This window comes from Ambystoma mexicanum, chromosome 8, assembly GCF_040938575.1.
Source record: "Ambystoma mexicanum isolate Mex_15411 chromosome 8, UKY_AmexF1_1, whole genome shotgun sequence".
NCBI lineage: Eukaryota > Metazoa > Chordata > Amphibia > Caudata > Ambystomatidae > Ambystoma > Ambystoma mexicanum.
Window position 1 is genome coordinate 457294043 of NC_090929.1, and position 144179 is coordinate 457438221.

Genomic DNA, 144179 nt, shown 5'->3' on the forward strand with positions numbered 1-144179 from the left:
TGTGATGCTGAACTGGGTTTAAACCACTGCAGTAAAATTAAGGCCTTTCACGGCTGAAATCAACCAAAATGACATTTAATTTTGCCTCTAAAGTGACAATATTCAGCAAAGCCACTAAAAGTGTAATTATGAGGTCTTCCTTAATAGCTGTATGTAAGGGACAACTTTGTGGGGAACTTATTTGTATGGAAACTGTGTGCATTGCAAAGAGCTTATTTAAAGGCAAAATGTGAGCTAAAAAGTCAATTTCAGGTGAGTGTGAAAGGCTTTGGGTTGCTTTCAATTTCCTCAGATGTGAAACTGAATTATTTCCTTTAGGTTGTCTTGGAGACCAAGAGTGGCCTGTAAACTTCAAATATGAGGGTGTCCCTTAAAAATACAACTTAAATACTTGTAGAGGTCAAATTTGCGGTGTGGGCGAGATAAAAACAGTTCTGCTCTCCAGTGTTAGGGCCTCATGCCCCACAAGCTGCATTAAAAACATGCATTGGCTGATAATTAGCCTTTGGAATGTGCAGGCTGATCTAAACAGATACCTCTGCTAGTGTCATGTGCTTCAGGGAGGGGGGGGGCAGGGCTAATGAGTGGGTTTGACTGTCCATTGTGCAAAATGGAAGAAATGGTTTTCATTGTGTAAAAATGACAATAATTATCCCACAATATTAATTGTGGGATTTCTGGAAAAGTGTCAATTAAACCCTATTGGGCATTGCAAAACAATGTTTGTAAGGTACACACAACTGAGGTTATTCAGGAAAAGGTGACAGGGGCCTTATTGTGTTTACCAGTGATGCAAACATTTGATAAAACTTGTAAAATATGATTCATATGCCGCCCACCAAGGGACACATTTTTCACTGATATAATACTGGAGTAAATGATGAAAAACTACAGCTCTGCACAGAAATGACATACAAACTCCTGAGTAGTGTCACTTGACTCACAGTAAAATATAGGTTTAAAAAAGGACTTCATATGTTTCAAAATATGGAGATTAAGGGCACTTGTCATGCAGTGAGATTTCTTTGTCCCGGAACCAGACCAAGCCCCCCTGTCGAGGGACGATGATGGAGTGGTCTCCTCCCCTGGTGTCCCAAAGCACTCCCACATTTTCTGGACCTATCAGTGCACAGGTGGGTGTGGGGCAGGGAACATTAACCTATCCCTTCTGCTGGAAATAAGACACATTAGTGATGTCATTTACCCTATAACTAAGTAACCACGTCTCAGACCAGAACACTTGCCACTAACCCCTGAGGTGAGCTCCTGCCAGAAATCTGGAGGAACATCCCACCACTAAGAGTGAGGCTTAATCTTGCAGAGGAGCCAGGAGACCTAGTAGCTGACTTGGGACCCTTTGGAGGAAAGAGGAAATCCTTCACTGACCCCATTGGCTGGCCCAGCAGTGGTGCTTTGACGCTCCCTGATATCCAGTTCCAGACCTCTCCTGTAAGTACAACTAAACCCCAAAAACCATAGAGTGTGTAGGCATGGTATTCTTGTAACATTGCATTAGAAAATTCCCCCTCTCAAAATCCCCATTTGCCTGTGTAAATCCTTAATGTATTTTTCTAAGCAAAACAATACATTTCCACATTTATTTCACAGGATTTGCATTGTTTGAATTCGAAACCAAATGTAAACACTTACAGTCAAAGGGCTTCCCCCTCTGTCTGTACCCTCACATCTGTATCACAATATAGACAGAATATTTCTGATTAATTAGTTATTCCTGTGGCTAAGTCCCTATAGCTTACTTATTCACCATGTGTGTTCGTACCTTGTTCACCAATGGTTTGGTCCGTCCAGCCCTAGTGTACGCTGGTGTGACGTCTACAACCGAGATCCTTGCCCTATCCTCTCTCACTACTTTTCTATCTCTAAAAATACAAGTGCACACTCAATGATGGTTGGTATTCGACTTTATTCTCACCGCCAGCAGGTTGTGTGTCTTATTGTTAATAATTATTCGGCCACTTAGGTCAGATAATGTTTAAAAATATAGTTATCACAGTTGAGTGTATTTTCTACTGACCCTATAAAAATGATGTCTCTTTATCAATCCCTCCTGTTAAGTTATGGTGGGTATTGGAGTTTGGGTCATAACCCCCAGACTGCTACAAGTAGTCAACCGGTTTCAGCAGTACTATTTACTTACCGCTTTCTTCAGTACAAATAGTGACATTACTACATTCTGTATTAATAGTCAATTTCTTCTTTTTTCATCATTTTTATAGAGTCAGTAGAAAATACACTCAACTGTGATAATTATATTTTTAAACATTATCCGACCTAATGTTACCCTCACCTGGTATCCACGGGGGCGCCACACGATATTGGATGGAGGTCTAAGCGCTATCCTGGACCCCTCTCTGCTTGGTTATGTGCCAGACATTGGGTAGTGCATTAGGTTTTTGTGCGTTGTACTCTCCGTCCTGCGTCTCTGTGCAGGGGCGCGTGGTTGGTGCGGGCGTTCCGTGGACCTAGTTACTTCACTGATCCGTGGCCCCTTATGTTGGGTCCAGACCGGCTGTGACTCCGACTCTGTTTGCTGTCTTCCACGTGAGTTATAATGTCTTTTCCGTCTTTATTCTGTCTCTTTCTTTCCCTCAGTTTTGTCTGTCTTCTCGGTGTCTTTCTCCTCTACGCTGTTCCCTAACAATGTCTCTTTTTGTTTTCACAGGGATGGTTGCGATCTTGGAGTTGCCACGCTGATGGCGAAGACCACGGTGAGTTATTGATGCGCGGAGCGCTGCGTTGTTTATTGGTGTTAATTGCTAACCTGTGTTCTCTTCTCTTTGTACAGGTTGCAGTGATGTTTCGGAGTGATGAGCAATCAAAGCGCTACTTGCCCAGGTAAGTGCCTTGTTAATGCTGACCTTGTTCCTTCTCCCTTGCAGGTTGTGGTGGAACCCGGAGATGGGCGAGGTAAGAGAAGCGCAGGGTGCTGCCAGGACTCGCTGCTTGCCCAGGTAAGAATTGTTATTAATGCTGTCCTTGTTTCTTTACCTTTGCAGGTTGTGGCGAACTCCGGAGATGGGCGAGGTAAGCGAAGCGCAGGATGGATTCAAGACCGGTTACTTCACAGGTAAGTGTTCTTGCTCGCTAATGCTGTTCTTGTTCTTCCAGGATACCCGGATCTAGGTCTTCAGAATCGGGCCACCGGAGAAACAGATGAGCAGGAGCTGGACACAGTGAGCATTACGCTGCAGGAGTGCAGAATAACGTGAAGCGTGTTCTGCTGTTTGGGTGTGGTTTAAATAGCCCAGGTAAAGTAATTCCGTACAAGTAGTTGCAGGCCCAGCCACACCCAAAACACTAGACCGCATGGCTAGATTCTAAAGAACTGAGCTGTGTAATAGGCCTCCATGTTGGATTAAGGTCCAGAACTGGTATTGTTTTATTCCTGAAAATGAGCCGGGCGCCAAAGGTGCCAGGACTGACTCCATGTATGTTTCTGATGGAGTTTTAAGGCCCTTGGTGCCAGTGTGAAGGGCTTTAGCCCCACTGCTGTCAGGGGGCTGTTATACCTGAGCGGGTCAGGGGCATGGATCATGACAGCACTCCTCCCTAAAGCCTCTCTCAAGGTATTTCCTCCATCTGGCCCTGGTTTGGTCAGATGGTTCCGATGAAATTGTTTTACCAGGCGTAACGCATGGACGTGCTTGCTAGGCTCCCATGTCCTGCCTGAGGGCCATATCCCTTCCAGTCCACTAAGTAATATAACTTGGACCCAGTGAGTTTAGAATCTAGCATGTCCTTGACTTCAAATTCGGGTTCTCTGTTAACCAGTATCGGATTTGGTAGTGTTTTGACCCGAGCTCCAGGCTGAACAGGTTTTAAGAGTGACACGTGGAATACGGGATGGATCTGCATATTTGGTGGTAAAGCTAGTTTTACTGCCACAGGATTTATAAGAGTCTTGATGGTATAGGGCCCTAGATATCTGGGACGAAATGTTTGAGTTCCTCTTATGAGCACATACCGAGACGCCAACCAAACTTCATCTCCGACTTGGTAGTCTGGGGCTATTCTTCGGTGTTCATCAGAGAATCTTTTCTGTCTTTCTTTGGCTTTAATCTAGTGTTCTGCTGCCTTTTTGAAGGCTTGAGTGATGGTCGTATGTAAAGTCTTCACTGCGGGCATTTCCAAGGCCATGGTGGTATCTAATTCAGAAGTACATGGGTGCCTTCCATATACGGTATAGAATGGACTCTGTCCGGTACTGGTGTGTAGCGAGTTGTTGTAGGCATATTCGTCTATCCACAGTACATCCTTCCAGCTTTCTTCCACTTGATGTAACATGCACCGTAGGTATTGCTCTAGTGTCTGATTTTTCCGCTCCATTTGGCCATCAGTTTGGGGATGGTGACTAGTGGATAGACGAATATCGATTTGGGCAATTGCACAACTCTTCCTCCAGAAGTTAGACATGAACTGACTCCCTCGGTCAGAAATCAGGACGGAGGGGAAACCATGTAATTGTACGATTTGCTCTAAAAACACCTTTGCCAGACTGGATGCGTTCGGTAGACCCTTAAGAGGAATGAAATGGGCCATTTTAGATAATAGGTAAACAACCACTAGGATAGTGTTGAACCCTTGACAGGGAGGCAGATCTGTGATAAAATCGAGGGAGAGTGTGTGCCAAGGTGCAGAAGGAATTTCCCGGGGTTGAAGTAGGCCCACAGGTCTTTGTTTCTGGGATTTATTCTGTGCACAAATGCCACATGACAGAATAAACTGCGTAATGTCCTTTCGCCAGGTTGCCCACCAATAATTTCTTTTCACCTTGGCTAGGTTCTTGGCAATTCCTGGATGTCCTTCTACCAAGGGGTCATGATAATCAGAAATGCCTTGTTCTTGTAGTGCCTTATTCAGTAGATATAAATGCCCTCTGAAATACGGGAGTTGGTTCTTTGTAGTGTAATGTTCACCTTGAGTGGTCCAGTCTTGTAGAGCCTCGGTGTTCATTAGGAGCCGAATTTCCTTTTGGAGTTCGTCCAGAGATAACGTTGTTGTAAGTCCTAGTAGTGTGTCACCTGGAATAATGATCAGCGGGTCTGGGGTTGAATATGCGTTCTCATCAATACCCATGCGGGATAGGGCGTCGTTTTTTCCGTTCTGGCCTCCAGGTCGGTACGTGATTATGTAATCATATTCTGCAAAGAATAAAGCCCATCAGAGTTGACGGGATGATTGAGCCTTTGCCGTCTTAAGGTATTGCAGGTTGCGATGGTCGGTGATCACTGTGATGGTATGTCTGGCGCCTAGGAGGTAATGCCGCCAAGCCTTAAAGGCTGCATTGATCGCTTGGAGTTCCTTGTCTGTTATTGTATAGTTAAGTTCAGGTGTAGTACATTTTCGCGACCAAAAGGCCAAGGGATGTAACTGGCCTGTTTCGGGATCCCTTTGGGAAAGAACAGCCCCCATTGCCATGCTGGAGGCATCTGTTTCCACTACATATGGGAGATCTGGGCGGGGGTGTCGTAGCACCGGGGCTGAGGTAAATCTTTTCTTGAGTTCATGGAAGGCCTTCTCCACCTCTTCTGTCCATTGGAACAGATTGTTGTTTTTACGTAATAAAGAAGTGATCAGGTGCACAATCTGGGAGAAACCCGGAATGAATCTGCGATAAAAGTTTGCAAAGCTGAGCATACTATGGACACCTTTGACTGAAGACGGTGATGACATCTACTTTGTGCATATCCATCCGGACACCTCTGGGAGTGAGGACAAATCCAAGGAACTCAACTTCGGTGACATGGAAGGAGCATTTTTCAAGTTTGGCGTATAGCTGGTGCTGTCAGAGTTTTGCAAGGATGGAGCAAACGTGCCTGACATGGTCCTGTTTAGAAGAGGAGTACACCAAGATGTCGTTGATGTAAACTAGGGCACATACGTCAATCAATTCCCATAGTACATTGTTCATGAAGTACTGGAACGCGGCGGGAGCGTTGCAAAGCCCAAAGGGCATCACCTGATATTCGTACAGCCCATACTTAGTACGAAATGCGGTCTTCCATTCGTCTCCTTTCTTTACACGCACGAGATGGTATGCCCCCCTGAAGTCCAATTTGGTGTACATTTGGGCATCCTTGACTTGGTCCAGCAGTTCTGGGATAAAGTGTAGAGGATAACAGTTTTTAACTGTTACCTGGGTTAGTGTGCGGTAGTCAATGCACGGTCTCAAGTACCCCTCCTTCTTGGGTACAAAGAATAGGGGTGAGGCTGCCGGGGTTTTGGATGGGCGGATAAAACCGTTTGCCAGGTATTGGTCCAGATATGATTTCAAGTGGAGATTTTCAGGTTCAGTGAGTGCATAAATTCGACTACATGGGATTTGTGCACCAGGTACGAGGTCGATATGACCATCATATGGCCTGTGTGGGGGTAAAGTATTAGCTTGTTCTTTTTGGAAAAGGTCTTGGGAATTGTGGTATACACTTGGTAGTGTACTTGTTACACCTAGTACCAACGCCTCTTTATCTTGGACAGGTATCTCTGAGTCAGACAATGGCATTTCCACTTGGTAGCACGCATGAGCACACTCATTGCAGGAGGCTAATTTCTTGGCTCGCCAGTCGATCTTAGGATTGTGAGCCACCAACCATGGCATCCCTAGAATCACCCAGAACTGACGGGCCTTGATAAGGTCGAAGGCAATGCCTTCCCGATGTCCGTCTTAGCACAGAAGGGTCAATTCTGCTGTGCATTGAGTTACAGGACCAGAAGCTATCTCTGTGCGGTCGACAGTGGTGACCTTCTCAGTTGTCGTTTTCTGACAGAGGGGAAGCCCCATCCTTGTTGCCAGGCCTTGGTCTACGTAGTTACCAACGGCTCCACTGTCTATGTATGCCTCCACAGCATGCATCCGAGACGGTTGTTGGTGACTGATCAAAATCACATGCAGAGTAAGGTGTGAGGTATGTGGCTCTTTTCCTTTGCTCGACAAACGGACCTCTAAGCTTGCCGGGCCTGGAAGTTTTCCGACTCTTCTTCTCCTCCTTCTTTCTCTGTAGCTCCAACTGTTCTCCTAGCGGGTTTTACGGGACATTCCCTGAGGAAGTGACCTGATTTCCCACAGTTACAGGCATAATTGCTGTTGTCTCCTTTTGTCTCTTCCGGCCTTTGTTAATGGGCTCCGTACCCACCCAATTTGTATGGGTTCCGAAGTGTTTTCTGATGAATACGGACTGTTCTCCTTTGAGCATACATACATAGTCCGATTCTCCATTCTGGCTCGATCTGTCCTTCGATCTTGCAGCCTGTGGTCTAACTGCGCCACTAGGTTGATGAACTCTGCACAGTCTTTTGGCGGGTTTACCACCTGAGCTAGGACGTCTTTCAATCCCCCCCATAACCCTAGATGGAATAACGTTCATTTCTCCTCAGGCCACCCAATTTCAACGACAAGTCTGTTAAAAGTGCCGATATATGTTAAATCTTGGCTGCCTTGGCGGAGGGACAGAAGTTTGTTATCCAGAGCTTGGCCCTGGGTATGTCCGGCGAACAGCTTCTCCATCTCCTGTTGAAACCCCCTGAAATCCCGCAGGAGTGGGTCATCCTGGCTTACTCACGGTATGGACCAATCCACGGCACTGCTGCTCAGATATGACAGAATGAAGGGAACCTGCGACTAATCGTTAGGAAAGGCTCCGGGTCTACAAAGAAAATGGAGGCGGCACTGGTTCATGAATACTGCATATTTTCTTGGGTCCCCCGTAAAACGTTCTGGTGGGGCCCCAGGGAGGACCACCTGCACTGGATTGATGGATGTGGCTGGAACCGACGGAATACTTCCTGGCAACGGAGCCTCCCAGCCTGTGTTTGGAGCAATTGTCTGGCTAATTCATCGGTGCGGTCCTTGGTGACAATCAACTCCCTACTAAGGGCGTTGGTTTCTTGCCAGGCGGAGCGCACCTCAGCCCGTAATTCTCCCAGTAACTGGGCTAGTTGGTCAGTCTCTGATGTTTCCATGATGCCCAGGTGGATGTTTTAATTGAGGCTTTGTGTTCTGTTACGCTCACCTGGCATCCACGGGGGCGCCACATGATACTGGATGGAGGTCTAAGGACTATCCCGGACCCCTCTTTGCTGCTTGGTTATGTGCCAGACGTTGGGTAGTGCCTTAGGTTTTTGTGTGTTGAACTCTCTGTCCTGCGTCTCTGTGCAGGGGCATGTGGTTGGTGCGGGCGTTCGGTGAACCTAGTTGCTTCACTGGTCCGTATGCCCTTATGTCGGGTCCAGACCGGCTGTGACTCTGACTCTGCTTGCTGTCTTCCAAGTGAGTTATAATGTCTTTTCCGTCTTTATTCTTTCTCTTTCTTTCCCTCTGTTTTCTCTGTCTTCTCGGCGTCTTTCTCCTCTACACTGTTCCCTAACAATGTCTCTTTTTGTTTTCACAGGGATGGTTACGGTCTCAGAGTTGCTGCACCGATGGCAAAGACCATGGTAAGTTATTGACGCGCGGATGTGTTAATTGCTAACCTGTGTTCTCTTCTCTTTGTACAGGTTGCAGTGATGTTTTGGAGTGATGAGCAATCGAAGCGTTGCTTCCCTAGGTAAGTGCTTAGTTAATGCTGACCTTGTTCCTTCTCCCTAGCAGGTTGTGGTGGAACTCGGAGATGGGCGAGGTTAGAGAAGTGCAGGGTGCTGCCAGGACTCGCAGCTTGCCCAGGTAAGAATTGTTATTAATGCTGTCCTTGTTTCTTTACCTTTGCAGGTTGCGGCGAACTTCGGAGATGGGTGAGGTAAGCGAAGTGCAGGATGGATTCAAGACTGGTTACTTCACAGGTAAGTGTTCTTGCTCGCTAATGCTGTTCTTGTTCTTCCAGGTTATTAATGGAATCCGGATCTAGGGCTTCAAAATCGGGCCGCCAGAGAAGCAGATGAGCAGGACCTGGACACGGTGAGCATTACGCTGCAGGAGTGCAGAATAACGCAAAGCGTGTTCTGCTGTTTGGATGTGGTTTAAGTAGCCCAGGTAAAGTAGTTGCAGGCCAAGTAGTTCCAGGCTCAGCCACATCCAAAACACTAGACCGCATGGCTTGGTTCTAAAGACCTGAGCTGTGTAATAAGTTGCCAGGACTGACTCCATGTATGTTTCTGATGGAGTTTTAGGGCCCTTGGGGCCAGTGTGAAGAGCTTTAGCCCCACTGCTGCCAGGGGGCTGTCATACCTGAGGGGGTCAGGGGCATGGATCGTAACACCTAAGTGGCCAAATAGTTATTAACAATAAGACACACAATCTGGAGGCGGTGAAAATAAAGTCAAATACTGACCATCATTGAGCGTGCACTTGTATTTTTAGAGATAGAAAAGTAGTGAGAGAGGATAGGGCAAGGACCTCAACATCTTGGTTGTAGGCGTCACACCAGCGTACACTAGGACTGAACTGACCAAACCATTGGTGAACAAGGTACGAGCACACGGGGTGAATAAGTAAGCTATAGGTACTTAGCCACAGGAATAACTAATTAATCAGAAATCTTCTGTCTATATTGTGATACAGGAATTCGAAACCAACCATCTTTTCCCAATGTATTGTGAATTGGTGTAGTCATAAAGTGTTGCCCAAAAGAATTAATCCCATTGTGATCTGAGAATCGAATTTGTTCCTGAGTTTCAATTGTGCCCTGCAGAACGAATTTCCATCTGCAGCTGTATTTTCCCATTGTATCTGTCATCCTAACCAAAACTGATGTTCCTCTTGTAAACTACCCCTTTCCCAGAGCTTACCTGTCATTTTAAGCATCAGTAAATAATGAATTCCATTGGAATTTCCTTCCCATTGAAATTATGCTCAACATCCCGAAAAACGATTTTCCCATTCTGTTCCTCTTTCCCCATTGTGAGGTCAAAACGAATTTCCATCTGCATTTTCTTTCACATTGTCCAGGTGTTAAATATCCTAAAACCGATTTTCCCCTTGTGTGCTCACTAGTATTCTCTAAAAGCCCTGCCTGTCTTACTAAGTTTAGTAAAACAAATTCCCTGTCTTTCTATTCTTTTCCATAGCAGTTGTAACAAATAATTTAAAAACCCATTCTTCCGTTGTGCTCTAAAAACGAATTTTCCCATTGTTGGCTTGCTCCCCATGTTGTTTATGTGAACTATATCCCAAATCCGAGGTTTCCCTTGTGTTCCCACTCCTTGCCACTGCCTCCCATCCAAAACTGACAAGCCTAGTGGATGTTTGGGGGCGAGGGGTGTTGGGACTCATGCATCATTTTGTGTGCATGCACTTTCCTGTTTGTTTACATTCATTTTCTTGGTGTGTTTTAAACCGTCCTCTGATGGTAGTGGTGAAAGAAGTAAAAGTAAATTCTTGTACTGTATATATATATTTTTTTTATTCAAATGTATGAGATTTTCATCAAAAAACATATCCATCACACAGGTTTCAGTGAAAGAAACTATCTATGAAAAATTGCAAACAAAAGAAAACCCATGTCTCTACAACTATAATAACACTTATCCAAGTCTATAATCTTACTAGAGATTACAATGTAAAATATCAACACATTACAAATCCTATGTGAAAAACAGAAGATTCAAAATACAACACTTAAACATAAACACACAATACATCACACGAAACAATAAGAAAGTGATGAAGGGGGCGATCCTCTCTCCTCTCCTCACTCCCATTCTCCTCCGACTTCTCTATTAGTCATACAAGGTATTAAATGAGCCCCATAAAGAAACATAATCATCTTCTCTACCTTTGACCTTCAAAGATATTTCCTCATATTTTGACAAAATCTGTAGTTCCCCCAACCAATCGTCTACCCCAGGTTTCTTCTAGTCTTCCAGACTCTAAGAATCAGCTTAATCGCTACCACCATAGCTTTATCAAGCCAGGCATTATGCTTTCTAGTAATAGTACATCTCCCTGTATGCATAAGCAAAATCACATTGGCAGCCAACCTCGGAATAGTTATGCCAAGAATCATATAAATCCCTATCTATAATTTCCTTCCAAAAATCTTGTACCCTTGGACAATCCCAAAACAGATGTAACAGGGTGCCTCTACCAGTACCACAATTCCAACATTCCTCATCCATCCTTAATCCCAGTTTAAACATGTTTACTGGTGTCCAATAAATCCTACCAACAACCTTCTCCCTAATTAGACGCAGACCCATATCTATTCCTGCACTCGTGCCCACTCTAAAGAAATCCCTCCATTCCTCCTCTGATATGACCAAGTTAATGTCATTTGACTAAGCCTCCCTCAACTTAGTCCATGCGTCTATATAATCCAATCCCATAGGCATAAAACGAATAGAAGTACGTACATTATATTCTTGTCCAACCAATAACTTGCAAATCTCTGGTCTTCCTTCCTTTGCGTTATCTATCATACTCATACTTTGACTGATCAACAAAGTCAATTCCAAATATCTACTCAACTCCCTCCTCCCCAAGTTAAACTTATCTTGCAATTCCTCAAAACTGCCAGTGCAAACATCTATTATTTAGTTGCATTGCTTCATTATGTCAAATGGATGCATCATAACTAAAACCAAAACACTGTACTGTATATTTTTAGTTATCTCAGTGTGCTGCTGGACCAAAATTGAAATTTGTCTTTGTGTTGGCACACCATTGGTGGCTGTTGTAATTTGTTGGTTCTAATTTGCATTAAATAATAAATTAATAAATATCTTAAAGATACACATCGGCCTAGTTCCTATTCCATTGTGACACAGGGTGTTTGCAGAGGTTGGGTGCGAGACGGGTTGGAGGCCTTTTTAAGAAAGGATCCGTATTGTAGAAATAAAAAAGCGTTTTTATTGTGCGCCATATTTCTAGTAGGGGAAGGAGGTACCTGACTTGCGTGTGCCATGTAATAAATCGCAACAGTGTGACACGCCGAGAAGACTGGTTGAAGAAGATGTATGACCCTTATAGAAACGGATGACGAAATAAAGAATCAAGTAAATGTTCATATGCGAAGAAAAGAGTGCCCGTGTGAAGAGCACTGCAGAAAATGTAAGCTGTTTAATAATTGTACAGATGCATCAACGGAAGTAGACTAAGTGATCATAGAAGCTGGCTATACGTAGTAAATAGACTGCAGGCGGAGCCGCCATTATGTAGAAGCTGGGCATCTCTGTCACAAATTTAGTAATCCCAGAGCCATGAAGAGAAAGTCGAGAGCTGTGCCGCAGTAAGAATTAGCTGGGATTGTGAAAATGAATGGGGAAGCTGCCTGGCCTGGTGTCAAGGCTGAAGCAGCCAAGACTGGTTATCTAGTCTTGAAGGCGGCAAATGTGAAATGCTGAACCATCCCTTGTTAAGATGGAAGGAAAGAACACCATGAGTGCCAAGTTTTAGTCATTTAAGACATTTAATTGGTGCAAAATTGTCCAAATCGTGGTCTCTTGTCACGTGAGCCAAGGATGGAAATAGAGTTGGGCGAGAAGGTCTACAACAAGCGATAGTGCGTGCTCGCATTCCCTTATATTCCCATAGGCAAGAATGCACTGCAAAGTCAAGTTCAAAGTCCATCTTCATGGCAGAAGGCATGGGTGATGAGAGACGTTGGGCTAATTGGGTGGGGTGGTCAAGTTGAGTCCACCTCCTGGCACCTCGACAGTGTTGCCAACCTGGCGACTTTTTTGCTATATTTAGCGAGAAAGTACGGCCCCCTGGTGGCTTTTCTTGGAAAAAGCGGCTAGCGAGAAATCTAGCTACTTTTTTCTATTGGTTTGGAGACTTGTGTCATTTATACAAGTTTCTAAACCAATAGAAAAAAGTGGAGCCGTGGTTTCTCGCTAAATACAGAGAAAGTCGTTGTGCTGGCAACACTGGTTATATGGCAGTGAATGTGTGCAATGGCTGCTTGTTATTGCTTCGGCTTATCCTGAAGGCGAAGTGCGAGAGAGTGTGTACTCATGTGGATACTCTGCTGAAGTATGTTCACCGTGCCTATCCTGCTGTGGAGGAGGAGCTACCAGGCACCAAGGCGTCACCAAAACGTTTATTACACCGCTACTGGAGCGAGTAGCGGAGCGAGTGTGAGAGAGTGTGTTCTAGTGTGGATACTCTGCTGAAGTCTGTCACTGTGCCTATCCTGCTGTGGAGGAGGAGGTACCAGGCACCACAGCATCACCAAAACGTTTATTACACTGCTACTGGAGCGAGTAGCGGAGCGCGTGTGAGAGAGTGTGTTCTAGTGTGGATACTCTGCTGAAGTCTGTCACTGTGCCTATCCTGCTGTGGAGGAGGAGGTACCAGGCACCACAGCATCACCAAAACGTTTATTACACTGCTACTGGAGCGAGTAGCAGAGCGAGTGTGAGAGAGTGTGTTCTCGTGTGGATACTCTGCTGAAGTCTGTTGACCGTGCCTATACTGCTGTGGAGGAGGAGCTACCAGGCACCACAGCATCACCAAAACATTTATTACACCGCTACTGGAGCGAGTAGCGCAGCGAGTGCGAGAGAGTGTGTTCTCGTGTGGATACTCTGCTAAAGTCTGTTCACTGTGCCTATCCTGCTGTGGAGGAGGAGCTACCAGGCACCACAGCGTCACCAAAATGTTTATTGCACCGCTACTGGAGTGAGTATCAGAGCAAGTGCGAGAGAGTGTGTTCTCGTGTGGATACTCTGCTGAAGTCTGTTCACCGTGCCTATCCTGCTTTGGAGGATGAGCTACCAGGCACCACAGCGTCACCAAAATGTTTATTACACCACTACTGGAGCGAGTAGCGGAGCGAGTGCGAGAGAGTATGTTCTCATGTTACCTTGGTCCGGCAGTCCCGGCAGTGAGAACTGTTGGGGAACCATGGGAGGACATCGCCACTATAACTACGGGCAGAGTGCTACATCAGGTACTTTCTAGTGTTAATCCACTAAGCATTCGCCTGAACTTTCGCAAATTTTGCATCAAGATTGTAAAACATTAAAACATTAAATTAGCGAATTTTGGGCATTGTGGGAATCTGACCAGCGCTGCAACTCGAGCGCTGTTTAAGCTTGTGACCCACTAAAGCCCCACCCAGAACGCACGGAGGCAGTAAACCAATACCCCATGCAACAACCTCCGCGTCCATACTGATAAGGATCGGACAGGGACCTAAACAGTGTTATTGTTTGGAGTACTGAGACAATAGCGAGGGAGTCTGCGAGGGCTAGACCTCTTTGATCCCTAAGCATGTTGGTTCTTATCCCAACTAACTAGCACGACTTAACACTGTTATAACCAGGAAACTATTACATTTCAATACAACATGAACCAAAATCCACTGGCTAGTACTGAACCCCCAACTAAGGGTGAAACATGCCACCTAAGGGCAAATCCAGCAAGTCCAGCTATAGCCTTAGGAAAGGCAAAAAAGCAGAGGATAAAGTATCACCAATAGCAAATAAGGAGGCAACCAAAAAAGATCAGATGGAGAAGGGGACAATACCCGCCCTGTTTCAGAAAATCACCCCTCTGATCGAAGGAGGTGTTCCTCCAATTGAAATCACATCGCCTAGTCAAAACAACAATATCCCACTGGAAACTACGAACTATGAGGATATTAACAACAATTCCTTACTAGATCTAAGCCTATCTATCGAACGTTCAATGGCAGCACCAGTGAGAGAGAAATTAAATGGTAATAAAGACCGGATGGTGGTGGAAGCACAGGTACTGAAATCTGCAAATCACCCAAATATCACACCCAGGAATCCTATCAACAGTTCCTTCACCACCAATCCGGGAGATCACCATTTGCCCCCCACCAACAATGGATCACCAGCACCAACAACTGGGCGATTGTCCGAGTCTCCTAATCTGCTAATCGATCTAGAAGACCTAAGGTCAATTGAAGAACCTAGGTCGAATGAGACACAATGCTCTAACATAGGAGCGATTGCAGAATTGCAGTCCTCTATGGCCTCTATGCAATTTACGCTGAAAATATTGCTGAAATTATGTGGGAGAATCCATGTAAATTTGGTACTATAACTAGGCCTTCCTGATCCTAGGACCACCTACAGCCCGAGTGATCACTCTGAATCAGTACCCACTAAAGATCAAGAGAAGCTCACTGCGCAGGAAGAAATTATCCCTGATCCAGAAATGAACTCTGTTATACTCCTCTCAAAAAAACAGAGACGCAAAACAAAAAGAGCAGCAATGGAGACAGGTAATACCGACAAAATCCCACCAGCTAATGCTGTTCCTCTAACGATCAAATCAAAAAAAGCAAGGAAAGGAGCCTGCAAAACAAAGAAACGCCACGCAAATGGCCCTAGGACTCTGACTAGCTGGATTGTATAAGAAAAAATTGAGTGAGACATCAGCAATGAACAGTAATGATACGGGCTCAACGTTTAACACAACGGACGAAGACAGCGAGGGTGAAAAGTACTCTACACCGTGCAGAAGGAATACATCAAGGACCCCGGTGGGTGTGTCACCAGAAGTAGACAGGTCCACCTCACGGAGGAAAATCAAAATACAAGAAAGCGCAATATGCATCATAAAAAACATGAACCAAAAGAAGAGGGACAAATGGCTAACAAGATCAGAAGTCTTAACAAAGTTACATCTCATACCTCAGTTACAAATTATCCTATCTGAAGACTTCTTATTTGTGGAGCCGCTCAGTAGTCGAAATCCCAATGTAACTGCATTACACTGTAGAGTCCTGACCACGGCACAACTGATACGGGACTATAAAAACAGTCTTTTGTAAGTTGATCTAGAAGTGGGTGTGGATCAAGAAGCAGAGGACAATAGTTTACCTCCGAGAGTCATCAATAAACCTAAAAATAACAGCAAACCGACGTTACCTGGAGGGAAGAAGGTGCAAATGAGCGACATCCAGGAAACTCTAAAATGGCTGGCTGATTCTCTTCCGCTAGTGTTGCAGAAGCCCAGAGATTGTTTGTTAATATCGTGGAACACTCAGGGCTTCAAGCACCTTCTAACTAACAACACATCGTTGCCTATCATTGTGAATCATACCTTTATATTACTCCAGGAGACCTGGCTAACGACACCTATTGTAATAGATGGGTTTACTCTCTACCACTCGCCTGCAAGCAAGGGGAAGCCGGGTCGCCCTTTTGGTGGCCTGATAACTGGTGTTGTTAACACACTGACTAGCAGGAAGCTTACAACTACCTCCGAAGACTTTGTGAGTGCTGTAGAGATTAAGCTCCTGGGGGAGGTGAAATATGACAATCTACTATTGGTTAACATTTATAGCCCCCCTGGGGCCAGGTATCGAGGGCAAATTCAGTCTTCGCTACACAACCTTTTAGGTGATTGGCTGTATGAGACAAAAAAACCACTCTGTGACAGGGGATTTTAACTGTCATATCAAAGGGCGCAGTGGTACGACTAACAATCCGCTATTACACCCTCACTGTATTATGGATCATAATATCGAGGATATGGAGTGAGAATGCTGGCAGAATTTCTTTGATGGGTGGGAACTCGAGATCATCAGTGGCCGGACTCCAGGCGACAGGCCGGGTAGGAGCACCTGGAGCAGTGGTTCTTCTTGGAGTACTCTTGATTATATCGTTACAAGTGATACTGTGGCCACCAGGATTAGAGACATGGAAATATTGAAAAATCCCCACAGCGACCATGATCCAGTGATTATGAACCTTGAACTAATCAATCAATCGCCTATGATCACCAATGCTGGTGAGCCATTGGGGAACCATGCAGCTCTAATCAGATACAATGGTCAGACAGGAATATCAGTAAGGCACTAACTGCATTTTAAGATTGGGATGAGAGCAATGCAGAGATATTCAATTCAATGACACTCGAAGAAATTGAAGGATGGATCACTAGGTTTGTAAGCAAACATGCCACTACCGTGCCCCTTTAGTCATAAAAGACCAGACGAAGGATGTGACTTACCACAAAGAAATCAGAGATGCTAAGCGCAAGTTGAGAAGGGGAATTCGTGAAATAAGGGCAAAACATTGCTCTGCGATTGTGATCCATAGAAATATTAGGGCTCTTAAAAATAAATACAGACAATGGACCAAAGTATGGAAGAGGAAGAAAAAGCTGGAACAATGGCAGAAAGCGGTCCACACACTATGCTCCAGAAATACCGTAACATATGGGCACTAGTAGGGGAAGCCCGGGGAAACCGGAAGAAACCACTGATTAATCCAATTGGTGCAAGTGAGTGGACAAAGTTTCTGGAAGATCGGAATGGGCCAGAGACCACTCAAAAGTGGGAAACCTCGAAGAGAGCTCGGCCCATTCGCCCGTTCACAGTCTCCATCGACGAGCTTTTAGTCAAGATCAGTATGTTGAAATGCCCCGGGGCCTAATGGGCTATCCAATGTGGTCATGAAAGGCAACCCCAAATTCTGGGCTAGCCTGATGAAGATCTTAATCGACAAAGTACTAATAGACGGCAGAATTCCATCTTCCTGGTAATCAGCCATACTGGTTCCTGTTCATAAAAAGGGGAACAAATCAGACCCAGGAAATTATTGATTGCTTTCCATGCTGGACTGTACAGGGAAATTATTTGCTTCCTTTCTATCAAAAGAACTCCAAGCATGGTCAGATAATGCCGGGTCCTGGACTGTTTCCAGTGTGGCTTTAGATCGGGCTACTCCACATCGCACAATCTGATTATTATGGACTTTTTAAGCAACAATGCCCTGAAATCCAATAGCCCCCCATTATATGCATTATATATTGACTTCAGATCAGCCTTTGATCTTGTAAACAGAGAAAAACTATGGCACAAACTGCATGTGATGAATTGCCCCTAGGAACTAATATACTATCTGAGACTTCTACACACTAACACCTCTGTCCAACTCAAACTCGATTACAAGGGGACTAGGACTTATTTGATTAGACAGAATCGTGGTGTAAAGCAGGGATGCACTACTGCTCCCCTGCTCTACAACCTTTTTGTCTCAGACATCCCAGAATTCATATCGGGCACTCACAACTGTCCACCTATGGTTGGCACTTCGAGGTGCACTATTATGGCATATGCAGATGATATTGTGCTTTTTGACCATACATTCAGCGGCCTATTAAGATCGGCAACACAACTCTGGAAATACGCTGAAATAAACGAACTGGTCATAAATCACACAAAAACTGAACTCATACTATTTACTGCTGTGAGGGTTGCTCGCCCACATATGCTCCTGGAAACAGTAGAAATCAGATATTCACACTCCTATAGATATCTGGGAGTGGATTTTGAAAGCAGGGGCAATTACGAGCAATGAATTCAGCATCATAAAATAAAAGCAGCACAATTAACTGCAATGATCTACAGGTTCACACAAAACCAGAGTGGCTACTCCATATGGGGTGCTCGACACTTGTATGTGCAATGTTTGCTGCCTATGATAACCTATGGCCTGGAGGCACTTATTACTATGAACCTTGAGTGGCTCCAGATCAGATCAGAGAAGGGAATTTCTGGAGGAAGCTGTTGGGCCTACCGCAATGTATCCCCATGGCTATCCTCAGGCTTGAACTGGGAATACCGTCGATGAAAGCGATTGTCCTGGGGAAAAGGGCAGAATTATACATTGAAATCCGTTCTTGCCCTAACACTGCCCTACTTAAGTCCCTAAAGGAGGCTTTGACGGGTGGTACGCAATCTAGGCTAGCAACTGCAATGAATAGCCTTTTTGAGTCGATGAGTTGGATACCTCACTGGGAAGAAGACTTTGAGTGCATAAAGCACCACATGTGCAAACGATTAAAACTCTGGGGCTGGCAGCAGAATTATGCCCACTTAGCTAGTCTAAAAAAGCTATCAGTTTGTGTCCCATGTTCTGTGTACATATAAAAAAGCACAAAAATATCTGAACCTCTGCCCATCGGAACATTTTAGGCGATGTATTCTGTTATTACGAATTAATCACCTTCCAAATCTGTCGACTCTGGGACCTGAAACATCCATACCTAAGGAGGACAGATACTGCAGGTTGTGCAAACAACGAGCTATCCCAGAAACAGCCAGGCATATACTCACGTGTTGTACTACTATGGCCACTAGCTATATTAGGATCTATGGGATGCACGTCCATAATATTGGCCACATTATGGAAAATGATTTCTGGTACCGGTGTGTTAATACTCTCAGCGTTAAGCTTCAAACGTCTCTTTTCTTAGTCTGGAAGGACGCTGACAAAATCATGAATTCGGAGTTAATACTTGGACACAGAATGAATAATAACAATAATGGTCAATAAATGATATTCAATAACAACCCCTGTAAATAAGAGATGGCCAATGTTCATATTTGACTTGAAATAATACTAACTTTTTCTACTAACTGTCGAGACGGTGATCCGATACGTAGTACTGAATTCACTATACTGATCATTCCCTAAATTGTCTGTTTAATATGGTCCTCTGGTTTCCCAATTAACTATTCTCCCCCCCTCCTTATCTCCTTTCATCTCATTCTACTGATGTTAGTTTCTCCTCTATTGATATTAGCTTCTCTTTTATCCTTTTACTTTTACTTTTGAATTTGAATGTGATTTTATGATTATGTTTGAATTGTGGATTCTGAGCTCTAAGTTGGAAAATAATTATATGTATGTATTTTGCTTATGTGTAAAGTTTTATAAAAAACTGTATCACATTAAAACAAAATAAATAAATTATCTTGAAGGCTTTCCCGCTCTGACCAATCGGAGAACGTCCTTGCCCTGCACCTTACTCTGCATTGATAGATTTGTCTGCTAAGTTTTTCTTTGTCTAATAATAAATATATTTTCTCTAGACTTGTCAAACTGATGCAATATTGTGACAATGTTTTACATATATAGAATAACTGGATCATAAAATACTAGCATATTAAAAATGGCAGTACACGTCTAAGAAGCTACAACAGAACGTGCACTACATTATATTAATAACAGCCAACCTAATAATTGTGGGGTTTAATTAAATACTACTGCATTTGCATGTCCATGTATGCATATGGATGTAATGAGTTTGCATCTGTGCATTTGCGACTTTTATTACAAAAAATGGGTGGGCTCAATGAAAGGCTATAACAACCATGCCCTCGGAAATAACCCCTCATGCACCTGGTTAATTATGCAAATTAGGCAATGACGTCATTTAGCTACTTCTAGCTACTTTTATGACGGCCGATAGCTACTTTTCTTACTGAGGAGTTGGCAACACTGCACCTGGGTGGGTATGAGCGTACGTGCTGCTAGAGAGCCGAACCGAATGCTCCAAACTGGCACGAACGTGCCAACCAATTGTAGAGGACCATATAACGAAGAACCTTATAGTTTGCGAGCCAATAATATACTGTGTACTTAATAATGATGAAGATGACTTGCACTAGAGGTGGGCACAAGATATCCACCTGACAGTAGAGACCCAATCACATCCCAACCCCTTATAGAAAGTATACTTAGATCTTCCCTTGAGAGTATAACAATCGAGTACTATGACACCAGGTATTACGAATTTCTGCTATATAACTGTGATTTTTTATGAAATGTATGAGAGCTCCAGCGAACATCAGTTGTAACTCCCTGTTTTAGACAATTGATAATAAAACAGACTACTCTGCCATATTCGATTATTTGGTGTCAGCGTTATTATGCATCCCATCCATTGCGTGCGTGTCCCGAAAAGGGCTCTTGAAGCTCAGGGTACTCAAAAGGATCCTCCTGCTGCAGAAGGTGCTGGAGCATCATTATAGCAAAGCCTCCTGACGGCACAGCAGGGGGTAGGGCACGAAGACCCATAGGGTGCTAGTTCATTATTATACAAAAGGCTCCTCGTGCTACAGAAGGAGAAGGGGCATTAGTGTAGCAAAGACTCCTGACACCACAGCAGGAGGTAGGCATCAAGGCCCAGGGGCAGAGGGTGCACAGGCGCGGTTCATGCTCCACAGCAGGAGTACAGCCTGGATAGTAAAACGGTGCATTAGTAGTTCCTGCCACACACCACGGGCTGTGCCGCTAATCCAAATACGCCCCCACCCAGGACATTAGTACAATGGTCGTCCCTGATCCTCATTGGGCAAGCGCAGCTCCCTGCCCGTGCAGGGTGCCGTGCACCTTAGCGCAGCGAGGGTTCCTATGCCACAGCTGAGGGCCGCTCCCCCGCCCCCCATACAGCTTTGTGTCGCGTTCAGACCCCGCCGGAATGCCATCCCTGCTCTACTCTCCCGGACTATGCCCCACACTCTAGTCGAATACACACTCGCTCTGCCTCCTCCCCGCCTCTACTTCCACAGGCACTAATCCTAAATGAGCACATCCCCTCTGCCAGGACCGCCCCCAGCCTTGCCTAATGATGGCGACCAATGATGCCTCTGGAAGGAGTGTTTGATTCGCACAGGAGGGGTACCCTGATAGCGCCTGATAATAGACCAGCCTCGCCTGCAGGGTTGATGTACTCAGCGCTTGCAGTTATTGATGTGTTTATTGGAAGAGAGCGAGAGAGAGAGAGAGAGAGAGAGAGTGTGTGTGTGTGTATATATATATATATTGGCACCGTGCTGCCTGTTGTTGTGCGACCCACCTTGCCCTAGCCCTCCCACACAGATAACTCCCCAAAAGAGGAAGCTTCTACGCATACTCCTCTCCCTGCACACTGCTAGCTAGTACACACAGTGTACTCGTACTCAAGGTACACCTACATTACTTCTACACGCGTAACACCTATACAGGTAACTCCTACTCATGTGTCACTCCTGCACGCAGGCCACTCCTACACACAGGTAACTCCCAACACAGATAACTCCTATACAACGTTTACCCCTATACAAAGGCAACTCCTACACACAGGTTACTCCTACACATAGGGTCCCTCCTGCACGCAGGCCACTCCTACACACAGGTTACTCCCAACACAGGTAACGCATACACACAGGTTAATCCCATACAAAGGCAACTCCTACACACAGGTTACTCCTATACAAAGAATACTCCTGCACACAGGTAACTCCCACACGCAGGCTATTCATACACAATGTTATCACCTACATATATGTCGCCCTACTCACAGGTCACTCCTGCAAAAGAACATGGCTTACTCCTACACTTCTTAGATAAATCCTACATACAGGTAGACTCCTACATATAGGTTCCTCGTGCACGCAGGTAACCCCTACACAAGTGTAACACTTACACACTGGTATCTCCTATACACACGATGCTCCTGCACATTGAAAGCTCCTTCACAAAGATATAAGTCCTGCACACAGTTAGCTCCCACTCAAACAGGTTACTCTACATATGTGGGTACACATATGTTACCCCTACATACATAACTAGTGCATACATTTTAATCTCACAAACAGGAAACTCCTACGCATATAGATCGCTTGTGCACGTGTTACTCCTACACATGCATAGTGTGCCTACACGGATGTAACTCCTACACAGATTGGGAGCTACTACACACAAGTAGCTCCTAGACAAAAGCCCGCGCCGCGTTCAGCTCCTGGACAGCACCAGCCTGTGCCTTTCCCGTGTGTAAGGGGGACTCTGCCATGTGATATGCCGCGTGCGCATTCGCATGCATACACGCTCCCCACACCCCCTCCCAACTGAACTCCCCCCGTCCCAGGATCTTCTACCAGAAACATGCCCGGTGGGCTGTCTTGTACCGTCTCGGGTTTCCTGGGAAATTCGCCCTGCCTCCCATGCGCGAACTCCACGCCAGCGTGCGATGTTTATAAACTTTTTTTTTTCTTTTCTTCTCAGAAAAGCTGAGATTTCTCGCCCCCCCGCCGACAGCCTGTGCGGGTGAGAGACAGACAGAGGAGATAAGGCCCAGCCCAGAGGGTGTTTGCTCACCAGACACACCCAGCAGGAGTCAGTGCCGGGGCGGTGCGGGCAGGGTCTGCTGTGCATGACACACAGGGGGCAGGGGTGCACGGCAGCAGCACGAGCGGCACCAGGCTGAGTCAGGCGCCACACCAACTACACGGGTCTAAGAGAGGAGTCGCAGGTGACCAGCCGGAGGCTCCCATTAACGCGCGTGTCTGTGAGCGGAGCCCGGGATCCGCCGTCTGAGAGGGGAGCCGGAGTCACTCACCACACGGGTACCCAGTACCACCGGGGCGGGGAAGGAGACGGTGCTCTGCGAGCCGGAGGATTCACCGCAGCACTTCCAGAGACGAGCTGAGGCGCACCGGCCAGGAGGCCACTCGGTGACCCCAAGCGGACGGAGCCCGGAGCCTCCCCGGTAGCACCAGTCTGTGACACGAGCCCCGCCAGAGGCACCAGGCGGAGGAAGGGGGGTCACTACTTTCACCAGTAAAGCAGGAACCTTGGCCCCAATAACGCACGTGTTCACCGGGGCTGCTGAACCGACCTCGTCCATCTGACCCCGGGCATGGGGAACCTGTGCGTGCCGCAAGCCCCCCGGGAGCTGAGGGCCTCATTCCGAAGGAAGAGCTCCCTGCAAGGAAAGGAGTGAGTACAGTACCCCCGGCACCCAACCAACCGCCCTTTCCTATCTCCTGTAACTCTTTTTTTATTTTATTTTTTAACAATCTCACTTCTTTAATTCGCCAACCTACAAGTGCCTGTCTTAGCTTGCCCTCACTCTCCCGTCTCCCCACCCCAAAGTTGCTTCTTCAGACAAAAGTGAACTTTAATTGGGTTTTAAAAGCGAGCCCTGCCAAAACGCGGGTGCAGTCGCTTCGCCCTAGAGCTGCGATAGTAGCGACAGGAGTGTACTGGCACAGCTCAGAAGTGTTGCTATACATGTAATATTACCGTGCCCGCACATCTTAGCATGACTGATATGCCCTTAGTGGGGCCGTGGCACTTCGCAGCAGCAGAATGCCGTCTGTGCATTTAGTAGCACACTTACAGCAAGCATAGGACGGGCTGCTATACTTTAATGGCAGAGCACACGTTAGCATTCCGTGTGAATTGCTAACCATGCGATCTGACCTGCTTTGCTTTCGGTGGATCAAATTCTTAAAAGCATTGCTCACAAGTGGAAACTCGAGACAAGACGGCTACACATTAACACCCTGATTCAAAGAGGAGTGCAGCGTGTATTTTGGCAGTGCAAAGTCACTTTGCACTGCAAAAATACACTTTGCACCACTCTGTGAATCAGGGTGTTTGTTGGCAGCGCAAAGTCGCTTTGCACCGTATACTTGTAATGACACTGTACAGCATTCCTCAGCAGGGATTGGTAAACCTTTCATCTGACGGTAGTAGCGAATGGCCAAGAGGGGTTGGTAAACCTTTCATCTGCCGAATTGCCAAGCAGAGATTGGTAAACCTTTCATCTGACGGTAATAGCAAATTGCCACAGGACTGCCATACGTTTTATAGTCCAGAAAAGCATTTCCCCTCCAAGGGCTGCTATACTTCTAATGGAGAAGTAACCGAATGTCTCAAGAGAGGTGCGCCGTGCGCGGCTCTTCAATGGGCAGAAGCAGCCATTGGCATCAGAGCGCTGTGCAGCTTTTCTCTACATGGATGTCACCTTCTAGACTCAGTAGAACTGCCTCTCTGGTACGACTAACCGTGGCTGCTAGAATTGTCATGTTGTAATGATATGGTGGGGCTGCAATACCTTCACCAGCATAGCACAGTGCAGACCTTCTCAGCTGGGATGGTGCACTATCAATTAAACAGTACTGCCACTTGTCAGATGGCCTCACCACGTCTTAACGGGGCAGTCGAAGCAGCCCTCCAAAGGACTGCTATACTGTTAATGGGACAGTATAGCAATTGCTCTTCATGGGACAGTGCTGGTATCTTGCAGCCTGCAAGCTATACTTTAGTGAGAGTGTGCTGACCATACCTGCTATACTTTTACTTTCGTTTAAAAAAATGTTATTAATGTTTTATTCAGATCCAATAAACAACATAAAACATGATAGCACATTATCGCACATTATATATGTATAGTATTCATAGAACCGTACACAATAGGAATTTGAAGTGATTACATAGCAACATATTCTTCAGAGACATGCATTAGAACAAGGATATCAAAGAAGGGGGTAGATGGGGAGACAAACGTGGGGAGTATATGAGCCTGTATGTCAAGTCCCTGTACACACACACAGTATCAAGATGTTGCCAGAATGATGTAATACTCATGACATCAGTTTAAGAGAGAATGAAGACTTAACTCAATATATAGCATAATCCAGAGAGAGAATTGTCTAGTGCTATCTCCAAAATAAAGACCCTCCATTTCTTGTTATGTTTGACCAATAAGGCTGGTGCAGTTGCCATGCATTTTTCCATCCTATGAATTGCACGTATGTTATTCCACCATCCCATAATTGAAATGTTCCTGACTTCCTTCCAATTGGTAGTAATCAAACTTATGGCAATTAATAAACATCAGATAAGAGGTTTCAATCTTCATGGAAGTACACACCAGTCTACCCAATAGTATATTAGCTAAACCTAGGGGGATAGAGCATTTTTAACATTGGTGCATTCGTAAAATATATCTTTAAATGAACCTGCCTCAACTTGACCTTGCCAACATAAATCATTATCCAAGAGACTTGGATTATATCATTTCCGGGGCGTAAAGAAAGCTCTGTGTGCAAAAAAGTAAGCTGCGTTAAATTTGCTGAAGTTGAAACCAATTTAATCGTGGACCATATTTATTTATTTATTTGACATTTGTAGCCCGTGACAAACCCGTAGGTATCTGGGCGCTGGAGAGCAGGTAATACACATTACAGGTTACCAGTGGCAGCAATAGAATAGCAATATATTGGATTACGTTAAATCCTTGAACTGTATTTCTCAATCTCTCTCCCAATGGTCCTCTGAGGACCACTTACTATTCAATGGTCTTGCTTCATTCAATGATTTATGTTAAATGTAAAAGGTATTTATACCGCGCACCACCACCCACAGAGTTGGTCCCCAAGCGCTCTGGCGGATCTGTAAACGATAAGGTGGGATGGGTTAGTAAAGTGAAGGGAGAGTAGGATAGTGGGAGGAGTGGTGTTCTGTTGGCAGCTTCAACTCGGTATACACCGGCTGCTGAGCTTTGGTGCGGGTATTGGATCGGTGGCAGTCCGCGTGTGCTGTTGGTGCGGTTTAGGTATTGTTTCTACACAATAGAGTCTTTAAATGAAGATAACTAGACCACAAACTGACGTCTGGTGGGGTGCACTACCAGACTATCATAACACAAGCACACATTTATCGGGTTCCAGTAAGAGTGGTGGTAAATCAGGGAATCGCATTTCTCCCAAAATTCATTAGGGGATAGAAAACTATCTCCCAGGAGAGATCACACGAGCCACAAATCTTATTCCCGGCTAAGCCAAGCGGCCGAAGTACAGGTTGGCCCTTAATAAGCTGCTGTTCTTTTCATGGCAACCTGCACACAGGTTTTAGGCAGGGCTGCTTCCAGCTGGGACAGAACTGGAATTTAATGGGAGGTAACAAGCACTTTGCACATGGCTGCACTGTCTGTGAAGCCCCATTAAGAGTATAGCAGCCGCTGCTATACGCTTAATGGGGCTTGCTTTACTCTTAATGGGGCTTTACACACAGTTCTTAGCAATTCTGCTGCATTTGTATGTAATACGTCCTGACTAGAATTTCTGAGCCTGGTGACATCATTCGAATGCGACAGTCTCGGCAGTGCTCTGCAGCATCGGGAAACGTGTAATGGTACAATACTAGCCTATTTAGCCCACGCTGTGACATGCGCCAAAATGGCAATTAGCTGATACATTCGACAAACTGCCATCCTGGGACCCACACATAGACACGCCTCTATGCCATTACGACTGGTAAGGCTATTTCTGTTTGTCCACTGTCAACAGACCCAAGCGTGCACACAATCCTGCCAGGCTTGCTGCAGATTGTGGGGAACACCGCACACGCACTTTCAGGCAGGTAGCACTTCACGTGTGATAAAGGTTAGAAAACATTGTTTGATTGCAATGCCCACAGATTTGGGTCGTTCCAGAGAATATAAAAACCGGGGAACCCTCCGATCCCTCAGAAAGAAAATGTTGCTGCTTCTGGCCCTGTACACTCCTCTCCACCCCAAGAACCCCATGCCCACATAATTGGCAAAAATGAAGCCGAATTGTAAAATATAAACCATGCCAACAATAAAAACGCCTCATCTCCAAGCGGTGTGAGGAACACTTCTCACCAACCCGCGAAAAATAGCTGTGGCGACAAACATCGCTAATTAAAACCATTGCGTCACATAACCTGATCAAGAGCTAAAAAATAAAACTAGACTGTAAAGGCGGGATGGGGGAATGATAGAACTAGACTGTAAAGGCGGGATGGGGGAATGATAGAACTAGACTGTAAAGGCGGGATGGGGGAATGAGAAGGTATGGCCCAGCACATGAGACAAACAAGGCTGCGGCTTAGGGGGGTGCAGCTTTTCAGGAAGAAAAAACGCTACGGGCAACAACATAAACAAAGGACTACTCCCCTAACTGCCCACCCTGCATTTCCCCGCTCAAAAGCCCTGCCCCAATCCTGCTGCCTGCCCTATCCTATCCCACAGTATTGCCAGCACTGATCATTGGAGGCATAGCTAGGGGGGTGGTGGCTGAGGAGGCCAAAGTTCTGGGTCTTTCGGTTGCAGGTCGCAGCCCCGGAAAGAAGCTCAGGGTCTACAACCAAAGGGTGAGCTAGCCCGGAGTCCTGACATTAGTGTAGCCCCGGATCTTTTCCAGACCTAGCAACTCCCCCCCCCTGATCATACTGTGCGGTTTTGAATCAGTATGTATGCATGTTAATAAAGAAAAGGCGCTATTGCTCTGATTGATATGACAGGCCTTTCTGTTTAATCAAACCCTGAGGGGTCTCTGGTACAGCAAGTTAATGCATGAGGGTGATAACTGAAAGGTTAAGGGTTCGAGCCCTGCTGGTAACGTTATGGTGTATTTTTTCTTTATAATTGTTTGCGATTAGGGGAAATTGTCAGCCTCCCTTTCCCCAAAACAGGGATTTTTTTTTTTTTTAAACTCTTGGGACATGGAGACAGAGGCCCCAATCCCCAGACAGTCCTGGCAAAACCCGGACATCTTCTCTCTCGGCTGGGGCTCCATTAGCGCCACCCTTTCAAATGGGGAACGATACCGACCTGCTCCGGAAATAGTACACATTACGTATTCTCGCGTCAGTGAGGGGTGCAAAAAATACCAACGAAGAACGCCCCCTAGCGGCTTGGCTGTAAGAGCAACCAATGTAAGATAACATTGGTCCCCCCTTCCCATTGATGTTCTCTTTCTCCCCCATAACTAAGACTCTGACATAGGCATTGGAGAGTGTGAGAAGTGACTGCTCATGAAGTCAGCATATCCTAAAGTGAAATAGGCAAATTTCCTTCAACTTGTGTTTCCTAATTGAAGAGACAAAGCCGCAGGGCCTCGGTTCGAATCCCAGCCGCTGTACTTTAGGCAATGAATTTGTTTTACTTTGTCAATTCGCTAAACACACAGGGGGGAACCGCATCCGCCCTCTCTAAAAAGTGAACCTGTGTGTTCCTTCGACTTGTGCCCTGGCGGTGAGAAAACCTGGCAGGGGTGTACAATGTTATAATTGTTTTGAATTTTCTTTATTAATATTAAGTTACACCCTGCAAGCTGGGGTCGACTAGGGCATCAATGGCCCACTCTGATCAAAGGAGCAAAAGCATAGGGCCATTATCACCCAAACACACCGTAGAATGCACGGATCACCCTTATTGGCACCTGCTTGATTCACCAGGTGCTAAGGATAGTCACTCTTGTTATGGGCTCCTCATTTAGATGCTTATGACCCCCCTTTCTTCTGTGTCTTGCTTCTTTGTCTGTTTGGCAGAGCTTTGTGTGAGCTCTGAGGCCTTTGGGTGTGTGCCGCTTTACAAAAAAGACACTAAAGTTAAAGTGCTTTTTTGCATATGGATCATGTTCCACCTGATGCTGAATGCAGTGGTGTGGCCCTCCATCAAAGAGAAGAGCAGGTGGAGTCAAGATGGCCGCCATGGGGACGTGAGAGGTGCTGAGGAGCGAGTCCCTCTTCGCTTACTATTGTAGCATCTTGAGACAGGAGTACAGCTCCCCCAAAGAGATCAGTAGGGGTGGGAGGAGATAACCGGGTGGGCAGGTGGTATGTAGGAAGAACACAGAGATGGGAGTAGGGAACCCAGGGCATGGTGGTACAGCTTTCCTGGAGTGCAGGCTTATACGGGTGGATTCAATCTGGTGTACCAGGGCGGTGATTGGCTGCCACCCCAGTGCCAAGTGCTAATAAAGTTTTCTACAGTGTGGACCAGGCCCAGAAATGTGGGAGAGCAGTTTACGCTACAGTCAGTGAAGAATCCATAGGGATCGATAAAGTTCTAGGGCAATCTGATTAACAAATATTCAGAGATGACAGCCAAATGCAGTTATATATGCAAATAACCTTTATAACATATTCTGGACACACTGAGCCACAATACAACAGAGAGGGTGAGGGCCGGACAAAGTCCAAGTCAGGCTCAAGCTAGGACATTCCAGGATGCAAGTAGGATAATACTGCCCGGCTCTACGAGTGTGCCAGTCGGGATGCAGTGTAGTAGGACACCACCCAACGAAACGTTCAGTTCTGTTGGTCTCCGTCCACATAGCACACCAAAATAACATAAGTATCGAAAACTGCTCAAGCGAGCACCTGTAATTGATAGCAAAACGGTAGGGGGGTGGGACCACAATGTCCAGGGGCCCTAGGAGTGATACTCATAAAAGTAGATCGCATGTTTCATAGTCTTTGGCAGTTCCCTTTCTTACTCTGAGAATAAATAAAAATTAAGATTTGATGAACATGACCAGCTCCTGGGTATCAGGCATCACCACATCACCCAATAAGCAGGATCCGCCTCTTGTGAATGCGCGGCAGTACTTAGCATGCCACAAAGATAAGTTACACACGAGATGCATACCATAACTGGTTGTCCCTTATCTAGATGTGTCCTAATGCTCATTTGGACATGTCCAATCACACAGAGTTAATTTTGCAGAGGTATGTTTGTGTGGCACCAGTTGGACTGGAGATTCCAAAGTAGCTCCTGATAGCTCTTGATATCAAGCTAACAAAGCATTTCTTGGCTAAAAACGAGCTAAATTGCTTGTGGCTCCCTGCAGTTGTGATCTTTCCTGAGCAATGACATCAGCAAGGATGTTTTAGGGTGCTCTTTGTAATGACATAATATTGGTATCAACTGATTGGTCAATAAGCAGTTCCAAACAACCTTTTTCCTCTCATGACAGGAAGAAATGGACCTACCTGTTTGGGAACGAAATCGGTCAAGAGAGAGTAACCAGTGGCGAAAAAATACTGCAGTACATTCCGGCCAAGGTGAGTACCATTGGGAGTGACTGGATATGCCCTGTTTTCAGTGTGTCTGGTAAGCTGCGTTGTGTGAGGAATGCGTTGATTATGTTGAGAAGTGGTTTGAGTGCTTCACCCGTGATGCTCCTCCCTTGTACACCTCCCTTGCCTCGTCGCGCCCTGAAACACTTGTGTATGGGGGCAATAACCATATCATATCATGACCATCACAAAAGAGGAAGGTAGAATGCCATCTTTTTAGGTGGTGGGTCTGAGACGGCAAGTGTGTTGGTTCAGGCATTTCAGAGTAATTGTCCTGAATCCAGTCTGTCTTGATCTATTGTGTTCTGTGATGGGTGGAAGGTCTTGGCGTTTTTGGAGCTGTCAGTTTGTTGCCCTTTCTTGGCTCTCTTGTATGTGATTACGTTGATCAGGACCTTCTTTTGCCACTAGATTGCGGTATTGCAGGGAGTGGCAAAGGGTTCATGAAGTGCTTCATGGCTTGGAACACTGCTCTGCTCTTGTTGAATGCCTCTTCGATGGTTCCTGTGTAGTCGATTATTGTGGGCTTTGGTTATCAGTGCCCTGTGTGCTGAATGCAGGGCTCTCAGAGTGATGAGGTCTTCTAGTTGGTGGGATTTCCTCCGGCACTTTTCTTGTCTGCGTTTGGCGTGCTTGCAGCCAGTTAGTTCCTGTGCGGTCCAAAGTGTGGATGGCTTATGTTTGTTGACTTGCACTTCCAGTGGTGGGCAGGTATATGCCATAGTCTGCATCGATCTGATTGTTAAGTGGGAATTGTTTACCCTTGTGTTTATAGTTGCAGAGATAGGTCCCAAGTGGTTAATAGTACAGATGATGCAGAGGTAGATTTTTGCCACAGTGTTTACACTACAACATGTAGGGTGGGAGCTATGAGCCATGGTGCTTGGAGCACAGAAGACAGATTGTGAGATGGGTGCCATGGTGTTTGTGGTTCTGATTGTAGCGGGGAAGATGTGTGCTATGGTGTTATATTACAGATTTTCAAGTGAGAGATATGTGCCGTGGTATTTATAGAATGGATTGTGGAGTGGGAGACATGTGCAGTGGTGATTGTGGTACAGCTTTTGCAGTGGCAAGTTGTGCCGTGGTGTTTCTGATACAGCTCTAAGCTAGCTCCTGAATATGGGCGATGAGCGTTGGTGTAGAGTTGGCAGCTCCAGGAGTGTGGGGATGTGTGTGCTGTTTCCACCACAGCTCATGGGGTGACGAGATGTCCCATGGTCTTTGGTGTACAGCTTCTTGTGTGGTTGCGATTCAGTGTGGTGTTTGGTGCATAGTTTTTTTTTTTAGCATATTGTGGTATATGAATGGGAGGATTTAGACTCTGTAAGAATACGGTTGTTTTTTGATGGTCTGGCTCTAGATGATGCTATTTGTGGTCTTTTGTTTGGGGTAGAGCATCTGCATTCTTGGAAGATTTTGTGTGTCACATCTAGAATATGATAGCTAGACCATGCAAGGTGCAGTCCTGCTTGAAGTAGCTGATTTGGATTGTATGTGGTGTCCTATACGGAGCAGAGGTTGCAGAGTTAATGAAATGTGGTGTCCTATGTTGTATGGATGCTCTGCCTAGGCTGAGTAATTTAATCTGTGCTGCTAATATTTATTGTACAATCCCCACTGGTTGGGAGTTTTGGAGTTGGAGAAATGGATCGGCAGTACACGTACATCGCTGTACATAAGCGCTTTAATTCCTAGGATGGGAATTAGAGTGCAGGCATGGGCTTTAAGTAAGGGGTGTGCAGTTACCCAGGGTCCTCTCACAAAACGTGTAGAAGGGCCAGGTGAGGTGTGTTGTACTCCTGCAACATCAGTGTTGTACTTGCGGCTCATGTATGGGGCAATAGGTAATGTTCACACCATTGATGCCTGGTGCGACAGACTCAATGACAATGGACATAGATGACAGACTCAGAAGTATTACATTCATCTATATGTGTACAATAAATGAAGTCAGGATGTTGCCTTTGAGTAGTCATTGAGTGAACAAATGAAGCAGTGTTTACCAAGGCTCTCAGTTTGTAATTCTTTGAGAGTGGCGACTGAGAGTCCCAGTAGTGGATGTTTTTTTTACAGTTCACTAAGGCCTTCAAGACTCCGTTTTGCAATATGCAGCATTTCATTTCTCAAATGATGTCAAAGTTCTCTGTGGGATTTCATACTATACTTGCTGAAATGCTTTCTGAATTTGTTATGGGCAATGAGACTCAGTATGCCAACATGCAGGAGTGTTTCATTCACTTTCTCTCTTAATGGAACTTATAACGGTGCTCTGGCTTGTTTTCTCTGGCATTTTCAGTCAGTGTTACTCGTTGGAATTCTGAAGCCAGCTTCTCTTCTGTTGGCTCTTTTCCTTGTACTTATCTGGGAATGCCATGCACGCTTCTCCCCTGAGCTCTATTACACTGACACCAGCTCTTTGTCTCGCTCTACGATTCTCTTTGGGACCTGTATCCCGCAATGGCAAATGCCAAGGACTCTTCAACCAGTTCTCACGGCCGGGCCCCCTATTGGGCACGTCCCTATGGTTGACGTATGTTTTCACCAGGTCTTTGCGGTGTGAATGGTGTCACAGGCTCCCCCCACCACCCACGCTAGAGATGGTTTGTCTTGGAGATACCATGGGCCTTCAGGTTTTCGCGGTACTCCTTGGACTCTTCCTGCTAGTCAGCAGGCTAAGTGGTCTACTTTCTGCCTTGTCTATCCCAATTCATTCCTTGCTACCAGGTCTGCACAGATACGCAATCTGCACTGCATGTCGATGACCTCGGACCTTGTTTTGAGTTAGCATTTTGAACCCTAGCGTGGCCCCGGGCTGGGTCACATGATCATCATGCCAGAAGACATATTTAGGTGGCGAGTCTTCATGGTGCAGCACTGATTAGGAGCCGGGAGGATGGCTCAGGGGCAACATGCTTGTCTTTTAATCAAGACAACACTGAGCAACATGGGTTCGATATCTGGTCCCGCACTTAGAGTTGGGCTCCGGCACCAAGAGCAATATAAAAAAAGCTCAATTTACTCACACTGGTGATCATGTAGCTAAAAAACTAAGTCCACTGTGTGAAATAAAGACGGACAAAGTATCATTATTTTTGTGTTTTCTTTCTGTCTGGAGTGTGGGGATCTGTAATCCCCAGGGGATGCTGGTTTTGTGCGTGGACATATGCAGTCCGAACTAGGGCCTCTGAAGTTAGTGAGATTTTGTGTCCCAAATTGAGGACACGATCTGGATTTTAAGTGGTGTTATGACATCTCTGATATAAGAGATGTAGATAGTGTCATGTGTGCCCTAGAAAGTTTGGATTTGTTTGTCCTGTCTGGACCAAGAGGTTTTGGATTTTGTTTGTCCTGTCTGGAGAAAGAGGTTTGGGATTTTTTTTGTCCTGTCTGCAGTAAGAGGTTTTGGATTTGTTGTCCTGTGTGGACTAAGAGGTTTGGGATTTTTTGGGGGATTTTTGTTATCCTGTCTGGCGTAAGAGGTTTGGGATATGCTGTTCCGTATGGAGTAAGGGGTTTGGGATTTGTTGTGTCCTGTCTGGAGTAAGAGGTTTGGGATTTTTTGTCCTGTCTGGAGTAAGGGGGTTGGAATTTCTTTTGTCCTGTCTGGAGTAAGAGGTGTGGTATTTTGTGTCCTGTCTGGAGTAAGGGATTTGGGATTTCTTTTATCCTGTCTGGATTAAGAGGTTTGGGATTTATTTTGTCCTGTCTGGAGTAAAAGGTTTAGGATTTGTTGTCCTGTCTGGAGTAAGAGGTTTGGGATTTTTTTGTCCTGTCTGGAGTAAGAGGTTTTGGATTTGTTGTCCTGTCTGGCGAAATCGGTTTGGGATTGTTTGTCCTGTCTGGAGTAAGAGGTTTGGGATTTTTTGTCCTGCCTGGATAAGAGGTTTTGGATTTTTTTGTCCTGTCTAGAGTCAGAAGTTTTGGATTTTTTTGTCCTGTCTGGAGTACGAGTTTTGGGATTTTATTAGTCATGTCTCGAGTACGAGGTTTGGAATTCTTGGCTTGTCTGGAGTAAGAGGTTTGGGATTTTTGTGTCCTGTCTAGCGTAAGAGGTTTGGGATTTTGTGTCCTGTCTGGTGTAAGAAGTTTGGAATTGTGTGTCCTATCTGGAGTAAGTAGATTGGATTTTGTGCCCTATGTGTAGTAGGTTTTGATTTTGTAAGAATGGGCCACCTATCTGGAGTCGAAGATTCTCAGTTTGTCAGACCTGGTGTGTCCTGCCAAGAGTAGTAGGTCTAGAAAGTGTGATGTGCAGTCTTCTTTTCCCTGAGCAGAATCTGGGTGCGTCAAAGTGCTCCACACCTTTCCACTCTGCTCCAGACTTGTTCCTCCACTTTCCTTGCCCCTCAGTTGCCAAACTCCATCTGAGTAACTGCAAGAACCGGTCCCTGCGCTATGTGGGACAGGGGCGGGGTGCAGTGATTACAGGGTTCTTTTGATGAGATGCATTCTCTCTACAGTGCAATTAAGTCTAATCCTTGGCACCCTATGAATGATGAAGCAGCTCACTGGTGGCGCATTCTTTATTGTCCTATACAGCGCTTAGGTGTTACCTCCATGTGAGAAAAGAGAGCACCATGGAGTCTATCCAGCACAATACTACACTTCCAAATCTTATCTGGAGCACTGAGTCCATCACTGCTTCGCAGATAGGATGGCCTCTGCGCCCAGCTCTAGCGAAAATCCCACAGGAGAGCAATAGTAAGGATCCTCCTGTGTTTTTTCCAAAAGGAGACCCTCATATTCAATGACTGTGAATGTTGGTGGAGAGGCCCATTGGGAAATTGAGGGGTCTCCCAGCCAGGGGCGCCTATTATGCAGGTGCTCTGGCACCGGTGCACCCCCACTCCCTACACCCCTTCATCCCCCCCCACAAACTTCCATCAGTGCTTAAAGTTCCTATACCTGCAATGGGACATCCTAAAAATATGCCCACCTGCACCCCCCCCCCCCCCCCCCAGGAAAATCGTCAGCTCTCTTGCTCCCAGACTGTCACTGGCATGTAGTCAATTATCTGACATTTGACTGGCAGAATCTTTAAAAGGCACAAGCTAACTGGCCAACTGGCAGGTCGCTACACTCTCCAAGAGGTGAGTTTGTCAGCGTGAGAAGTGGAGAGATTGCCCACCTACGGCCACTGCCCACACGTCTCCCGCGGACTGGCGTGGAATGACCCCTGAATTATGGCTGCAGGATGATCAGGTGAGCCAGTGCTTCCTCTGGCGCAACCAGGTGATTACACCACAGAAACCAGACGTGAAGAGGCGCTGGTGAGGCAAGCAGAAGTAAGGATGGATTCCGCAAAAGAGCACGAAAGTGAAACCAGACCTGTTGCCCAAGACATGTGCTATTGTGCAATGGTGGGGTTTACCAGCGCACCTGGAAGCGATGAGGCATTGCACAGTGACTTATCAGAGCCGTGATAGCCTCACACCAGAATCTGTCTGGTAGCAAAAGATCCTCTGGGTTGAAAACAGACTCCCAATGAAACATAACCTAGCACCCGATCCTGGCGGGTAGCAACAGATCCCCTGCGAAGCAAGCAGACTCTCTGGGAGTGATGAACTCTGTGATAACCTAGCACGGGGATCTGCCTGGTACCAATGGATCCACCAGAGAACACAGCGACCCTTGGAAGTTGAATACTTTGTGTCACTCCACCACCAGAATATGCCTGGTAACAAGAGACCAGCCGGGGAACACAGAAGCCTGGGAATTACATCCTCAGTGTCACCCTACCACCAGAATATGCCTGGTAACAAGAGACCAGTCGGGGAACACAGACGCCTGGGAGTTGCATCCTCAGTGTCACCCTACCACCAGACTATGGTTGGTAACAAGAGACCACCCGGGGAACACAGACGCCTGGAAGTTGCTTCCTCAGTGTCACCCTACCACCAGAATATGCCTGGTAACAAGAGACCACCCGGGGAACACAGACGCCTGGGAGTTGCATCCTCAGTGTCACCCTACCACCAGAATATGGCTGGTAACAAGAGACCACCCGGGGAACACAGACGCCTGGGAATGACATCCTCAATGTCACCCTACCACCAGAATATGGCTGGTAACAAGAGACCAGCCGGGGAACACAGAAGCCTGGGAATTACATCCTCAGTGTCACCCTACCACCAGAATATGCCTGGTAACAAGAGACCAGCCGGGGGAACACAGAAGCCTTGGAATTACATCCTCAGTGTCACCCTACCACCAGACTATGGTTGGTAACAAGAGACCACCCGGGGAACACAGACGCCTGGAAGTTGCTTCCTCAGTGTCACCCTACCACCAGAATATGCCTGGTAACAAGAGACCACCCGGGGAACACAGACGCCTGGGAGTTGCATCCTCAGTGTCACCCTACCACCAGAATATGGCTGGTAACAAGAGACCACCCGGGGAACACAGACGCCTGGGAATGACATCCTCAATGTCACCTACCACAAGAATATGCTTGGTAACAAGAGACCACCCGGGGAACACAGACGCCTGGGAGTTGCATCCTCAGTGTCACCCTACCACCAGAATATAGTTGGTAACAACAGACCACCCGGAGAATACAGAAGCCTGGGAATTACATCCTCAGTGTCACCCTACCACAAGAATATGCTTGGTAACAAGAGACCACCCGGGGAACACAGACGCCTGGGAATGACATCCTCAATGTCACCCTACCACCAGAATATGGCTGGTAACAGGAGACCAACCGGGGAACACAGACGCCTGGGAGTTGCATCCTCAGTGTCACCCTACCACCAGAATATGGCTGGTAACAAGAGACCACCCGGGGAAAACAGACGCTTGGGAGTTGCATCCTCAGCGTCACCCTACCACCAGAATATGCCTGGTAACAAGAGACCAGCCGGGGAACACAGACGCCTGGGAATTACATCCTCAGTGTCACCCTACCACCAGAATATGCCTGGTAACAAGAGACCAGCCGGGGAACACAGAAGCCTGGGAATTACATCCTCAGTGTCACCCTACCACCAGACTATGGTTGGTAACAAGAGACCACCCGGGGAACACAGACGCCTGGAAGTTGCTTCCTCAGTGTCACCCTACCACCAGAATATGCCTGGTAACAAGAGACCACCCGGGGAACACAGAAGCCTGGGAATTACATCCTCAGTGTCACCCTACCACCAGAACATGCCTGGTAACAAGAGACCACCCGGGGAACACAGACGCCTGGGAGTTGCATCCTCAGTGTCACCCTACCACCAGAATATGGCTGGTAACAAGAGACCAGCCGGGGAACACAGAAGCCTGGGAATTACATCCTCAGTGTCACCCTACCCCCAGAATATGCCTGGTAACAAGAGACCACCCGGGGAACACAGACGCCTGGGAGTTGCATCCTCAGTGTCACCCTACCACCAGAATATGGCTGGTAACAAGAGACCACCCGGGGAACACAGACGCCTGGGAATGACATCCTCAATGTCACCCTACCACAAGAATATGCTTGGTAACAAGAGACCACCCGGGGAACACAGACGCCTGGGAGTTGCATCCTTAGTGTCACCCTACCACCAGAATATAGTTGGTAACAACATACCACCCGGAGAATACAGAAGCCTGGGAATTACATCCTCAGTGTCACCCTACCACCAGAATGTGGCTGGTAACAAGAGACCACCCGGGGAACACAGACGCCTGGGAATGACATCCTCAATGTCACCCTACCACCAGAATATGGCTGGTAACAGGAGACCACCTGGGGAACACAGACGCCTGGGAGTTGCATCCTCAGTGTCACCCTACCACCAGAATATGGCTGGTAACAAGAGACCACCCGGGGAAAACAGACGCCTGGGAGTTGCATCCTCAGCGTCACCCTACCACCAGAATATGCCTGGTAACAGGAGACCACCCGGGGAACACAGACGCCTGGGAGTTGCATCCTCAGCGTCACCCTACCACCAGACTATGGCTGGTAACAAGAGACCACCCGGGGAACACAGACGCCTGGGAGTTGCATCCTCAGCGTCACCCTACCACCAGAATATGGCTGGTAACAAGAGACCACCCGGGGAACACAGACGCCTGGGAATGACATCCTCAATGTCACCCTACCACCAGAATATGGCTGGTAACAGGAGACCACCCGGGGAACACAGACGCCTGGGAGTTGCATCCTCAGTGTCACCCTACCACCAGAATATGGCTGGTAACAAGAGACCACCCGGGGAAAACAGACGCCTGGGAGTTGCATCCTCAGCGTCACCCTACCACCAGAATATGCCTGGTAACAGGAGACCACCCGGGGAACACAGACGCCTGGGAGTTGCATCCTCAGCGTCACCCTACCACCAGACTATGGCTGGTAACAAGAGACCACCCGGGGAACACAGACGCCTGGGAGTTGCATCCTCAGCGTCACCCTACCACCAGAATATGGCTGGTAACAAGAGACCACCCGGGGAACACAGACGCCTGGGAGTTGCATCCTCAGCGTCACCCTACCACCAGAATATGCCTGGTAACAAGAGACCACCCGGGGAACACAGACGCCTGGGAGTTGCATCATCAGTGTCACCCTACCACCAGAATATGGCTGGTAACAAGAGACCAGCCGGGGAACACAGAAGCCTGAGAATTACATCCTCAGTGTCACCCTACCACCAGACTATGGTTGGTAACAAGAGACCACCCGGGGAACACAGACGCCTGGGAGTTGCTTCCTCAGTGTCACCCTACCACCAGAATATGCCTGGTAACAAGAGACCACCCGGGGAACACAGACGCCTGGGAGTTGCATCCTCAGTGTCACCCTACCACCAGAATATGGCTGGTAACAAGAGACCACCCGGGGAACACAGACGCCTGGGAATGACATCCTCAATGTCACCCTACCACAAGAATATGCTTGGTAAGAAGAGACCACCCGGTGAACACAGTCGCCTGGGAGTTGCATCCTCAGTGTCACCCTACCACCAGAATATAGTTGGTAACAACAGACCACCCGGAGAATACAGAAGCCTGGGAATTACATCCTCAGTGTCACCCTACCACCAGAATGTGGCTGGTAACAAGAGACCACCCGGGGAACACAGACGCCTGGGAATGACATCCTCAGTGTCACCCTACCACCAGAATATGGCTGGTAACAGGAGACCACCCGGGGAACACAGACGCCTGGGAGTTGCATCCTCAGTGTCACCCTACCACCAGAATATGGCTGGTAACAAGAGACCACCCGGGGAAAACAGACGCCTGGGAGTTGCATCCTCAGCCTCACCCTACCACCAGAATATGCCTGGTAACAGGAGACCACCCGGGGAACACAGACGCCTGGGAGTTGCATCCTCAGCGTCACCCTACCACCAGACTATGGCTGGTAACAAGAGACCACCCGGGGAACACAGACGCCTGGGAGTTGCATCCTCAGCGTCACCCTACCACCAGAATATGCCTGGTAACAAGAGACCACCCGGGGAACACAGACGCCTGGGAATGACATCCTCAATGTCACCCTACCACCAGAATATGGCTGATAACAAGAGACCACTCGGGGAACACAGACGCTTGGGAATGACATCCTCAGCGTCACCCTACCACCAGACTATGGCTGGTAACAAGAGACCACCCGGGGAACACAGACGCCTGGGAGTTGCATCCTCAGTGTCACCCTACCACCAGAATATGCCTGGTAACAAGAGACCACCCGGGGAACACAGACGCCTGGGAGTTGCATCCTCAGTGTCACCCTACCACCAGAATATGCCTGGTAACAAGAGACCACCCGGGGAACACAGACGCCTGGGAATGACATCCTCAGTGTCACCCTACCACCAGAATATGACTGGTAACAAGAGACCACCCGGGGAACACAGACGCCTGGGAATGACATCCTCAGTGTCACCCTACCACCAGAATATGGCTGGTAACAAGAGACCACCTGGGGAACACAGACGCCTGGGAATGACATCCTCAATGTCACCCTACCACCAGAATATGGCTGGTAACAAGAGACCACCCGGGGAACACAGACGCCTGGGAGTTGCATCCTCAGTGTCACCCTACCACCAGAATATGGCTGGTAACAAGAGACCACCCGGGGAAAACAGACGCCTGGGAGTTGCATCCTCAGCGTCACCCTACCACCAGAATATGCCTGGTAACAGGAGACCACCCGGGGAACACAGACGCCTGGGAGTTGCATCCTCAGCGACACCCTACCACCAGACTATGGCTGGTAACAAGAGACCACCCGGGGAACACAGACGCCTGGGAGTTGCATCCTCAGCGTCACCCTACCACCAGAATATGGCTGGTAACAAGAGACCACCCGGGGAACACAGACGCCTGGGAGTTGCATCCTCAGCGTCACCCTACCACCAGAATATGCCTGGTAACAAGAGACCACCCGGGGAACACAGACGCCTGGGAGTTGCATCCTCAGTGTCACCCTACCACCAGAATATGGCTGGTAACAAGAGACCACCCGGGGAACACAGACGCCTGGGAATGACATCCTCAATGTCACCCTACCACAAGAATATGCTTGGTAAGAAGAGACCACCCGGTGAACACAGTCGCCTGGGAGTTGCATCCTCAGTGTCACCCTACCACCAGAATATAGTTGGTAACAACAGACCACCCGGAGAATACAGAAGCCTGGGAATTACATCCTCAGTGTCACCCTACCACCAGAATGTGGCTGGTAACAAGAGACCACCCGGGGAACACAGACGCCTGGGAATGACATCCTCAGTGTCACCCTACCACCAGAATATGGCTGGTAACAGGAGACCACCCGGGGAACACAGACGCCTGGGAGTTGCATCCTCAGTGTCACCCTACCACCAGAATATGGCTGGTAACAAGAGACCACCCGGGGAAAACAGACGCCTGGGAGTTGCATCCTCAGCCTCACCCTACCACCAGAATATGCCTGGTAACAGGAGACCACCCGGGGAACACAGACGCCTGGGAGTTGCATCCTCAGCGTCACCCTACCACCAGACTATGGCTGGTAACAAGAGACCACCCGGGGAACACAGACGCCTGGGAGTTGCATCCTCAGCGTCACCCTACCACCAGAATATGCCTGGTAACAAGAGACCACCCGGGGAACACAGACGCCTGGGAATGACATCCTCAATGTCACCCTACCACCAGAATATGGCTGATAACAAGAGACCACTCGGGGAACACAGACGCTTGGGAATGACATCCTCAGCGTCACCCTACCACCAGACTATGGCTGGTAACAAGAGACCACCCGGGGAACACAGACGCCTGGGAGTTGCATCCTCAGTGTCACCCTACCACCAGAATATGCCTGGTAACAAGAGACCACCCGGGGAACACAGACGCCTGGGAGTTGCATCCTCAGTGTCACCCTACCACCAGAATATGCCTGGTAACAAGAGACCACCCGGGGAACACAGACGCCTGGGAATGACATCCTCAGTGTCACCCTACCACCAGAATATGACTGGTAACAAGAGACCACCCGGGGAACACAGACGCCTGGGAATGACATCCTCAGTGTCACCCTACCACCAGAATATGGCTGGTAACAAGAGACCACCTGGGGAACACAGACGCCTGGGAATGACATCCTCAATGTCACCCTACCACCAGAATATGGCTGGTAACAAGAGACCACCCGGGGAACACAGACGCCTGGGAGTTGCATCCTCAGTGTCACCCTACCACCAGAATATGGCTGGTAACAAGAGACCACCCGGGGAAAACAGACGCCTGGGAGTTGCATCCTCAGCGTCACCCTACCACCAGAATATGCCTGGTAACAGGAGACCACCCGGGGAACACAGACGCCTGGGAGTTGCATCCTCAGCGACACCCTACCACCAGACTATGGCTGGTAACAAGAGACCAACCGGGGAACACAGACGCCTGGGAGTTGCATCCTCAGCGTCACCCTACCACCAGAATATGGCTGGTAACAAGAGACCACCCGGGGAACACAGACGCCTGGGAGTTGCATCCTCAGCGTCACCCTACCACCAGAATATGCCTGGTAACAAGAGACCACCCGGGGAACACAGACGCCTGGGAGTTGCATCCTCAGTGTCACCCTACCACCAGAATATGGCTGGTAACAAGAGACCACCCGGGGAACACAGACACCTGGGAATGACATCCTCAATGTCACCCTACCACCAGAATATGGCTGATAACAAGAGACCACTCGGGGAACACAGACGCTTGGGAATGACATCCTCAGCGTCACCCTACCACCAGACTATGGCTGGTAACAAGAGACCACCCGGGGAACACAGACGCCTGGGAGTTGCATCCTCAGCGTCACCCTACCACCAGAATATGGCTGGTAACAAGAGACCACCCGGGGAACACAGACGCCTGGGAGTTGCATCCTCAGTGTCACCCTACCACCAGAATATGCCTGGTAACAAGAGACCACCCGGGGAACACAGACGCCTGGGAGTTGCATCCTCAGTGTCACCCTACCACCAGAATATGCCTGGTAACAAGAGACCACCCGGGGAACACAGACGCCTGGGAATGACATCCTCAGTGTCACCCTACCACCAGAATATGACTGGTAACAAGAGACCACCCGGGAACACAGACGCCTGGGAATGACATCCTCAGTGTCACCCTACCACCAGAATATGGCTGATAACAAGAGACCACCTGGGGAACACAGACGCCTGGAAGTTGCATCCTCAGAGTCACCCTACCACCAGAATATGCCTGGTAACAAGAGACCACCCGGGGAACACAGACGCCTGGGAATGACATCCTCAGTGTCACCCTACCACCAGAATATGGCTGGTAACAAGAGACCACCCGGGGAACAGAGACGCCTGGGAGTTGCATCCTCAGTGTCACCCTACCACCAGAATATGGCTGGTAACAAGAGACCACCTGGGGAACACAGACGCCTGGGAATGACATCCTCAATGTCACCCTACCACCAGAATATGGCTGGTAACAAGAGACCACCCGGGGAACACAGACGCCTGGGAGTTGCATCCTCAGTGTCACCCTACCACCAGAATATGGCTGGTAACAAGAGACCACCCAGAGAACACAGCAACCTTTGGAAGTTGAATACTCGTGACAATCTACCACCAGATTATGGCTGATGACAACAGAGCACCCAGAGAACAGAGCGACCCTGGGAAGTTGACACTCTACCACCAAATCATAGCTGATAACAGCAGACCAGCCAGAGAACACGGAGACGCCTGGGAGTTCCATCCTCGCTGACAGACTAGCACCCGATTATGGTATGAGAAGAACAGTATGTATCCTTGTTGTTAACCTACCTACCACCAGAGTTTGACTGGCAACAACAGGCCAACCAAGGAACACTGAGTGGGAACCATGTGGGGTTTGTATATTCAGTGACAGCCTATCACCAGAGTGTGACTGGTAACAAAAGGCCAACCAAGGAACACTGAGGGGAACCATGTGGGGTTTGTATATTCAGTGACAGCCTATCACCAGAGTGCGACTGGTAACAACAGGCCAACCAAGGAACACTAAGTGGGTACCCTCGAGGTTTGTATCTTCGGTGACAGCCTATCACCAGAGTGTGACTGGTGCCAACAGGCAAACCAAGGAACACTGAGTGGGTACCCTGTGGGGTTTGTATCCTGAGCGAGAGCCTATCACCGGCGGAGTGTGACTGGTAACAGCCAAACTCTGGCTAATAGGCAGGTTCCCTGGGAGTTCCAGGTTGTATCATAAAACCACCCGAGTCTGTATGCAGAGTCCAGCCAGTGTCTTAGAATATATCCCTCTGGCATGGGAACAGTACGCCTTTTCCCAGACGAGCCCCGGTGATGGGTGCCGTATGAAGGCTTGTTACCTTAGACGGCCCCCTGGGTGGTAGCGGGGCGCGGTATAAATGAACACAACATCACTTGAAACCCATTCCCTGCTATTTCTCAAACGGCAGTATCACTGCCCTATAGAGAGCCTCATGAGAGGGGTCCTATAACGCGATGGAAAGTTGGGGTTGATGCCCTGTCCTGCCCCCACCTGCCTGGCCCGTAAAAAGATCACATACTTCACGCGCACACAGAAACCTAATGGTAGTAATGAGATTGACACAGACATAAGAACAACCTTACAGGTTTTTGGGGTTTTGAAGCTTGCTGACCCTGACCGTATATTTACAAATTAAAGGGGAATCTGAGTTGGTTGGTGGTGTCTCCTGATTTGGTCGCATGTGCTGCCCACCCTAAGCATCACCTTGTCAGAAATAAATTGCGTTCCATCTGAATTCTGGCTACCCTGGTGCCTCCGGGGACCCCTTCTGCTACCCTACCTTGGGCCCTGCACCTTCCTTGCAGCAAAGTATAGCTACGGATGAGCAAAGCTCCTACTAAGGGAGGGAAGCAGAGGTCGGAGTGAGCAGGAACGAATGGGATCTGAGTTGCGGTGTTTTTACGTTTGCTGTTAATAATTTCATTACTTTTTTTTACAACCATTTACACAGTTCAGAACCGTCCTTTTTGCAGATACAGCCTGCCTTTTCATTTTACCTGAGCATCTCTTTAAACTTCCCACTTCATGGGGGGCCCTGCTGAGGCGGCAAGCCATCATAACAGGCCTGTGTGGGCGTGGCGAGGACTGCAGGGAGAGCCTGCTCTGCTTGCAGAAGGGAATTTTGGTTAGCTTGCTGCACAGTGGATACACACACATGTCCGTTCCACTTTGGCGTGTTAGCATCATCTCCGGGTGCATCCCCCAGACCCCGTGTAGAGGAGTTGGGGAAGATTTGACATCACTGCTGTGCTACATTAAAAAGACAGGGCCGAGCCTCCGCTTCTTGAATTTAGTTTTTCGCAAAACATAAAGGTCACTCCCACTGCTAGCTTTCTTTACGCTGGGACTATTATAGATGGAACGAGTGTGGAACTGTTTTACAAATATCATATCCGTTTGACAATTTATTTATATATTTTTTATTGTATCTGTCATTTGTATAGTGCACATAACCCAGAGGAATCTAGGCGCGGTAACAACACAATCTCAGTAGCCAAGACCATGGATGTTTTGAAGAATTTGGTGGAGGGGGGAGAGAAAACAACCCCGCCCAGAAATATGAGGCCCCTACGAGTTTGCCTGGAAAGCTACTTTAGCATGTGACGCAAACCCGCCGCCCCTCCCTGCCCCCTTCTGCGTTCAGCCTGCATGGCCCAAGTTTGAATGACACTTCATCCCCTCATCTTTTCGAGGTCGCTAAATTGCGTGTCCTTTCAGTGGGCAATGATAACAGCTCTTATCATAGTGCTTAGAAGAGATAGGAATCTGGAATGACGCAATATATAAAATGTTACATTATTGTCAGAATCCTCGAGATTATTTGACTGTTTCCCCAGTGGTTCTTATTCAGTGGCCAGAGACGGGGTGGCGTGTCTCAGACATCCTCCCATGTAATACCGTTGATGTAGCACATACATACAGTTGTGTCACCACTGTGCGCTTGGTGCTGATGCTTTTCAAGTCGATTGGTTCAGGTAACTGGGCCCTGCAGTCCCATTATTTGTTCATGCGCTCCAGGCATGGTAGGGTCTTCCTCTCACAGCAGATGGCTCACATCCATGTTCGAGGACATAAGGAAGAGGAGCTTTAACACAGGCCCTTTGCGACACATTAGGCCAGCCCCCCATCATGCCTTTCGTTCAGTGGGAGACCTGTGGCCTTCCTCTGTGTCAGGGAAGTGTTGTAGGAGTCCAATGGCTGAAGTCCATGAACCCAGGGCCTTACTCGTGTGCCTCACGTGGGCAAACACCGCACCTTTCTGCCTCCCCAGTGCCCCGGCCCCTTTCCCTACGCTTTGCGTCCATCCAATACTTACATTAGCCCTTTTCGACTTCTGTAATGCATACAACTTCCAAAATCGAGAGCCAGAAAAGCCGGCCTTCTGTAGATTTTAGTTTGTCTAAAAAACCGCTGGCAACTTCTGTTTTGATGAAATTGGCACTGCCACTGTTTTTCATTGTACCTCCACCTTCAAGCCCCTCCCAGGCGCATTTTGATCGGCTGTTCAGCCATGTTGTTTTCAAACACCACATGCTAAGGCTTGATTGAGGACTCTGCTTGCTGCTTCAGCCAATTAATGACTTTTTTCATGGCATTCGTTTTCTCCAAACATTTTAAGCAAGGAAGCATATCCGTTTCATTTTTTTTAAGTGAATGATTTCCAATTATTTTGACATTTCCAACTTCTGACCTCGATCTTAGCTCTCTCCCGTGTCCCGAATGACATAGCCATCAGTAACTCCAGAAACAGAAATACTAATAAAGTGATTTTATATAGCGCTTGCAGCTACTGTTGGCGCTTTAAATACTCAATTACCTGATCACCGCAGGATTGGTCGTGAATTGGATCCTGGCAGCCTTTGGACATGAGACCTGCACGTTGCACTCAGAAATCGGCATCAGATGTATTCACCAAGTCAGCTACCTTTTCCGCAAACTACCGCCCACAGTACACAGAGCGCATTCCTGTATAATGATGCCCTTGGGTGCAGAGACTGGTGCCCTTGGGTGCAGCAAACAATTGCTTATCTGGGGAATGTTAGACGCATGCCGATGTCTTGGAGGCAAAGGCTGCGGCCTTCGGGGAAGGCAGGTCTGATGAGGGCATCGCGGCTCTACCCAGAGCCGTTCAGTCCAGGGCCTGCTGTTGGCTGCATGGACGGCTGATAGGAGGCGGGTATTCTCGGTAAGGCACCCCATGATCTCTCAGTCCTGCTGTAACTCTGGCTTTCATGTCACCATTGTGGGGTGTCTCACGCCCGTAATTCTAAGTGGTGTAACTACAGCGCACCTGTCTTTCATGCCCCCTGCTTCACTGTAATATCCCCACTGCCCCCCAGAACCCCACCCCAGCTATACGTTACTTCCACAATAGCCTCGATCGAAGTTTAAAGCAGCCACCCGTGGGAGTCCTCTGGCTGCTATATTACCCACTGTAAAGTGTTCCCCGTGGCAGCACCGTGTCCTTTCCATACGTGTGAATGCACCCACAAATATGGCATAAAGTGTGGATCCAAAACAAAGCAAGTCCACACCTCAATATATAATTATACACATATATGTGCTGTATGTGCATATATTTACAAAATACATGATATGTATTTATGTTATTATATATACGTATATATGCGTAAATATGTACATACCTGTGTATATATATTTATTATTTCATAAATTTTGACATCCCCCCATATAACTTTGCTCCCCCTTGACAAAGCTTCATGCAACTTTCCCCAAAAATTCAGAGCCAACTCTATATTCATTTCGGAAAGTTTCAGGCAGATTCGAACAACACACTGACGTCATAATCCACCCCAAAACTGTTTGTCCTTTGGGGAGTCCAACTTAACCATAACTACTGGGTTGCTATCACTAACCCTGTAAAAAAAAATGGTGAAAAAGCTATTTGAGCCAAGTCACACATGCCACAGCGCCACCTAGTAACCGTCACTGGAAGTTCACCTCCAGTTCAGAGCCAGATTAGAAAGGCATTGTGGAAAGATAGTTGGGGGGCAACGTGCTCGCCTTGGAAGCAAAACAACACAGAGCAACACAGGTTTAATCCCTGGGTCCGCGCTTAGAAACCTCTGGGTATTAAGTGTGTTATAAATAACTTATCATATATGTGTACACTATCATGTGAATAAATGCCACTAACGTTACACACAGAGGCCGCCCCTTTCGAGTTCCAGGATTTGCATTGAGTCATGTATTTGGAACGACGTTGTTACATCGCCCAGTGTATTGTTCGATTATTTTTTTTTAAGCATTTTTCAACGAAAAAACGAATCGAAAAATATGGGGGGGATGTAGGGGGGTATAAAGGGTATGGGTTTGGGGAATAGGGAGTAAATAATAGGATAAATGGAGATTTGGAGAGGCCTCCTCCAAATATAAAAACATTTCAATGAGTTTTTTCAAAAATACTGTTCGTCAAAAACGAATCGAAAAAATAACTGGCGATGTAACAACATAGAACCCGTGTATTTACTATAAAGAGAATGCAATGGCGCGGGCTTCTGTGTTAGCTTAGTGCAGTCTGGGAGCTGTGGGACACACAGCTCTCTGCACAGGAAGTTGTCTGTGTGGTGGGGCGTGCTGGTGTGTTTTCCTCGCATCAGACGTGTCGGTTGCTGTGGAACAGCAGCGCCAGTGACTTTGATGGCGAGAAAGATACAGCAGCAGCCACCTTTCAACATAAGCAGGTGCTTTCACTTTCTGCTATGACCTCTGACCTATGGTTGTGCATGCACACATGGTCAGCAAAAAGCGCGTATTGTGCTTCAGGCCTAACAGTTGCCAGACTGGCCACAGGGAATTAGTAAGAGTCGTGGATAGGCCAGCCTCTTTCAGGGGCAGGTGGGGCTTGGATTGTTGCCTGACATGGAACTTGTGCTCACCTGGCATCCAGTGATCTGTAGCATGCACCAAGGGCGTTGCTAGGTCTGGAATAGGTCCGGGGCTATGCTAATGTTGGGACTCTCAGGACTGGGGGCTAGCTAGCCTTTTGGTTGTAGCTCCTGGGCTTCTATCCGCGGCTACAACCCAAAGATCCAGAGCTATAGCTCCCTCACCACCACCCCCCCCATAGGAACGCCTCTAGCGTGCACTCGCCGTAGAGAGACAGCCGTACTCCAGCCTATAGTGTGTCACCGGCGCTCTACCCATGTCTTCGTTCCAGATATATCTGTTGGCTAAGTGATCAATACCTTGGAATGGTTCTATGTTCTTAGATCGCCAGGGTTTTTTCTGGGGAGTTTTTTGGTGAAAATGTTCACCCAAAAAAAACATTGAATGAAAGAAAAATATATATAAATATATATATATTATCTAGTCCCTATTCCCCACACCCCTACCACTTAAATCCCATTGCCCAACCCCCCACATTTTTCGATTTGTTTTTTCGGGCAAAACCTTTTGGCAAAAAACTCACCGAAATGAATCCTGGCGCTGTAACAAGGTTTTACCCATTTCCTCCCAATGTTGAAAAAAACAGGACGCACAACTTGACAAAGTGCTACGCCTAGCCTGAAATACATGTCCGAATGTTCTTTTATCTTTATCCATTAAAGTCATTCTATTCATACAATGAGATAGCTCTAATTTCCGCGAGCACATGCCAGAATCGTACTTTTGCATTTAGGTGACTATCCAAACAGGCATTGTCAATGACAACAGTTTGGGCTTTTGTGTAGGCATGGGAAAGACATTTGCCAGGCATTGCCGTAGTGGTATTAACTGGCCATTGATGGTAGCAGGTGCATAATGGTGCGAGTACCCGCTCATCTAACAGCATTGCCGGGCAAATATATTATACTTATAAACAAGCCAAAACTATTGGCTTGGCCAATGATTGTTTTTAACAGGACTTCAGTGATGGACACACATGGTCCTTATAAATCTAGTGGCTGAAAGCAGACCTGATTAAGACGTTTTTATTACACCAATAGCAGGTTTACAGCTCCAATTAAGTCATTAACTTTCAGACGACTGCTTTGAAAAAATACTGGGAGGCACTTCAACTGTCACGGGGGATAGCTCAGGGGAAACGCGCTCATCTTGGAAGCAAGACGACAAGGAGCAACACAGGTTCAATCCCCAGGTCTGCGCATAGAAACTGCTGGGTATTAAGCGCGTTATAAATAACCAATTATAATATAACTGCAAAGTTTGATGGTAAGGCTTGAGTAAAAGCGAGCTCAAAGAGTTCCCAGGAGGAGGTCATTAGCATCAGGGATTAGTATGGCCATGGGCAGTCAGTGGGCGGGCAAATAACTAACAGCACCTACAAGCTGTGTGTCCCTCCTCGTAGGCAATTTTTCCCTAGCTGTACCCTCTGCAGTAGTTTCTGCTTATAGGTTAGCCCAATCTAGACAGGTTATTTTGTCCCCTCACACATCATCCATCAGGAAGTGGTGTCTCTGATCAACCTTTCATATGAACATGAGAGTCCTGGCTCTCCTGTCTATGTTGACTTGGACTTTGATCACACACCCCAAAATGTGCATATGTGGTCTCACCATCTGCCCTTCCATGTGAATGTGAATATGAATTTCCATTCCCATTGGGGTAATTTTTTAGGCAAGTAAATTAGAAGTTTCGCGCCCCGTCGCCTGGGTGGGCATGATGTTTAACGGCCCACCCGCCCAAGCTCTGGTAGGCCCAAGCGAAGCGAGTGCCTCGGCTCAGGCTGTGAACCGTTAAACGCCAATATGGCATGAAAGGTATTCACACCCCGGTATTTCCCTGGGTGCTGATAATGTTCTTTTTTTTTTATACCATCTGAAGATGTGCTCTGCACAAGCACATCACCCGGCGGAATGGGAAAAAAAAGTCTAACAAAATGTCCACTACCTTAAACATAGAAAAGGGACTAGGTCCGTTTTTGGATGACGGCGGCCATTGAAAACATGTTCAAAATTTGTTTTGCCTTTTCTTTTCCACCGCTACAGGCAATGAAGGCCGAATTGTGCCCCAGAAAGCGGATTCTGATTGGTCAGGCTGTCTTTCCTGGGTGCAAATATATTTTGATGCTGAAACATTGCAACTAGTATTTCATTCAGGCATTTTAAAAGATTCATATTTGCATAAAGTACCTTTTCATACGAAACAGTGGTAATAGTAGAGCGCCTCCATCGTGGCACTACTCTGCTGGTACCACTAACCCAAACATATCCTTGGGTATGTGTGTGTCCAAGTGGTGAGGCAGGCTTCTGTGTGCCAGTTGGAAATAGTTGTACTCCCTATTTTTATTTAGGGAGTGAAAGTCATTGGTATGTTGCTTATCTGTGGTCGATTGGTTTCATTGCCTGCCATACCTAGTCTCAGCACCCACCCTTCATTATAAACATACGTTCCCTCAATCCATCCTTCCACATGCAGGTGAGGTCTCATTTCCAACCCATCGATTTTAAAAGTGGGATCTCAGAGACCTTTCTTCGACACCGTCGTAGGGTCTTATTGCACAGCCTTCCAAGTGGATGTGGCTCTTATCGCCCACACATCTGTAAATGGTACGTCTCAGTGGAGGCCTTTTAAGTCAACTTGTATTGGCATTACCCACATCTGCACTTGGTTATGAGTCTCATTTGCTAGTCCATCACAGTTCACCCTCCTGCCCCCGCCAATATGGGGTCCCAGCACTCCCCTGCACCCTGAATGTAGGGTCTCAGTAGACACCCTTCCATTTTCTACTATTTTCTGCTGTTAAGATTTAGGATCTATGTGATTATTGTGACTTTTTTTTAACCCTTTACCCCACACATATATGCGGGGGGACGCCCCCCAAATTAATATTATATTCTAAACCCCCTCACATATATATGTGGTGTAAGGGGGGGGCGTTAAAAAAAAAAAAGCCATTTTCGTCCTTTGCAATTCCCAGGTCGACATTTTTGTACAATTCCAAGATTTATACCACTCACCACTGCCATTTGCATGGTCTCCAGGTGCTCTGGCAGATTTGAAAGAGAGCGGGTGGATTTGGTTAGTTGGGTGACCGAGGAAGGCGAGATTGCAATGCTTTGTATTGAGGCTGCAGATCATAAGTACCCCCGCGTTCTGTGCGTGTGAAGGCGTTCTAGGTGTGAAGTGTAGGAAGCATTAGGGGCTTTGTGTCCATAGAGGCGGCCTTGTGTGGTAGTGCAGGCATGCTTTGGCCAGCGGCTTGGTAAATCATTTGGATTTAGAGGTGTCCATTTTGTGTTCGATGTCGAGTCTTTTTGAAAGCCACATGCATGTGACTGGTATGCGTTGGTGTGTGGTGAGTAAGATGGAGGGAAATTGAGAAATTGGGGATTAGTTTAAAAGGTAGGCAGCCCAGTGGGTTTTTGCACGCATTGTTTGTGTCTTGCAGTCAGATTGCATTGTGGTGACAGGCATGAGGCTTTTTGTGCATGATGCGTGAAGATGTCTGCTTTGTTTCGGATGTTTTTGGAGATAGGAAATGCATTCCCTTAGGTATTGATGCTGTACTCTTGATATGTTGTGTTCTAATCATTATAGTTCTGTGGCAGATGAGCATTATGTTCTAGGCCCATGGTCAGGAGCTGCCATGATGTTCCCTTGCCATGTGAAAGTCGACCTTTTGCAAGGTGTTTTCGGCAGCTTAATTTGTGCAGTTACTTTTTTGTCTATTATGCACTCATGAGTCAGGTTTTTAGATTGTTTCTGCAGTTTCTTCTGCAGTGTGTACCAGAGTTTGGCCACCATAGTGGAAAAGGCGGAGCTTCCGTGTGGCTTTCTCGGCAGAATCTTCTGGTGCCTAATAGAACATCATCTTTCGATCATTGGTCTCTGCTTATTTGGTAGAGTGAGATTTTGTTTTGAAGAAATTCTGCTCCTTGACCTTTAATGGCTTTTTGGGCAATGCAGAGGGCTTTGAATGTGATCCTTTTAATACATGGTAGCCAGTCGAGTGCTCTGAGAGCTAGTGCCATGTGTTCCCAACTGTTGAGTCTGGTAAGTAAGCTGAGTTTTGGATTCATTGCAAGTTTTTGGTGAGGTAGTCTGGCATACAAAGGTAGAGACTGTTTGTGTGGTCGATTTTTGACAGAATCAGAGAGATGACAGCTAGTGCTGTGTGTGCAAAAGAGAGGTGGGGCATAACCAGTCAGATGGAGTCGATACGATAGAAGCAATTTTTCACTATTGCATTGACTTGGGGTGCCAACAAGAGTTGTCTCCCCATTAATAGGCATAGCATCTTGATGACGTTGGATGGTTTAGGGCAGTTGCCCATTTTGAAAGGCCATTGAAGAGGTGTTTCAGTGTGGCGTGAGGCGAGACTATCATCCTTTCCCTTTGGCTTTCTTGAGTTTTGGGAAGTTGGCAGTCATTCATTTTCGTATTTGCATGAGGCAGGCAAGCTCAGAACATCTCATGATCTTTATCATTGGCTCATGTATATGTTGAAGAGAAGCAGTGAGATGCTTGATCTCTGAGGGACTCCGCGGATCACTGATTCAAACTGAAACATGAGCCAGTTGATTTCTGTTCTGTCTGTTACGAACAATCTCATCCACTGAGAGTGGTGTTATGGAGTCTAGTTTCTTCGAGCCTTCTGATCAGTGTACTGTGGTTAACTTGGTCAAGGGCCACTGAGATGTCAAGGAGTATGAGTGCCACGTGACGTTATCGTACTCTCATATTTTGAGGTCATCCCAGATGGAAACAGGTGCTGATTTGGTTCCTCTCATTGGTGTACAACTAACTTGTGAGTGGTTTAGCAAGTTATTAGACTCTGCATGCTCCGAGAATTGGCTGTAAACGTACCGCTCTAGAATTGTGACTGGTTACAGTATGTTGAGATAAGGAAGCCATTAGGTGTGGCTTTTGCATCGACAGTTGTGTTTTTTAGAAGTGGAATGATCTAACTACACTTGAAAGCTTTTGGTAAGATTCCTGTTTCGAGTGAGCAGTTAATTCGTTTTCGAAAATAGAGTGGTGGTGGTTCCATGCTAAGGATCACTTGGTAGATGTTTTGGGGGGGTAGGTGGTCCATCACCTAGCCGGATTTGCTAGTAAGTTACACAAATTCCATTTTAGTTTGGGTTGGACATTGGATGTCACTGCCCAGGGGGTTTCAGTGTAGCTTGCAGTTGCGTTCCTTATTGCTGTGTTGATGGCTTATCGAATGTATAACATTTTACTTATGAAATGGTTGATGAGATCATCAAATCGTTTTTGAGTACTTTGCTACAGAGTGTAGCGTCTCCCATCTAGTTAATGATTTGGTAGAGTTCTTTCTCTGGAGGAGGTTCTTTACTGATTTGTTCAGAGTAGAAATGTTTCTTTTCGTTAAAGACCTCTGCTTTGAAATGGTGGATCTGTCTTTTGTAGGAGACTTTCTCTTGAGGGTTGTAGTATTTCCTCCATATTTGTTCTCATATTCGATTTCTTTATGTGAGGGTGAACATGACACCTCAGCACTTACCTATCTACAGCAAATGTTCGTATTGCTCACCCGGCATGCCACAGCTCTCTCACTTTTCTCCCCCACTCTTCCATTCTCTCTTTACATGGCAGGATATTGTGGCTCCTGAAGACCACAAGGAGAACATGGACCAGAAATTCCTCAGCATCTTTAGGAAGGGCAAGAAGAAGACTGTGGTGAGGAACATGGGCCAGATGGTCCACTACTCCAAGGTGAAGTTCAAATTCCAGCACTGCCAGGTAAGTTGGGGGCGGGGAACCAGGTTTAGGGCAGGGTTGGACTCTAAGGAAAAGTGGTGGATGGAGGACGATGGAAAGGGAAGATTTGAGGACATTGTGGGTGATGGCAGGGTGGGATCACTAAACTCAGGGATTGATGTGGGAAAAGTGAAGGGAGGTGGTGTGGCAGAGTGGGGATCTACAACATAATCACATTCCAAAAAGGGGAAGATGGGGTACCCACCAAGGGTAGCACGGATAAGATTGGCTATGAAATGAATGACCGCAGGCATGGTAGGTGCTCAGGTGAAAGATGCCTGACTTTTCTCTGAAAAACGAGATCAGTGTTAAGTGTAAAGGGGGTCTCAGGTTTTGAAAAAGTGTCACTATATATAAGGTCTAAAAGCAGAGTTTTTGTGAACAGCAAATGCAGAAATAGTGTGCACAGGTAGGCTCATAATTGGAGATTTTGGGTCTGTGATTAATGTCTCAGATATCTTTGACAAAATCTAGGGGACTTCCCAACAGTTTACAAGTTTTCAGAAGTGTATCTTAGCTTCACTTACTTTATTGCATGGTAGAGTATTTGGCCTTTTTGATGTATGTTCTCTACTTTTATACATGTGTATTCCATGCAATACCTTCTCGGTTGAGAGTTGGATCTGGTCCCTCTTACAAAGCCCAAAATGTCCCTTTCTTTTCACTATATGATATAAATGTATTTTTTCTTTCTTTTTATCTGTTCATAAATTCAAAGTTTTCCACTAATAAGCAGCAGAGGTCTTGCCTTGAAAAAAATAGTATGGCATATTAATTGTAAATTAATATACATCCATGTGTTTCTGATATATATGAAATTAGAGTTTTATTCTTTTTTTTTGTTACTCAATGCTCACATTCTTAAAAGGTTTAATGAAAGGCAAATCATTCCACACTGAAGAATACAAGGCATAGACAGCTGTTCTCTGACCTACAGCCTCTCCAAAAACATGTTCAGAGATGCTTTGGGGTTTTTTGGGAACCGGTCCAACCGGCTGCGGCGGCCCATGCTGACACACAGTGAAATGTTTTGTAATTTGCAACCCTTGCAGGAAGTGAACGACTGCTACCTGGAGCTCTTCCAGGCACACCTGTATTTCCAGTCACGCAGCCCGAAAGGACTGACATACCAGGTAAGCGGTGTGCAATGACCCCAGTCACCTGTGCTCGCGGCACTCGGGGGCGTAGACGCAGGTGTGGAGGTATGGAGGGAGGATGAACAGGCCCGTCAGTCACAGTGTAATTTTGAATATTTTCATTGATATTGAGCATTTAGATTGCAATGCGCACTTTACCAAAACAATGGTGATATTATGGCTTGTCTCAATGGAGGAAGAGTCGGATTCAAACCTAGGACTACAAGTATGTTGTATTACCGTGTACCATGTCTAAGAACCTTTCCAGGGGCAGCATTCATGTAACCCAGAATCAAGCTTTCTTAAGCTCCTCTTTCAGCGCCTCGATGCCTAAGCGCTGCGGTGCGCTCTACAAATCTAAATAAATAAATAAATAAATAAAATGAAGGCCACACACATTAACCCACTGATCCATCTGACCGCCTACTAGGATACTCTTGCCACGACTTTGTTTTGCTGTTTCATTTAACAGTAGTGCAGCACCATATGCCATTTACATTCATAACAGAAGCCTCCCTCTATTAAATGCCAATAGCTCTTTGCAAACACAGTGCGTTTGTGGCAGTCGGGGTGGGGAGTGGGGGGGGCCTCAGGGGGGTGGGAATGTGAAAGTAGTGCAGATTCATTGCTTTTGATAACATGGACATTTAGGTGAGGTCTTGAGCCAGAGTCCCCGGTCAGCCAGCGGAGACATTTTCCACAGCTACTCTCCTCCAAGAACTTTAGGATGGGTTTTGGTCTTGGGCAAAATGTTGGGCAACATCATGTTCATCCAAGGAGTACATTACCCAAGAAAACGCCCACCAGGAGGAAAGAAAATATGAGATGCCTTGAGTTAGATGGATATAAAAATTCCATAGATTAGACCAGAAGGTAAAAGTAATTAGCAAAATGATAAGAAAAGGCGTATAAAGGAATCCTACAGAAAACCTAAAATAATGCCACAATAGGTCTGAAAACCGCCAGCAGACATTACCAAAGAAATGGGCATGTTGGTAATTGTCTTGTAGGGGAGGGGTATGAGTAAGCCAAACTGTTCTTGTCACTCGAGACCAACATTAATAATGTGCTACACAATTCAAGGTGTAACCCAACGGACCACTGGAGGGTTGCCCAATAGCTTTGGGGTCATAGATCGCACTCATGCAAATCTAATCCAAATAAGGGAATAAGGCCCACTAGCAAATATAGTAGAAACGATGTTGCAAAGGGTGCACATCTCAAGGAGGCCAAGCGGTCGAGACCCTCGTGTGGAGTTCTCAGGGGTGCTCCAGAATCCACCATCAAAATTGGACTCGGGCCCTTTGCCTTGCAACAGAAAATCCATTCCAAAATAAAGACACATAGCCGCGGAAGCAGCAAAAAATAAAACCCACACGAGAAACTGGCCCAACCAGACTAGAGGAAGGCCGGCAGGGCCACAGGTGCAGTGAAAACGACAACGGCCAGAGTTGCAGCAGCTGCGTCCTTGGCTCTGTCTGTCACGCCCCAGTACCCAGGGGGCCTCTGTGCCCCCTTCTCGGTGGGTGGGGGGCTCCGATTGCTGCCGCTGTTGTGAGAATTTCGCGCAGAGGATGTGAAGTCAAAGGCGGTGGTTGGGGGCGGGGAGTGGGTTTCTACTCTAATGCTGATTCTCCAGGCGTCAACACTCCCACCTTCTGCCTGCCCCATTACAGTGCCTCGGTTACTGCGGGTGAACTTCCCCTCTGCGGAGCGCGCTGCCTTTGATGGCCAGCGCCCCCCCCCCTATCCACCCCCGTCGCGTCACGCCCCCTCCCGCGGCTCCGTTATCATTCTAATGTCATTAGCTGTCGTGTGAAGTCATCCCCCCTTGCTCTTGCAGACTGGCGCCCGGCTCCAGTCCCTTTAAACCTCATCCCCGAATCCACTCTTTGCACATATTCCCTCCAAATCCACATCCACAAACGGGGACTCCCCACTGATTTGATTTCATCCTCCGGGCCCTGCCTTTTCCGAGGTGTTACAGCCAGCTGCTTATTATCCCCCAAACTGAGGCCCCTCCTGCCCACACATGAATTAAATATATATTTTAACGTCAAGTCCCTGCATTTTTACAGCTAAATAGATCTAAGTTAAGACGGAAAACAAGTTATTATGTCTGCATGTCTTTAAAAAAAGTCTATGGGCTCTGGAACCTGTGGCTCTTCAGATGTTTTCACAATGATTCCATGATCCCTCCATCACTGACTAGGCCTGCATGGGCTGATGGGAGTTGTAGTCCAAAAGACCTGCAGAGCTAAAGTTTTCAGAGTCCACTGAATCACAGATGGAGCCAATGCTTTCCAATCTGTCTTCCCCACAAGAATTATTTATTTATTTTTTATAACCAAATCAAATGATGCACTTAAAGCCATTTTCTCTCAAATTATGAAACTACAAAACATCGATATTGCATGCGGCTTAGCAGCGGTGCTAATGATAATAATTTAGCATTTATATAGCGCTACGAACCCTCGGGCATCTGAGCGCTGTTTACCTGCTATCGGACTGTGTTCCTGCAATAATCGGAATACTTTAAGATTCCCTATACTAGCATTCATTCTCTACATGCATTTGCCCATCAACTAATTGTGTACTTGGAAAAATAATGGCTGATATATTATGCCACTGTGGGAAAAATGCCCACCAATCCCTGTGCCAGCAAAATAACAAATAACATCAGTTTTGAGTTGAGATGTAGGCGATGTAGGGCCTGATTTACAAAAGTGTTTTTTTTTAACTTGAGATGTAGGCGATGTAGGGCCTGATATAAAGAAGTATTTTTGAAAGGGGAAATCCAATGAATAAAAGTCTTTGTAAACCTGGCCCAGGATGTGTATTACAATTCGAGCCCCAATGGCCAACCGGTAGGTTTTCATAGGTTACAATGTGAAGCGGCCTGAAGGCGACGTTAAGCATTATATAACAAGCCTACAAAATCAACCCCCATCCAGGTTCACTGGAATCCTAAGAACGGGTGCTGCCACCATGTGCCACAACATTGCCAATATATCCCAGAAGTGGGCTCAATATTTTAGGGTGTTGTCTATAATATTATGGGGTGCATCCATTAATACGAGTGCGGATAAGTACACCAAGGCACTGACAGTAAAATTAAGGTGCACGGGTTTGGCAGTGGTAAATTGAACTCTACCCTGAGCTATTGTGCTGAAGAATACCTGCTCCATACAAGGAGTTTGTTAAATGTTAATGTTAAAGGTATTTGTACCGTGGACCGTCGCCAACGGAGTTGGTCCCCAGGCGCTCTGGCGGATCTGCAAATGAGAAGGTGGGTTAGGTTAGTCAGGTGAAGAGGGAGTAGGAACGTGAGAAGGTGGTGTGCTGTTGGCAGCTTCAGTTCGGTTTACACCGTGCGCTGAGCTTTGGTGTGAATATCGGACCGATGCGAGACCTCGTGTGCTGTTGCTGCGGTTTATGTGCTGTTTGTTGTTGCGGCCACAGGGTACGACAGTGGTGCAGAGGGCACCATTAGCTCCGCCCGCTAGACGGCCAGGGAACCGTGGATGGTTCATCGGAATGCTGAAAGTCTCACTTTTAACACAGGCAGCTGCATGGGGCACTATGAGATGCTATAGGTGGCAATGGTGACCTTTAAATGATGCTGCTGGGTCTTGATTACTGCACATTCACTGCCTAATTGGTCATGATTTCTGGAGCTTTGCGAAGAAACAGATTAACCCTTAAGCGCCAGGTTATTATGCAAGTCTATGCAAAAAGGACAAGCATGCTCGTTCTTGGCACTTACTGATCAGTTACGGATGAGGAAATGGTTACTGACAGAATAACCGCCAGATGGGATACATTGTAATAATTGTCTGCTGAGCCATATTTACTTGCTGAATAAGTCTTTGTTCGGGTATACTGACTGGTGGGAATAGATGTGTGATGCGGCTTGCTCTCTGGCACCATAACTGCCTTGTTGGATATTATTTCTGGCCCAATAGCCGTTTGGTGGACGCATAAGTACTGGTGACGTATTATTTATTTATTTAATTTTAGCATTTATAGCAGCACACACAACCTAGAGGCATCTAGGTGCTAGTTACAGTGCATTAGAACAGTCTAAAGTATGAACTGAGTATGACATTGTCAACTAAATGCATTGGCAGCAGAGTGCTGCTACAGTCAAATTAGGTAGGTTGCAGGTAATATCCACTCACAGCTAAATGCTGCGTAAAGTCAAATTAGGTAGTTTGCAGGTAAAATCCATTTTGCCAAGGTGGCGTGCGCTGGCATGATCATTCTAGACCTGAGATCACATGCTTTGTCTTTACAGCTGGTGTTCTCAATCCCACGCTTTGCCCGGGACTGGCATGCACCCATAATAATAACATCATCATGCAAGATCAGAGCCTAGATGCCATGTGCTGTTGATTGATGGCAAAATAGCTTTCTGATAGGAGGCACGATACTGGCTCCATAACTACCCGATGGGGACATGTCTAATTGCGCAATACCTGTCAATGGTTGAGGCCGATTACTGGCACAATGGCCATCCAGTGGGTCGTGGCTAATTCAACAATAACTGTCTGATGGGAGACTGGTTACTGTCAGGATCAGTATTCCTTGGGGGCATGCTCAATGGCACATAAAGTGTCTGATTGGTTGTGGTTTCTGACTTAATAACTCCAGATGAAGCATGGTTACTGGCACAAAAGCAGATGGAGCTTGATTACTGGCACAGAAATCTCCCCTTTGGTTGATGACTGGCAGAATAATTGGATGACACGATAACTCATTGGGTATTATTGGTAGCACCATAGCTGCTTGATTAGGTATGAGTATTGACAAATAACTTTCTAGTGGCATATGATGCACGGCGGAGTAACTCTAATTGGAGATTAGTCACTGGCAGAATAACTACCCAGTCAGCCCAGGTGATTGCCATGATAACTGCATGATGGGGCATGCATTCTGCCACCATAACTACACGGTGAGAGCCGATTGCTGGCATGAGCGCTTTCTGATGAAGGCACCAACACGGCCACATTAACCATATGCCTGCTTCTAATTATGTACAAATCTGTTCATGGGCCCCGCACTTAACTCGCTGAATCTCCCTTCCGCTACTCTCGCTAACCCTGGTGTTCTTCAATCCTAGCCCCCTACCCGTCCCGTGTCCACCCTGTTAACACCGCTCGCTATCTCACCCGCCTTGCTCCTCACCGCTGGCACTCCCTTCCACCAAGAACAAAGAGCAGACCAGCTATAACCAGCTTCAAGATGCCCTGCAAGCCCATTCCAGACTGCCCTCTAAAGTACATTCTCGCACCAAGCTTTCCCTGGCTTCATCCTCTATAGCATAGCCCTTTTTAGCCCCCACCACTGCGTGCAATGGGCTTTATACATGCGCATTTGGTAAATAATGAAGATGTGGTGTAATGTTCCATCCTGTGTTCCCATTTCTCTCCCTCACTTCTTGGTCTATGTAACAAGCAACGTGCACTGCTCCTTCCTAAAGCACCCAGATTGCTCTGTCTGGAACATGTCTGAAATACTCTCCTCCTACTCTAAATAAGTAGAGCATCTAAACAATATATAATGCATGGCAGCCGGTGATAGCTGTATAACAATGTTCTTATTCAGGCTAGCTCTGACATCACAACTGACCCGCAAAAAGAAAATGACATCACAACTGCTCTGTAATCAGTTATTACGCTTCAGTTGTGACATCATAATGCCTTCAGCTTTTTTCCTTTATTTGGTCCCGAAACTCCTCTGTGACTTGCAACATCCTTATAGCGTACGGCCGGAGATACTTTATCCCTATAAAATCGATCGTCGCTGAAGCAAAAGCTGCAAATGGGGCTTTAGTGGCAGAATAACTTTGTGATGCAAGATGTATTCATGGTACAATAACTGACTCCTGGGGCAATACATGCAGGGTGGGGGGTGATTCCTGGCACAAACACTACTTTGTCATTGTAATTGGTTATTTATAACGCGCTTAATACCCAGAGGTTTCTAAGCACGGACCCGAGGAACGAACTCGTGTTGCTCCGTGTCATCTTGCTTACAAGGCAACCGCGTTGCCCCTGAGCTATCCTCCCGAGATTACTGAGGGAATATGTGTCAGGTGGGCACACCTGGGCATTTCCCACCGTTTCCCACTACCACGCGCCATTTTCTTGATCCACGCTTCTCGGACAAATACAGAACACATATTGGAAAATACTAGGTGTCACTTCCCTTTCCTACAGAGCTAAAATTAACTTGGAAAAATGTTGCTGATCTGATGAGTAAACCACACACATGGAAAATTACAGGCAAACAAGTCTTCAACATGAGCATCATAAAAAGGTCTTTAAAATGAGTATCACAAAACCAAAACCTTAATAGAAATGCACTGCTTTATTTGTATTGATTGGAGTTTTATTGCATGCTACATCGTGGGCATGCCCCTCCAAAGCGGAAGCACTGGACGGGGGGAGGGGAGACTGGTGGTGCATTGTACCTATCATGATTGCAGGAGAGATGGGAGTTTGGGGTCGGAACAACCTGGTCCCCTGTGCAACCGTTCGTCTGTGGTTAAGGTTTAGCCTGTGGCCTGGCACATGGTTTGTCTGGGAACCAAACTCCAAGGTTCCCAGGAGGTTAAAGTTCTGGGTGGGGTGACAAACCTTGTTAGTTGTGGGCGCTGGTAGGAAGTTGGTTGTCCAGTACTGTTGATAATTAGTCACAATCCAGTCTTGGGTTGTGGTTGTGCATTGTTATTTATTATTTTAATGCAAAATAACAATAAAGGCACATTGTGCCAAAGTCGTGAAGCAAGAAAAACAGCTGACGCGCGTTTCAACCAAAGTCTTTTTCAAGGCCAAAGAAGGTTATTGGTCAGGCTCGCGTAGGAGAGCGTAGCAGAGTGGCCCTGTATAGGGTCCTGGGAATGGGCTTAGTAGCTCATCTGAGAGCAAAGTATGTCAATTGGTGCAGGACATAATTTGCTCTCAGATAAGCTACTAAACCCATTCCCAGGACCCTATACAGGGCCACTCTGCTACACGCTCCTACGCGAGCCTTACCACTAACTTTCTTTGGCTTTGAAAAAGACTTTGGCTGAAACACGCGTCGGCTGTTTTTCTTGCTTCATGACTTTGGCACAATGTGCCTTTATTGTTATTTTGCATCCAAATAATAAATAACAATGCACAACCACAACCCAAGACTGGATTGTGACTAATTATCAACAGTACTGGACAACCAACTTCCTACCAGCGCCCACAACTAGCAAGGTTTCTCACCCGACCCAGAACTTGTACCTATCATGACTCACTAGCAGGTGGGCTTCAGGGATATCCTACCCAATATGACAATAATATTTACCAAGTACATATATGTGTACAGCGGAATGAATGAGGGCTACCTCGCTTGAACCAAATCTGAACATGCGTGCCTCAAAAATTGCCACTTTGGAGGGCGGAGGAGTGCATTCTGCTGCAGCCAAAAGCCAGAGGTGTACTTGCCTGCAGCAGGACGCAGGAGATTTCCCTGCCAATGCTGGTGTCAGTACGAGGCGACTGTCTGCCTTTTGGAGACGCCCCGGAAAGCCTTGCTAACTGTTGTGTGTGTGTGGAGGGGCAGGGGTCTTGGTGAGCATCAGCAGCTGCTAATTGCTACACGTTTGTCCACGCACAGGGGCTGCTTCCCTTGAAGGACCTCAGCATTTACAAGATGGAGACGCCCTCAGCCTCGCAGGAGGAGCACGCCTTCCGGATCGCAGGTAAGGGCAGCCCAGTCCAAAACGTATACACCCCTCTCACCCTTATCTCCAACCACACTGCACCTAGTGGCCTGCACACGTGAGCGCGTGTGTTTTGTTTGTGTGCACACATTTCCATGTTCGCTATATATAATTAGGGCACCCTGTTTCCATGTTCACTGATTTGTACACATAAATACAGACGAGAAATCAATCTGTTTTATTTGAGAAAGCAGAAAAGCAGATATATATTTCTGATTGGCTCCCCATGCTGTCAGTCACTGCAAACAGCCAACGGTATTTCAGACTGGCAACACTAACAATTGTGTGATAAATAGTTGAATAGTTCTTGAAAATGTTGACAACATATATCTGAGGTCAGCAGCCATTACAGAAGCAGCCATTTGCTATTCTGATCAAAATGGAGCTGACTTTGATGTGGAATAACCCAGTTCCATTTTTGTCCTGTAAATCTGTGCGTCTGCTTTAATAAATGCATTTTGTTCTTTCGAATAGATGCAGAAAAATACAGGTTCAAATGATCTCTTTAGATGATAAATAGTAAACGTGAATAAATGCAGATAAAATGGCACAACTTAAATATGGATAAATACAGATGGAAATGACAGAAAAATAAATACCACAAAAGCAGTAGTCTTATATATAAGGCACTCGGTGCACCATGCATTCTGCAGTCGCGTTATCCTGCACGTGAGTCCCTGATTGCCAGCAGGCATTTGTGTGGAGGAGGAGGGACTAGCTGCGGGCTTAATGGGCCATGGCAGCTCCTCTAGGAATATCCACGTGTATCCGTTATGTATCTGTGTTGTTGTATACCTCTGTAAAGTGCTCTGTTATGTATCTGTATTGTTGTATACCTCTGTAAAGTGCTCTGTTATGTATCTGTATTGTTGTATGCCTCTGTAAAGTGCTCCGTTATGTATCTGTATTGTTGTATACCTCTGTAAAGTGCTCTGTTATGTATCTGTATTGTTGTATACCTCTGTAAGGTGCTCCATTGCTTCTCGTAGCTGGGTCCGTGCTCAATAAATACCATGACAACAATAATAATGATAATAATATCCTTTGGCACCCGGATAGGCATTTGCCAAGTGTGCCCATGTGGGTGGAGGGCTGTGGTATCTCCCTTTTCGTTGGGGTTTCAGCAAGAGCAGTTTCAATTTAGGGTTTAACGGGGGTGTCTGGGGGGAGCCCTGTCACCTCAATGCCAGTTTTTACATTGCCACTCCTGCTTCAGGGGTGGTCATGTAAAAAATGATGGACAAGTTTATGCGAAAGTCCCGTCTGGGGGGTTTGAAATGCTGCCGGAGGTTCGAAAAGAGCCAGGTAAGTACTGCGCATTCATCTGCACCTGACAGGTGACACCACGCGCAGGGGACGCAGCGACATATCAAAGCGCATTATATCGTGAATCAGAAATGCACTTCCGTGCGTGACACCCACTCTCCTGGCCACCATTATGTGGGTGGCACAAATATGCCAGCCAGAAAGATTTGCTGTAGCACGTTCAGTTCCGTGAATCATGCCACCTGCAGTATGTAGGGTGACGTAACAAGTCCAAATTGCGCATGCAAGCCGGGAAATCGCTTGGGGATTGGGGCACTGCGGGTCTTGTGCACGTGCGAGCGTGACCGCGTCCTGCGTGCCTGTGGATAGTTTGTGGATGGAGTTATGTTATGAGGGATTTATAGATCACTCCTCTGCCATTTGCATGACCTCTTGGTGCTGAGGCCTGTCCAGCGTGATTTCTGATGACCTGCACTGTGGCAGGCATCTCGTGCCATATGTCTGTATGATCGGTGAAGGGTGTAGTCCTTCCCGATAGGTTGGGAAATTATAGGCACTCGTGCCTCTACAAGTTTGTTTGTTGAGGTTAATTAGGAATATCTGTGAGATTTCTGATTGGTGCTGCCATGGGTGGTTGCTAAGGGGAAAGTGGAGCTGACGCAGACTTAAATTAATGTGTGGTAGGTCAGCTGTGTATTCTTGGCAAGGTGTGCTCTCCCTCTCTTTACATCTCTCTCTGTCCCTCCCCTCTTTTACACTAGCCCACTCTCTCTGTTTGTCTCTCTCTCTCTCTCTCTCTCTCTCTACCTCTGCCTGTCTCTCTCCTATCTTCCACTCTCACCTTCTCTTTACATCTCTCTCTCGTTTTCTCTCCTTCTCTGTCATCCTATCCCTTCTATCTTCCACTCTCTCCATCGTTTACACATCTCTCTCTTCCCTCTCTCTCTTACACTCTCTCCCTCTCCCTCGCTGTTCCCTCTGTCCCCATGCCTTTCTCGCCCTCTCCCTCTCTCTCTTTCTCTCTCTCCCTCTCTCTCTCGATCTCTCCCCCATCTTCCACTCTCTCCCTCTCTTTACATCTATGTCTCTTCCCCCTCCATGTTCCTCTCTCTCTCTATGCTTACACTCTCTCTTTCTTTACCCTTCTCTTTCTCTCCCTCTCCCTTTTCCCCTCTCTCTCTCTACCGCTCTCTCCCCTCTTCCATTTTACTTTTTAATTTGATTTGTATTGTTTAGAGCGCAGACCTAACTTGAGCGGAGCAGAACACTGTACAGAGAGTGGGTAGCCGGCATTTGGGCTTTCACCTTTTAACAGTAGCACAGTACTGCGAGATCTGTGCATCCATTGGAATTAGTCCTTGGTCATGTGTTGTTGAAAGAGCCATGTTTCGAGACATTTGCAAAATGGGAGAATTGTCGGGGCATTCCACGCTGACACCGGTAACGAGTTCCAGAGGGTGGATGCATGACAAGAGAAGGATTGTGTGTCAGTCCTGTCTTTGCGGACCAGTTGTGATTTAAGCCGGTTGGTTGATTTGCTGTGTGAAAAGCGTGTGCCGCCAGATATGTGGAGCTTAGCCGCCAGGTACACTGGTGTGCGTCTCGTTACTGCTTTGTAGATGATACATGCAGTCTTGAACCGTATCCTGGCTTGGAGTGGAAGCCGATGTAGTTCACACAGGATGGGGTAATTCAGTCAAATTTCCATGCTCTTGTAATAAGATGTTCTGCAGCGTGGTGGACTGCTTTTAGGGGAGTCAAGTGAGCAGCTGGGAGCCCTGTCAGGAGAGCATTTACCCCCTCCATGTGCAAGACCACAAGGGCCTTCACTACGTTCCGAAAGTCCTGCGGTGGGATGAAGGGGTTGATTTTTAAAATAGTAGAGATTCTGAGTCAGGCTATTTGGGCCATCTTAGCTATGTGTTTTTGGAAGGATATATTGCGGTCAATTGTGAAACCTAAGGATTCTGCTGAGTCTGAGAGTTGTGGATCAAATCTTTTTGGTGCATATTATTGAGCCATTGTTGGACAAGTTGTTTAAGTTGTTTTTTAACCGGCGGACCGATGAGGACCAATTCAGTCTTGGATGGGTTTAGTTTGAGGTAGGTAGTCGACATCCATGTCCTGCGTGCTATTTTTCTCTCATGCACAACTGAATGTTGTCTGCGTATTGGTGGATTGCCATATTGGGATCTTCGAGGAGAGTGCCCAGAGGCTCCATGTAAAGGTTAAACAGGATTGGTGAGAAGGATGGAGCCTTGGGGAACTCCGCAGGAGACCTGGAGTCAGTTAAAATATAACAAGTTCATCTGGACAGCCTGGTGTCTGCCTGAGAGGTAGGAGGTAAAGCAATTCAGGACAGTGCCTGAGAATCCCATCCTTTCAGCAAGAAGAGAGAGAAGGATGCGGTGGTCGACAGTGTCGAATTCAGCCGAGAGGTCAAGGAGGACGAGGCCGCATGATTCGCCCTTACCTATGATTTGGAGAGCATCATCCACCACCTGGACGGTGGCTATTTCTATGCTACACTTTGGGTAGAACCCTAAATGATAGTCATTTAGGAGGTTGAGTTGTTAAATTCTAGTTAGTAGTTGTATAGCAACTACTTTTTCCAAGATTTTGTCAATAAATGGGAGGTTTGGAATGGGCCGTAGCTTGCCAGGTCGTCTGGATCTAGAGTTGGTTTTTTCAAAAGAGGTCATCTGAGACCAGTCTTGAGGGTGTCCAGGAATTATCCTTCTGCGAGGGAGGCATTGATGATGCTCAGGAGTGCATTGAGCGCCCTGCCCATCCATTGTTTAATGATGGAGGCCGGAATTATATCGTTAGAGTAAGAAGTAGATTTGAGGGAGGCAATCATTTTAAGGAGATCCGGGGAAGAGTGGAGAGATTTCGGTCCAGAGAGGCAGTGTGCGTGCCCTGGTGCAGGGAATGCTATGCTGTGAGAGGTTGATTTGATGGGCTCTTGGATTTCATATATTATTTTCAATAAACAAATATGTTGATTCTGTCGCATGTTTCCTGAGTTGCTGGTACCTCGGAGTTGGGTGAGGGTTTGGTACAATGCTTTACTACTTCAAAGAGGGCTTTGTTCCTGTTAGAGGCTGCCGCAATGGTGGTGGTGTAGTACTCAGCTTTGGACTTGCTAATCAGAATCCTATGGGTTGCACGTAGAGGAATGAGGCTGGTGAGGTCTCCTGAGTTATGGTTTTTGTGATTTGTCTAGGGCTCTGATTTAGCATTTGTTGGAGGCTAGATCGGGGTGTACCATGGGGCGGACGGTGTGGTTTTAGCCTGGCTGGATTTTAGGGGGGCATGAGGGTCCACCAGTCCTCTAACTGATAAATTGTGCAGCAAAGATCAGAGAATACAAGATAGCGCAGGAGTGTCCAGGCAGCGAAGACCCCCCCCCCCCACCCATTTCTTTGTGCTCTTGTTTCTTGCAGGCCTGTAATTTTGGGTCTGAGCGGCAGTGCTCTAGAAGCTATAAATCTGCAGACAACCATTTTGACTTCCCAAGAATGCAGCAGGCGGGTTGGGAGCATTCTCTGCCTTTGCCGGGCTTACTAGGTACTTGCATAGCAGTGCAATGCTATGGCGCTTGTCAGGTGTTCCTCTGGTGACCAAGGATGGATCCAATCCCTGATCATATGCTCTAGAAAGCTGCTCCAAGATGGCAACAGGAGGCAGCTGCGGGATCCCAGGGACCTGACCTAACAGGCCTTCAATGTGTATGGGAAAGGGCAGCAAGGGGACAGAGAGTTGGCAGAGTTTGGGCCTGCTGCCTGGCGTTTCAAAGAGCAGGAGAGCTTAGCTTAACACACTGCTCTGTCATCCATGACCAGAATGAAACACTCTCAGACAGGATACTGGCGGCTGCCATCACAAGTAATTGCAGCCACAGGCCAAATGATCCCTCCATCCTGCCTTCCCATGTTGCTTGAGTGCCATAGGTGTTGGTGCATTTCTTTAAAGGGGTGGCGTGACTTGTGCATTAAGATTCCATAGTGGGCAGGATGGAGGGTATTGGAAACCACCACTGGGGCAGAAAAGAGGACAAGTCCCCTTCGAATGTTAAAACAGACACCACAACATCAGGGCAGTCTCTCACAGTACGAGGGCAATCCCACACAACATCTTGTTATGGCCCCACACAATAGGAGGCCCACACAGCATCATGGGGATTGTGTCTTGTTAATATTTACCTGTAGGCTGTGCATATATTTGCACTGCGTAAATGCATCATGCGTGCTCTATGTGTGTGTGTGTGTGTGTGCATGTGTGTGTGTGCGAATAGATGTCTATGCTGCGTTTTTCTTTGTGCAGTATGATGAGCTGTGTATGTGGGTCATATGTGCAACGTGCAGGTTTATAGTTGTGCATGTGTGTGTTGGATTTGGAGTGTGGTGCATTGTATACATCTGCATGGTACATTGTGTGTGTGTGGTGGTGGTGTACGTGGTTGTGATACCTAAGCGTTTGCATTGTGACAGTCTTGTTTGTGTCTCTGTGTGTGTATTAGCTATTGCTATTGACAAACAGCAGTGGCTTTTTAAAACCTTTAATTCCTGGGAATGATACAACCAGGAATGATTTCCCATACTTCGCAAGAATTACACAAATCAGAATCCCTGAACACAACTATGTATGGCATAAAACAGCCATGACTGTATGTTGTTAGTATATTGCAAGGCACTGAGGAATTCTATGACAATATAGGGGCACACGACTGACTGAATGCCTTTATAATGTCATGCAAATGTGGTGTGACTTTTAATATTCTTTATATGTACAGTTGAGGGTATTTCATTTCTTAAAATGTTCATGTTCTTTCCATTGCCCTTTTAATATTCTGACCGTTGCTCCTCTGATGGAAGACATATTCCAGGAGTGGGTCTGTAGAATGAATGGGGTCATATTATCAGATGCCTAAATATTGCTCCATTCTGGATTCCTCACTCTTAGAATTATAATACACATGCGCATTTGTGTGCACTTTTTAAATTACAAGTCAAGCATATGTGTCCCGTGTATGTGTATAGCGTGCCCTGCATAGCTGCTTAGCCTTCAATTCCAGGGGTGGATGCCATTGCACTGTGAGCCATCCCTTACACTTTGGAGCGGACTGACTATGAATTTTTGCTCAGCCCTTGCATTCCAGAGATGGCTGCCTGCAAACTGTTGCTCAGCCCTTGCAGTCCAGAGATGGCTGCCTTCAAACTGTTGCTCAGCCCTTGCATACCAGAGATGGCTGCCTGTGAACTGTTGCTCAGCCCTTGCATCCCAGAGATGGCTGCCTGTGAATTGTTGCTCAGCCCTTGCAGTCCAGAGATGGCTGCCTGCGAACTGTTGCTCAGCCCTTGCAGTCCAGAGATGGCTACCTACATACTTTTGCTCAGCCCAAATACCACCGTGTTGGCTGCCTACCTACTATTGCTCAAATCTTGCACCGGTGAGGTGGTTGCTAGTATACTATTGTTTAACCCTTGCATCCCAGAGCTAAGCTATTGCTTAGCCCTTGCACCACAGAAGTGGCCACCTGCATACTGTTGCTCAGTCTTTGCACCCAAGAGGTGGTTGCTAATAAATTGTTGTTTAACCTATGCACCCCAGAGGTGACTGCCTACATACTGTTGCTCAGCCCACGTACCCCAGTGTTGGCTACTATTGCCAAGCCCTTCCACCAGAGAGGTCGGTGCTAATATACTGTTGCACTGCCCTTACACATCAGAGGTGGCTGCCTGCATACTGTTGCTCAGACCCTGCCGCTCAGAGGTGGCTGCCTACGTACTATTGCTCAGCCCTTGTACCCCAGTGATGGCTTCCTATGTATTGTTGATCAGCCTTTGCACACAGATGTGGCAGCCTGTGTAATGTTGCTCAGCCCTAGCACCACAGAGTTGGCTTCCTACGTACTGTTGTTGCTCAGCCATTGCACCCCAGAGGGTGCTGCCTACATACTGTAGCTCAGCCCTTGCACCACAGATGTGGCAGCCTATGTATTGTTGCTCAGCCCTTGCACCCCAGAGGGGGTCATGTACATACTGTTGCCCCATCCTTGCACCACAGATATGGCAGCCTGTGTATTGTCGCTCAGCCCCTGCATTACAGAGGTGGCTTCCTATGTATTGTTGCTCAGCCCATGCTCTCTAGAGGTGGCTGCCTATGTATTGTGGCTCAGCCCTTCCACCACAGAGGTGGCTGTCCACGTACTGTTGTTGCTAAGCCCTTGCACCCCAGAAGGGGGGCCACCTGTATACTGTTGCCCCACCCTTGCACCACAGATATGGCAGCCTGTGTATTGTCGCTCAGCCCCTGCATTACAGAGGTGGCTTCCTATGTATTGTTGCTCAGCCCATGCTCTCTAGAGGTGGCTGCCTATGTATTGTGGCTCAGCCCTTCCACCACAGAGGTGGCTGTCCACGTACTGTTGTTGCTAAGCCCTTGCACCCCAGAGGGGGGCCACCTGTATACTGTTGCTCCACCCTTGCACCGCAGATATGGCAGCCTGTGTATTGTCGCTCAGCCCCTGCATCACAGAGCTGGCATCCTATGTATTGTTGCTCAATCCTTGCTCTTCAGAGGTGGCTGCCTATGCATTGTTGCTCAACCCTTGCACCACAGATGTGGCAGCCTTTGTATTGTTGCTCAGCCCTTGGACCACAGAGGTGGCTGCCTACATACTATTGTTGCTCGGCCATTGCACCACAGACGGGGCCGCCTGCATACTGTTGCCCCGCCCCTGCACCACAGATATGGCAGCTTGTGTGTTGTTGCTCAGCCCCTTCATCACAGAGGTGGCTTCCTATGTATTGTTGCTCAGCCCATGCTCTCTAGAGGTGGCTGCCTATGTATTGTGGCTCAGCCCTTGCACCACAGAGGTGGCTGCCCACGTACTGTTGTTGCTCGGCCCTTGCACCCCAGAGGGGACCACCTATATACTGTTGCCCCACCCTTGCACCACAGATATGGCAGCCTGTGTATTGTTGCTCAGCCCCTGCATCACTGAGGTGGCTTTCTATGTATTGTTGCTCAGCTCTTGCTCTCTAGATGTGGCTGCCTATGTATTGTTGCTCTTGCTTACGCTGCTTCTGTCTCTGTCTCCAGGGCCATCTCTGAACCCCCTTATCGTATACTGCGCCAGCCTGCAGGAGCTCCAAAAATGGCTTTACCACCTGGAGAAGCAAATTCAACTTAACGGAGGGGGCGCGGACCCGCCCTTCAACGTCGAGGTAAGTTCTTTTTAGCAGGGCAGTCAGTACCTTATTCATCCGACAAAAAGGTGCGTGGGCCATTGTGGGTCACATCCTGTTTTTGCTTTTCCCACCTCAGCGACCCTTTGTATTATAATCCTGCAATCTCTTTCTTGGTTTCCACACATGTACATGCAGTGTGCGGCACCCAGTGTGGTGTCAACAAGAGAAGCAATAGACAGACAGAGCTGCCAAGTGTCCAGTCGTATCCAATCTGTCAGTCTTGCATTTTTAGTGAACAGCACTTTGCATACTGGGACTTGTAGTTCCACTGTTTCTAGCTGAAGGGCGTGCCTGCCTGCAGACCACTAATCGCCACAAAGGGTAGAGTAACGGACAGCAATGTCCGGTCATATCCTGACTGAAACGTTACACAGACACATTGGGGCGAAGCATAGTGTATTGGGATACCTGCCATGGGTCTGCCCCACATGGGGGGAATGGGCTATTGCGTGTGGAGAGGGAGACCCCGTGGGTTATAGAGAGGGTGCCTGCCCGCAGTACAGCAAAGAGGCGGTGCGGTGTAAGTAGGGTCGCAGCATCGCCTTGAAGAGCAGGTGGACCTTGAGGTTGAATGGAATTTTCAGAGGTGCGCACGTGTGTGTGGGAAGGGCGTTTCTGAGCCCGAGAGCATCTGCCTGTGTTTTTAAGGAGGAACCTAAATTCCAGAGGGCGGGGTGGGGGGAGCGAGCTCGTCCCGGTATGGTACCTTTATCTGAAAAATAGCAGGGCTGGTTAACGGCTAGGAGGGGTGGGGGCGCACCGGCTCGCATTAACCGCTTCGATTTAAACACCAGCCTGTAGAGTCCGCATAGGGATGGATGTGTGTTCTGTTTCTGGAGGCACCATTCAGTCCCATCTGTTGGTGAGACACACATATTGAGGGTTGCAAAAATGGATGCCTTATGAACTAGGAGCTTGAGTGGACTTCGTAAGGTGTCATGTGGCTATGGTGTCTGGAAAAAAGCTCAGGGGCAAAGCGCTGACGCAAAGCAACACAGGTTCGATCCCGGGTCCGCGCTCAGAAACCTCTGGGTATTAAGTGCGTTATAAATAACCAATTTTAAAATAAAAGGTTACCGGAACATTCCATGCCATAAGGGACAGCCATTCCGCATCACATTAGCCCTTTTTATTCAATTGAATTGACTCAAGACTACATCTCCCAGAATGCAATTGATTGTAGGGCTAGTGAATTGTGTCCTTGGTGACATGGCTCAGGTGTGATTAAGAGAGTAAGTGTAGGAAGCGTGTTATTGTGTTGACGTGTACAGAGAGGGCGTACAGGTCATAGCGCAAGGTTATAGGGCTTCCTTGACCCTTGTGCCGATGCCTGGGATGGGGACTCTTGCACCCTATGAAGAGTCCTAGTGAGAGGACGAGGGGGGGTGGTTGGATCTAGAGAATGGAAGGGTTAAGATTATGTGTTGGCTGGTGAAGACACAACCAGTTTAGGGACATTCAGTGATGAGTAAAACATAGGCGTCCACTGTCACCAGTTGGGTGGTGCTGCAAATTAAACCATTAAGGAGAAGTGCAGCAACATATATAGTCATCTAATGGTTGACTGGTAGGCATTAGAAGAGCTGTCGAAAGAGAAGAGCCCTGTGCCACTCCCCATGCCACTGGTTTCTCCTTGGAGTGGTAGACACCCATCATGACTCCTTGCCTTCGGAACTTTAAGGAGAGCTCTGTTGACCGCGGATCACGGTGTTCTTAATCCAACCGAGCCACTAAGGTGTTGCTCGCGCGCGGTGCTCAACATAGTCGTATGATGAACATGTTCAATACCATGGTTGGTTGCGAGGACAAGCTTGGCTTTAACAGGACGCCAAGTTCAGCGACCAACACTCTTTTGGTGTTTGAACACTTAGTAAAACATTTGATCAACTGGTTTATGGTATTTCCAGTTTAGACCCGGGCCAGATGCTTTCTGGGCCACTGTTGACTTTCTCATGTTTGAGTTTGGCAGTTGGAAAATAGCCGGCCCGCTCTCGTCCTGATGGGCAGAGCAAGTGGAGGGGCAGCAGTTTTGACTAGTGAAGGCGGGAAGGGGTCAGTACTGCAGGATGAATTAATCTTCGCCTTGACAGTGCTTTTAACCAAGTCCTCTATGTTTAATGGTGGAGAGTGATTGGCTAACGTTCAGAAAGCCCAAGGGAGAGTGCAGTGCCTTCACTGGGGCCAGTTAGCCAAGGGCAGATGATCCCACCTGCTCCGTCGTGGAAACGTGGCTGTGATTGGCAGGGGGTGAGCAGCCGCTGCCCGTCCACTCTGCCGCCCCGTTGGCTTTTGCTGCTGCCTGCCTTGTGCCAGGGCTGGCACCTGTTGGCAGCTGTAATTCAATAGGCGGCCTTCTTGGAGAAGAGTTCAACGGGAGTAAAGTTGTCAAAAGACAGCCTTCATTTATCTCCACAGTCAGCCTGCCCTAGACAGCGTGGGGTGCCCAAGAGAGTCTTCCTAGACACCCCGCTGATCCCTGGTTAGTCTACCCTGTGATCTCTTGTGCTCCACATATTACCCCACCCACCACCCTGCAAGCCCCCGCCACACCGCACTCACCCTTCCCATCTCTCTGGCCCTCGCTAGTACTGGCACCTGCTGCCAAGTGAAATTTAATAAGCTGCTTTCTGGGACGAGAGCGGGTCACAGCCAGACAGCCAATAGACTCCCTGTCCTTCCTTACACATATTTCCCTACTCTAGACAGCCTGAACTACCTTAAACACACTGCCATATCCCATAGTCACCTGCACCACTCTATACAACCGAACTTAGAGTACTCTAAATATCTAACCCTATTCTAGAATGCATGTTTGTCACGCTAGACAAGGCGTTCTGCTCTACTCTACTCTGGGTAGCTGTTCCACTTTAAACACCCTACACATCTTCCTATACTCGGCAGCTTCTGTTACCCTAACCTAGAGCCCTACATCCACTAAACGGCTGGCACTAACCGAAATATCGTGCTTTGCCGTAGAACGCTTTCCATTTCCCTACAGGCAGCTGGCTCTACCTTAAGCAACCTGCAGACATGTCAACATTACCCATTCTACTCAAAAGACGCTAGTCTAAGCCTGGTATTAACTTTGCATTCTGGGACTTGTAGTCCTTTGTTTATAAAGGGGACATCCAGGACTACAGTCCCACAAGGCAAAGGTAAAACCAGGACTGGAATACTGTCTCCCGAATGGAATAGATAATTCTGGCATGCACGACCCTGACTTATCCTAGAAAGTATTCCACACTATACCCTCAACAGCGGGCTCTGCACTTTAACCCTGAACCATCTAGACAGACCTTCCTACCCTAAATAACCTATGCACCACACCACAGTCTACTCAGACTAGACTGCCTAGACTACCCTAAATACTTTGCCTTACCTTAGGCAGCCTGCTCTAACCTATACACATATCCCACCTTAGACAAGCTGCCATTTTCTACCATAGATGGCCTGCTAGTGCCCTGGTGGACTGCTGTGACCTGCAGTGTTCTAGAGCTTAATGGTTCTACTATTGAGAGCACTGCCAAGTGAATTGCATCAAATAGGCACTTGGGAGCATTTAGGATGTATTGGGTGCTAATGAGGGATACTGGGTTGGGAGCGCAGCAGTGATCAGATGTGGGCCCACATTAGCCCCCAGTACCCAAATACAGTCCAATGTGATTAGCTGCTGGGGCTCACAGTGGTTGTCTGGGAGCTCATAGTTGCTGGCTGCTGGGTGTCCCCAATGTCCTGCTGCCGAACCTCCCAACATATTGGGATTATGGAGGCCAGCAGTGACAGGCTGCCAGTGAGCCAGAGTGAATGAGGTGTGTGCATCAACAGTGATTATGCACTTGGCCTTCACAGTGATTGGGGTGTGAAATCGCAGAATGATTGGTCGCTGTGGGTGGCAGGGATGGGCGGCGGGCTTTCGTGATTAAATGGTTGATGTCCAGAAATGAATGAGTGCTTTTGGTCGACAGTGATTGATGTTTGGGACCCACAGGGATTGGGGAATGGGCGGTAACTTATATTGGGTGCAAGGCCCATAGAGATTGGCTTCTTCGGGACCTAAAGGGATCTAGGACTGGAGTTTCCTAGTGACTGACTGCAGAGGGTTCAAAGTGAAGACTGCTAGAAGACAGCAGCGATTGAGGTTTGGCAGTGATGGACTGAGGGGTGTGCGCAGTGATGTGTTGGGGGCTGTGCAGTGAATGGCCACTGGGAGGCTGCAGTTGTGGGTAGTGTAATGTGTAATGATTTGTTCACCCAAGCATGCAGTTATGGTTTGCTGCGGTGTTTAGTGGTTCCACTGAGCTGCTCTTGTTGGCTGCCTCGGGTGTGTAGTTATTTGATGCACTGGACAGCGATTGCTTGCTGGAAGTGTGTGATGCTTGGTTGGTGTGTAGTCCTGTTATTGACTGCTACCATCATGACCTTGCCTCAGACTCATTGCATCTTTCTCTTGTGTTAGCGCCCCGGGAGTGGAAGCCACGTCCATACAGCAGAGCTGCGATGGTCTGTGCAGAACCTGCCTGTCCAGAACTGGGAAGGAACTCAACGGGAGTCCCTGGGCGAGGTGACCTACGTCTCCAAAGTGATCCTACAGCATCTCCCCTTCCAGGTAAGCACTTCCACCCTTGCAGATCTCTGATTCCAGGTGGGTCTCTCCAGAGGAATGCTCCAGTACTTCCCCTTGCAGGTATGAACTCCCACCCACATTTGTATACCACTGAACCCCGTGACAGTCACCCAGGGGCGGTCACAATGTCGCCAAAGTAATCCTTTGTACCTCCTACTAAAAGGCAGAAGAACCCCAACCCTCAGCACAACAGACCGATGCGTCCAAGTGGTGTGGGTAAGGTCCCCTATATTTGCAAAGTGACACCACAGCACCACCTATGCCAAGTAGCATACCTCCCATTGCTACACACCTGTGGACGCAGTGGGGCAGCTGATAGCCAATCAGAAACCACAGATTGAAAATGTGATCCACCATTATCAAGCGATAATGGAACCCTAGTTATGTGGCTATCTGATTACATTCAGAGTGGGCTGTTTGAGAGTAGAAAGAAAAGCCGGTGACCATAAGCTGTGGAACACACTTGTCCCCTGCACACCCAATGCATTTGAATAGACAAACAATGGTTATGATTAGTTTAGAGCAAAAAATTAGGAATTAGATTCAATAATGCAATTTCAATAGCGACAGATTTGTTATTATCAAAAAATGTTCGGAACATGCGGTCAATATATCACATTGCAAATATTTCATTGGGGGTCATTACGACCCGGGCGCAAAGGGATACCGGGCACCGGTAATGACACCGGTGCCGGTAATCCCTTTGTGCCCTATTTCGAGGTCCCTTTGCGGGTCCTTCCCTTAACGCCTGGTTTTAGCAGGCGTTAAGGACTGGACCCGCAAAGGGATACAGTAGTCAATAATGTTACCGCAACTTGCGGTACCGTTATTGCCGCCTTCCCCCTTCCCATTGAGCCCTATGGGGGCTCAAATGGAAATGGGGAATGGCATTTTAAATGGGGATTTACCGGTCCCACAAAGGGCGGAATGGACCATTAAATCCCCATACCGCCACGTTGGTGGCGGTACCGGTATTGGTGCTAGTTGTGGCGCTAATAGCGCCATGACTAGCACCAACCTCGGAATGAGGGCCATTTATTATATAAATACAAATATTGTAGAATACAAGTAATTGCCCAACGGGTTTCGGGACCACTGTCCCTTTATCAGGAGCTCAAGTTAAACTGTACTTCTTAGATTCCAACTTCACTGTAATCTGTAATGTAACGAAAAGGTAAAATGCTTAAGTGTACCAGTCAAAAGGTCTGGAGGCTCCATAAACATGATTCTTGTATGCTTATCCAGCGGGAACCCATGGTCTCCCTGAACCCAAGGTAGTCTCCACAATGGTTCACGCTGCTGGCTCAAAATGTCACCAGTATGGAAACAACTGCACAAATATGTACCAAAGAGGGCAAAATGACCCCACTTTTAATTAAAATATAATCTGATGTTTAGTGGTCCTATATAGCACAATGGGCCTCATTACGCGGTAAGAGGTAAGGGATTATCGGCACCGGTAAGGGTGCCGGTGCCGGTAATGCCTTACCTCCATATTCCGAGGTCCCTTAGCAGGTCCCTTCCTTAACGCCTGGTCTGACCTGGTAGACCCGCTAAGGGACTTCAGAGCTAATAACGGTACCGCAAATTGCGGTACCGTTATTAGCTACTTCCCCAATCCCATTGAGCCCTATGGGGCATCAAATGGGAATGGGGAATGGTTCTCAGAATGGGGATTTACCGGATCCTCCAAGGTTGGAATGACCCGGTAAGTCCCCATTCTGAGAACCCGGACCCGGTATGCGGTAATGAGGCCCAATGTCTGTGTTTTTCACAGCCTCTTGGCACATGGCTTTGGGAGGAGCAGTTGGAGGAGGATGCTAGTGGGAGGAGAGAGAGAGGCAGGTGCAGATCAGAATGGACATAACATTGAGAGAGGCTTCCCCGGGTAAATGAAGTAATCAGCTACCAAAGCATTGTCGCCTACATACATCAGTGTTCCACGTGACCTTCATAAAATAATGAATAATGGAATAAAGGGATTATGCAGGCACAAAGAAGACTGGGAAGCATAATTCCTCTTCTTTGTATTGTATATTACTTTGTTGTCCCATAGCCATATTGAAAAAAACAACATGGGTTTCATTTCAATTTTTGTTATTTTATATGATTGCTTATAGCGCAAACCTAGCTCAAGAGCAGCGGCATGAAAGTACTTGAAAGTTTAAAATTCTTCTGAAAAGTTATATCTTTTGTTTTAATCAAGTAATTTCCAAACTGACATTTTTGGGCGGTGGCAGGTGACAACTATTGCCCATACTCAGTTGTCACTGTTCCCACCAAATCTATTTTTTTTAAAGTTGAGAATGACTTATGGGACTTCACTAGTTACTCAAGATTGTATTGTTTTGTTTGCACGAACTGTGCATAATAGAAAGGGACTTTGATCTGGCTTCAGAAATTGACTTTGACCTGCAAATAGCTCTGGTCTTCATGGCAATGTTACTGCCAAATAAATGTGATGTGATTTTTGGTGCATATGAAAACAGGATTTTAGTGCCTGAGTTAAAGGAAGGTCGAAGGCTAGCAGAGGACCTCTCTTGAAACTGGGGGTGGGTGGGTGGCGTGTCGTTCTTTCCCCTCATTTAGTGTTTTAAAAATCACTTATTTTTACTGGTCCTTGTTCCTCATATTAGTTAATACAATTTGGGAAATCACAAGCTCTGCAATCTAGTGACAAAGCTGGTGGCTGGAGACGATATTGCGAGTGGTTTGTTCCACGTCTGCAGCATAGAACTTAGATGGCACTTAGAAGGCCTGCTGGTCAAAGAGGAGAAAGTAATTCTTGGGAGTTTGTGAACCCTTTCTCTGGACCAAGTCAGAGATCCTGCAAATCTATGGTGGAGTTCAGACTTTCAGAGCAACTAACTAAATCATTGAGCCCTGTTCTGCCCTAGAGGTCATACCTGGAAAGCCACATTCAGATTATTGGGTCGATTTCCTGGGCCCACATCTGCATTTTTGTATCCGGTGTTGGCGCCTACATCTGGGCCATCATATCTAGTGTCAGAGGCCACACCAGGCGAAGGATCAAGCTGGATTAGGCGTATGCAGAGGGGAGGAGTAGTCATATCAAAGACTGCCCCAGAAAACCTATGAAGGGGGAGCAGAGCTAAAATAGAGGCATCTTAAAATCTCACACGCATAATTACATCTGAAGAGGTGAGCACATTAGGGAACAGTAAACCTCTAGAAAACGTGATAACGAGAGAAGAATGATGGGGGAAGTTCGAGGATGATATAAGGTCATTGTTCACAGAAAGGGCAGCCCATCCATGGACCTGCCTCCCAGCAGGAGCTGTGGGACAAAATCAGCTGGATTATTCTAATATGCATGCAGCAGAAACGGTAATAATAGTGAACTAAGGACAAAGACGGAGCTGGAGACTAATTGGAGTCCACTAGTGTTACAGCAATCCAGGAAAGGGGTAGACCAGATGGGTTTTCGACCTCACCTGCCTTCAATATGTATGTATTAACTGTACATGTCATTAACAGTACCTGACTCCCTGACCTTTGCCCCCCCAGGAACACCATGACAGACTCCTGATCCTGTACCCGGAGACGCTGGTGATCCTGAGTGAAGAGCAGAGTGGCCTCTACTTCAGGGTGAGTAGTCCTCGCCATGCCCTTCTGCTGGACACCCCGCACAGGGCCACACCCCATTCCTCTGTGTGTGCACCTTGTTTTCCAGTTTTTTGCATGACTTCTGCTTTAGCTACTTGTAACTTGTGGTTCTGTTTGCGCCAGGATGCCTTCGCCTTACCCCAGCACCCCAAATCTTGGCACTTTCTCTCTTTTGCCGTATGACTTCGAGAGCGTTACTCCTCATTTCTCCACCCCCGCCCCCACCACATAATCCATTACTGGACTTGTTCAGGCAAAGGCTAGTGAAAAAATGAATGTTGGCCTAACTTTACAACTCTAATTCTCACTACAGAAGATTCCCATAGAGGTTCTGGGAGCTATTTAAATAGAATATCAATAAATATGTCAAATACCAATATTTTTTTATCTTAATATCGTAATCCAATAGCTTATTTAACATCAAGCATGGACCCAGTCTGCTGCACTGGTTCACAAAGAAAGACAACTGTGTGTTTTTTTCTTTTTTGTAGACATGGGGTAGGCATTTGCCAAGAACTGCCATAATGGCACTGGCCAGCCATAAAATGCAATTGCTGGGAAATGGTGCTAGGCTAGTGCCTCTACGAGAGAAAGACACTGGGCCTCATTATAAGCATGCCGGTACCGTAGTTCTCAGACCACCTTGCTACGAGCTCTGCTCACAGGCACCTGTCAGCCTGCCCAGGTTTGGCCTGGCGGGCCGAGCCGCACCCGCGAGCGCAGCATGTCGGATGCACCGGCACCATCGTTGACATTGCCGGTGCATCCGACGTCCCCATTGCTATGGGGCTCAAATGGGAATGGAGACTGACAGGTATTACCGGGTCCGGCAATGTCGGAATTACCCAGTAATTCCTCATTGACGGGTGCCGGAAAAAAAAAACTCTGACAGCAGCCGTGCCTGTTTTGCAGGCACGGCTAGCATCAGGGTTATAATGAGGACCATTGTTGACATTGCCAATGCCTGATTTTAACAGGCTTTCAGGGCAAGGAACAGAAGCAAGGACACAAACATTCCTTATAAATCAAGTGGCTAAAGGCACACTTGGTAAAACCTTTTTATTGCAGCCGGATTTGGTTTACAGTGGCGGTTAAGCCATTACTGTTTAAAAGACTGCTTAACAATAGAGTTGGCATTCCCTTAAAAGCACTGCGCTAGCTCAGAGAACCCACAAGGGGCCTTTTGGGTGGAGAGGGCAGTTAGTGGGGGGCGGGGGGACTGGTCATATGGACTAGCATGGCCGTGGACAGTCAATTGGTCGGAAAAAATTAACAACACCCACAGGCTTTGTGCCCCTTCTCCCATCCTCCTCCTATCTTCTCTTCCTATGCCAATATGCCACTAGATTAAGCTTGTAGGCAGCCCTTACTAGCAAATGCTCAAAACTAAAATAAAAGTGTCTGAGAATGGTGTTCCTCTAGCTAGGTCTTTAATATCAGCTTTGCTTGTAATGGACTTGAAATATCCTGTATCGGGTAGAGCAATTTCATTTTGGCTGGGCTTTAAAACAATGTCTATGGACCCCAACAGTGATCCCCTTCTTCCTGGAGCTTGCACTTTGAAAGACTTAGTTACCCTTTGGGTCTTGCTTGCAAGTGCATCAGCCTGAATCACCGAATGCCACAGTGTGACACCAGCTGCCCCACCCTCCATTAAAGGCACCCACCCGACTGTCACAGCTATTGATGGCTGAAGCGCCACAAGCCCCCTTGGCAGGATGGGCCCCTGGGTATTGCAAATGGCGGAGAAATGTTGAAACCATAAACTCCAATTCCTCAGGACAAAAAGGGTCAGGTTGCGGAATGTGAAAGATTAAAAACTAGTATTCATGGGCACAGAAAACGTAATAATAAATGGACCCTACTGGTGCCTTGTGGGCATTTCTTTGTCGCACATCATGGTGTCCTTGACGTGCAACAGCCGTCCAATTGCACCGCGTGATGCACCTTTTCTCAATGCAAAATATGATTTTTCAATTTTTTTTAGATTTTTCCAAATTTAAAACTGCTTTCTCTCAGAAGTAAGCAGGTGGCAAAGGATTTGATCAATTCTATTTATTATTACGTTTTCTTCGCCCAATAATCCTAGTTTTTAATCTTTCACATTCGGTATCCTGTCCCTTTTTGTCGTGAGGAATTGGGTTTTATTGCAGTCTTAATCTTTCCGAAACTGCAAACATGGTTGCAAAATAAACCTCCACAGGCTTAACATCTTCTAGCGAGTTGGACCATTTCCAAAATGTTTACCCTGCTATTTGGATCTTTTTCTTACCCGCAGTGGCATATTTACTTTGTAATGGGATTATATGTGGCCATTACAGTGCCCCCCCACACTACAGTCACTAGCGCAATGACCCACTGTAAGAGTAACTTCCAAGAGTCACTGATCACCTTCTGACCTTACATCAGTACTGCGTTCCTGGGGATAGTGACTAGCGCCAATCAATGAGGAAACAAGCCAAGATTGGTCCTCCGTGCGACCACACATCTGGCACCAGTGTCACCTGTGCCGTGTGATCAAGCAGGCATCAGCCATTCCATTGGTGTAATGTCACGCTCACCAAACTCCCCGTCCTATTTCACGCTCCTTGATATATGGTGTGGCATTTGGCATTCCCAAAGCGTCTTGCATTGCATGGTGTAGACCTTCACATGGATGCATGTTGTGATCACCGCCCAGGGAGAGCTGGTGTTGTGTGTGGTGTCTGCCATGTTTACCTGGCATGTGTGCATGCTGAGTGAATGCTTTCCTATCTGTCTGGTTGGGTCAGCCACCTAGGAATGCCAGAGGGAATGTAGAATGTTGTGTGTGAAGCATTCTAGAGGTGACTAGGTGGGGAATGGGAGATGGGTACCTGAGCTAGAAGGATGCCTAACCCTATCTCTCCCCTGTAACCTTCCTGCCCTACAGTACATGTCCTGTTTGTACTTACCCGACTCCTGCGTGGTTCCTGCGTGCTGGATGACTTTCCTGAGGTTCCCAGATACTACACATAGATAAACGGATTGTGCAATATATTGATGGAGAATCGGTAATTTAACTGCCCAGGATTCTTTTCTCCGGATTAACATTTCAAGGATCCCCTCGCCCCCGCCCTCAACGATCTCTTGTCAGCGAGTCGCAGTGCATTAAACCATCCATGGGGGAGAAGGGGGAGATAACAAAAAAACACAAACATTTTGGATCTCGATGAAAAATCCCCCACCCCCAAAAAACACAGCAGAAATAGATGTGCAAGCATTGAGAATTGCACATGTATTCTTGTTTAAATCAGGTGGGTTCACTGGGCGGAAAGCCATTCCCCCTTCCAGAAATCAGTATTCAAGGGCTTGGAGCGAGAAAGATGTGTACACGTTTAAATGTGATCGCTTCCCCCAATCTTTAATGCTCCCCCACCCCTTGTGGTTGCTTTGGGTGCATATATCCCGTTAAAAGCAGCACCCAGGGCAGCGGCATAGCAGGTTATGTAGTCTCTCATGGTAGAGGGGTGCTCAGACACTGCTCACATCTTCTAGACAGTCTGCCCTGCCTGATGTTTCAGGGTACGCTTGTTGAGCCGAGATTTTTTCGGCTTCCACTCCCAGCTCCGCCCAGACACTGTTTGATACTGGGCGCGTCCATGCCTCGGAATAGGTGTAGCCAGGATTTTCTAACAAGTGGGGCCTGAAGTTCATGCAGGTGAACCCTCCTCGGTGACATAAACATCTGTAAATGCCCATACAGTGCTGCTGAGTGGGCATTTATAGATTTTGGGTGGGCTTTGCCCGCTCAGGGCCTACCCTGTCTACGCCTCACAGGTCAAAATGATCCGTGCAACTGAAGTAGCCCCCCCTCTCAATTATACCTCCCAAATTAATCTGTTTTACCCAGGAAAACAACACAACTGAAACCCTCAAAAAATCTGCTTTTGTGTCTGTCTAACCGCTGACGCAAGTTGTTGATACAGTCTTGACTGCACCGTTTTCTCGGCAAGGTAGGACGTGCAAGAACACATCTGGAAAGGAGAAATGGAAACAGCTGACTCGAAACTGAGCAACCTCCACTCCCCCTTCCACCAACTCAGCCAGACCCATGCACCGAGAGCAGCTGAATGCACGGTGAGCTCATTTCTAGACGTGTAAAAGCGCTGAGCAATGGCAAATCTCCCTTAGTGGAAAAATTGCCCAGTTGGGCGAGCTTCAGCGGCACAAGTCTGTGTGTAACCTGCAAGTCATAGGTGTCACATCAGTACCATTGAAATGGATGGGAACACGAATTATTACTCTAACATGCTCACAGTTCCCAAAAGCAAGCGAGTTCGAGCAGGTGGAGACAGCTTCCCTTACCTGGCAGCCCTGCAATGGAATGCCCTTCCACCATCCCTAAGAGCTGAAGACTCACACATGGCTTTCCGCAGATGTGTCAAGACTCTATTCTTCACCATGTGTTACTTGTATACAACGCATTTAATATTACCTGCCCGTTAATATATGATGTATGTATCTAGTTTGCATTTGATTCCAAAGTCCACCCAGATGCCTCATGTAACTAAGCCCTTCACATGTAACAGCGCCTTGATGACCAAGGGCTGTTTGCATGCTATATAAATATAAATAAATAAATGATCTAAGCGTCAAGACAGATCAGTTTTTTTAGACCCTCAATGTTCACAACAGTTGCTAGAGTCCGCTTGCTGACAATGTTACATTTTCACAGCCTGTCTGGTCCGGACTAAGGTTCTGCTTAATTTATGACCGGGCAGTATCCGGCTCCCACTAAATATGGTGGACCCCACAATTCATAAAACCTGAAGCCAGTGACTAGTGGTCTCTACCTTGACTGCTCCTTCCTACCTGAAAACACCCAGTGCTCGGGGCAGCCCAGCCTTGGTTGGGTACATGCCATGTCCTGGCTGGAAATACAGAGGCGATTTGTATCCATTATTCCGCCATCTGGGCACTCTAAATTGATACTCTGGCACCAAGTCTCACCCTCAATCAATCCCTTAGGGAAAGCCTAAGAGTCATTTCTGGAGTGACACTCTCAGTAAAGTCAAAACAGCAGATGTAAAGATAATAAATATGTAGGAGAGATTAGAAGGAAGACTAGCTGGGCCTCATTCAATTTTCTAGATGCCATTGCAAGGCTACCTACGCCCCTCTGCGCTGTTCTGGGAGTCTGCCCTCGACCAGTCACTACCTCAGCCCATGGTACACCATTTCTCAGGCGGCGTATGACCATTAGCCCTGGACAAATAAAAGCCCTCCCCTTTGGTATAGTTCCCTGACACCCCAGAATAGGAACCAATGAGTCATGGGGAATTCCTGTTATCATGAGGGTCAGAACTCGTTGGTTCTCCTTTCCTTTCTTGGGCTAACTGAGCTTCCCTACACAGACATCTGCTGTATTATCTGGACAGCGTAATTCCAAGTTGTATTTTCATTTTATTTAGAGGTTCTGTCTAGGGCCAGATTGGATTGAAAGTGAACGGATCCATTGCATCAAGCAAGGCCCGCCTTTTCCTCACTTCTCTTAAAGAATATCTATGACTTCTAAAGTAGAGTCTTTATTGCCACTAGAATAATAAGGGTTCTTTGTCGCTATTTCCCACCCTCGTTCGGAGGTATGCTCTCACCTGCTAAGGGGATGAGGTTTGAGAAGGACGCGAAACTCTCACAATTGTTGCCAAGAGCCCAAAGTCATGTTCAGACTCCTCTCAGTTGGATAAAGCCGTAACTTCGTAAACTGGCTAATCTGCTCACTTTCTGGTAGCTGGGCTGAGCACAAGACTTTTCTCTTCGGGAATGAGTGAGAGGATAGGGATAAACCCAATGGCAAGACCTCTGAATGTTGACAGGCCCCGATTATCTCTAAGCTGAGGAATGCTGCTAAACCGGACTCTCTACACAGTTGCTGGAAGAACCTCTTCTTAGAAGCTCTGCAAGAAGACCTCAAAATGAAGATCGCTAACATAAACTGGTTCGGCCGGCTTTGTAGTAAGAGCCTCAACTTGTCAGTCCCTAAAATGCAATCCCTCACACTGCAAATAGAGCAGAAATGTGCTTGTTACAGACTTGTTGGCAGCTGGTGCAGTTCCCATGATTCACCAGGCCCTGTCTTGGTTAAAGAAGGTCTCTCATTGTGGCAACCAGACGAGCCATGAAGATGACGGCTCCTCGCTCCGCGGACAACACCAGATCCCACAGATGCAGGGTTGGTCATTTTTACGGTAACACCTACATGCATTTTTCCGGCTTTTGCTGTATTAGGAACTCACAGCCCAACCCATGCGAGCCTACATGGACTCTGGGTTGCTTCGGCACCTCACCAGACTCTCAGCCGCTATAAGAGATGACCTATCCAAGGATAAGGCAGTCAGGAACGTCTTCAGCGGCCTGGATGGTCTCTTGTTCAGTGCCTTCTTATGCACTCTGCGTACAGCGTGTTTGACTCCAGGAACCTGCATAGGGAATTGGGCTCTTGTGACCGAAATTGCTGATCGGCAGCAGTTCACTCAGTTGCAACTTTACATTTTGGAGCCCCGCCCACATCCATGCTCAGACTGGCGTATAGAGCAATGCTCGCAGGGCATTTGGGCCAGTGTGGTGGGCCAACGCAGGTTTGATGAATTAGTGGGAAGTGCCGGTGGGTGGAGGATAGCTCAGGGGAAACGGGTTCAATACCTGGTCCTACGCTCAAAGGCTGGAGTCCAGCACGAAGAGTCTTATAAAAAGACATCTTTTTTTGGGTCGGAAAAATGTTCAAATAGTGTGTGTTTTAAAATGCACACTTTGCCACAGATGTCCCCCAGAGTACACCCTAAGGAGTTTATGATGAAAAGTAATGAACTGTGATTTGTGAATGCAGTGACTTTTATAGGAGCCTGGCTTAGTGTTGTCCCAGTAGGACCATGCTCATATATGTGCTGAACTCATTGATACAGGAAACACCACTAAACATGGATGTGTGTGACTGGTATTCCAGCAAATGAGTTTGGGTTTCTGATTTATGATGCACTTGTCTGACTGGACCACTAGACCAGGATGCTGGGATGACTTCCGAAAATCTGTCAGACTACGTCTGAGGGAATTTGACCCCTCCTCCTTTGCTGTTGTCTCCATGATGCTCCAGTAAGTGTTGCAGTAAGTGGATGATGTTAGGCTCCTCCCTCAGACTTTGCCTGCACTAAAACAGAGAGCTTTCAGAAGAAACATGAGAGAAAGCGGGGTGTCAGAAAGCCACTAAACGCAAATATACTTTAACAGTTCCGCAGGTTGGTCTGAAAAGGAAATAAGGGAGCTTTTAGAAGGAGCAACAGGAGGTAACCTGGGTACAACGACCCCTTTGCTGAGTTCCTTCCATGCTCCAAGTTCCTCCACTAAAAAAACCTGCCTCAGGAGGCTGAGCAACCTCTGTGCTGACTGCCTTACTCTGGAACTCCTTATCTCCACAAAGGCTCGAAGTTAAACCATAAAAACATGGTCTTTAGGCCTGGAAGCATCGCTCATGCTCTCAAAAACAGCAGTCATGCCTAGACCACAGCCCTAAAGAACCAGCTTCTTGGTGTGAATAGCGCAAACACATCAAATAGCAAAGTCTCAGAAATACCAGGGAATAAGAAGGGGCGCCCGCCCTGCCCATCACACAACTTTCTGATGTCCACATGCCCTTTTGATGACACAAACACAGATTGTGTCTGGCTCAGTTATGCATCTGGAGTCCGAGACCAACACCTACATCCCCTGGCACGTGCCGCCTCAGCCCAACCGGCATTTGCCCGCCCCCACCAATGGGAGCCCCCTACTTCTGCAGTTCTCCCTCTACCGCCTCCCCCTTGCACATATCGCCTCGTTCTGGCACTTGCACGGGAGGATTGTCACAAGAGCAGTATAACCGTTTCTGTGCTGTATTCTTGTGATTTCCTCTTTTGTCTTGTGGCGCATGGAAACACCTGTGTATAGGCGCCATACAGATGTCCAATAAATAAATAAAGGCATCCCTTTGGGCACTTCATGCATACATTATTAGCTCTTGTGCTCATCGTGCCATCCCAGGCAAGCCAGCCAAAAAGTTTAAGAGTGACACCCCTCCTTAGGAAATGAGTCCTCCAGAGACAGGAAATGCAGTTAAACAAATTTTTTTTTAATGCAGATTGAATGCCTGCTGGGTTTCTCACAGAGCCTTTTATTTATTTTATAATGTTTTTATTGGCATTTGGCATTTACAGTTATATTCACAGAGCCTTTTATAACCTATGTGAGATGAATTCTCTGAACTGTGTGATATCCCGCACAGATATAACTCCTAACCTGCGTGAGATGACACGTCTCGCTGTGATGAAGGACATGACTCCCTGCATCCATTAGCTTCTGCGAGATATATCCTGCACACTTACACGTATGACCGTGGTGTGAGATGTGCGATGATCTCTCTATTATAACGGAGGAACTCACTGGCAGCATATGGTCACCCTGGTCGCGATGGGGCGCGGTAGCAGTGAGGGGTAAGATGGCACCCCACAGCTGAAAGGAGTGAGATGACACCCTGAAGGCGCGATGGTATGAGAGGCAGCGTGCGTAGACGGGGGCTTGCTCCAGAGCTGGCTGCAAGGTGCCCCTTCTCTTGGAAAGCTGCCACCTCCGGCTATTTATACGCGGGCTCTGCCTGGAAACAGCAGCTGAGCAAAGGCCCGGGATGTATGCTCACCCAGAGGACCGGGCTCACCTCTCACAGCGGGGGCTCCGGTCTCGCGGTGCTTGGGCTTCAGTGGTGAACTGAAAGGTGTGCTCCATTTTCTCACATTGAACATGGCTCCTCTCCCCACAGAGTGGCGGCTCTTACTGGCATTCGGGTAAGTCTCGAGTCCTCTCTTACACTGAGGAATGGCGCCCAGTCGCAGAATGAGAACTGGACTCAAATTTCACGCCGTGGACTGGACTTCTTCCAATTAACGTTAGAGACGAGTCTCCAGTCTGAGGGCTAGGCTCCCTTCCTGTAACGAGAACGTAAGTTCGTCCTTATACTGAGTGCGTGGCCGATCACGGCGAGGACTGGTCTACAAGCTGGCAATGAAGGGGAGGCTGTAATTCTATGCTAGACAAACTGGGTTCTGATCTGACCCGGGGGAGCCTGTCTCCTCTCTCACACAAAGCACTAAGCTTTAATCTAAATCTGAAGACTGGGCTCTAATGTCCCACTGAAGACTGAGCTCCAAGCTCATTCTAAAGGTTGGACTCAAATCTCACGCTGAACATGGTTCAATAGCACACGGAGGACTGGGCTTTAATTTCACACTGAATACTGAATGCCAAGCTCATTCTAAAGGCTGGTCTCTGAACATGGTTCAATAGCACAGTGAGGACTGGGCTCTGATCTCCCACTGAAGACTGAGTTCCAAGCTCATTCTTAAGGTTGGACTCAAATCTCACGCTGAACATGATTCAACAGCACACGGAGGACTCACACAAAACCGACTTGGTTTTAACCTCACGCCGACCTTCCCTACCCCAGTCTCACAAAAGAATGTCCTTAATTTGATATCACATTAAAGACTGGACACCAATTCTACATGGAGTACTGCACCCCAATTTCACACTGAAGCCTATGTACTCCTTTCAGTCTGATGGCCAAACTCCAGGATTTCAACGAGAACTGGGCTCCAGTTCACACTGAGTTCAAAGAACTGTTTGCGACCCAGCGCAGTGCATAGCAAATAAGGAGGTATGTGCACATGTGCACACACACACATGCACACATGCACATGCACACAAATGCACACACACACACTCTCACCCTGTCTTGCCCTATCAAACAGCAGTGGCCAATTTCTGCTGATGTCGATGTGTGGTCAGGTTAGTCCTTCGCTATGTTCCTCAGATTTCTTTCTATGGTTTTGAAAAAATGCTGGCACCTACTTTGCTAGACTGGCAATAAGTGTCTGATTTAACTTGCATGTGTCTTCAGGATACTGCAACTCAGAGATAAACAAACCTGTTTAGTCCTGATTGTGGAAAATCCCTCTTTTGCAAGACCTGTGCAGCAGACTGGTGGTGGCAGGCATAATTTGTCTACCACGACCTCATGTTTAAAAAGCTCCATTGCAAGACTGGTTTAAAACTTGCCTTTTAACTAATTCTGTTTATGGGGTTTGCAACGCAACTCTGCAACTACCAAATGTCGAATGTCAATGCATTGGGAAGTGCTTGATGGAACTCCCCTCACACCCAACTCTCACTCTGGCTGTGGAGAAGATCTCACACCTTAACCTCTTAAGTGCCAAGGACGAGTATGCTCGTCCTTTTTGCATAGACTTGCATAATAGCCTGGCACTTTTAGAGCGGAGACGACTTGGGAACATTTGATTGGAAACTCCTTCACATGTGGCCAAAGGGTTCTCACCTGTCAGTGCAAATGCCACTGAAGCCCAAATGAAAGCAGGCAGCTTGACTGTTGTTGGAATTTCCCCCGCCTGGGACATTTCCTATGATGCGATGTGTCCAATCAGAGTGGTAGGGGAGGGATTGAATGTCTCCTTGTATGATGTCTTTACTGTGCGCCTTAAATATCCGCGTCTTGTGAATGGACATTGTCGACTTTGGAAGTAACTTGGAAATGCTTACCTCGTCTTCGCAAAAAATGGGGAACAATTCACTCATTAGCTTACTTTTTCTCCGTTCACATGCTTTTACCCATGGGGCATGGTAGCCAACCTTTCACAAAACATATGTGCTTGGCCACAGCTCCTGTCAGCCCCAGCCAGCATAGGCCAGCAGTGAGGGATCATGGGAGTTGTAGGCTAAAACATCTGGATGGGGACAGGTTGGCTACCACCTTTGGAGGCTTTTTCACAAGTGTTGCATTAAAGACGCCATTTTAGATTGGATACCATTTTGTAAAAGTAACAAAAGGGAATGGATGGGAATAACGAAAGTGCAGGGGTCACTATGGTGGGGAATATGGGGAGAATGTGCGAGGAATGTTTTAATAGAGGAAAAAGAACAAAGGTGCCTTTTTCACATGATCATTTTTCGTATAGCTTGCAACAGGTGAATGATTTCTGCGTAGTGATTGTGAGTGACACTGTTGTTGTCTTTATTTCGAGGTAAAATTTGTACTGTTAAATCTGTGGTCATCTCAGGGTTGGAGCGTCATCTTCTCCTTATAGATCATCTTCAGGAACTTTGCTGCAACACCCGTCATTGGAGTGTCCTCACCTGAAAGGAAAAGGGCGGCATTTAGTGACCTCTTCCCGATGTTATAAGAAAAGTGGTTTCTATGTGCCTACATCGACAACCGTTTTCTATAAGTCATTTTTTTTGAAGAAATTAGCAGCGTTTTTTGCTGAAAAAACGAATTGAATGTTTTTAATTTTATTCAGGGGGATCCCCCGATCTCCCTCTCTTATTATTTATTCCCTAGTCCCCACCCCACCCTGACCCTTATAGGCCCGTAACCTCCGCCACCACATATTTTTCGAGGAGTTTTTCAGGCAAATATTTTCAGAAAGAAATACAGTGGGAAAAAAAACAGGCGATGAATGAACGTCATACCCTTTAAACAAGTAGAACCCAATGGGGATTTGCGCATCAATGTTGGCCTAGACTGGCTAAATCCAATGCAAGTTCAGGAGAAAGTTGCTTTTCACTAGTTCATCCCAATAAGGTTCTCCTGTCAAATTGGCCCAAAATGGCCAAACCAACTAAATGCCTTTTAGTTGGTTTGGCCACAACGGCATTGACTCAGACTTGGGTAACCTAACAGGGGTTTCCATGACGCCACTGGCACAGACTGGTCAATCCCAGTGCAGCTTTGACAATGCCATTGGTTCAGACTAGATTCATGTAATGGGCTCTCCAATGACAATGCTTGCTCAGATGGATCACACCCACTTAATGTTGAAATGTAGGTGAAGCACTGAGTTGCCCCTTGGCCCATACAAGGTTGTTATTGCTATTCCTCTTCTCGGTGGTACTCATTTTATCTATTTTATTGCCATGAAAAGGTAAATCCCCTCTCCTGTTTTCAGGCTTAAAAAGATATTTGCCATTGGGGTTCAACCCACGTGCTTATTGACCATTCCCAATTCACAGCAGAGACATATAAGGAAGACATCCGATAGTATTGTAAATCCCCATTAGAGGAAAGGTCAGCAGTTGCAGTATTTGGAAATACGGTCAACGCATTCCACAAAATAAAGTTGAAGCTGTCGTGGTGATCATGGGGTGAACATTACAGAAACACTATAGATATGGTACACGATTCTCGCAGTTTAAGACCATCGCTCATACAGCAAGTCATCTGCTCTTTGGCCTAAGACCAATGTCAGCTCCATTCACATTTCCTCCACTTCCTCAGTTCTTAAAACGTTGGGAGGTTTCTTGGTAATTGTCGCCAGGGTGCTGGGCGAGAGGGTGACTCAGACACTGGTATGGATGCGCAGGGCAGGCAAGTGCCTCCCTTGACAAGCCCAGGCGTGGCACGCTCCCACAGTCTTTCGCAATCTGATTTCCTGCACAGGCAGCTAATTGCTTAGGTGTCGGTCCAGGTATTCAAATAACAAGACTTTCCCACACAACAACAATGTTGGCTTAGACCCGTCAAGCCCAATGGGTTGTCTCGGGACAGCGCTGACTTCATCGTCGTAGATCCAATTGGGCCTTCCACATTAGGGTTGATTCAAACTGGCCAAACTCAAAGAGGTCTTCCACGATGACTACGTGAAACTGAATGAACCCAAATGGCGCTTCCAAGACTTTTCGTTTATGCTTTAGACTGCGAAATCCCAGTGGGGCTGTGCACAACAAAGTGGCTTAGACTAGATAAACCCAGCCGACGTTCAGGAGAAATTTGCTTTAAACTAGTTGATCCCAATAAAGGCTTGATGTCAACTTTAATTAAATAATGAATCTTTGATAACGCACTTAATACCTCAGACCAGTCTCCAAGCGCAGGACTGAGATTCCAACCTGTGTTGCTCTGAGTTGCCCCTGAGGTATCCTCTCGTCCCTTTGCCGCCACGTGGTCGACCAAACAGATTCCTTTGACTCAGGCTTGGGCAGCCCACAACGGGTTTTCATGAGGACTTTGGCACAGACTGGCCAATCCCAGGGGAGCTTTGGCAATGGGCCAGGTCCAGACTAGATGAACCTATGTGTGCCCCTATGATAATTCTGGTTCAGACTGATCAAGCCCACTATCAGGCTTTCATGTCGGCAAACAAAGACCTCAGACTGGTCCAATCCACTGGGAGCTTCCCCAGCAAAATGTGCTTAGACTGTCTACACCATAGGACGATTTGTGGCAGGCAAGCAAATGTTTTTTTTATAGAGCGCTTTCCGGAGAATTTTCATCTACAATTATGTTCATCAAATGAAATTGATAGTCATGTTATCAACCTTGCAAGGATGGAAACCTGAGGCAGCCATGCTGGGATCCAAACTGATGACCTGCAGTATACACACAGATCTCATGGCTGAGCATTTAACTTGCTGAGTTAACATACCAGCCTAGGTGGGTTAGTGGCTCAATGCAGCTCAGGTGGGTGCTATGCAGCGATGGCGGTGGTGAGGGGGTGGGTGGGGCTAGCGAGAAAGAGAATAACTAAGTTGTAATGGTGACAGCAGGCCAGGTGTGTGAGGGCAGTCATGGAGAAAGATGCAGGTCTAGAATATCATTGGGGCAGTGTGGGCACGCTAACAAGCCACTGATGTGCGCTGAGACTCTGCTGAGGGCAGGGGTAAGGAGCATTTACCCCCACATTCTTTTTTTTAACCACAAATTAGCAGGCTTTTGAAATTGAAATACTATTTGCATGAAGTGTAATAGTCGTTTTATTTCATGTCTGTTCAAACTGTGGTCTGCCGATGGGCCAGTCACCCCACAGCGCTCCGAAGCCTTAACAATGGCAGTTTGGCACTACACAAATATGAAGTAACTTAACGTATGGGAAATGAACGTCTTATTCAAGGAACCCCTCAATATTTATTAATTTTTTTATATAGCGCCCAAATGTCACCTGGCAGGCACTTTTTGTGCGATTTTTGGACTTAGAGCAAGGATCTCCAAAAACTGGCATACAACTAAAAAGACCAGTATTCACAGGTACACTTGTAGAGGAGGGTATGTAATGGGTTTCTATTTGATTGGTGAGGGCGTTGAGAGACAGCCCTGCACTTTCAGTGTGTCCCTGTGTTTTTAAACTAGCCCGCTGTTTGCACAGGAACCCTTGCACTTTTGCACTCAGGTCTGCACTTTGACACACACTCCTTAAGGTTACCAGATGAATCCATTCCAATGGGATGAGCGATTCAGGTTGAGTGGGCACAGCAGATATATACTATTTTAGATTTCGATTCAATGACTTAATGTTCTTTGGGCCTGTCGCCAGAATAGCCACACTTGCACTGTGGGGTGTTTATATATAGTATCAAGCGGTGATGTCTGGGTTTGGATAACCCAGCCGTCTGGAAGGACCTAGCGTGAATATTTCACATATAGTTCGCGAAGCAGTTATAGATTTTTAATATATAGGTACTTCTCATGTTTGCAGATGTTATAAGTGCTTAATACAACATTCCCCACAATCTTCAATTGATTTTTCAAAAGAAGAAGCTTTTATTCCGGAGACATAGGCATTCTTAGGATGTCCAAAGCATTTCGGTCTCGTGGACCATCTTCGGGGCTACAAATGATACTGTCCCAACCACTTATGGAAAGAGCAAGTCGGCCTGGTTAAAAGGGCAAATAGCTCTCAACAAAGCTTGCATGAGCCTGATCCCAATTTTTTCCGCAGCAGCCCAGAGACCATTAAACGATGCACCGGCAAGAAGCCCGTGGGAGTCAGAACAGGATACCATTTTTCAGTCCTGAACGCTGCTTTTAGTTTAGTGCCAGGTTTTCAATGAAGCGAACCAAGACTGCATCTCCCAGAATGCAATTGATATTGACATGAAGGAGCAAGACTGGGGCCTGGATCCCCGCTAACATGTAGCAACCTGATAACCTTGCTATCCCCGCACTTCGAAAGGTCTCGCTGCGTTCTCACGCGCAGCCCTGCACTTTCACAAGCGCTGGGAATGTTGGAGTTGTTTTTAATTATGATGCGGTTGCTTCCTGCCCCAGGTGCTCGGCTGGCTTACTAATCAGGGTGTGTGTGTGTACTGCAGCCAGTGTGCAACCAATGGCTATAGACCGTGACGCAACGCACACCTGAGGCAGGACCGGGTAACCGGGCCGGGCCACTCTGTCATATCCTGTCCACACATAGCAAACATCCCCACGCGTCATGAACTGATGCACCTCGGGAAGACGTTCAGTTAATGTATATACAGACCGGCTGTAAGGCCTCTGTATCGCGGGCCCTATTATGGTGTAATGGACTGAGACAATACTAGATTCCTAAACATATACCCGCAGGAACCTGACTATTGGTATTGCTTTCATTTCCGAGCAGTTCCTGCAATACACTATTAAAAGTAGAGCATCCAGTGGGGCAGGGTCGAACTGGGGCATAACATTGTCTCGGGCACCAATGAAACAGTGCCCACAGTTGCAAATGGCAATTCATGCCTTTTGCGACCGCCTGTGTGAGTAGCACCCAAGGGATTTTCTTAAAATTGTGCATTTTAAAGAATATTCATTTAGTAACACTGGTCACAAAAGTGGCCCACTTTGACCCCAAAACGTGTCACACACTAGAATGTTGTGTTTTGAGTTCGGGCATTGCCCTATAAGCCAGTTCTAGGCTGCTGTGCAGAAGTGCCCATGACGTCCAAATAAAGGCACAGTAGATATTTTGAGTATGGCCTTCACTGTACTGTCAAAAGTAAGGGAGATAAAATATAACCATAAAGATGCCAAGTGCCTGTAACACCCCATTAAAAGTACACAGCTCTTCTGAGAAGTGCCAGTACTGTCACAATACAACTTAGCAGTCAGGGTTAAAAGTGCCTCTAATACCCCATTAAAAGTACAGAAGCCCTCCTGAGAAGTACCAGTACTGTCATAATACAACTTAGCAGTCAAGGTTAAAAGTGCCTCTAACACCCCATTAAATGTACAGCAGCCTTCTGAGAAGTGCCAGTACTGTCATAATACAACTTAGCAGTCAAGGTTAAAAGTGCCTCTAACACCCCATTAAAAGTACAGAAGCCCTCCTGAGAAGTACCAGTACTGTCATAATACAACTTAGCAGTCAAGGTTAAAAGTGCCTCTAACACCCCATTAAATGTACAGCAGCCTTCTGAGAAGTGCCAGTACTGTCACAATACAACTTAGCAGTCAGGGTTAAAAGTGCCTCTAATACCCCATTAAAAGTACAGAAGCCCTCCTGAGAAGTACCAGTACTGTCATAATACAACTTAGCAGTCAAGGTTAAAAGTGCCTCTAACACCCCATTAAATGTACAGCAGCCTTCTGAGAAGTGCCAGTACTGTCACAATACAACTTAGCAGTCAGGGTTAAAAGTGCCTCTAATACCCCATTAAAAGTACAGAAGCCCTCCTGAGAAGTACCAGTACTGTCATAATACAACTTAGCAGTCAAGGTTAAAAGTGCCTCTAACACCCCATTAAATGTACAGCAGCCTTCTGAGAAGTGCCAGTACTGTCATAATACAACTTAGCAGTCAAGGTTAAAAGTGCCTCTAACACCCCATTAAATGTACAGAAGCCCTTCTGAGAAGTACCAGTACTGTCAAAATACAACTTAGCAGTCAAGGTTAAAAGTGTGTCTAACACCCCATTAAAAGTACAGCAGCCCTTCTGAGAAGTGCCAGTACTGTGTTAAAACAACTTAGCAGTCAAGGTTAAAAGTGCCTCTACCACCCCATTAAAAGTACAGCAGCCCTTCTGAGAAGTGCCAGTACTGTCATAATACAACTTAGAAGTCAAGGTTAAAAGTGCCTCTATCGTCCCATTAAAAGTACAGCAGCCCTTCTGAGAAGTGCCAGTACAGTCAGAAAATAATATTAGCCTTTACCAGTTGAAATAGTTAGTGCTCCAATGAAAGTAGAGCAGCCCTGCCGAGAAGTGCCACCACTGCCATAGTAGAAATTAACAGTTATAAAAACTGTCTGTAGTGACCGATTAAAAGTACAGCATCCCTGCTGAGACGTGCCAATACTGCCCTATCTGAATATTAGACTACACTGCCAAAATAACAAGTGCCTGTAGCCTTCCATTAAAAATACAGCAGGCCTGTTGAGAAGTGCGAGTACAGTCATATTAAAATATTAGACTTTAGCAGTCGAAATGAGAAGTGTGCTGTGCTCTAACAAAAGTACAGCTGCCCTGCTGAGAAGTGCCACCACTGTCATAGTAGAAAATAGCAGTCATAATGAGAAGTGCCTTTAGTGCCCCACTGAAAAGACAGCAGTCCTTCTGAGAAGTGCCACCACAGTCATAGTAGAATGTAGCAGTCAAAATAAGTGCCTGTAGTGCCCCACTTAAAATAGAGCAGTCCTTCTGAGAAGTGCCACCACTGCCATATTAGAATATAGCATTGATAATGAGATGTGCCTAAAGTGCTCAATTGAAAGTGCAGCAGCTCTTCTGAGAAGTGACACCACTGTCACATTAGTCATGATAAGTGCATGTAGTGCCCCACTGAAAATTTAGCAGTCCTTCTGAGAAGTGCCACCACTGTCTATAGTTCTCAACTGAAAGTGCAGAAGCCCTTCTGAGAAATGCCACCACTGTCATATTAGAATATAGAATTGATAATGATAAGTGTCTTTAGTGCTCAATTGAAAGTACAGCAGCCCTGCTGAGAAGTGCCAGTACTTTCATAAAAGAGCATAACAGTCGAAATAGGAAGCGTCTGTAGTGCCCCGGAAAAAGTGCAGCAGCCCTGCTGCGAAGTGCCAGTGCAGTCATACTAGGATATTAAACTTTAGCAGCTGAAATGAGAAGTACATGTAGTGCCCTGCTAAAAGTAGAGCAGCCCTGAGAAGGGCCACCACTGTCATATAGAATATAGCGGTCGTAATGAGAAGAGCCTATGGTACATTTTGGAATTATTAATATTGCGAAGAAACTTCAATTGTCTCAGCAGTTCCTGGTGCATGTAGCAGGGCACATGATTTTCTTGGATGGATGGTTGGCTTCAAACGGGACGTCGCTGGGGTAGTTAGCAAATAGTGCCCCAGCTGTGATTGGTTTGTTCTACGGCTGAGGAGGTAGCATCTATTTCCGCGAATAACAATCATCATTTGGGGGTAGTTGAGGGTAGCTATACGTTGCTACTTGCAACCCATGTCATGTTATGTCATGCTAGTCATTTGGGGGAAGGGCCATGTGATGTCATTTCCACCACCTTTGTGATTATGGTGAAATGAGACTGTTTTTGGTGGGATACTTGTTTTGGTGTCACCCTGCCAAAGGCAACAGACAGGTATCCACTGAGTATGGTCAGGGGGCAGTGGGCCTGTACCAGCAGATATGCTTCCCTTATACGTTCTGTCCTCCTCTTTATAAGACCGATATATTTGTGCTCTGATTGGCTATTGGAATGCTGATGCACCTGGTAGCTATCCACCACTGTTCATAGAAGTCGGGCCTAGAAATTTCCGCCCCACAGGGAAACTTGTACTAGCACACCAGCCTTAGAAACTGCCACCGCTGTCGCAAATGCTTGAACTCTGGCAGCCATTTTGCGGTGGGGAAATGGTTGTACACAAATGCGGATATTCACAGTGATTTTTTTTCTCTGAACAGGGGGAGCTCCCGCTGAAAGCCATCCAGGTGACTGCAGAGGAAGGACCCCGGCCATCCAGGTCATTCCTCATTGAAGGTAACTTTTCAGTGGGCGCTGACTACGTGCTGGGTATAGCCAGAAGTGAAGGGAAGCTTCTTAGGCAATGGCTCCCTGCCCAAACAATACATAACCGTGGAAGGGGTAGAGGGGGGCTGCATGATGTGAATGCAAGTTCCATTCCCACAAAAAAAGAAAAGACAGTAAGTTACAGAAATCATTTGGCGGATTGAAATTGACGATAGTTGTTTTATTTCATAATGGTTGATTGTAATGGAAGCTATTTTTAGATTAGTTAAGAACACCTGGTTATCAAGACAAATAGTGCATACATATTATGTATTTTCAAAACAAAAATAGTGCCGGATTTTGAGACATAATATTAATTCATCTCTGAAAATCGTATGTTGTTCTATGCTTAAGAAAAGGTGCACTGCCCGAATAACACGTTATTCCAGTTTAAAAAACAAAATAGATTGTTACAAAGTGCAATCATCTCCTTAATTTTATACCCAGATAACTGCCACATGTGGAAAAGAGTCCAGGCTCCTCTAATGTGATGAGGGGCCATTAACACTCAGAGTGAAATCCCTGTCTGTGGTGCCACACTGTTAAAGGCCCACCATAAAAATGTTATGGACTCTGCTTTGTCAGTGCAGTTGGAAAATAATCACCATTGGCTGTGGCCAGAGCAAACCAACGAAAGAATTGAATGGATGGATGGATGCCAATAGATGAGTAATCCTACCGCTGCACAAGGCTGTGGCTCCCCATCCCCATGTCGGGCTTCTGGTTGCATCCTGCTCACCAGTATCTAGACTCCAGTTCTTTCTTCCCCTTACATCAAAAGTGGGATTTAATGAAACACACTTTGTGTTTTCACCACTTCACTTGGTGGCGAATGAAAACTGCTTACAGCATGATCTTAAGTGAATGTCATAGTTCAGAACTACAGGGAACCCGACCAGAGCCCCATTGCCAAGACGAATTTATGGAGACTGCCTGGACTCAGTGCTGGCTAGCCCCAGCCCACTTAAAGCCCTGTAACTATGAAAGAAGTAGATGTCTGTCAATTGGCTATAACAATTCACACAATATGGATTGAAAGGTACTCATCAGGCGAAGTTTTGAGAATTAAAGGTATCTGGAGAAGTGTCGATATGTGGCAGTGGGACTGTTTTAAAGCATTCCCAGGTCTTGGTAGGCCTCTGAATATTCAGTCACTGCCTGAAAACAGGTAAATGGCCACGTGAAGTGAACTACCTCTAGGTGTGTGTAAATTTAGGGGGTTAATTTAGTTCTTGTGACTGACACAGCCCCTGCCCTACCAGAGCTTGAGTCATACCTCAGGCAGACAAGCAGGTGAGTCTGACAGCGCCCCAGTACCCTGTCAGAGAGGTGCCTGGCAGTATATTGATTCTGCCACGTTCCTAGTGGCCTTCCAAACGAACCAGCCTGTTGGGAGACACGTTCTATTCTCTCTAGGCCAGTCCACACCTCCTTCCCTTGGACTCTCCAGAGTCTAGACCAACAGTCACCTATCTGCACAGCTGAGGGCCTGATATCTTGATTACTCAAAGTAGCCACAGAAGGAGGGATGATAATATGGAAGTTAAGGACACACTTTCCTCTCTTCCCTTTTTTCGTAGGTCGGCTGATAAACACCATCCGAGTGACATGCTCGAGTACGGACGACTTCCAGGACTGGATGGACTACATCCACAGCGCCAAGTTCCAGAACTCGGACTCATCGTGCTCCGGATCAGAAGGCTTCACGCGTTCCAGGTCGGCGCACTATGGGCAGGTATGGATTGCTCTATAGGATGAGTGGATTGAGTGTGCCTGCCCGTAAGATCCACCAGGCCCATCAAGTCCGCCTCAACGCAATAGGATCACCCTATCCCCCTACTTAACCGAACCCACAGTGGGCTCTACCACTCCCCGTGCCTATCCCAGGCTATTTATTTACTTTTTTAAGCAATAGCAAAATATATATTTTTGAAGAAAATTGTTTTATTAAAGCATTTGGCTTAAAACAAATCTTCAAATCTTTCGCTAAAACTTTTTACTGTTAATGTCTCTGAAGATCAAACAATACAAATGTAGACAATTCAGCTACGAATACAGAATACAACCTCAATAATTCATTACGGAGATGGCGAGTTTATAAACCGAATTGTAGCTAAAACCAAAGAAATACGTTTCCCACTTCACAAAATCACCCACCATGCTTTTCTTCCACATTCAATGTTTTAGACTGAGGTAAGAACCAATCAATACGTGAAGTCCTTGTTACAGTCAATCCTGTACAAAATGGCCGCCAGTCCTTCACTGTTTCTATTTCTGCAGGGATCTTAGAGAATCTACAGCTATGAACCTTCCACTTTTCTTTATTACTCACACAAATTACCTCCTTGGTTGGTCATAAATTAAAACGTACTCTGAAAAACGGATCTGTTTTTTTAGTTTTAGCTATTAGGTGGCACTGTACGCGCTACTTGTTATGAGTCAAAACAATTGTCATGGGAAGTGAAGAGATAAGAGCGATGGAATGTGAGGAGGGACACACCCTGTTGGTATTGTTTGGAATTTTACCCACCCATTCACCGCCCATGGTCATGCTAGTCCGCATGGCCATTATCACCCACTACCTTCCCATCCCCACCCAAAACACATCCCCCGGGATCTCTTTGTGTCTATCTCTGGTTTCTGAAAGGTAATGGCTTAACTGAAACTCTAAACCAGCTGCTGGTGTATGTCTTAGGCAGGTGTTGCTTCTAGCCACTTGATTTATAAGCAGCATGTGTGTCCTTGCATCTGAATTTGCAGGTACTGCTATAATATGCCCAGGTAGTAAGACCATTTGCAAGTTTATGGCCGCAAAGTGCCATTATGTCAGTGCCTGGAAAATGCTGATCCATGCTTATACAAAAGCCCAAACTGTTGGATTTGTCAATGCATGTTTATGTTGTGTTTCATGCCAAATTCCCCCAACTTCTAGGCACTGTTAAAGCTGCTATGATTACTAAATGTAATGCTCCTCAATTTATTGAACTGCTCATCCTGCTTTCAAGTGTGTGCGATGTGCAGGCGTGATCCACGTGAGAGGCGAGCACTTGACCTGTGGCCATTCACCTGGACTCAGAGCACTTCGCGGAGTCACAGGCTGGAAAACAAAACCTCATTCCACGTGATTGGAGGCTGGCTGCCCTATGGCCTCCTGATATGTGTGGGCTCCTCAATACTATGATTCAGTGTAGGACAGGGGTCTACAAACTTGTGTAAGCAGAGCACCCATGCTAGAACTGTTTATATTTTCTACTAAAAGGAATTCTCCTCTTTCCTTTTAAAAAGTGTTATGCATACCCCCGAGAAGCCCAGGGGTATAGGGGGTCCTGGCCGGGTCTGGCTATAGGTGGTGGGGGAAAATTGCCCATGCCAACTGGGATACAGCAGTGTTCTGTCAATCAAATATGGGGCTTGATCATTCTGAAATTGCCCGATGTAAGGTTTCACAGCGTAGGGTAAAAGGGACCTCATGTTTATAGTTATTCTGGGCACACCACCTTGGGGCCTTGTATCTTTTGAAAAGCATTTTAAATTTGAGGGTAACATTGTTTTGACCCCACTAGTCTTGCATGTGCATTTCCCTTGTATCCCCTTTTTACTTCACCCCCAACCTCCTCCAAAACTCCAACAACAGGTGCAGAACAGGTAGTAGCAATGCAAGCTTCCCTCACACACTAAGCAACGTTCAAACACACAACCAGCAGTCAGTACAGCACTGCGAATAATGGCGCAAGCTTCCCTGCCATCCAGAACTAGTACTGTTTGGACAGCAGTATTCTAGGCTTCTGTTCATAGACTTAGAATAGGTGCAGCCTTGACAGCCAGGGTGCAAACTGCCCTAACGCACACATGCCTCGCGTATAACAGTTACGGCACAGGCATGCGCAGTATAAAACTTCCTCAAACAATGCTGGTAACTTACTCAGGCTTCCGATGAAACCTTTTACCTGCACCTTTCACAGGTTTCGGGAAGCGGCCGGAGTTCCCTGGCCTCCCATGGTCGCAGCAACTCTTGGACGTCGGGCAAGAAAAACACACGCCATTCCCACAGCTCGCATGGTTCCCACGGCTCCAATGGTCCAGTGGACCGGCAGTCCTTCGCCATCTTGAATGACCCCAGACTGCAGCTGGATCCTATGTCCCCGGGATACGCCCAGCCGCTCCAGGTAAGGCAGCCTTCACAGCCTCATGTTTGGTCAAGTGGCGAATTGTAAAAAGAAAAAAAGGACATTAATTGAGTGTGCGATGAGTTCGGGGTGGATGTGGAACCTGGGGGCAAATCAGGGTAAATTAATGGATTGGGAACCACTCAGAACAGATGATGGAGGGTCACAAAAGCAACAGAGGATGGCATCAGGTTAAATTGCAAGCAGCCCCAGAGGTCCTGAATGTGTTGTGTGCCTGCTGGCCTCCACCACTTCGTAATACTTACCCCCAGACTAAAAGTGGAATTGCCCATGCTGATATCGGGAGATTACTCAATATGATGCTGGTATAATTGGGAGGTGTACAGGGCTCAGGAAAAGTCTGCCCCATCTTCACTGATATTCCAGTGGCACACCGGTCTCGGGGGAGGTGTCCAGATATGCCCAGTAGGCCAGTCTACCATGCCTTGAAGTTGTATTGTATCTGATAATAACATTCCCACACTGCCACTCTGGAAAAGTTGATTCTCACACAGCTCTAAGTCCTCAATGTTCCTGGCAAAGGGCATAATGTTATACATATGGGGTTCCTGAATGTGGGAAAGGTGTGTCGCTCATGTGCTCTTCCACCCGCCTGATGCCTCTACTTAGTCTTCTCTTGTCTCCCATTGTTTAGGCCTTGGGGAGCTCCAACTGGGGGAGTGGAGGCACCCCACCGCCAGCACCAGAGCTCAAGCGGGGCGGCAGCACAAGAGCCTCGAAGGGGAGGCCAGGCCTCCACATCCAGATGCCTCTGCAGCCCACGGATCTGAGCAGGAACTGCTATGACCTCATTCTTGAAACCCCTCGCGAAGATCAACTCTCTCCCATCTACAATGAGCCTTACTCCTCACAAGATTCCCGGCAGCCTCCCGCAACGTATCATCCGGAGTGTGACGATGTAAGTGATAGCAATTACATTCTTCCCAGAGCCCTACTCAGTGGGTGTGGTTCTTGTTGGGGGTGAGTGAGGGTCTTTCTGGATCATAAAGAGTGGGGCTTTTTGTAATTCGTGTCTTCCTTTTGCTTTCAGATGAAGCGTTGGAGCCTAGCAGAGAGTCAGTACTCCACCTCGTCCAGCATCTCTGAGAAAGAGCTCCCTCTGCGCAGCAATTCCCCTCTGTATGCTGACCCCTACACCCCGAATGCTCAGCCGTCCTACCCCAGATTCCTGGATGAGGTAAGGGATCGCCTCCATCAGACCTACACATCGTCCAACCAGGCCCTACCATAGCCAGTGATGGGTCCTCACCCACTCAATAATAGACGCTCACATTGTCCTGATATATTTCACATAGACCATAACAGACTCAGACAGAACACACAGCATAGCCTTATATAGCCAGTGACAGACTCCCACATAGGCCTGGCATACCCTTGGAAACAGTTGTTGTCACTCCCATTAGCACATATTGCAGAATTTTCTGAGCAGAAAAATCCCCCTATGAGAGAAAAAAAATGGAATGTTTGCCCTCCATAAAGATGGCTGCCGTGGTCAAGAGTGGTGATGTCAGCAGACATTAGCTTGCCCACAACATTGATGGCCGCTGTCAAATGCCAAGCACGGAGCACTGCGAAGACCCTGTGAAACCAGCTCTACTGTGACAAGACCACACAGACCAAGAAGAAAACAAACCCACAACTACATACTCAACCCGAGAAGATGGAGTAATGAGGCTCAAGCCCCGTATCCAAAAATCACCGCTGATGGATAAAAATCTATCAGCAAGAAGAAGAACAGGAACTTGAGAGGGTAAGAGCATTCGCCACTGTTTTGCTGAAAAAAATGTATGCTTGGTCTGCTTTACTTCACCTAATATTGAATTGGTGTAAATAAAAGCGGAGCAGACGCACGTACACTTCACTCCCACGCTGATCTGCGGGGCAATGGAAGCATACATCTGTTTGTAGCAGGTCTGGCGATCATGCCACAGCGAAGCCGCCAGTTGCTATTTTCATTATAATTTGTGCTATTACAACCTATTACCTACCTACCAACCTAACAATGAAGAGGGAGTACATATGGTATGACCTTCTCACAGCACCTTCACTGATTTGAGACACATGTTGAATACATTGAGAAAAATGATGATAACGACAATACAATAGCTCTGTGCATGTTATGTTAAGATCAAACATAAGTACTCCAACTGAATCTGCGACGCAGGATCTTGCTCTGGAGAATTTCTTAGTCCTGTACGAGATTGGAAAATGTGAGGAGACGCGGAAAAGTGCTTCTGTGTGCAGAATTTCGTGCCCGACGAAACGGATAATTCAGAGAACGATTCATACAATAGCTGATGGCAAATGTGTCATTGCCAGGAGTGGGAATGGCTTCTTTGACCCCACTGCCAGCCGTCTTCTACTTCAAAGCCAGCAACAGTGGAAGCCATGATAAACATTATACGGTGACACAAGCCAATAGCATGCCAGGGCGATCCAATGCCAGGCAAACAGGGAACAGAAGCAGAAATCTCTACCCTGTGGATGATTCAAATAATACATCATGATTTCGAACAGTCAGCTGCCCCTACCCCCTGGAAACAATCATGGATGAGGCCTTTGCATAAATATCCAATGTGGACCCGGCGAACCCGGAAAATTCAAGACCATGAGCCTAATCTCCATTGTTAGCAAAAGTAATGGAGAAAGTATTAATGGCCAAGCAAGCCAGGCATCTACCTAGAAAGAGAATCCCTCTGGCACATGTTAGAAGGCCACTGCCAATTGAAGCATCACTGTCAGAGGTGCTTGACCTGTCTGCCGACTTTGATAACATTGACCATTCAATTTCCATTAGGCAGAGTGAAGTCCGCAGGACCACTGGCGAACATGATCTGCGGTTCACCCTATCCGTAACAGACCGCCATTCCCAAACCTGTAATGCCAGCATTGCGGTGCCCCGCATTTACCCCAGGTGGTTCCAGCCAAGGCTCCCCCAGTCACTCACGTGTTCAGCAAACATTTGAAACCAGTGGATGACCTGCTGGTCATTACAGAGGTGGGAATTCATAATCACACTGACGATAGATACCCCCTTATTTGTCAACATATTTCCAAGTACTTCCTGCACCGCTATTGCTTGCATGCAGTTTCACTTCCTGGACCCCTATTGCTTGCAGACAGTTTCACTTCCTCCGCCCCTATTGCTTGCATGCAGTTTCACTTCCTGCACCCCTATTGCTTGCAGGCAGTTTCACTTCCTGCGCCCCTATTGCTTGCACGCAGTTTCACTTTCTGTATCCCTATTAATTGAATGCATTTTTCACTTCCTGCACCCTATTGCTTGCATGCAGTTTCACTTCCTGCACCGCTATTGCTTGCATGCAGTTTCACTTCCTGAGCCATTATTGCTTGCATGCATTTTCACTTCCTGTATCCCTATTAATTGAATTCATTTTCCCTTCCTGTGACCTACTGTTGGTAAGCAATGTCACAAATGTATTTTTTTTTTTTAAAAAAAACATTAATTACATTTTGCCCTTTTTGGTTTCTCACAGACTGTGGAAAATCAGTGCCAGGTTTCATCGGAGAAAGCAAATCCGAGAAATAAACCATTCCCAATGCTCCCAGTCTCTCACCCTGCTCTGCAAAAAAAGTTCTCCCACCCCCTGCTTGGGAACTTGCCCCAGGAGCCTTTGGCATCTCATCGATACAGTGAACCCGCCGTCTCAATACAGGTAGGTCTTTTACATATACATGGCGTTGTGAGAGGGCGTGGCATTCTAACTACATCAGTATCACAAGGCAAGGGCGGGCCAATAGTTACAAGCCTTTTCACCTGTCAGTAACTAACCAGTGGCTAACCAGAAAGCATTATGACAGGCTGGCATGTTAGACAGCATAGCTTTCACTGTAACCTAATATAATCTTTCGTTTTTTCAGGCTCCGTCCTGCCGGGATGACATACTTCGACCACGATGGAACACGCCAGGTAAAGGGGGGGTCTAACCATAGGGTTACTGTGCAGCAACCGAGTGGTCATTGAGCTGGGCGGAGGGGAATCCTGCAAGGGAAGATGGAGGCTGTGAAAAGGAGAAGGAGTCGGAAGGATCAGCAGCCATAGGGGAGTGTGTGAGGCACACCGGGGTAGCACCCACTGGCAGCGGGGGGCAACTTTCCTGCGATTGGCACCTGTAGGTCTCAAGCGTAATATGTGTCTGGGGTGGTGGAGAAGGTAGTGCTGAGAAGCTGACAATGTTGGCACCATCCTCTACCCCTCTGCTGCCCCCTACAGGGCGATGGAGGGTGGTGGCAGCCGCAGATGGGAGGCCTCCTGTTTCAGGAGTATTGTATATTCACCAAATGTGCAGGTAATCACCCACCTAGGCCTCTTCCCCCTTCCTTCTCGCCTGCTCTCTGCGTCCCTTTTCCTCTTCCGCTAAAGAGATGTGAAGAGGCCTGAGAAGGTGTTAAACACCATACTAAAAACCTGCATGCGCACACAATCACACAGTTTGTCAGGTACGGGAGTAGGGATGCCACACTCCTGCCTCCCAACAAATAAAACTGGGAGACGAGTGCAATGCGCCAGCTGCCACCTTCCCCTGCCCAGATCCCCGAAACCAATGCAAGGGCAATGGAGCGGGGGCTGTTTTGTGTAAGGCTGTAGTCCTCTCCCGCTGCTTTGTGCCACAACAAAACACAACAGGAGAGACATTTAGTTTGGATGCCTGTGCCCCAACCCCACCAGCATCACATTGAGTCTGTCCTGTTGGGAAATGTATTGTTTTCTTTAGAAGCCAGTTAGCCTCTACCTTTTTGGAGGCAATATGGTCCAATCACTAATTTGTCCACTGTGCTTTTGGCGGATTCGTTTTAAATTATGATTTCTATGCGTGATCAATCTCCTGGGAAACCCCCTTACCTGTCTTCACCCATGCTGACATTATAGATCAAAATCGGGAGCTCGTATAAATGGCTAAATTCCAGTGTATGGGCGTAAGAAAAATCCATCACATATAATTAATAGAACAAGAACTGCTTCATTTTAGAACAATATTCATTTCATGTTTCATTGTGGTGAATGTTATGTATGTTACATTCATATCAACCGATCTGTTCTTCGTGTTAGCATTCTGTAAATCACGTAACACGTGTGCTGCGATTTTAGATGTGGCTTTCCCACTCAACCAAGCATGGGATCGTAGACAAAGCAAGTGACTCCCCTGTGCCCTGGTTCCCTTATTATCTGCCAAGGTCTGAAGCTCCAAGGTGTGAGCTAAATGACAGCAAAGCACCATCACAAACATGAACATTATTTTATGTCCACATTGCCCTGGAGTGTGTAAGGCGCTATTCGACATAAATAGATGTGGTTCAAATTAGCCATAAAACACAGGCAATGAAAAGAAATAATCCAGACTACATAGATGTGCATTTTAAATGAGCTACAAACATCGCCCTGGCTTCCTATACGGCAGCCTTTTTCTGTTAAGTTTTGTGTGGGGCCCTTTGACCCTGGCAGTGATGGAATTTCCTCCTTGTCCCCTTTTACTGGATTTCCTACATATGGGTTGGTCATTACTTTGCAATCCATCATCATCCAAGACAAAAATAAAAGGCTGAGGGTGCCACGGTCATTCGTTAGGCCTTCTTTTCAATCATTCTAGTTCTTTCTAAAATAACAGTTAATAAACAAGGTTAGATAGAATTGCTTGTGTTTTTAAATGGGCAAGCTGAGATCCGAACATTATCCTACTTATGTTACTAAATAAATGAAATGACTGAGAAGAATTGGGAAGGATGACACAACAGTGAAACCTGCACAAATCACAACATAAACCAACATGGCAAAATATAAATTGTTATAGAAACATGTCATGCAACAGCAGCATAATAGTAGCTTTATTTCCTGCCTCCGGATTCGGAGTCTGCATTTATTACCTTTTATAGCAACGTGAGCCTAAATAAATTCAGTTTTACAACTGTACGATCAAGACTGAAAGAAGCAAAGTGAATTAATATAAGATCCATATCATCACCTGCTTGTAGCCATCGTTCCCCACTTCATTGAGCAGTGTCCACTTATCCCCTTTCTCATCACCCAACTTTCACTCCTCTTAAGGAACATGCCAAAGCACAGCTGCTTAATCGTGCTTACATCTCAAAGCAAAGACAAAATGGGGCAGAGCTCTTTGGAGCGCCGATGTTAGGTCCACTGTGGATGCACTGTTATTAAGCTTCTCAGACATGGGTTTGTGCTTTCCCTGGATTTGGTAATCCAAGATCTAGAGAATTTCCTGACTTCTGAATGTGAGGAAATCCAACCCATTTCCAGCACTGATCACAAGGACAACATAGTTTCTGTTTTCGATTGATGCACCTAGACAGGATGATGTCAAACATTAGTTTTTCATTTTGCTTTTTCAGGTCTGTCCTCAGACTGCAAACCGTGTCCCGTGCTGACCGAACACGAGTATGCTGAGCTTCAAGGCTTCAACAGCGACTTCCCCCACAGCGGCGACTTCAGCTACGACAATGTGTGGGACAGTGAGCCCCAGATTTCCCGCTTCTCCCCTGGCCCATGCGGAAGGTTCAACCACCCGGGAGCGCAGGACAACAAGGCCAAACTAATGGCGCATGTCTGGTCCTAACACCCGCCTCTGTCCATAAGGCCCGTCTTTCGCAGCACCTGTCAGGTGCACAAGTGGACGGCCAAAGGAAGGTTTCATTGTGGCTTCTGTACCCGACAATGGTCAATACTCAGGGACCCAAATGTGTATTTTAAGGGACTGCGGATTGATGATGACAAGGCCACACACAAGACTTTTGTTTGGAAAAGAAAGGACCCAAGTCCTGTGGAACGAGGAATTGCAGGGAATTAGAACGGAGTGGCCGGGTGCCAGGAGGAGGCCAAGTGTGGCTGACAAGGCTGAGCCAAACGAGGAGACACGTTGTGGACTTTCCAGAGTAAAAATGAAGTAACACTTTGCACAATATGGCAGAATCTGGCTATCGGAACTTGGAGTTTTACCGTTGGTGGGTGGAGGAGCCGGTCACCTGTGGGCAGCAGGGATAGCCGAGGGTGGTGGAGGCAGCAGTTGACCACAGAGGCAGCAGCGTGGCTGTAGTGGTGACAGCGGAGCAGCTGTGGCCATCCAGGCAGCCATGCAGAGCAGAGGCCGGCATAGACACAGGGATCAGCTGTGGGCATCAGGGGCAGCTGTGGATGGTAGGGGCAGCTGCGGCCATCCAGGGGGCTGTGAAGAGTGGAGCCAGACATGGGAATAGGGATCAGCTATGAATTGCAGGGGCAGCCGTGGAAGGCGAACTTTAGTGGTGCACCCGATAGACGGGGAGTCACTGTGGTCCGGTCTGGCAGATTTGGAGAATGGAGTCAGTGGTGTGCTTACAGTGGAAACATGGATGCATGGGTAGAAGCTGACGGTGGGGCAGGAAGGGGTCAGTGCATCTAGATATGCACAGTATGCATCTGTGGGCACAATCAGCTCTCCATGCATTGCTGCTTACCCAGAGTGAAACGTAAAGGGGTCATTCCTGTACCTCCATCCTGATGCTTCAGCGCCCCACTTTTTCATTTGTGGCATTCACACCCAGCTCCCAACCTACACCCTCTGCAGCAATTCTAGACACTGCTCTTTCACTGCACAGATATCCTTGGTCCTACAGCACCCTTAGATTGCAGGAGTGGGGGCACATTAGCTCTACCGATGCACATCAATCCCGACCAGCAGCTCTGTGGTGTTCCAGTGCTCAGACTCATATACTGCTCTGCCAATGCTCCTCGGTCATGGCCTGCATCACTCCTGGTACTGCATTACAGAATCTACGCATGCTCTGCTGGTGCACCTCCACCCCGATTCCTTTCCTGAAACCCTGTCTGGCTTGAGCCTGCCAAACCGTCCAGCCCGAAAGCACAAATGCACTATGTGTGAGTGCCCAGTGTGTTCTCCCCGAGTGTGAAATTTGGGAGCACATGGCGTTTGCAGGAGGCCGAATCCGAGCTCGACAGCTGAGTCCATTCCTGACCTTCGTTCGGAACAGTGGCCTCCGCGCGCTCAACTGTCGTATTGTTCTTTGTTCAAAATGTATTTTTTTAAATATTGCTTCATGTACATACCACATCTTTGGACTTTTACATGTTTGAAGGGTCACGTTTACAGTCTAAATAACTTAATGGTTTTCTTGTATTTAAGGTGTAAGATATTTTAAGTATGGTATATTTAATTTTATAGCAGTACCACATAAAAACAGACTAGTCTTGCTTTTCATGAACTGGACTCTGCTGTATTTATTTCTCTTTAATTACACATTAAGCGTCAATCGATTGATTCAATGTCTCTTGGCATTTCCCAATTCTGACAAAATGGTGGGCAGTGATATCCTGTGAGGCTCGGGGACGGGCCCATCCACCCACACCCCATTCCCTAGGGAGCGGGTTTGGTGGACGTGCTTTGTTGGGGTCAAAACAGAACAATCCCACATTAAGCTTTCATGGGAGACGCTCTCTCTGACAGGTACAAAGATTTGTCGAGCAAGGGTAGAATACTAAGCAAAGGCGACACAGGCAAACTGTCAGATTCTCCTGGGGCATAGCAGCGGCGTTCCGCCACCTGTCCTTAGTCTAGCAAGTGCAGGGTGTGCTAGAGGACTGTGGCATAGGGCAGAAACCTGGGCAGGGCCAGAGAAGCATGTCAGACCTTGCAATGGGCAGTCTGAGGTGGGGTAAAGCCGGAGGCTAAGAAGGTCTCTGTGTTCTACAGCAGAGTGTGATCTGCCGGACGATGGAATCTGTTAGGGGCGAGTGTCATGCGCTACACGTTTTCGCTGATGTCATCTGTAAATTCATGTGCCTAGACGTGTGTGCTTGTTTATATCTTTGATATAGAGTGCAGGTCATTCATTAAATACTGTAACAAACACCATGGCAATTGATCCCAAATGCTCGGGGGCATAGCCTTGTTTTCGCATTACAGAACTGTGTTCCACCTACCAGGGATGATCACAAAACATGACTTCCCCTGCTGCATCACTCCCACTATGTCCATCCCCTCCTTCTGCAGACTAGGCCTGGATACCCCTGGTGGGGGACAGAGTACACCCGCTTACGGGCAAGTGTAGGGGTCATGAGACTACTGTGGTGGTGGCTTGAAGTGGTTTAAATGGTTCCATGTGTTAATATCCCCGCAAAATGATCGCCACACAAGAATATCGCCATATTTATTGGCCCGATATTAATCCATGGAACCTGCGGGGGACACCCCTGCAGCCCCCATAATGTTTTTAATGGAGCGGAGACACCTCCACAACCCCCGGTCCCAATAACCCCACAAATGAATCCCACTAATAATATCGACTATTGCCGTTCCAGACAACCATATATATGGCTATATTATTAATGGGGATAATAATACCTGATACCGTTTAAATTCCTCATAACTTAACGACAGGAATAATTCTTCCTGATTGATAAACTCTTACAAGAATAATGCTGGCAAAGGAAGGTCACTTTAACAAGCAGGGTGATATGAGTGCATTATACAAAGCACAGTGAACAGCCGATATGTGCGACCAAATTCCTGGTGGAAGAAAGAAGGAAGGGTGTGGAGGGAGGGAAGATTCATGCCAGGGTAGAACTTTGGATGTTGTATCAATTCTGATTGTGATTATTATACAATTGCCTTAATGAGTAGCAACAGCACCTGCTCCCAATGTCTGACCCTGAACATATACAATGCGATCAACATCCCATCACGGCGGCTTCCACCCGTCACCTGCTTTAGTGCATAGAAAGCCAAACAAAAGGTTCTTAGACTGAACTGGGGAATTGGGGCATGTGTGTTCCATTCCATGCACATTTCATACTAGATTCCACATCATCTGTGATTGTTGCAGCATTCTTCCAGTGAAGTGATCAGCTGCAGTGCAATGGCAATTAGGAGGCTCTCAATCCAGGCAGTGTTTGGATCTCCAGTGAGATAATGTTCAGCTACAACATTGGCTAACGTGAGGGGTTCAGACATAACACAAATCCCCCATAACACCAACCAAACCTCTGCCCAAAACATACAGACAAGGGTTCACTCATATAACTGATCTCTAAGGCCATCCCTCGAGGAGCCACGTGAGCAACAGGAGCCTGCCCCGCCTAGACACGTCCTGGGCCCTCTACCTGCGGTCACGAGCACCCTAGGCATATCACGAGGAAGAGACTGCACCAAACCTGTAAGCAAGGAAGTGGAACAAGTTAAGGACAACATCTCCCAGTTCTCAACTGAGAAGTTTCCACCCAGGTCACCTTCCCACTGAAGCTCATACTTGCCTCTAACCTCGGAGCTTCATTCAAATGTCACGCTACGAAGATTACCCCACAACGATGGTATCTGATGACAAGCAGGGCCTGTCACGGCTGGGGATCCTAATCACACTGCATACTCGCACATAGCTTGAGAAAACAGTATCACTCAGGTTGCAACCCTCTACTAACTCCAAGAACATCACTACTCCCCTAGAGATGACAAGTTGCCCAAAGTAACCATCCCTTTTGAAAAACCAGCTGCTCCAGTAAAGGCCCTCTTTCTACATTCTGGTCAGCCTATTCCACCATGTAAAGCCGTTTTCCTCCACTCGAGTTATTGCTAAGACTTACACAAAGCTCACCCAATGCACTATTTGATAATCTAACAGCTGCAAAATCTCTCAGTAGTCTCCCATGATCCATCTTGATGACTACTTATAAAGGGATTAGATATGTGAGGCTCTCCTTTAGCTGCAACCATAATGCTCGACCCTTATCACGTGCATCCCAAACCAGCACACATAAGATCTTTGTCAGTCTCAATTCAACTTGTTTTATAGAAACAATGGAAGCCCACCAGGAACATTCTCATGGGGTACATGATGACGGATACTAAGATAATTTGTATGCCACCATGTGACGAATCAACTTCCGGTGCACCAGTGGTCCAGGGATGAACATCGGTTTCTAAACCATCAATCACCGCCACACCTCTAGTACACCAGAAGGGATCTGAACAGATTGGAAACACAAACAAATTATAAACCTCCTTGTCCAATTTTGGTAACGTGGACGGAACGACAGGCTTATCTCCCCAAGGTCGTAGATCGTTCGTTAGTTGCAACACGGCGAAAATACAATTATTACCCAATGATAAAAGGGACAGTCCAGTCAAGCCTGTATGAAAATATCTACTTTATTATTATCCCAACAAACATTTCTAGCACACTACAAAATACAACCCATCCTGTAAAGGAATGCAGAGGACAAACAGTTTCAAGAAAGAAAGGGTTTGCATTCTGGATACTGACAGGAGGGTAGCCTGTAAAGTAATTAATTGCAATAGTTCAAAGATACTTGGTTTCAGTGCAAAGGGAGCAATTGGTCATAAAATGTCACTAGGGGCCTTCGGAGATGGACCATGGGGACAGAACCTCAATCTACCTCGTGCTTGTAGAAGTTCTTGGTGCTCGACAATGTAGAGTCAGTTTCAGGGTGCTTTACAGCTTCTGCAACAGAGTTCAAGACGGGAGATAGCTGCGGGTATCAGGCGGCAGGCAGTTCGGCGAGCAAGGCTGTACGGATGGCTGCAGGATGGCCTACACAGCGGCTCGGGATCAGGAATCGTTGTCTCAGTGCTGGTCGGCAGGGTTGAAGCACTGTTCGAGGCATCTCGGACGGCGTGAGCGATTGCAGCGTAACAACAGTCAGCGGTGCAGTCGGTTGCAGCTGAAGGGGCTCGACTGGCTTAAAAAATGTCCTTTAAGTCAGACACTGGTTGATGCTTGTCGATGAACTCCTCCTATCCACTTCACTGACTTGTGTCATCCTTTTAATACGGACGGCCAAAAGCTGAGAAGAGTGTTGCAGGCTACGGCCTTGTCCTGGGTTTGGTTCAGAGACTCTCTGGCACTTCCCACCTAGGAAGCTTGCTTGCAGGGCCTAGCAGGGCATGATGTGTGCTGGCTGGGTACCGGTTCTGGAGCTGCTGGAGGGTCCTCTGGATTTAGTATCTCCCTCTGTTCCCTGGGAGATGTTTAAGGGAGGGATCTTGCTTCCCTCTTTCGAAAAAGGAACGTCATTTAGGGGTCACCAGAGGTCGCAACTGTGACCGCTGAGCTCTCCCTTGCGACCTCTGTGGTCTCCCTTGCGACCTCTAAAAAAAAAAACCTTTTTTTTTGTATTGCAAGCTCCTGGGCTGTGGCCATGGACCCTTCAGGGGTCGCGGACCTCTGGTTGCTCCCTTGCAACCCCTGGCTTTGGCTTTGCGACCCCTATATTAAGAAAAATAAACTAACGAAAACGGAAGCTTGGAGCTTCCGATTTTGTGTCTGTTTCTTTATCAATATAGGGGGTTGCTGCTGCCAGGTCTGCGCTGCTTCGGCAGGCGCCAGTGCATCTGATTTCAAGAGTTATGTAACTTTGTGGTTGCATAGCAACCAGGAAAAGCTACAGAGCTCTTGAAAGCACGTGGGGCAAGGGGGTCAGCAGCCCAGAGCGCGGCCTCCAGGAGGGCATTCTGCCACGTGCCTCCTTCATTCCCAGGGTTTGCTGTGGAGCCTCAGACCTCTCCTCATTTCTCAGACATGTTTCCGCCGGCAGGTGCAGCCCTCTCCCCTCTGCTCATTCTCAGTGTCCTGTATGGAGGGGTGCTAGCTGCTGATCATGTACCTGTGCTGCTTTGGTCCACTCACAGGTAGGTGAAGAAAGAACATCAAAACAGCTTATAGTTTCACAAGGGTGCCCTTTTTTTAATGAACGTTGTCTCACTAAAATCATATGGCAAACGTTTTGCAAAAGGTTGCAATGCACACAACATGACTTTTCTAGTCTGCTGTTTATAAATGATAGTTTAAGAAGCCTAAGTTGATCACCATTGTTTGAAGATAATCGTCATTGCTGGTTTGTTTGTTATGCAGTTGTCCCATAGCTCCGTGGATGGCAGATAGTTTGCATTCGACAGACCCTCCCTGTCAGTTCATTATGATGGTTAAACTAAGGGATTAAATCACTTCTGGTAACATAGTTTGCCTGATAACTTCCCCCCACTGACCTGTACCTCCAGTCACCACCCATTCCGCCTTAAGGATCTTATGACATCAAAGTGCATACATTGGCTATGTTTCGCAAGTGCTAGACACTGCATGCAAACTCGTGCATGCCCCTTCAAGTTACCTCACGTCAGGTAGCATATTTGAGGAATACCTGCAAATGGGTTAATAGGCCATACAGTTATGCCTTATTGCATTCATTAGTGAACGGCTCGCATGGCGCCTCATAACTGCTCAGCTTTTAAGGAGATTTTAGAAAGTGGAGGTGGGGGCAGCCGCAGCGTCTGAGATGAGTAGTTCTCTAGAGGAGTGGTAATGCATTGGCAGAATTGGGAAAAAACATAGGAGCTGGAATGAGTACTTCACAGTTGCCAACTTTAATACACAGCTATGAACCCTCCCAATGGTATGTATTTTGCCAACCTCTGATGCCTGAAAAGTAGATCCAGGCAGGTTTGACATGTGGCCAACTTTGCACCAAACCTGCCGGTGAACTGGCCTGCTGTTAAATCTCAGTTTAATGGTATCCACTACAGAGTGTAATTTACTTTCTTGGCCTCATTACAACCCTGGCGTTAAGGGGTTAACGGCGCCGTAAAAGGCTGCGGCGCCGTTAAACCCTTAACGCCAGATTCACACTTTAACGCCTGCTTTTTGCAGGCGTTAAAGTCCATCCCGCTAAGGGACCTTGGTGCTAATTACGGCGCCGTAATTAGCGCCTTCCCCATTCCCATTGAGCCCTATGGGGCAAAAATGGGAATGGGGAAGGGGCCATGGTGAATGGGGATTTACCGCCCCGCCAACCTTGGAATGGGGCGGTAAATCCGCCATCCACCATGGCGGAATCCGGCATGGACCATGGTGCTAATAGCACCATGGTCCAACGCCAGGGTTGTAATGAGGCCCTCTGACTTTGAGAACATTCAGACATGTAATTGCTAATTTTACTATAGCCAATAAAATAGCTATAGCCAGTAAGATAGCTCAGTGGGTTGATTGCTCGCTGCTGCAATATGTGTGTGACCTGCAGGTTGCAGGTTTGACTCCCGACAAGGCAAAGTCAGCCTTTCATCCTTCTGAAGTTGATAAATGAGTACCAACACAGGTTGGGTGATATTGCATGTATGTTTGTTCTATATAAAGCGCTTAAGCGTAAGTGCTATATAATAACACATCATTATCATTTGGGTATGGAAGTCTGCTTGCATTCACAGTAATTTGGTAATATGGGGCTATACACACTGATATTAACGATACTTATGGTGATCCTTTCTTGTATGAAATGTATATCAGATTACAGTGATATCGTAACCATATATTTTGTAGTGTACTTAGGAACAATGCTATGTGATGCCACTTTCTGTTTTGTCAAGGGGTGAAAGGTCGTGTTCCATCGCTTCCTGTGATGTCACTTCAGGGGTGGGTCAAAGACATCACTTCCTGTGATGTCATCAGAGGTCAATGGCCGTGTGATGTCACTTCCGCTACCCCTGGCATTTTGGTGAAATGACATCCCTGTTTCGAATTCCTGGCCTTACTTCACTGTCGGAAGCTGAAAGAAAGACTGTACCTTCAGCCATTGTCAAAATTAGTTGTTTCTGTTACTCCTTGCAAAGTCTTCAGATGATCTTATTCTGCTCGACCTCTCCGCAGCCTTCGACACAGTTAACCACGACACCCTTACCAAAAGACTAGAAAACATAGGCATAACAGACACAGCACTACGCTGGACCAAATCATTCCTAGCAGACAGGACAGAAACCGTTTGGATCAAACCTTTCAAATCCACTCCATGAGTTAACGATTGTGGAGTACCACAAGGATCATCACTATCTTCACTATATTTCAACATCTACCAGACTCCGGTCATCAGAATCTTCAAAAAATACAACATCACATGTTACAACTACGCAGATGACACTCAGATCATCTACAAAATCAAAGACACCGATGCCGACCATTCAACCCTTACCGACTGTCTAAAAGAAGTCTTCGACTGGATGGATGCCAACAACCTGAAAATCAACCCAGGAAAGACAGAAATCATGATCGTATCCAAAGACCAAGAGAACGAAACCAGCATCCCATGGCCTACGGAAATGGGAAACGCACCAACACCATCGAAGGTAGTAAAAAATCTGGGAGTCCTAATGGACAACAACCTAACCCTGGAGCCACAAATAAACGCAACAGTGAAGAAATGCTTTTTCCTCCTCCGAACGGCAAGAAGAATTCTACCTTTCCTCTCCTTCGCGCACAAAACACTCACTATCGCTGCCCTAATCATGTCTAAAGTAGACTATGCAAACAGTCTCTACCTCGGAATACCTGAATACCTCCTGAAGAAACTACAACGGATCCAAAATGCAGCAGCAAGACTACTCCTCAAACTATCCAGAAGAGATCGCATCACTCCAGCCCTAAAAACCCTACACTGGCTCCCAATCAAACATCGCATCACCTTCAAAACAATGTGCATAACGCACAGGGCAATCAGTGGACAAGGGGCAGAATTCCTACAAAAGAAAATAACAGTCTACAACCAACAAGACCCCTCCGATCGAGCAACGAAATCCGCCTGCAACTCAAACCATACCTCAAGAAAAAACTTGGAGGCACCTCCTTCTACCACTTAGCCGCAAAAACCCGGAACAGCATCCCAAAGGAAATAAGAAACACTGAAGATTACCTAAAATTCAGGAAATCACTAAAAACCTGGATCTACAACACCACAGACTAAACCTGGAAAACTAAACTGGTAAAAAGGACAACTAAACCGAAAAGACACGGACACCCCTGACCAGGGAGAGCAAAGCCCACGGTAGCTGGACGGGTGACATCGGATAGACAAGAACACAGGCGGCACCCACGGAACTGAGTCAACTAACACAGACAACCCCACCAACACCTTCGCCCACCCTTAATTTAATTACCGCCAGGTACCACATTGGTGTGGAATTACCGAGACACTGGCAATCTCCCCCACTAGCTGAGAGGTTGTCATTGGCAAGCCCACTAGAGTCTAAATGGAGGATAAGGGGAACTATCAGAGAGCATATTAGAGGCGGGGGCTAGAGGAGTATGGAACCTGCATGCCAGTCAGACCCAGATCAGGACAGAGCCGCAACAGGGGAGACTACGCAAGCTGAGCGCTCCAATTCAGGATAGAGACGCAAACTAACCAACCCTACTAACAATTTCCCTTTCCTGCATACACCTCTCAAACTCCAAACCAAACACAACCAAAACCTACAGCACAACAAACCGCACAAACTTCACTACATGGCAACACCAAAACAAAAAAAAACATAGCCTTGCACAACAGTACACGACGACTACCGGCCGCAAACACCCCAGGCCCAGCCAACGGACCCACCGGGCTGAGGCCGCCAACAGCACATCACTGCTCTCTTGCACTTTTCCTGCTTCCTCCCACTAACCCATCCTCCCCTCCTCTTTCAGAGCCGCCAGAGCGCCAAGGGACCACTACGGTGGTGATAGTGTGCGGTACAAATGTCCTTTAACATGAACATCTGCCCAAAAGAGGGGCTTGTCCCTCTTTTAAAGCAAAATGTGCCCCAGTGATTGATGTAGGCTAAGCCTACCCAAATGAACCAATCCTGAGTCCCTTTTAGGGCTCACCACCAGTACTGTCTCTCGGTGTGATAGGAGTAGCCAGGAGCTGTCCGGATATAGGACTCGATAGTAGAAGACGAATTCTTCCTACCAATGTAGTCCTCTGTTGTGTGATGCTGACAATCAGAGGGATCTATTAGTTGGAGGATGGGGACACACACACGACACCGCCGGCTGTGGAATAAAGAAGACTGTGATTAATAACACTGTTTATAGTACCACAAGCTAAACAGACAGACCAGGTAAAACTAATCTCTCAATAGGTGAAGGGTTCCCTATAAGGTAGTTGGTGGCCGTAGTGAACATGATAGTGCAATGGCGTCTTTTTGATAACCCCCATAGGATTGGGTGTACCTGGAATTACAGTAAACCCAACTAAGTAAAATGGATAATGTGCGCCCAGGAAGTTCTTAGATAGGCAGCAATGGGGCACAGTGAAATTTGTCCTCAGTGTGTAGATAGTAACAACAGATGAGAAGTCTGAAAGGATGGACGAATGAGGAAATACGAAAACAAGCCAAAGTCAAGGTGAAGCAGGTAGAGAAGTGTCCAAATCACGTGGTAAAGCAACCGTTATGAAGGTGAAGTCTGGTCATTGAGTGGGCAGTAGAATATCCAAATCATGAGATGAAGCAATCCGATCTGCAGGTAGGGTCAGGTTAGCGTAAGCATAGCAGGTGCAGATAAGGGTCAGGCAGAAGCAGGTCCAGAACAACGGGAGAAAGGTGCTTTCCTCTAGCTGTGTAATGTGCATACAGGGGCTTCCACCGTTGCCAAGGCAACCGCCACTGCACAAGGAACGGCACCTTCCATGTGTGAGGAAATAACCCACCATAGGGTCTGGAGCGTGGAACCATGGGCATGGGCCGATTTATGACTTTAGAGTGTGATTCAGCAGATATATGAGAAACCCTAGCAACACGTGTTTGCCAATTCTGACAGTCCCCTCCAACATTCTCCTGTATGCATGAGGTCATCACCAGAGTGCTTTGCAACAGAAAAGATAAAGGGGCTAAAACATAATACTAAGTCCCACCCATCCTCCTGTGTATTATGGATAAAATTGTCTCTCTATTTAATGGAGCTCTCTGTGGTTCCTGATTAAAGCAGCAGGTCTCCCTTGAAGCTGCGGAGGGACCAGACATTCTGTCTCCATCAAATCACATACTTCTACCTTCTGAATGGGCTTTCGTTGTGGAGAGGACTACTGTAATCCACGCATTCTCAGACATTACATTTCACTGTTCATTGATGCTAAGGACGGGAGCTGGCTTCAGGTTGACACTGTGCATATCAAAGGTTGTTGGGGTTTTCCTGCCCTTTGTTAGTCCTGTGATCAGGCCTCGTGTGGGCCTGTTTGAATTAACTCTGATTAGTATGCAAGGCTGCCACCAGCAGATAACAAAGGAAAGGGCAGATCGATGGAGCCTTTGTTAGTTAATTAAGCTGGCTATGGCAGGAGGAAGGTTTTGCCTTCCCCCTTCTGAGATGCCTTGATGTACTCTTGGCTGTCATATCCCAACTAAATATGACAGTGGAGACTGGGCCTGTAGGCTGTGTCCACCCAGAGTACACAGGTCTATGTGCATGTCGTGCAGCGTGCATAGGAAAATGTGTGTGGATTAGCCCCACACATTTTCTGGAGGTTGATCTACCATCATTCAATTTCATTTAAAATTTCAAAAAAGCCCAGGTAAGCGCACACCCATTTACTGAGGGTCGAATTCCTCACACCCCTAACCTGTCACCCCAGGATAGCATCTGGGGGATCACAAAGCAATGGAGACTATGGATGCTAATTAATATCACTATTTGATCTGCTTCATTAGCCAAATCATTCGGAAAGACAGCCCCCAGGTATTTGGAGTCTATAGCTATTTACCACCAACAATGAACACCTGGTATTTATTTATTTATTTGGTATGTATAATGCACTTATACAGCAACAGGTGTTTCAAGGTGCAACAAGACAAAAAGATGTAGTGGGTGGGAGACCAGGATGAACAATAGCAAAAACGTCCTACTAGGTCTTTTGTCATTCTGATCATGCAAGTGCAGTAACAACAAGTGCAGGGGAGTGGGGAGGTGGGGGGAAGTGCCGTTCAGAGCAGAATGCGCTAATGCTTAGGAGAGAAAGAAAGTGCAGGTCGTAGTGGAGAGCGTGCAAGTGCGTTGGGGAGGACGAAGGGGCGGGAAGATGCCCCTGGGCTAGGCGAGTGCTAAGGGGAGGCCAGGTGGACAGGTGCCACGAGAATGCAAAGAGTGCAGGGGAATGAAGGTCCACATGCTAGGTCCGGGCACAGGCCTGGATGGGCTCAATTGTCGTGAAGGCCCAGCCATGCTAGTGCAGTGGGAGGGAGCTCAGTAAGGCAAGTGCAGGTTAGGGGGGCTTCAGGGGGAGACCGAAGTGCTGGGGGACACTTGGTGAGGAGGGCCTGCACCCTGTATGAATCAGAAGAAACCAGGCAGCCAGTCAATACGGCAGAGGGCAACTTTAGAAGGGGAAGGGAGAGGGAAGGAAGCAGAGAAAAGGGGGGTCTTGAAAAGCTTCCAGAACTTAAGGAGATCTGGCTCAAGTCTGAGAGGGGCAGGGAGGCCATTCCAGAGGGAGGCTCCTGCAGAAGAGAGGGATCTGCCCCCCGCCCCCACTGTCTGCTTGGAAAAGCATCTGATCTGCAGAAAGTTGGAGCTAGAACAACGTAGCAAGGAGGTATTTAGGGTGAGAGAGTTGGATGCAGAGGGGTGCCAGGCCCCAGAAAGCCTTGTGGATGATGCAGAGGGTCTTGAACTTGATCCTCGCAGCAACTGTGAGCCAGTGATCATATTTCCAGGCTGGAGATATGCAGTCCCTGGGCTTGTGGCCAAGGATAAATTGCGCAGTCCTATTCTGGATTAGTTCAGGGGAGCGAAGATAGGAAAGAGGTAGATTGAAGAAGAGGCTGTTGCAGTAGTCCAGAGCAGGACCAGAGCTCTGGAGACATTTGGGCCTCATTACCAGCATGGTGGTCCGGGAACTACGCTACCGGTAAGCATGCCGGTACCGTAGTTCCCAGACCGCCATACTACGTGTCAGCTCGCGGGTGCCGTTTCACCCGCCAGGTTTTTCCTGGCGGGTGTAACGGCACCCGCGAACAGAGCACGTCAGATGCACCGGCACAACTTTGCATTTGCCGGTGCATCCAACGTCCCCATCCCCATTCCGCCCTATGGGGCAGAATGGGGATCGGGAGGCCCTTGATTCCGGCACCCGCAAATGGGCAATTACCGGGTCCGCCAAGCTCGGCATGACCCGGTTCTTGCCCATTTGCGGGTGCCGGAAAAAATGCAACTCCGGCGGCAGCCGTGCCCTTAATAAGGGCACAGCTACCGCCAGAGTTGTAATGAGGCCCATTGTGTTTCTGGAGGAAGGCGAGGAAACGGAGAATGCCTCTGAGGAGGTGCAGCTGAAAGTGGACCTTCTTTGCAAGGTCCATGATGTGAGGAGAGAAGGAGAGGGAGGAGTCGAAGATGACACCAAGGTTTTTTGCCTCACAAGAGGGTCAGGGGAGGAGGTTATGGGGGGCAGCCAGAGGGTAAGAGGGAAGGAGGAAGCTGGGGTCCCAATGAGAAGGATCTCAGTCTTACTGGCATTAAGGCAGAAATCATTTGCTGCGCATCATGCCTGAATGGCAGTTAGTCAAGAATGAGAGAGGAAGAAGAGGAGGCAGTAGAAGGAAGTTTGAAGGAGAGGAGAGCTGCGTGTCATCCACATAACACTGGAAGTGAGGAGAGATGGTGGAGATCAAATGGACTAGAGGAGCAAGGTAGATGTTGAAGAGCCACAGCGAGAGGATAGAGCCCTGAGGGACACTGCAGGTGGAGAGTGCCATGGGTGAGAGAAAAGGGCCCAGATGAACCTGGATGTTTGGTCAGATAGAAAGGAGGTCAACCAGTCCACTGCCAGGTCCTTGATGCCAAGGTTATTGTGGAGCCGATTTATAAGGGTGGCATGATTGAAAGTATCAATGGCAGAGGAAAGTTCAAGAAGGATGAGAACAGAAGAGAGTAGGAATCAAGATTTGAGAGCAAGTCTTCACAGGTGTTCAGGATGCAGTTTTCATGCCTCTGGCTGCTCTGAAGCCAGACTGGTGGTTGTGGAGACAACCAACAGATTCAGTGTGGTGGATCAGCTGGGAGATGACCAGCTTCCCCAAGAGTTTGCCCAGGAAGGAGGTAATGGAGATAGGGCAGTAGTTAGCCGGGCAGGTGAGATCCACAGAAGGCTTTTTGAAGGGAGGGTTCACAAGGCAATGCTTGAAGAGTAACAGGAAGGAGCCAGTGGCAAAGGAGTGATTTCAGAAATAAGCCAAAGCTGGAGCAAGCGAGGGAGTGTTGTCCTTGATAGTTCTGGAGGAGCAGGGGAGCACCTGTTTGGAAGAAACTTTCATAGAGAGGACTTGTTTAGAGACCTCATCTGTGATATGGGTGAGAAAGAGGAGAGTAGGAGGGAAGGGGAGAGGGGGCCAAGGGAGGCCTGAGAGCGGATGAGGGAGAATGGAGGGGTGTAGAGGAGTTTGAGGACAGGATGTCCTGAGGTTTGGTTATGAAGTGAGAGGCCAGTGCACTGCAGAGTGTCAGGGATGTCAGAGGAGAAGTGGAGGCTGCATTAGGATTGGCGAGTTCCTTGCAGATTTGGAACAGTTCAGCCATGTTGATAGTGGGCCCAGGCATGCAGGATACTCTTATATCCAAATATAGGCCCTGTTCTTCAAGCGGATGTAGAGTCTGCATTGCCTTTGGTGCAGGCGGCAGGCTAGTCTGTCAGTGGATGTGCTCGAAGCCTGCCACTTCCGCTCAGCAGCTCTGCACTTGCGTTTTAGAGAGGCTAGGTTGGAATCATACCAGGTGTTACGCTTGAAGGTAGGCTTCCTGCAGATCCTCATGACAGGGGCAAGGATGTCCAGGTTGTTGGAGATGGAGAGGTGAAGGTTAGCAAGGGCTGTGTCAATTTGAGAGCCAGTGGCCAGAGTGGCAGGGGGAATGAAAGTGGTGGCAAAAGCAGCAATTGGCTCTCACTTCATCAGTGGAATGACAGCAAAGGAGCCTGGAAGTGCGGGCAGAAGCTTAGCCGGGAGACCTGGCTGTACATTGTCAGAGCCTCCACCAAGAATTGCCAACTGACCCTATCAAAAGCCTTCTCTGTGTCACTGGCCAAAAGTGCCTGGCTTTCAGCAGCAGGGGGGGTACAAGATGTTGCATACTAATCTAGTGTTGGAAGAGCCAATCCTGCCTTTCTCATAATCATTCTGCTCTGGACCGACCAACCAACGCTATCATAAAGGGATCCAGTCCAATCAGGAGCACTTTCACAAACATTTTGCATTCGGAATTAACATGTGAAATGGGCAAATCATTCTTCACCCATTGATGGTCTTTGCTTGCTTGGGTATTAGAGTCAGCATAACCTCAGTGAAGGATTACGATGTTGAACCAGACTCAACACAGTATTCAAAACGCTTCAGTACACTTGGAGCTAGAGAAGTAGAGATAGTAAAGAGCCTCATCCAGAGAGGATCAGGAGGGGGCCTAAGCCATTGAGGAACATGGCAATACACTCCTCCACAGACAGAGACACCAAATAATCTTGCTGGGTGTCGCAGAAAATGAGGAGGAGGAGGATAAAAAGATGTCTAGCCTTTCTGAGTCCATGGCACTGCGTGACAAGAGAAGTAGAGATATACAGGAAAAGGGAAATGAGAAGGCGCAGATAAGGCGGTCAGAAGCAAGGACGTGTCTCTTCTTCGTCTCTCCTTTTCTGTTTGGGGAATGGTCTTCCTTACATGTACTGCTTTCGTCAGGTCTTCTACCTCCTCCAGAGGTCATGCTACAATAGGATTCATAATATTAGGACAATTTCATGCGCAGGCAAAAGGTTGTCAATCTACAGTATGTTTTTCCTCACTTCATATTCGAATCTGATTCTTAGTCTTAAGGGTCTACGTAATTAGGGCATTAGGGGTGGTCGTACAGTCTGCCACTACCATCAAGGCATCGTTCAACTCATCCCTGAGACCAAAATAAAATGTAGCAGCTGCCAACGCTTCAGTCCAATTGTGATTATAGACGCTGTTTGAAACCAGCCTAGATATGCTGGCAATCGGATCCTGGTCCCACTTCCTAAGCCTTATCATTTCAGTGAGAGCAACGTGGCTTTCATAAAGATGATATAACCGTCCATTCATGGGTGGTTCTACAGTATAACTGGTGCATCCTAGGCCAGTACATTCACTTAGACAGGTGGGACAGTACAAATACTACTTTGGTACATCAGCAGGATTTATCGGGGTCAGGCAATAAAGTGTGGGCTGCTTTCTGCTAGAAAATTCGTAATATCTTGCAAATCTCCACTTAAGATGGGCTGTATGGCCTTGATCCTATCTGCAAGTACAATTTTTTGCATTTCTAGCAACCTTCAACTCCTGAATATCGTAGATGTTCTAAGCAATCCTCATAGGTAATTTTTAAGTTGTGTGTGCATAGTTTCATTGAATCTTAATTTGTGCTTATATAACTCTTATCGCCAAAGCGCTGAACAAGATTGACAAATCATGTCAGTCTGTAAACGGTGCAACTGATGCATACAACAGTATCATGACTTAGGATGAAGAAAGAAGGTGTTTAGCTGAGCGCGAAAATGAAGAGTATAGTGTAGGGGAACACATAGATAGAGGGAGAGAGTTCCAGAATTTGGGGGCTAGGAGAGAAAAGGAACAGATGCGTGATTGCGCACAAGGAGGTCGTTGGCCTGAGAGAAGAAAGAGAGTTTGGGAGCGAAGGGGGTGGGATGGTTGGTGCAAGGATATGAGGGAGCAGAGATAAGGAGGTGCCATGCTATAAAGGTATTTGAAGACAATAGCAAGAAAGTGATATTGGAGACAGGGATCAAATGATAGCCAGTGAAGCCAGTTAGGAGCATCAGAAATAGAACTACAAGAAGAGGGAGAGTTTATAAGACATACAGATGAGTGAAAGATGGAGCAAAGTGGGGCCAGATGAGAAGCAGGGAGACCAAGAAAAAGAGAAGAGCAATAGTCGAGCCAAGCAAGAACAAGACCAGAAGTTAAGAGCTTAGCTGCAGTAAAAGTTACAAAAGGATGGACTGTGCATATGTTAAAAAGATGGTAACAGCAGGCACGAGCAGTCACAACAATATGAGCGGAGAAAGTCAGAGAGGGATTGAAGGTAAAGCCAAGATTGCGAGTGGATGAAGACAAAGATAGCTGTGATGGGGTGAAGAAAATAGAGGGCAGAGAAATGGTGTGGGGGTTGGAGGAAAGGAAGAATAGAATTTCTATTTTAGCAGAGTTGAGGTGAAGAAAATGTGAAGAAGTCCGAGACTGGATAGAGGAGAGCAAGGCAGAGAGTTTAGAATGTAGACATTCAGAAATGGATGAAAGGAGAACACGATTTGAGTATCATCTACACATAGATGATAGGAGAAATTAAAGAAAGAAATAATGGCTTAGAGAGGAATCATATAGAGGAAAAAAGAAGAACAAAGATGAGCTGCATTAGTGGTGAAGTAAGAGGCGAAGTCATCTGAAGTTAGAGGGGAAGATAGGGAAGGAGGAGGGGGAGGGATAAGGCGACTGAGTTGGTAAAATAGTCTTATGGGGAGAAAGAGCAGTAAGAAGATTAAAGCAGTAGAGTTGTTAAGAAGGCAGTAAGTTATTGTCATAAAGAGTTTGAGAATAGGAGAGGAATGTGGGATGAATGGCATAGTGGTTTTCTTTTTGCAGCGACGTTCCGCTGCCAGAGTTGGTATCTAAGAAGATGTAGAACAGGAGTGAACCGCTGTTGAGGAGTTTTACTAGAAGGGGAAAAGCAACTAGAGCGATAGAGATTATCTTGAGTAGATTGAAGACCAGGGGAAAGAGTAGTCATAGCTTTCTCAGTCGAGAATGACGATAATTGAGTAACAGGTGCAAAAACTGGGCTAAGTGAAGATTTAAACATAGACGAATTAAAGTTCCTGAGGTCAGAATGGAAGAATGTGCCAGAAGGAGGAAGAGAAGTAAGTAGAACTTGTGGAAATAAAAGAGAAAAAGAAAAAACGAGAGTGTTGTGAGAAGGATAGAGGGATAGCTGATACAGAGGAATAGGAGGGCATAGAAGAAAATATAAGGTCCAAGGATGAATCAGAACAATGAGACGGGGGAGTAAGCAATTGTAACAGGTGATAGGATGCAATGACTGATATGAGTGGACATGAGCTATGAACAGCAGCAACATGGTGGAGATTAAAGTCACTGAGAACAATAGCATATGTAACTGGTGAGCCCATAAGATGTTACATCATCAAAGCGCTTAGATAGATGTTGAAAAGGAGTAAAATACTTGGTCCTAGGGGAACTCCACATGTATTGTGCCATGGGTTTGAAATGAAAGGGGGGAGTGCAGGTGATTTCTGTTCTGTTCATTGGGAAATATCACATCCACTGTAGAGCTGTGTTATGGAGTATGGTTTCATTAAGCCTTCTACTTATTAAACTGTGGTTAATAATGTCAAATGTCAGTGAGATGTCAAGAAATATGAGTACCAAGGTGATGTTGACATCTGCTGTGATTAATTTAGTACGTTATTAAACACTACATGCGCCAGATTTGGCTCTATACATAGCTCTCTAGAATGTTCTCTGGGTAAGGTATGTTTGAGATAGGACAAATGTTTGAGGGGTTTGTTTGCTGGGTCTACAGCTGTGTTTTTTAGAAGTAGTTGTAATCCCAAATTATCACTGATGCATGCCCATCCTGTGCGAAGTGTCAACCGACTTACTGGCCTTTCTGTATGGTAGTTTCAGATATGCTTTGACGCGATAGACTGTCGGAAGCGGCCTCAGCGTGACCCTTACGCTATCGCTGGTACGCTGGAGAGGTGCGGCTTGACAGTTCCTCGGCGTTTACTCGGCGTCTGACGTTCGACGCGTTTCATAGAGCCAGAGCTGCGGAGCTGCAACGGAACTGCGATCGAGGGAGCCGCGACGGAATTGCGAGCGAGTGAGCCGCGTGCTGCGAGCCGCCATCCGTGTGTGAGCTGCTGCCCACGGCAGGCTGGTCTACAGGCTGGTCCAGGGACTGGATACACCCCTACGGGCTCCCTGTGGTGCCCGGAGTGTACTGGGCCTGTTGGAAGCCTGCTGGAGGGCAGGCTCACCGCGGAACGTACTCGTAACCCATAACGATTGCAACCGCGGCACTTGGAATTCAACGGGCCCACCGAAGGCACGACCAGCGGGCTGATCTGACACGTTCCACCCCCAGCAACGCCTGTCAGCTGTAACCGGGGCCTGAACGTGTGCGGCCCCTGGAGTGCTCTGGGCTTGCTGGGAGCTTGCTGGAGGCGAGCAAAAGAGGCACTGCCACAGGAACTTGGCCTCAGGGCAGGCGTACGACCCGGTCACGTCTAACATACAGGTATCGTGATTTTTACCCACGCTTAGCCGTTTGCCAGATGGCCAGCCCTAGGGCTGATCCTATGTTCATTGCATTGCAGCACTTAGATTAAGATGACTGCTGATACCATAACATAATCTGTGATAACTATAGGGATCTTGGTGAGCTGGTCTGGGGTCATTTAAGTGACTAAGTCAGGCTAAAAAGCACTACTGTGACCCCATTTTCCTAACTGTTGGATCCACAGCAGCACACAATAAACTATACTCATCTTATTCTTAAGATAAGAGCATTAGGGTCTGAATTTTGGAGATTGCGTGCACGGAAAGGCAAGAGCACTCACTGTGACCCTGAAGCTACTATTGTGTTGCTGAGCACATAACAACTACCGGGGATTAATCTTCAGACTGCACAGCATTATACATTATACATTAATAATAATTTAAAAGAGATTAACCCTATGCCTCCACGAAAGAAGCTCCAAGCACCCTACAATCTGCGTCAGCGGAAATTAGGGACTAGTCCAACGAAAGGTGAGAGAGCGATGGACAACGCAATGCCAACAAAGATAGCACCAGTTACCAAAGGTGCAATAACAGATTTTTTCCCAGTGAACTTGCACCCTGAAAATAACTCTACCATTATGGAAAAGGGGGAGGTGAGTAATACGGAACTGCAGGATCAAGTGAGCTATGGAGATATCGATAACAACTCTCTATTGGAACTATGCCTCTCTATGCAAAGATCGATGACGCCTGCGGTTATTAAAGCATTACAACCTGCTCCGAGAGACCAGATCGAGGAAACTACTCAATCACTGAAAGCCGGCCATGTGAGATTATCAACTACACCGAATTTAGAAATCCACAATGACTCCGAGCTAGAACTTAGAGAGGAGGACGCAAGTAGCACTACATCACCCAGCCCTATAGACCTGGCTGAATTACAATCGTCGGTTGCATCTGTACAATTTGCACTCAAGATCCTGCTAAAAATGTGCGGACGCATATTGGAAACCACATTAAGTCTGCATACACAGAATCCTGCTGCAGAAACAACTATTGTCAGACCCTCAGAGGTGAGTCAGGCTCCAACTCCAGTAGTAACCGAGACAGTGGTAAACCCAGAAAGGTCTCCTACTACAGTGAACACATTAGAAGTATTTCTCTCCAGTAAACAGCGGAGACTCGCTAAAGAGCTGCAATGAGAAAGAAGGCTTGTGAGGTGATACCCCCGATAATGGAGATTGAGACACCTGAGAAGAATAAGAAAAAACCAAGGAAACCGATCACAGGTGGGGGTAAACGTAAGAAGAAGCAAGCTGGCTATCTAACAAGCTGGGCACTGACAGATGATGAAGGGGATCACGATATGGAAGGAGATATTACCCCCATATCTGTTAATATAGCTGTCATAGAACAGCCAGAGGAGATCTATGTAACAGATGGTAAAGGTAACATACCAGCTGTCATTGGTCAAAGCGATACAGAACCTCTGGTCAACCCTAAGAACAAGAAGGTTAATCCTAAAGAGAACAGGATATGCCTCATTAAAAATCTGTACCAGCAAAGTGAAAATAGCTGGCTTAGTAGAACTGAGTTAATGACTAGACTCCACGCAGTCCCACAACTACGAGTATTAAGATCAGATGACTTCGAATTCGTTGAGCCACTGAAAGTGCTCAATGCTAATGTTTCCGCCATTCACTGTAAGTTTATCTCCTCTGCTCAACTGATACGCAACTATAAAGAAAGCCTTCGAGATGTTGACATTGAAGTAGATGCCGATCCTGACCAGGAGGATCCAAACTGGCCACATAAAATTCCATCAGTGGTAAAAGAACCTACCGAAAGACTACCTAAACTGAAAAGCGATCAGGTAGCGATAACTGATGTCCAAAATGTGTTAACTTGGCTAGTATCAGCACTACCGAAGGTGGTGAATTCAAATTGAACCGCCTCACTTGTATCATGGAACTGTAGAGGTCTTAAGCATCTATTTGCCTCGGCAGGTTCTCTTCAGCTCCTAACTGAAAACATGTGTATATGTCTGCAAGAAACCTGGTTGAGGACTTCTATAATGCTTAATGGCTACTCAATTTACCAATCTTTCGCGATGTAAGGAATGAGAGGGAGACCCTATGGAGGTCTAATCATAGGTATTAGAAACACTGTTAAATCTAGACAGCTGGAGACACTATCAAACGATAAAGTGATTGCAGTGGAAATGGAGAGCATAAGTGATGGGAATAAAGTTAACATACTCATCATTAATTTATATAGCCCACCCTATGGAAATGGAGTCGAATCTCTTCAAGAAGCGATTCATGAATTACTAGCAGCATGGGTGATAGATCCGACCAACAAATTGGTAATCATTGCTGGGGACTTTAACTGCAATATGTCAGGCGTAGCTGGCTCTACGAATAATCCTGTATTGAATCCAACAAATAATATGAAGTATAAAACCAAAGACCCAATTGGTACTTCTTGGCAGACCTTCTTCAATGAATGCTAAATGGAGATGATAAATGGCAGAACCCCAAGCGATAACCCTGGAAATTATACTTGGCATAGTGGGAAAGCAAAAAGTGCCTTGGACTATATATTTGTGAGCCCTCAGATGGCCTTGAATGTAAGAGATCTTAAGATCACCCCAAATGATTGGAGCGATCACTCTACTCTTTTACTAATGTGTAATATCGGCGCGTCAGCCACACATATCAAACCCCTGGGGGACATGTCATCTAATTATTCGGGCACTCGAATATGTTGGTCGGATAAAAACATTAAGGCGGCCGGAAACTCGGTACAAACTATGGACGAAAACACACTGTCCCAGCTCCAAAACATGTCCTTAAATGAGATGGAACAATGGGCCTCCACCTTCTCCTCCTCACATGCGACATTGGCAGTAAACCAAATAGCGACAGATGATAAAATTTTAATAACATACGACAAAAGCATAAGAGACGCCAAACGCAGGTTGAGAGCTGAAATTCGACAGGCTAAATGTACCAGTAAATGCTTTAGTGACTACCATGGAGTATGCAGAACCCTAAAAAACAAATACAGAGGGTGGATTAAAGCTAAAAGAAGTGAGCAAAAACTTAAGCGATGGCAGTCAATGGTTCAAATCTTATGCTCCAAAAATCCGAGAAGCATATGGTCTTTACTGTGCCAAGCAAGGGGCGGTGGTTGTAAGGATCTGATCAACCCAATAAGTGCAAATGAGTGGTCAGATTTCCTTATGTGCCGAAATATCCCCAATGAAGAGGTGGGTAAGCCGGTAGAAAAGGTGACACCAAGGTCTGTCCCATTCATTATAACAAATGAACATCTAATCTGTAAAATTAAAAAGCTTAAGTCATCTAGGGCCCCCGGGCCCAATGTCTCTCTAATGCTGTACTGAGGAGCCAGCCGGAATTCTGGGCTAAATTTGTAAGCATATTATTTGGCAAAGTACTAGCGGTTGGGAGGATTCCCAAATCATGGCAACATGCCTACTTAATTCCAATCTTTAAGAAAGGAGCCAAGAAAGATCCCTGTAACTACAGACTACTTTCAATGTTAGACTGCACAGGGAAACTCTTTGCTGCACTTCTACTGGAGAAATTAGAAGAATGGGCGACCAAAACTAAAATACTTAATACATTTCAAAGTGGCTTTCGGAGAGGATATTCAACAACCCACAATATCATTATCCTAGACACCTTGCGCACTAAAGCTATGAGGAAAGGAAACCCACCTCTATATGCTTTGTTTGTAGACTTTAAAGCAGCCTTTGACTCAGTTCGACGTGAAAAACTGTGGGCTAAACTTGAACTATTGGGTTGCCCTGAGCCCCTTCTGTATTATCTAAAATTACTGCACGAGGATAACACAGTTGCTTGCAGGCATAGTAATCAGGGGGACTTAACAGAGAAGATCCCGCAGAACCGAGGCGTCAAACAGGGCTGTGTGACGGCCCCATTCCTGTACAATCTATTCACATATGATTTACCAGATGTCATTTTAAGCGAACATAATTGTCCTCCTGCTATCGGTACTACCCACTGTGCGGTACTAGCATATGCCGATGATTTGATTATTATGGACCACACATTTAGTGGGCTACGGAGATCTGCACTAAAGTTGTGGGAATATGCTATAAACAACGATCTAATCATCAACCAGGAGAAAACTCAGGTGATGGCCTTCTCAAACAAGAAGATAGCACGACCCAGACTAATTCTGTATGGAATAGAAATTAAATACACCCAACAATATAAATATCTAGGGGTCGAAATAGAGGCCAAATTGGGCTACAACACCTTCATACAAATAAGAAAACACCGGGCAGCACAAGTAACATCGATGATCAGCCAATTCGCAAGGCAGAACTGTGGAATGTCTCTATATGGAATTCGTCAAATCTACACCCAGGTACTAACCCCAATGGTGGTCTATGGACTAGAAGCGCTACTACAGATGAATTTAAGTTGGCTGCAAGTGATAGAGGGGAAATTCTGGAGAAAAATCCTAGGTCTCCCACAATGTATCCCAATGGCATTGTTAAGATTGGAAGTTGGGGTTTCCTCTCTGGGGTCTATTGTCCTAAAAAGGAGAGCTGAACTGTACCTAAGGATGTCTAATCAACCAGAATCTCAGCTATTAAAAGAATATAGCATGGAAAGCACAAAGGTAATCACCAGATGCCATCTGAAAAAGGAGATTGAAGCCCTCTTGAGGACAATATGTTGGACCATGAGTGGAGAGAAACTTACTGGTCCTCAAAAAAAAGCACTATCAAAAAAAATCGATCTATGGGACTGGCTAGAAAATTATGCTCATCTCGACAAGCTTTCAAAATATAAATTTATTCATTACATGCTCTATACATTCAAACAAATGCAGCCATATCTGTCCCTCAGCCCCTCTAGCAAACTTAGACGATTTCTACTACTACTGAGGATCGATAATCTACCGCTACTGACTAACAAAAGCAAATATAACGGTTTAACCCCCATAGAGAGATATTGTAGACTTTGTAAGAATAAAGGCTGCAAAGAAACAGCTTGTCATGTATTATCCAGATGTGTAAATATGATGGATACTTATTCAGTAAATTTTGGCAACTTTGTCCATGATATAGAGTTCATTAGAGAATCTGCCTTCTGGCAACGTCTCATGAATACTCAGAGTATGCATCTGCAGATCGCCACCTTCAGAATATGGTTGGTAATTGAAAGAACGTTGAAGATCTCACTATGAATTACTTAAACAGCAGGACATTGATTATGGTAGTGGTTTATGATCTCTGCCACATGTGTTTTAGTATTCTCAGTGTGTGCAATCAGTATTAAGCTTGAATGATTTGAAGAATTGTAAGGGTAATAAGTTTAAATTATGTTATGCCTAATGGTAACAATTGTTTAGTTGTTTTAGCTGATTAGAATTAATATGTAATATGCAATAAGCAATAGGACGATTTTATATGATTTAATCAACATGTGTAAAGTTTAAATATAAACTGTAACACATTATTAATAAATACTTTAAGATATGCTTTGTATCATGTAATAGGATGAGATACTCCTATTACCTCCCAAGTTCTGCCAGCATATGCCCAGGCACTCCTGCTACATGCCATAATGCATGTTTGTTCACTCAGCACATTGACTACAAAGGACTGCATTTCCCTCAATGCACTCTTCCTCTCCCAGTGAAGAAGCCAATGAAGAACTACACATGTTAAATGTTAAATGTTAAAGGTATTTGTACCGTGCACCGTCACCAACGGAATTGGTCCCCAGGCGCTCTGGCGGATCTGTAAACAATAAGGTGGGATGGGTTAGTAAGGTGAAGAGGGAGTAGGATAATGAGAGGAATGGTGTTCTGTTGGCAGCTTCAACTCAGTATACACCGGCTGCTGAGCTTTGGTGCGGGTATTAGATTGGTGTCAGTCCGCGTGTGCTGTTGCTCCGGCTTATGTGTTGTTGCAGTGTTGTGAAGTGAGTGCGGCTTGTTGTGCAAGAGTTGGTTGTGTGAGTTTTTTGAGTGAGATAAGTATGCAGAGTTTGAGCTTATATTGGTTAGTGGGTTACCTGACCTTTAGCATGCTAACATTCACAGTTTTGTCCAAGTGTGGCACTTGTCGGCCATCACAATACCATCCAGATGCGGCGCGGGCTAATGTTTAGCATTCCATCTAGGTGTGGGCATGCTAACATTCACAATCTTATCTAGATGCGGCGCAGGCTAGTGTTTTGAAATCTGTCTAGGTGTGGGCATGCTAACATTCACAATTTTATCTGGATGTTACGCAGGCAGGTGTTCACAATTCTAAGTGTGGAACATGCTAACATTCAAGTTTCATCTAGGCGCGGGCGTGCTATCCTTCAAGCAATCCTATCTAGATGCGACGCAGGCTAATGTTCACAATTCTAAGTGTGGCATATGCAAGTCTTCAGGTTTCACATAGGTGCGGGCATGCTAACATTCAAAGTCCTATACAGATGCGACGCAGGCTAATATTCACAATTCTGTCTAAATATGGGCATGCTAATATACACAATTCTATCTAAATGCGTCTGCCGGTCTGGATAAGGTCCGTCAGGTACGTACGAGTGGATGAGTCACTTGAGGGCTTTCGTCTGGATCTAAGTATGTGATCAGTCTCTGGAGCCTTCCTTTCGTGGCTATTTTCCATGATTTCTTATGCTCTGTCGAGTGGTTGGTTCTTTGGGTTGAGTGTTTGTCCAATTTGAGAGTGGACGAGGTTGGAGTTACTTTCATCGTTGTTTTAATGTCTGGGCATTCTAGTGCATCTCTGTTGCGGTTACGCTGTGAAGAGCCATGATTCGAGGAGTTTCCTGAATGCTAGGTGGTTTGTTGTGCTCCGTATATTCTTAGGTAGGTCATTCCAGGTTTTGGGTGCCTGGTGTTACACTCACCTTGTATCCACAGGGATGCCACCCAGCCAGGTTACTCGCTGGTATGCTTCTCAGCTTTGCTCTGATGTGGTCTGCAGGGAAGGTTCTGCCTGAAAATACAGGAGGAGTGTGTTCAAGACTGACCGACTGGGGTAAGTATCCTCCCTCCACCCCTGTATGATTTCAGTCCCTCTGGCACCCTCTCCTCACCTTGTGGTAGAATAAGGCGTGCTCTCCGTCCTGCCTTCTTTTCAGGGGCGCGTTGTCTTTTATGGGCGAGTGCGGTCCAGTTACTTCACTGACGCCGGCCCATTTGATATTGTTCAGGTAGGTATTATTGCTGTTCTTTAGTTTTGTTGCTATCCTGCATGCCTTTCTTTGTTTAAAATGTCTCTTTTTCTCCCTTAGGTATGCACAGCTTCAGCGCGGTGAACTAGCTTGGTTGAGCCCTGCTGGTAAATGATGGCGCATTAAGAGCACTATGATGCGGTAAGTAAGTGCTATGCGCAGCGCTGCAAAGTCTTGCCTTTGCTAACCTGTGTTTTCCTTCCTTGTAGGTCGTGGTGTTCTTCAGCGCGAGTGGAATGTCCGGAGTGGTGCCAGCCGAGAGGCGACCAGCCAGGTAAGCCTTTTGAACAGTTCGTAATTTGTAAATGTCTCTACTGCTTTCTTTAATGTTGCCTCTATCTTCCTCTTTCAGGTCGTTCTGTCTGGGAGGCGTGCAGATTCGAGGAAGCTGTTCTCAGTAGCTGCGAGTGTTTAAAGATGAAGACTGCTGCTAAAGATGTTCCTTTTGTCTCCTTGCTGGTTCTGCTTCTCCGAGGTTCGAGGGAATAGCTGGACCCAGTGAGCGTCACATTGCAAGCTGCAAAGTAAAGCAAAGTGTGTTGTCTTGCTCGGGTCTGGTTTAAATAGCCCCAACAAAATAGTCCAGGTAAAGTAGTCCCTAGGCTACCACACCCAAAACACTAGACTGCATAGCTTGGTTCTTAGGAACCACGCTATGCGGATGCCTCCATGTTGGCTGACAATACAGTAAAGTAGTTCCCAAGCACATTGTTTTCATGGTGTATGAGCCTAGTGCCATAGGCGCCAGGACTGGCCCCATGAGGGCTTTTGAAGAGGATGCCAGGCTCTAGAGGCCCGATTCCTGACTCCACCTGGCCAATGGGTTTGCCAGAGGGGTTTTGGGCGAGGGTGGTGAGAGCACTCCCCCCTAAGGCTCATCCCATGGTGTTCCTTCTGTCTGGCCCAGGTTTGGTTGGGAAGTTCCGATGGAATTTCCTGATTAGACGTGGTGGGTGGATATTCTCACTGGGCTCCCAGGATCTATCTTGTGGTCCAAATCCTTTCCAATCAACAAGATAATATAGCTTGGTACTAGAGTATTTAGAGTTCAAAATCTTTGACTTCGAATTCTGGTTCTCCGTCAACAAGTATGGGCTTAGGTGGTGTCCCAATCCGTGTGCCGGGTTGCATTGGTTTCAGGAGGGACACATGGAATACCGGGTGGATGTGTAGATTAGGTGGTAAATCTAGATTCACGGCTGCTGGGTTGATAATTGTCTTAATGGTATAGGGTCCTAAGAATCTGGGATGAAAGGTCCGGGTTCCCTTGATGGGTACGAATTCAGCGGCTAACCAAACTTTGTCTCCTACTTGATAATCAGGGGCCTTTTTCCGGTGTTGGTCAGTGAATCTCTTTTATTTTTCTTTGGCATGAATAAGGTGTTACTTTGCCCTTTTGAAAGCCTGAGTAATGGTTGTGTGTAGAGTCATTACCGCTGGCATTTCCAAGCTGGCTGGAAGGTCTAGTTCAGAGGTACGTGGATGTCTGCCATAAAGGGTATAGAAGGGCGTTTGTCCCGTGCTTGAATGCAAAGAATTGTTATATGCATATTCGGCTATCCATAGTAGGTCTTTCCAATTCCTTTGTTCGTGGTGCAGCATGCACCGTAAATATTGCTCGAGTGTCTGATTGGTTCTCTTGGTTTGGCCGTCCGTTTTGGGATGGTGACTGGTAGATAGCCGAACGTCGATCTGCGCCATTGCACAACATTTTTTCCAGAAGTTTGAAACAAACTGGCTTCCTCGATCAGAGACCAGAACTGAAGGGAAGCCATGTAGCTTAACCACGCACTCCAGGAAAACTTTTGCTTAAGTGGCTGCGTCTGGGAGGCCTTTGAGAGGAATAAAATGGGCCATCTTCGAGAATAAGTCCACAACTACAAGGATGGTGTTGAACCCTTGGCTTCGAGGTAGATCAGTGATGAAGTCAAGGGAAAGAGTGTGCCATGGAACTGGAGGAATGTCCAATGGTTGTAAGAGACCAGATGGTTTTTGTTTCTGTGATTTATTTTGTGCGCAGACACCGCAGGACTGAATATATTGAATGATGTCCTTACGCCAGGTAGGCCACCAAAAGTTCTCTTTCACCTTAGCTAGGGTTGTGGCGATCCCAGGATGCCCTTCGATCAGTGAATCGTGATAGTTTGAAATAATATGCTGCTGTAATTCCTTCTTGGGTACATATAGGCGATCCCTAAAAAAGGGTAGATTGTCCTTGATGGTATATGGTTCTCCTTGAGTTTGCCATGCGAGGTAGGCGACAGGATTCATTGTCCGTTGGATTTCTTTTCGTAGTTCTGCTTGTGTTAAGGCTGTCGTGATACCCAAGACTTTGTCTTTAGGTATAATAGGTACTGGGTCTGGAGTTGTATATACTATTTCATCTATGCCCATGCGAGATAAGGCATCTGTCTTTCCGTTTCTGACTCCTGGTCGAAATGTGATTACATAATCATATTCGGCAAAGAAAAGGGCCCACCGTAATTGGCGCGAGGACTGGGCCTTGGCTGTTTTGAGATATTGCAGGTTTTCAGTGGTATGTGATGACTGTAATGGTGTGTTTGGCCCCCAGAAGGTAGTGCCTCCAGGCTTTAAAGGCGGATTTGATAGCCAGGAGTTCCTTGTCCGTGATGGCATAATTAATCTCTGGAGGTGAGAACTTTTTCGACCAGAAGGCCACAGGATGTAGCTGGCCGGTTTCCGGGTCTCTCTGTGAAAGGACAGCCCCCATTGCAAGACTGGACGCATCAGTTTCAACGACATAAGAGAGGTCTGGACAAGGATGTTGCAGGATTGGAGCGGAGGTAAACCTTTGTTTAAGTTCCTGAAAGGCTTCCTCTGCTTCTTCGGTCCAAGCAAACGTTTTATTGTTTTTTCGTAATAGTACTGTGATTGGGTGCACAACCTGAGAGAAGTCTGGGATGAACCGGCGGTAGAAGTTTGCAAAGCCCAGCATGCTTTGTACCCTTTTCAGAGACGTCGGTGGAGGCCATTTCAGAATGGCATCTACCCTGTGCACGTCCATTCTGATGCCTCCTGGAGTAAGGATAAAACCAAGAAATTCTACTTCGGTGACGTGAAAAAAGCATTTTCTAAGCTTTGCAAACAAGCAATGTTGAAGGAGCTTGGTGAGGACTGAACAAACGTGCCTGACATGATCTTGTTCCGAGGCTGAGTATACTAAGATGTCGTCTATGTACACTTAGGCGCACACATCAATTAACTCCCTTAAGACGTCATTCATGAAATACTGGAATGCCGCAGGAGCGTTGCATAACCCGAAGGGCATGACTTGATATTCAAACAAGCAGTACTTAGTACGGAAGGTGGTTTTCCATTCATCTCCTTTTCTGACTCGGACCAGGTGGTACGCTCCTCGAAGGTCCAATTTGGTATATATCTGGGCATCTTTAACTTGGTCTAGCATCTCAGGGATAAGTGGCAAAAGGCAGCGGTTCTTCACAGTGATCTGGTTCAATGCGCGGTAGTCAATACAGGTTCTCAAGTCTCCTTCCTTTTTTGGTACGAAGAACAAATGACTGGCTGCGGGGGACTTCGAAGGACGGATAAATCTGTTTGCAAGGTACTGGTCCAAATAGGATTTCAAATGAAGGTTTTCTGGTTCTGTGAGAGCGTAGATCCTGCTGCAAGGGATTTGTGCACCAGGAACAAGGTCGATCTGACAGTCATAGGGCCTGTGCGGCGGCAATGTATTGGCTTGGTCCTTTCGGAAAACATCCTGGAAATCATGGTATTCACTTTGCAAGGTAATAGTTGCTCCCAGGGTTGATATTGTCGCTCCGGGAGTCATGGGGATACAGATGTCTGGTTTCTCCTCTTGGTAATAGCAGGCAGGGGAGCAGTCACCGGGGAAGGTTAATTTTCGTACCCGCCAGTCTATCAAAGGGTTGTGAGCAACCAACCATGGCATTCCTAGTATTAGCCTGAACTGAGGTGCCTTGATGAGTTCAAATGAAATAGACTCCCGATGTACGTCCTTGCACAGCAAGGTTACCGTGGCTGTGCACTGGGTTACTGGTTCGGAAGCGATTTCTGTCCCATCCACGGTGGTTACCTTGTCCATAGTTGACTTAGAACACAAAGGAAGCCCCATCTCTGCTGCCAGTTCTTGATCGATATAATTTCCAACTGCTCCACTATCGATATATGCTTCAGCGGCATGCATTCTTGACGACTGTTGGTGGTTAATGAAAATCACTGGTATGGCAAAGTGCGAGGTCAGCAACTCTTTCTTCTCACTCGACAAACTGACCTCTACGTTTGTCGAGCTTGGTAGTTTTCCGATTCCTTAGCTTCATCCTTCTCTGTGGCTCCGACTGTTCTTCTTGGGGGTTTTACTGGACAGTCCTTCAGGAAATGTCCTGGTTTCCCACAATACAAACAAAGCTGTTCTTGTCTTCTTTTGTCCCGCTCTTGTTTTGTTAATGGAGGCCGTATCCCTCCAATCTGCATGGGTTCTACAGCATTTTCAGGTACACGGGGTGTGTTTTCCCTTGGCCGGTCCGAGGGTCCGTCTTAGACCGGTCTGCCTTTCGGTCCTGCAACCGGTGGTCTGGCTGCACGACCAGATTTATGAATTCTGCAAAGTCTCTGGGTGGATCAACCACCTGGGCTAAGACATCCTTTAATTTGCCTCATAAGCCTCGATGGAATAACGTGGTTCTTTTGTTTTTTGGCCACCTAGCTTCGGCAACCAGTCTGTTGAAGGTAGCAATGTACGTTAACAAGTCCTGATTCCCCTGTCGGAGGGACAAGAGTTCATTATCTACTGCTTGTTCCTGGGTATGGCGAGCAAAAAGTTTTTCCATTTCTCTCTGGAACCCCCCAAAGTCATGTAATAGAGGATCGTCATGGGTTACCAACGGCACCGACCAATCTGCTGTACTACCACTCAGGTATGATAAGACAAAAGCTACCTGAGCTTGGTCGTTTGGAAATGCTCCAGGCCTACAAAGAAAATGAAGGCGGCACTGATTGATGAATGCCGCCTACTTCCGTGGGTCGCCTGAGAACCTTTCTGGTGGTGCCAGCGTCACTGTTCCAGGTAATGTGATCTGTACCGGAGTGGGTGGTATGGCGGGGTTTTGCATCGTTGGACTGCTTCCAGATAGAGGCATCTGTCATGCCTGTGATTGCAAGTATTGTCTGCTAATCTCTTCAGTGCATTCTTTGGTCACTATTAGGTCTCTCCGGAGGGCATTAGTCTCTTGTCGGGCAAAATGAATCTCAGCATGAAGCTCGCCTAGTAATTGGGCCAATTGGTCCATTTCTGACGTCTCCATGGCGCCCAGGTGCATTTCTTATGGTAGGCTTCGCGTTCAGTTACGCTCACCTGGTATCCACAGGGATGCCACGCAGCCGGGTTACTCGCTGGTATGCTTCTCAGCTTTGCCCTGATGTGGTCTGCGGGGAAGGTTCTGCTTGAAAATACAGGAGGACTGTGTTCAAGACTGACCGACTGGGGTAAGTATCCTCCCTCCACCCCCATATGATTTCAGTCCCTCTGGTGCCCTCTCCTCACCTTGTGGTAGAATTAGGCGTGCTCTCCGTCCTGCCTTCTTTGCAGGGGCGCGTTGTCTTTCGTGGGAGAGTGGGGTCCAGTTACTTCACTGACGCCGGCCAATTTGATATTGTTCAGGTAGGTCTTATTGCTGTTCTTTAGTTTTGTTGCTATCCTGCATGCCTTTCTTTGTATAAAATTTCTCTTTTTTCTCTCTTAGGTATGCAGAGCTTCAGCGCGGCGAACTGGCTTGGTTGAGCCCCGCTGGTAAATGATGGCACATTAAGAGCGCTATGATGCGATAAGTAAGCGCTATGCGCAGCGCTGCGATATCTTGCCTTTGCTAACCTGTGTTTTCCTTCCTTGTAGGTTGCAGTGTTCTTCAGCGCCAGTGGGATGTCCAGAGTGGTGCCAGCCGAGAGGCGACCAGCCAGGTAAGCCTTTTGAGCAGTTTGTAATTTGTAAATGTCTCTACTGCTTTCTTTAATGTTGCCTCTATCTTCCTCTTTCAGGTCGTTCTGTCCGGAGGCATGCAGATTCGAGGAAGCCGTTCTCAGTAGCTGCAAGTGTTTAAAGATGAAGACTGCAGGTAAGATGCTGCTGCTAATGATGTTCCTTTTGTCTCCTTGCAGGTTCTGCTTCTCCGAGGTTGGAAGGAATAGCTGGATACGGTGAGTGTCACGTTGCAAGCTGCAAAGTAACGCAAAGCGTGTTGTCTTGCTCAGGTGTGGTTTAAATAGCCCCAAAAAAATAGTCCAGGTAAAGTAGTCCCTAGGCTACCACACCCAAAACACTACAACGCATAGCTTGGTTCTTAGGAACCAAGCTATGTGGATGCCTCCATGTTGGCTGACAATACAATAAAGTAGTTCCGAAGCACATTGTTTTTCATGGTGTATGAGCCTGGCGCCATAGGAGCCAGGACTGGCCCCATGAGGGCTTTTGAAGAGGATGCCAGGCTCTAGAGGCCCGATTCCTGACTCCACCTGGCCAATGGGTTTGCCAGAGGGGGTTTTGGGCGAGGGTCGTGACACCTGATGAGAGAAAGAGGATCCTCCGAGTTTTGTTCTGTTGTAGGGTTTTGGATCCAGGCGTATGTCGGTGCTTGATCTTAGTGTTATAGTCGGTTGATGTAGGCGTAGTTTGTCGCTTAGGAGTTCTACGCCTTGTTTGTGTAATGCTCTGTGCGTGATGCACATGGACTTGAACTTTATTCGTTGTTTTAGTGGTAGCCAGTGTAGTATTTTTAGTGCGGGTGTGATGTGTTCTCTTCTGGGTAGCTTGAGGAGGAGTCTGGTTGCTGCATTTTGTATGCGTTGCAGTTTCTTTAGAAGCCGTTCGGGCATGCCCAGGTATAGGCTATTGGCATAGTCTACTCTGGACATGATCCGAGCGATTATGGTAAGTGTTTTGTTGCCGAACGACAGGAACGGTAGGATCCTTTTTGCTGCTCGCAGGAGGAAGAAACATTTCTTGATTACCAAGTTTACTTGTGGCTCTAGAGTGAGGATGTTATCCATCAGGACCCTTAGGTTTTTTACAGTTGATGATGGTTCTGGTGTGGTGCCGAGCTCTCTTGGCCAGGGGATGTAGTTGATGTCTCCTCCCTTTTTTGAAACAATCATTATCTCTGTTTTGCCTTGGTTGATTTTGAGATGGTTGAGGTTCATCCAGTTGAATATGTCACAAAGGCAATTCTCTAGTGTGGTGTTTTCTTCTCGGGTGTCTTGTATGTTGAAGATTATTTGAGTATCGACGGCGTAGTTGTAGCATGTGAGGCCGTGTTTTTTGATGAGTTTGATTAATAGGTACATGTAGATGTTGAATAGAAGCGGGGAGAAGAATGATCCTTGTGGTACTCCGCACGTGGAGTCTCTAGGTTTGGATTTAAAAGGAATCATCCATACTGTTTCTGTTCTGTTTGTTAGGAAGGATTTGATCCATAGTAGGGCAGTGTCTGTTATCCCTAGTCCTTCTAATCTCTTTATGAGGATGGCGTGGTTGACAGTGTCGAAATCTGCAGACAGATCAAGGAAGATCAGGGCGGTACTGTTGTCCGAGTCTGTGTTTGTTTTTAGGTCGTCCCATATTGAGAGGAGAGCTGATTCTGTTCCTCTCATAGGTTTGAAA

General features: G+C 46.9%; 1 protein-coding gene across 1 annotated transcript; it reads left to right on the top strand.

The window, feature by feature from the left end:
- Window positions 1-22783: 22783 nt before the first annotated feature.
- On the top strand, window positions 22784-111405 carry PLEKHN1 (pleckstrin homology domain containing N1). Its single transcript, XM_069610064.1, has 16 exons — window positions 22784-23424; window positions 30222-30309; window positions 54352-54498; window positions 55569-55649; window positions 63306-63390; window positions 71785-71909; window positions 76390-76539; window positions 80086-80166; window positions 98878-98953; window positions 100564-100718; window positions 102946-103149; window positions 103805-104068; window positions 104201-104347; window positions 106668-106847; window positions 107053-107101; window positions 109540-111405. The coding sequence occupies exons 1-16, from the start codon at window positions 23345-23347 to the stop codon at window positions 109761-109763; spliced, it is 2136 nt and encodes a 711-aa protein (XP_069466165.1). The 5' UTR covers window positions 22784-23344; the 3' UTR covers window positions 109764-111405.
- Window positions 111406-144179: the final 32774 nt, after the last annotated feature.

Coding starts and splice junctions, on each gene's coding strand:
- PLEKHN1 (XM_069610064.1), top strand. CDS start 23,345: ATGGGGAACCTGTGCGTGCCGCAAGCCCCCCGGGAGCTGAGGGCCTCA. Junction 23,425..30,221: donor AGCTCCCTGCAAGGAAAGGA/GTGAGTACAGTA, acceptor CTCTCATGACAG/GAAGAAATGGACCTACCTGT. Junction 54,499..55,568: donor TCAAATTCCAGCACTGCCAG/GTAAGTTGGGGG, acceptor CAACCCTTGCAG/GAAGTGAACGACTGCTACCT.